The sequence below is a fragment of the Argentina anserina genome, chromosome 4 (assembly GCF_933775445.1).
Source record: "Argentina anserina chromosome 4, drPotAnse1.1, whole genome shotgun sequence".
Taxonomy (NCBI): Eukaryota; Viridiplantae; Streptophyta; class Magnoliopsida; order Rosales; family Rosaceae; genus Argentina; species Argentina anserina.
This window is the reverse complement of record NC_065875.1, coordinates 4,954,446-5,067,587: the sequence shown is the minus strand read 5'-3', so window position 1 is coordinate 5,067,587 and position 113,142 is coordinate 4,954,446. Positions and strand designations below refer to the sequence as shown.

Here is a 113,142-nt window from a genome sequence, read left to right as displayed (position 1 = left end):
GGCGCGGGTATGGGTTTACAGAAATGGAAACCCTAACTCCTATAATTAACTATTTATACTAGTTTCTAAAATCGGAAACAACTTATATTGTTAATAACTTTTACGTACATTGTCCGATTAGAGCGCGTCACATATCTACGAACTCGTATCGCCGAGCCCCACAACTTTCGTGAAGGAAGTTTTCGCAAACGAGCGACGGAATAAAAGTCGGTATATTCGTTCGGAAACATAACGTTTTAATTAAACGTTCCGAGAGCGTTTCCGTTTCCGTTTCGTAAGGTCGGAAACAATCAAATTCATTCTAATTAAATCTCACAACTTTATTGAATTCATATCACACCAATATCGTTTTGAGAAAAAATAGGGTTATTACATCTACCTACCGCATCCATCGCTGGTCGTGGTAAAATTGGTATGGCTTTGAATATTTTTACCTTTGTTGGGGGTAATTTTGTTACATGGAAGAGTAAGAAACAAAAAGTGGTAGCTCGATTTAGTGCTGAAACATAGTACAAAGGTATGACTCAGGGAGTATGCGAATTGTTATGGCTTAGAAATTTGCTACAAGATTTGGGTATTAAGCTTAAGTGTGCTATGCAACTGTACTGTGACAACAAGACAACTATTGATATTTCACAGAATCCTGTGCAACATGATCGTACAAAACATGTGGAGGTTGATCGTTACTTTATAAAGGAGAAGCTAGACGCGAAGATTATTAGTTTTCCTTTTGTTCCTACAGAAGAGCTACTTGTCAATATGCTCACAAAATAAATATCTAAGAAAGCTTTTTATGACTCACTTAGCAAGTTTGGCATGGTTGATATGTATGCGCCAACTTGAGGGGGAGTGTTAGCGTAAATCACGGTTAGTAATTGAATGAGGGAATTACGGAGAATCGGTGGAGAACACTTTATAGGATTATTTATAGGGTGATTGTTGTGTAATGAGTTGAATAAGCAAGATTAATTTCTTCTGTAATAAGATACATTGGAAGAGCTGTTAATTCCTTGGTCTACCTAAAGAAGAGGGAGGTACGAGATTTAGAGACCTACATCAATTTAATCTAGCTTTGATTGCAAAACAGTCCTGGAGACTTACCATCGAGCCTAATACTCTATGGGCAAGGGTGTTGAAAGCTAGGTACTTCCCTAATTGCGCCTTTGCGATTGCTAAAAAGGGCTACATGGCTTCGTGGGGTGGTCTAGTCTATTGGAGGCTCGTGATTTTGTGATAAAGAATAGTTACTTGCAGATTATTTCGGGGACTTCGGTTAATATCTAGAATGATCATTGGGTTCCTCCTATTGGCAGAGGCAAGGAAGTTGAGAATATTTATACTAGTGGGCTTATTCCAAGCAGTGCTCCGATATTGGTGGAAGAGCTTATTGATTGGAACACCCGTACTTGGGATCTTGATGGCATCTCTGCTCTTGTCTCTCCTGGGATTTTACAGCATATTCTCAATATTTCTATTGGCAGGGGACATGTTAATGATCATCTCATATGACCTCATACAAAAAATTGTGAATTTACTGTAAGTAGTGCTTACCATTGCATTCATCACGATACTATCTCTATCAATAGCTCTACTAGCAATACCTCTCATTCTTTTTTTTTGTTACAAAGGAAACCTAAAAAGCTCAGAAACAAAAAACACAGAAACTAAATATTAAAATAGGCTCATGTGCGCCTATATTTACCAACACTTGCTGGATCGTCTAAGAAAGCCTGCGCAGCTTGTGCAAGAGGATCAGCAAACTCAATTAGCCCAAACTCATGAGAAATACTCTGTTTGGCCAAGACATCAGCAACCATGTTACATTCTCTAAAAATAAGAAAGAGCTTCACATTATGTAGTTTGGAAATCATAGAAGCACAACTAGCAAGCAGAGACCCAAGAAAATGCGTAAAAGTGTTATCCCTTTGCATAAGTTGGATAAGAATAGCAGAGTCAGACTCAATTTCAATATTTCCACTGTAATGTTTGGCAATGAGTTTTAAACCAAAAAATAAGCCCCAAGCCTCAGCATCCAAAATCTTCCAAATCCCCAAGTTCATTTGAAAACCATGAATCCAATGCCCATGCTGATCTCTAATTACCCATCCAACACCAATTTTCGCAGAGTTAGAAATTCTAGTGCCATCAATATTCAACTTATACCAACCAGCAGGAGGCCTAGACCAGGAAAGCATAGATAACTATAAAAAGAACTCACTTTAGCCTTGCTTAGAGAGAAGCTCCACTATTCAGCATAATCCCAGACGATTTTAGCAGTGTAAACATGCATGGTAAATGAGGTATCAAAAACATACTTATTTTGCCACTTCCATATAAACCAGCAAACAAAGACAAAAATATTGCATCACCGAATGTTATTCTTGATTTTAAGATGGCAGTGAAGCTGAGCTGCAAGCCAACCATTCCAATCAAGAGAAAAAGAATTAGCAATTGAAACAGGAGGACTCATACAATTACAAATAGCCTTAGCTCTGCAACAATCTCTAAAAAGGTAAATGAGACTTTCATCTGCAGAGTTACAAATAGGAAATGTCGCACTTGTAGTAAACCTTCTTCTAGTTCTTTGAACATTAGTTATAATTTTTTTTTGTGAATCACAGACCAAAGAAAAGTTTTCAGCTTGGGAGGACAACTCACATTCCAAACAAATTTCCACAGAGGGTTTTGAGCGCCATTTATCTCAAAAAGAGAGTTGTAAGCAGACTTGACAGAGAAACAACCATCAGAAGTAGGCCCCCAAATAAGTCGGTCATCAGCATCATCACAAAAACCAATCGGAACATCAACAATTTGAAGAACAACATAAGAAGGCAACACAAAGTTTAAAAGCTGAATATTCCACCCATAATCACATCAGAAATCACAAACCATAGCATTATGATTAATATGAGCATAAGAAAAAGCACAATCAATAAGAGGTAGAGAACCAACCCACACATCATGCAAGAAATTAATCTTTTTACCATTCACCACTCTCCACTTAAGATTTTTCCTAAATAAATGAGCACCATGAGAAATACTTCTCCAAACTGAAGCGCAATCAGAATGATCACAAAAATCATGATCAGTGATGTTCATCTTCTTTAAATATTTCTTCTGAAACATATTAGCCCACAAACCAGCATCATTTTGCAGAAATCTCCAACTGACCTTAGCTAACATGGCTTGATTCATCTCAGAAGTTTTCTTAATACCAAGACCCTCAATAGACTTAGGTTTACAAACAGTATCCCAATTGAGAAAGTGAACCTTCTTCTTAGCCTCAGTGTCCCCCCACAGGAAATCTTGATTTAACTTATTCATCTTCTCACAAAAACTGATGGGAAATCTAGTAGTATGCATGGCATAAATTGGGATGACAGAAGTAACAGATTGGATCAAAGTGAGTCTACTGATATAAGCACAAAGTGTGACGTTCTTAATGTATAAATGTCATATTCTTATGCTTTGTTACTTCTTAATTAGTTGTTTTATGTTCATAATTGTTATTTGTGTGTTTTAGTAGAGCTATGCCGAATTTAGAAGAATTGATGATGAAATTGTGCTAAGTGTTATAAATCCTTATTGAGCTAGGATTCCTTACTCGACTAAGACTCTACTTTCCTATTTTCATTCTTTCATATTCTTTAATCGTCCAATTCTTCTGAGGAAAGACAAATCCTATTTGGACCAGGAGTAGTGATGTCGTGATGCATTCCTAGTGAGACAAGGAAATCATGTCCGAGTTAAAGAAAGAGAAGAAGAGGCCGGCCTAGCTATTCCTAGTTGGACAAGGAGAGATACCGTGCAGCCCATATATGTTTCTCTATTGGATTTGGTTTCCTACATCAAGTTGGAGTTGGAGTACATGAATCAAAGTCCATATCAAATAATATTTCAGTTTCCCAATCGAATTCCATCTCCTAATTGAGATGGTATGAAGGGTTTTGTGACTCCTATATATAGAGGCACGGCCTCACCATTCAAGCATCATCAACCTTGCACACAAGCACAAGCCATAGCTCTGCCGAATCAGTCCCTCATCCACCAAGAAATCCTAAAAACCGAAATTCATCATTTTCCATCATTTGGATCCGAAGCATGTAGCCTAGGATCTTCGTTTGTTTGGAATAAACCCCGTAGGATTATTTCAAAGTGTAACTCTATGATCTTCATGTTTTATTTCGGTTTTCTATGTTCTTGTTCTTGGATGATTTCTGTTTTTGTTTTGTTAAAGTTTAATTCAATCTTGTCTATGAGATAGTTGTGATTTTCGAATTTTGTAAGATATGAAGTTTTTGATTTCTACTCAATGATTTTAGGTTTTATGCCTTAAGTTCTTGATTAATTTTCGGTGTGTTTTTATATTGCATATGTGATTAAGATAAATAGTTGATGTTGCATATGTTAATCATTCAAAGCTAGTAACAATTTTTGATACAAGTAGTGGATTAATTGTTTTTTGTTATCTCACCGATTTTGATCTTAAGTTTGACATTGGATATGTGCTTAAACATGTTGATTGCTTTATGTGATACGTAATTGCATGATGAATTGGTATGTTAGATTTCGTAGCAAGACAAGTAGTTGAGCTCGATTGTATCCATGTATTAGGAACCAAGTAGGAACTTGATGCATGATCAAACTTAAGTTGAACCTTGATACTTACGGCATGAACATGATTGAGAATAGATTTTGATGGCTTTGTCCTTACATGATTTGTTTGGTGATTGCTTATGTATTGGTTGGTTGATCACATGTATATATTAATTTAGGTTTTATTTTCTGTTTTTATTTTTGATATTGATCCTATATATCAAACTCTTTTATATCTAAATGAATTCCTTGTTAAATGTTTGTGATTCTATGCCCTGGTTGGATCCCCGGTTTGTGAACGATACCCTCTTGCTTTATACTATTAACGATGCTTACAGGGTTAAATATTGATGTCGAGTAATCGAGTCCTATCATCTACCAGCAAGGCTGAGAGTGTTAGTTTTCCAACTAGCTAATCCACATTGAGCTTTATCAAACAAACCATCATAAGTATGCTTGTTGATTCGAGAATGAACTAAAGGCATACCAAGATACTTTTCAGTCAAGGGGGAGCCACAAGTCCTATTAATATCATTAGCAAGCCTTCTATCAGTGTTGGGAGAGCAATATATAAGAGATTTCTCATAACTAACAGCCTGGCCAGACAAAGAGCAGAAGGTATCAAGAATGTCCTTTCAAACAAAAGCTTGTCTAGAGGAAGCCTCAACAAACAACATCAAATCATTTTGCAAAAAAGAGATGAGAAATTCTCGGCCCAGATTGAGAAGCTTTAACAGCTTTCCAACTCCCAAAACCAACAACATACTTAATTAGGTGAGATAATTTCTCCATGCACAACACAGATGTTCTCCAGCTCTAGTACGGACAAAAACACACAATTTTGTTTTGATCTACGTAGCATTTGAATAAGCTTTAGTTAATAACATTTCATGAATGTAAATGTAGACAGCCCACAATCTAAGAAACACTGGTTGTGTGTTGCATAAAAATAAACAAGAGCCTTTTAACAAAGGACCACTCCAAAAATTGGTTCTACAGAAACAAAGAAAATATAAAACATAACATGCAAAAACTCTAAACATGAAATAATTTTTGACAAGATCAATTACACATACGTAATTCTAATAAAACAAAGCCAACAAAGTAACATTGGTTTAGATGCTTAGAAGCCACCCTTGATTTCTATCAAAAGTTACAACACACAAAACCCTCTTGCACATTTGAACAACACCAATTTTCCCCGTATTGTTGAGTATTTAATGGAACCATCAATTTTTCAGACATCAAAAACACTACCTATTATTGGAATCACCCTACTCTTCACAATCAAAACACACACTGAAAATATAGAGTAACCAAATTTCCTACTCTAAAGAACCCTATTCCATAATGACAAATATATACCAATGTTGCCAGAAAACAAAACTAATTACCTATCTTTGATCCTCAAATGGATACCTAGACAAACATAAGTCATCCACCATCATGATCGTGCGATCCATTTATTTCACGAGCATCAACAACAAAATCGATAGATTGAAGTCAAAATGATGGCACTATTCATTGTGAAGATTTTGAAATTGGTTAACTCTACTAGTCAGGCTTCCATCTCGCGATTTGAGTTTAATGTTGGCATATGGCAATTGATTACCTCTTACCCAAAGTTATTGAGGTGGATTGGAGGCTTCAATCATGGAAGCTACGATCAAGGTTGGAATTGCGGTCTGGAGAAACAACTTGGATGAAAACTACAATTAAGCATACTAGCTTTTACCTGTGAATATCTTCACGGAAGTTATTTTCCTCATAACTTCTCACTACTCACTACTCACTACCCATGTTTCTTTTCTGCAATTATCTCTTAGTTTTATTTATTTTATTTTTTATCTTACAACCCCTATGTTTGTTTGTAACAAACATATGACAGAATGGACAATATGTCAGTTCGTAATTTAATGATACTTTCCTGCTCGCTTTATAGTATTAGAGATATCATATTTATTGGTACATGTGGTAGCAATAGTAATTTTGTTAAAAGCAGGTTTGTTTTCTTATACCATATATTTCATCTTTTTTTTAGTTTAACCTATTTGAAAGACTCTTAAGGTGGGGTTTATATCGAAAAGGATGATGATTTTTGGGTTTAAAATCAATTACCCTGTTAATGAGATGTAATGCATTTATCAGATATATAATTCTCTCTTTATTCTTCACTTTTATTCAAAAACTTGTGTATTCACCCATAAATCGATTTTTCAAATACTGAGGGATACAACTGATGGGTGTTTAGCGACTAATGTGTTAACGTAATGGCATTCGAACAGATAGGTGTAGGGGATCAGCATACACAATGGCACTCATGATGAGAACCTACTTGTTTACATACACCTCCATCGCACAAAGCATTTATGCAATACGTCCAACAATTTCCATCTGGTTTTTCCGACCCGTGTCTATCATTTTCTCCAGGAATGCATTTTCCAAGTTCAGGATGGTTTTTGCAACATTCAGATCCAATTGTTGTCTGGAAATCTGAATTACAGAAATGAATTCATTGTCGTTATATATGATCATAAAGTTTTCCTCAAAGAACTTATTCATATGGTAAATTTTGGAGTGGTTCTCTCATCTAGCAAATGAATAACATATTTCTCACAACTTCCAGGGATAACAATGATTATGGTGCATGACGGACTCCCACAAAATCGAATGTTGTTGGACCAAACAAAATATCTCATACCCTAACAGTTTAGTTTACGATTCACTCGCAGAACAACATATATAGCAAAAACTAAACTGTTGAATGAGAAGATGAAGTGCGTTTACCCAATTTGTAATATCTACCGATGCATTCAGGTGTTTACGTACGAAATTTCTAAAGAAAAAAAAAAGATTTAGTCTCCTTAATTAAGAAAACAGATTTACAGTCGAGAAAAGCTATATATCTATATATACCACAAGTACGTTAGTTAATTTATACTATTTGGGGCATTGAGGAATTAATGTAGAGTAAGAGACAAACAGACCAATGCACAACCGGACGAGGACCAAGAGAACCATTGAAACAGCTCCTATTTTAGCCATCTGTAAGTATTGCTAGAGATCGAGAAGACGAGAAACTAATAGCTTGATTATCCTTGGTTGAAAGAATTGATCAAGTTCTATATATGGAGAACCTTCCAAATGCATGTATTTATACACCATAAAATGGGAAACGTTGATGCAAAAATAAAGTTGAGAAACGAACCAACAAAAGAAATCTTTTATTAAGATATGCCATTCACTAACTACGTACATAATTATTTATTTTATCTTCAATGAAAATAATTACCAATACGTTTGGTTACCGTTTTCAAATTAGGAAGATAGTATCATATTTACATTTTGGATACAATTAAGAAAATTAATTAGTAACGAAAAAAATCTTGTTTTGGAAATGAGTATATTGAAGTCAGTAAATTGGGCCAATTTATTCATTCCATTCCAAAAAGAAATGTTACCAAAAAGAAGAAAATTATACAGTAAAACCCCTATAAATGAATAATGTCGGGACCGGAAGAAATTATTATTTTGGCGGGATTATTATATTATCGATAAATGAATAATTGATAAATTAATAAATTATTATTTTATAGAGTTTTGTTGTTATTTAGCTGAATTGATAATAATCGTTTAGTTTGACTACTATCAAATATTAGCTAGGATTCTATATTTAATCACTTTAAAATGGTAAGTTTAAATAATTACTTTCCTTAATTTATTTTTTTTAAATTAATTATTACTTTATATATTTGATGGGACCTAAAGAGAATTCAAAAACAATTATTTTATTATGCATTAGCTGGTCCCAAGTCGGGATACAAGACAATTATTATTTAATTGAGCTTATTAATTTATCGAACATTATTTTATCGAGGTTCAATTATAGGCACCGTTTAAGTTCTCTTCCGGAGAGTATCATATTTACATTTTGGATTGCGTAGTGTAATAATTTGAAATAAAATATAAATTAATAATGGAAACGATCTTGGTTTGGAAATGAAGCTTATGTGAGGAAATTCGAAATTTCTATGGAAATTTAAGTGAGTAAAATCGGCTTGTCAATTAGTTTCTTCATTTCTTTCCAAAATAAATCCATAGGTTTCGAGTTTGGCATACCAAATAAGTTAATGCATTTTAGGAAATTATTTATATCTATATTCGTTTCCTTCCTGTTTCGGACACTAGTGAATTTTGACTTTTTATAATCCAAACTCTAGTCAAAACAGATTTTTTTTAAAACCTTTTTACCCTCTAAATGTTATTTAAATTTCAATAATTTTCAAAATTTAAAGACAATCATGTCAAATTACATAAAAAAATTAAAGAAAAAATAAAATAAATCTAATCTTACTTTACAACACAACAATCTGCTTCCACGTTCCCACATTCCCACTTTTCTCTTCTCATATTGATGTTTTAATCATATGTTAAACTAAAATTCTATTTAATAATTAAGAGATAAAAAAGTAAATAAAAAATTAAAAATATAATTAAAAAATAAAAATAAAAATCTTCTATTTTGTAGGTAACTTCCAAGCCACTAAATGTAAAAGATGAGAGGTTATTTACACACACCGGGAATGTTGATGACTAGTGTTTAACAATTTGAAGCCAATAATACATCTTTAAAGATGCTGTTAAATGTATCTAGTAAATTTTTAACTATACCCAACATATTTATTTAATTATAAAAAAAATCTAATTTAATTAATTAATTTCCCAAAGTGCCCATTATCTTTGACTCGATAAGCACAATAATGGAACTTCAAACCAGAGGTATTGTGGCTGGTACAGAGCAACAATGGGTTTGATGATTCTTCGTTCGGTTAGAAAAACAAACGGGAAGAGAACCCTTTATTCCATTAAAAAATTCATTCCTTACTTTTGATCACCGTCCTATTTCAAGATCTAATTATTTGTCAATAAGTGTTTTCTTTGCAAACAACAAAGTAAACAAACAATATTCCAAATGCATGAATTCCTCCTTTCTTATTTTCAAATATCCCACAGATTGAATTTATGTGGAGATGAGAGGTGCAAGTGAAGTCGAGGTCTTGTATTGAAAAGAAAAACACAAAATTCCAAATCGAGAACAAGACCCTAACGGTAGAAAGTTTTCGACACCGCTCTATTTGCTGGGAAAAGATAAAAGGCAGTTTTGACAACCTACTGGTTTAGTTATATATTTTCTTAATTTATTGGGTATAGTTAGAAATTTGCTAAATACATTTGGCAGCATTCATATTTAATAAACTTTAATTACCTAGATATTTTCTTACTCTAAACTAGAAAACAATAACTAAATTTTTCTAGTCAATAATTTATTTTATTTCACGTTAGTAATCACCTAGGTTACTAAGGGCAGTAATTTATTTAGAGGACAGTAATTTATTTCGACAACCGGTGACGAAGTGCTCTCTTTCATTAAGTCTAAAACGATTTTAATAACTGAGGGCAAAATAGTCTTATAACTAATTGAGATATGCCCCTAGGGCAGAATCAGGATAACACAAACAAATGGCCTTAAGACTTTGTGAGTAAGTAACCTACTTATGCACAAATTAATGGCCGCTTCTTTTGCTGATCCCCTCAACTTCGATGTTGGGTTCACCCGGGTAGAACTAGCATGATGCACTCAGAAATGCTATAATTACCAATAACAATTACAGTAACAAAACAAAACAAAAACTTCACAAAACAGAAAATCCTACGAGGACTAGGAATCCTACCAAGGTGCACACGCCTGCAACCAGGTTCAACATTATCGATATATCAGTGGATCAAATTCTGAACTTAACATATATATCACCTAAAAGGAGCAAAAAAACAGGATTCTTCAGGCAAGAACAGAGTAAAAACAATCATTTTAGTCCGCATACTTCAGAAACAGAGTACAAACAACAAAAGATTGTGCTTCCACATTTGGACCACACAAATGCCCATCATACTGATGATTATACATCAATATAAACACTAAAGCAATATAGCCACTCAGAGAGCAAGCAGAGAATCCCGTCAAAGATATATTTCCTTGTCTCTTGACTTCATTTTTTGCAGGCACTCAGGTGATGATCAAATGTCTCACAGCCTCACTAGTGTTTCTTAACCCCCTAAACCCATTTTAAACCCTCCTGAATTAAAAAATACAAAGGCAAGGCTGCTTAAGGTTGCGTCATATGGCATTTATGTCTTCTTACCATCTAAGCATTCTGCTACCAGCACAATGTGATCATCAACTGTGATAAGTGCAATGAGGACCTACCATCAACACATCAACACCATATTTTCTCTATCAAAGGACAAATTAACTGCAGCTTATGCAGCAATTCAAACAGAAAGGATAAGTATTCTTATCAGCTACCCTATACAATACTATTAGGCCAAGAAAACTGATAGAATGAAAATAAAAGACCACAAACATCAATTTAATTAAGATGTCAAGAAACAAAAGATCAGCACCCTGTTCTTTTGTTCCTATAACAGAAAGTTAATCATCAGAGAAAAAAGTGCATTCTTAATATGAATCAGTAAGCTAGCATCATATAAAAGTTACTGTTACAGATGCATCAATTCATTTACTTTCGTGAATAAGAGAATAGCAACATTGAATATAAAAAACCCAACATAACACGAAATGGGAAATTGTTATGTGTAAGTCAAGTGACAACTAAACATTGAACAAATTTTTCAGCTAAAATAACCAAGTAAAATGATACCTACTAAGTAGAACGAGATTTTAACTTCTTTATGCGTTTGACAACTTTCCGAGTCTTCTTCACAACTCTCTTCACTTTTTTGGTTGCTGGGGGCATTTCCCTGATAGGACCTGGAGGTACTCCTTGCTTAAGTGCACTTCCTCTGGGTGTAGCTGACGGGGGCAGTCTTAGATTTTGAGGAGGTAAAGGGCTTTGGGGCTTCCACACCAAGTTGTTCTTCATGGAAAACTTTACCTTCTTTGCACTCTTCTCCCCAGTCTTTCCGTTGATGCCATCCTCCACAACTTCTTCATCGCCTTTCTTCACTCTCTTTCTCTTCTTCGAGACAGTACCATTAGCCGTAGCTGTCGGCAATTCACAGGCACTTGGAAGATCATGGTCCAAGCCTGCTTCAGCAGCAATCTTCTCAAACTGCATCTGGAGGTTCGAGATAGCAAAATCATCAAGTTTCAACTCAGCACCATCAGTAACCTGTTCATCGCTTTTCTCACAATTTGCAGCTACATTAGCATTCTCCATATCCGTATGGCTCTTCTCAGAATCAGAATCCAGAATCCCGTTCTCCTTCTTCTGCTTCTTCTTCTTCTCATTCTTTGTTTTCTTCTTCTTTGTCTTAACATCAGCACCGCCAGGTTCCTTATCACCCTTCTTGCACTTCTTCAAAGGCTTCCCACCAGCCCCATTAGTTGCATTGTCAACATCCATACCCTCGCCCACAATCGGAATCAAACTCGGCACTTCCTCATCCTCATTCCTCACCCGCTCCTTAATCTCAACCGCAATACCCGAAGCCGCCAACTCCCTCTCCAGCTTCAAAAACTCCTCCCCCAACCCAAACAACACCTTCCTATTCCCCTGACAGCACTCCTCCGACTCCCCCATCTCCTGAAACCTACTCGAAAACCCCAAACACAGCGCAACCGACCCAAACACCACCGCATCGTCCCCCGAATCCACCTCCTCCCCCAGCTTCCTCACCTCCAACAACCTCCTCCCATTTTCAACCAACACATCAAACAAACTCCCCTTAACCTTCCCCACAAGCACCTTATCACTCGATTTCGCCATAACCCTAACAAACCCAACCAACAAAACCTCCACAACTTCCTTCCTCACCGGCATACACGGCCTCAACTCCTCAAGAAACACAGTGGCAACATGGTAATTCACCCCATTCCCCGAAAACTTATCCGCCGCGAAAAACGTGCCCTCCATCAAAACACCCGTTAATTTCTCGACCAGCTCCAGTTCCCAACCATTGTTCCTCATCAAAACAAACAGACAACTCACGAATCTACGAATCAGGAGATAGAACTTGTCTAACCTTAAAGAATCGATGCCGGACCACTCCCGCCGCATGGTGAGGAGGAAGGCGGAGAAGTAGTCGACGGCGAGAGGGAGGTGGAGGCTGTAGAGGAGGGAGGAGAGGCGGTCGATGAGCTGGGCCTGGGCCGGGGCCTTGTCGGCGTGCCACATGCAGTAGAAGAGGCCTTTCCAGAGCTTCTTCATGTCGTCATCGGAGAGGTTGAGCTGGGTCGGGAGCCACGTCTTGAGAAGGACCCGGAGGGCGCGTCCGCGGCTGCCGGCGTTGCACGATGCGAGCTGCTTTATGAGGGTTAGGCCGGATTCCGATGACATTTCGGCGTCCATGGGTGAAAGGGTTTGGAAGGTCTGGGAGAGACAGAAGAAGGGAGAGAGTGGCTTTTGGTTTATTGGGAAGGAGGAGATTGAACCCTAGACTATTTCGGAAAAGAAGAAAAAGGGGAAAGTGATTTGGGGATGGGCCGGTACTACCCTAGTGGACTCTTGTGTTTCATCAGATTTCTTGGCCCACCCAGTAAAAGGATATTATTATTTGAGTTAATTTCGCTATTGGTACTCAAATTATTGTAGTAATGTCAATATAGTACATAAACTCTGAGTTGTATCAATGTAGTACTCAAACTTGTAATTCGCTATCAACGAAGGGTCTGAGCCCAATTTCCGTTACGGCTTCGTTATCTCGGTCACGTATCCCGCACGTCATCACAAAAAAAATTTCAATATCGGTACTCAAACTCTTGTGGCAAGATCAATGTAGTACCCCAACTTTGAGTTGTACCAGTGTAGTACCCAAACTCGTTTTTCTCTATCAACGAGGGGTTTGAAGCCAATTTCTATCACAACTCCATCTTCTGGTTCACGTCATAACTTCTTGTATTTTCTCCTTTTCTTCTCATTCTCCTTCACTTTCACTCCTTTCACACTGTATTTCTGAGCTCAGATTTCGAGGCAAAGCAACACTACGAGTTGTGTTTCTTCCAAACTCTTCAATCACGATGACGACTTCTCCCAACTCGGCAGCTCCGCCTTGAGCCACAACATCGTCTCCCTCACATCATCCACCTACGACATTCTCTCCCTCCACTTACGACATTCGAGGCATGTAAAGCGGTGTGGTCGACGGTTGAGACTCTCAGAGTGAAGGTCTGCGATCGTGACGTGTCGATGGATCGGGGGTTCCAAGGAGAGGTGGATGAGGTCGAAGATGGTGTTGGTGGTGAAGGAGGAGGTGGTGGGGATGAGAGGAGGTGGAGCTCCTCGATGCCACACTGTGGTGGTGAGGTGTCTGGAGCATAATGAGAATTGATTGGTGTTTTGCCCAATTTATAAGTTGTTTCTTAATTCTAGATATTTAATGTAAGAGTTTTTTATTTAGGGCTTTAGAACCCACATAGAGTTATTTAGGTAAATACTCTTTTTATTTGATCCATAAGACGAAACCGTGACGTAAATTGGCCTCAGACCCCTCATTGATAGCGAAAAACGAGTTTGGGTACTACATTGACCTTGTCACAAGAGTTTGGGTACCGCTATTGAATTTTTTTGTGGTCACGTGCAGGACACGTGACCGAGATAACGGAGCCGTAACGGAAATTGGGCTCAGACCCTTCATTGATAGCGAATTACAAGTTTAGGTACTACATTGGTACAACTCATAGTTGAGGTACTACATTGACCTTGCCACAATAATTTGGGTACCGATAGTAAACTTTTTTCTTATTATTTTTAGAGTAGATCATAAAAAGATCACTATTTAGGGGCATAATTATAAAAAACAAAATCATCAAGAGATTCAAAATTATAGTTTAGTCACCTGATAAAAAAACCTTATAGCGTTGACCCTATTTTTTCCATAAAATTACAAACAATGCCACTATGAAGTTTCGTTCCTAATCCAACAAAAGTAGAAGTTTATGAAAAACAACATCAGTCTCGTCCTAGATCGTCGCCGATCTCAACGACAACTGCCAAAAAGAAGTTTCCGGCGACATTAGCAGCTTACTAATCCTCAGTGACGTTTCTCCTCGACGACCGAATCCTCATGCCTTGTTCGTCATCGTTTGGGGACGCCGACGGTGACCTACATCTAGAAATTTTGCCTCCGACGATCATTACTTCGAAAACCATGCCCAACACTCATGATGCTAATCTCGCTCTCACCAACCTCGCCTACTGCTCGCCGTTCGATCTCTAGACCTTCGCATTTCCCAAATCTGAATCTGACTACTCCAGCTCCACCGACGAGCTTCTCCAACTTGAATCTGACGAGCTTCTCTCTCTCCACCCTCTTCTGGTCAGCCCCGACCTCAGATCTACAGCTCAACGGTGCCTCTTTTGGATCTAACTCTGATTCCTTGGACCGCCGCCATAGCCGGTGCTATACTTGGCTTAAGGTACATCTGCTGATGTCGATCGGCCATATTTCAAACTTGAGTTTTGTCGATTGCCGAAGTGTCTACTAATGTATCATAACCTTTATATTAGGTTTATAATAAAACTATCGCATTATGAAGCGACTATATGAAGGAAACTTTTCGGGCTCGATCGACACATCTGATGTGATCGGTATATATATTTAGTGATGCTATAAAAATTTCATCCAATTCGGACTTCGTTTGACTGTCATAATTTCCGGTAAACCAAAACACCACTAATATGCTCTAAGGGAGGACCCATTGCCAAGATGTGAACGCCGAATATCGTTTGCATATCTAAAATCACCTATTTTTTATCACTGATCGTGCGTTGTCGCACCGAGGAAACCCATTTGGTGAAGCCTCGGTTAATCGGGGTTTTGATATGTCAAAACACATATTTTTAGTTAACCGTAGGTACGGACGGTCAAACCATGTCCAAAACGAACGAAATTTTTACATGGTCCCTAAATATATATATTGATCACATCTATTGGTGTCGATGGACAATATTTTAAAACTAGAATTTATTTGTGACTTTTTTTTAGAATGTTTTCTAATAATTCTTTTAGTGTTCTAAACTCTTAAATAAGAGTGTTATGTTTTTTTTTTCTAATACAAGCTCACAAGGCCCGACCCGGCCCGCAAAAGCCTGCGATGTCCGCTTTCGGTGAGCGGGCTTGGATCTTCATATTTGTGAAAATACACGGCCGGTCACTTATTTAAATTTACTAAGGCCCGGCCCGTTGACGAGCCCTAATCCACCATGGGATCGAGCACTTGCACACTTTCAACCAAGGACTAAAATTTTGGCGAGAACAGAAATATCGAGGATCTGAAAACTGGAAATTTCAATTTTAAAAAATAATTAAATAAATTGATGGAAATTTATAAAAAAACATGGAAATTTTGAACAAAACTTTGAGAAATGTTTATTTCATCAATTATCTACTATATGTCATAATAAATTATTATATAAATATCAATTTATAGTGAGTTATATTAGTTTGAGGTAAAATAATCGTCGAACATTATTAAAAATTTACTTAATATATATATATATATATTTACACAAATGGAGGTTAGGTCATCACGACTTATTTACATATGATACATTAAACATGAAATTACATTAGTGATTTCGAACCACATAAAGAATCTATTAGGTACAAAATTTTCACTATCTTCATTATGTCTTTGAGTAAAACCCTGCAGTATATTGTGAAGAATAATCATTAAATGATACTTCCTCTTTATAATTTTGCATATACTAACTTATATGTCAACCATAGAGGTCGTGAGTGATTAACTGTGGGTTGTGATACTGATAGTTTCCGTTCGGATCAAGTATTTTTCGACTTTGACCATAACCATAGCTTTGTGAAAATTGTGTATCAAATTCTGTTCATATGTTTTCACTTGATTGCATCTCATCAGAGAATAAATATAGTGGATAATGCATGTTGAATTTCCCCCTAAAGATAAGGTCCATCATTGCTTCCTCCTAGACCAAAGATGTTCGATTCTCCTCACAACTAGTTCTGCTTTATTTCAATTTTAGATGAATGTTGAGACATGAAATGTAATATATAATAAAAAGAGTAACATAACAATAAGTTAGTATAGTAGAGTTGACTATAACTTTGTGCTTGCAAGAGGATGGATCAGAGGTTTGATCATCCTAATTAATGATTTTTATTTATTTGTAATTGGTCTAACACGTGGCGATATTATGAAAATATTGGAAAATTTCGAAAATTTCCGGATATATCGGAAAATATCAGAAAATTTCGTAAATTTCCATCAAAATATTCTTGATATATAACGGATATAGATATACTGAAAAATGGAAACTTTCACAAAAATATTGAAGAAATTATGAATATTTTAGTTCCTACTTTCAACACCCTAAACCCAGAAGGCTTGAGGGAAGCCCCTACTCACGTTGAGTATGTAGCACAAACCAAAAACCAATGATATAAGGATCAAATACATGCACACTTTCAAGACCCTAAGCTCTGAAGGTTAGAAGGGCACTCCAACAGTCCAACCCACCATGGGTAGGGTTTTTTTTTTTCATTTTCTTTCTCTATTTTGTGTGTTTCTTTTTCTATTTTATTGATTCTCTGTCAAAGTGTCAATGCCGAAATTAGGATAACGATTGATGATGGTAAAGCTTTCCTTCGTCACTCTAGAGACTCAAAAAGAAAAGCTTGTAAGCTTCTGACTGGAACACTGAGGACTGAGCTAGCCGAATGTAACGGTACATTGGTACTTAATGTGCATTACTCTAAAGGAACAGAAAAGCACAGAAGAAGGGGACTTCTATCCAAAGCTAACTAGTTTCCAAGCTCAAGACAGGAGTGTAACCGAAGCTCGAGAACTTGAAAACAGGTTTAAAGATAAACCAGTGAGAGAAGAAGAAGGAGAAGACAATGGAAAGAACAGGCCTTCGTGTCTGGTAGAAGGGTTTCCATGATGGACGCCTGGCGCACTCATCAATGAACGTGTTATGGGGATTCGGTGCTCTTGCCAAGTGCCTGCCATTTTCTATTTTCCTCTTCTTCTTCTCTTCCATTTTGGCATATAAATTCCACAACTCAGTTGTCCATCTTCTACAATCTACATTGTTGTTCCCAGTTTTTACTTCTGGTTCAGTAGCCTCAGGCTTCTGTTCCTGGCATTATGGATTGGTTTCTTAGGGTAAGGAGAGCTTTGCTTGCCTTCTGTGCCAGACTCAAGCATCATAAAGCTGTAGGTAATGTACAGTTCTTTCTTCATCTACAACCTTTCTCTGGTGTATATGGCATTTGAGTTTCTTATCTAACAAAGTTGGTTTCACTAGAGAAAAATGCAGTGTAAAACTTTTTTGGGGTAATTTTTGTAAGCACTGTGGAACCCATGTAGGTGGTGCTGGTGGTGATCAGTGTGGTGGAGTAGGTGGTCTGCTAAAGCTTCAAGATGATGTGCAAATGTGTGGGTACCAAGATGTACACATTATGTGGAACATGTTGAGCAAAGCTCAACAAGAGGAGATTCAGATCGTGGCAACAACTCAGTCATCTACAAAGTCGAATCAGAAGAAACGAAGACGACAACGACCCTCTTGTTCTTTCAGGACTTTGTTTGGACCAGCCTCGCAGAGCTGCGTCTTGGTTAGACTAGAATCCAATGCTTGTTCAATCTTTTGAGTTGAAGAATGCAAGAATAGTAAAATGTATATATAACGGGATATTAAATATGACCAAGTAAAAGACCGAGTAATGTATAGACAGTTCCTGTAACAAGTTCTTAGCTTCTTATAAGAATGATCACCTCTTTGATCACCAGTATATATAGTACACATATCAGATAATGCTTCATAGTCGCCTACAGAACGATAATGCAAACTCGATTTCGAAGAGAAAGATGAGACGATTAAGAGCTGAGTTCAAGAAATCTTAAGGCCATGGGGTGTTTGGCTTCTGAGAGTTTATCTGATTTCAAAACTTCAACAACCTCACCATTGACAAGGAGGCACACAACATCAGCAATCCTCTGGATTTGTTTGATGCTGTGTGAGACCATTATGATTGTCATGCCCTGTTTCTCCTTGAGCTTCTCTAAAACACCTTCTATGTGCTCTGTTGATATTGGATCCAAGGCACTAGTAGGCTCGTCTAACAGCAAAACCTACCACGTAATACAAACACCCATCAAAAACAACAACATTCTCTTTATAAACAGTTTGATAGTTCGACAGCATAACATTCAGGTATTTCAATACGACTTCTTGCTCGACAGATTGATACTTCGACGACAAAACATTCAGGTGATTTTCTGTACAGACATCTAGATACACGATGGAAGATGACTCAACATATATAAGCACAATGGATGTCAGAAACTTAGCACTAAACTTAAGGTCGTATATGAACTTTGGTGTTACCTCAGGTGAATTGGCCAGGGTCCTAGCAAGTGCAACTCTTTGGGCTTGTCCTACAGATAGTTCAGAACCAGTTTTACTGATAAACGATGAATCAAGGCCTGCAAGGGTCAGTAGCTTATGAACGTCCTGGTCAGTCAGCTTCTTCCCACTCAACTGTGGACCATAACGGACGTTGTCTGCAACAGTTCCTGAAAAAGTGACTCCAAGGGTTAGTTGCTTAGTTAGCAATGTAGTAAGATCCGTAATGTTGCTCAAGTGCATGTACACATTCATACAGACAATGACACCCTTCCAGATCTTCAACTAAGTAGACGTAGAAGTAAGGAGAATTTTAGACCCTATACACTTTTGATCATGCAGGGACATACGATACTACAGTATAGAGATTTTAGGAACAAATAACACCAGAAAATGCGATACGACTATCGAACAGCGCAATCATAGCAATGCCAATGTATAATACAGCAGAATACATTAGACTGCATGATTCAATTCTCCTACTGTCATCTTGAACCCCATTCTCATAGTTTAGGCATTTGTATATGAAAACACAATACCATCCAAGTTGTAGGACAATGAGGTTTAACCACTACTATTATTGAAATAGAACAGCTGGTTGTGGGGAGGCCCTATATGATAGATTGTTCATGCTGGAAATACCTAAAAGAAGTACTAATTGGCTATTATATGCAACAAATCAAGCAATTCTGCAGATCCCAAGCCCCACCCCAAACCTACACAGAAGAAAAAGTCTCAGTAGGCTAAATAGAAAACTCAATTAGATTGCTAACACCACTATGAACAAAGCTTCATTTAATGGTTTTATAACTCCTCTCACTTTCACAATGATCACCTAAAATTCTAAGTGCCCAAAACAACAAAGAAACTGACACAAGGTGGAATGGTTGATAAGCAGAGCTTGTGTGTAACCATAGCTAACCATACCAATAATCTAGAGTTCTAGACTATTCTAAAGTCATTTTTATGTCAGCAAAACAAAACCAAAAAACTAAAACTGCAAGCCAGTCAGTAGTGTATAAATTAAGCAATGACATAGATTTCAGAAGTACTCACAAGTCATCAAATAAAATAATCTGCCATTAACAGATTGTGATGGTGAACATGTGAGAATAGAGAAGTTGGGCCTGAGGGTTAGGAAGCTTTAGGGGAGACGGAGGTGAGTGTTAGTTGGTAGATGACTGATCTTATGAAAATGGGTACCTTCAAAAAGAACAGGAAGCTGGAAGAGCATTCCGACTTTCCTCCGGAGAGTGAGAACATCGAGAACCTTAATATCATGGCCGTCCAAGAAGACAGTTCCAGCCGGCGGCTCCCAGAGGCGGTTGAGTGCTCGGAGAAGAGTGGATTTGCCGCTGCCACTTGGGCCTATGATTCCCACGATCACTCCTTTTGGGATGTCCACGCTCAGCTCATTCAGTATGATAGCTCCTCCTCCTGTTCTGTCTGATATTCTGGTCAGATTTCGTATCCGAAACTTCACGTTGCCGTCAGCTTCTCCATCATTGATTACCAGTACTGCTTCTTCTTCATTCTCCTCTGCTGCACAAAGAAAATTATTGTAACGAAAAAATTTCAGTTGATATCTAGTACCGGCATATTCCTATTAATCAAATTGTCATGTGTTATGTTATCAGAATGTCGATGCAAACGGCTTATTGCATGTCATACAAACCGACTAGCATGGTCTGCATTTCACTAACAGATTAAACTCGCAACATAACGCCTCAGATATCTAACATTAAGACACTAACCTGCACAAGAGATGGGCACCTCAGAAGCCATAATGGAAATTCTGAGTGAGAAGGAGAAGAGAAGGGAAGGAGAAAGAGTATTGTACCCATGGAAGATCTGAAGAGTACAATTGTACAAAATACATAGATAAAGCCTTCCCTAGAATCCAATACTCCACCAGTACCTGTTTTAGTGTGGACACAAGTATCCATCTATTCCTGAATGCAACCCCATTTGTAATGGTATCTTCTAAATGATTTAGTAATATATGGTCCGACTCAGCCATTTGGTGGTTGTCATTTTCAGAAGATGCTACGGAAAAGCCTGTCGTGATCTTCAACCATACATGAAGCAATTTCCATGGCTTCAATGTGTATTGTAAGGTCAAGAAGATTTGTTGTTGCTCTCTATTTTAATTTTTGTGACGCAAACATGTATATACCCAACACAAACCTTGCTAAGATGGTGGATGCATCTTCTATTTTTATTCTCGTGTTGCTATCACAATGATGAACGAAAATTCGTCCATCTTTAAATATACCAAGTTGCATTTAGGATTAGAACAATGAGTCAATAGCACTCATCCGCTATCCATAAGTAGCAGTAGCACATACCAGTGGCCAGTCCCTTCTTCATATTTAGCAGAAACAATTTGATAGACTCAGATGATAAGAGAGCTGAAATACATCAAGCGATCACTTGTGTTAATGTTACAAACTATAACATATGCGGTATGCCCCATAATGAAGCATGAATACATTCCAAAACTGAAATTCAGAATAATGTGTAGTATACAGGCGGCAATACAGCAACATGAAGGTGATGCAATGGATATCATCCGTCAATACATTTTCAATATTCTTTGCAGACAGAAATAAAACATGAGGGAAGGTTCGCTCCAATCTTTCTCCAGTTAAAGGAAGATCTAGACAGTAGTCTCAAACGACACATCTGATACTAGATATCAAACCTCTTCATGCTATTTCCATCGGTGACCACCAAGCCTAATCACCTCTTCAGTACCGGTGTCACTCCTGGGAATCCTGTCCATACTAGTATCCCCTTTTTGGACACTCACATCACCATAAAGATCCCTAAGTTTAGCCAGATTGCTAGATACAGATGTTCTATCCTTGTTTACATCTCTCGGTGGGCTTACAGGAGGAGCAGTGCCAGCTTGCAAGCTCCGACTCCTACTCCTGCTTCTACTCCGGCTCCGACTCCTACTCCTACGAGAATGTCTACCACCATCGCGGCTACTCTCATAATAGTCCCTTTGCCTGTCTCTCTCTCCATATCTTGGCCTCCTATCATAATCCGAGCTCCGTTCTCTATCCCTTGATCTGTCTCTGTCTCGACCTCTCTCTTGTTCCTTATATCTTTCTCTTTCACGATCACTATCCCTGTCTCTTTCCCGATGCTGATCTCTGTTCCTTCCCCTGTCCCGGTCTGAATAGTCTCTGTCAGAATAGTCACGGCTCTGGCTCCGACGGCTCCGTGAATCATCTGAGCTAGCTTTTTCATAAGGTGGTGGTGGTGGTAAAGTACGACGAACAGGTGATGAGTCCCTCGTAGAAGCACGGTGTGGAGCACGTTGACCAAAGGAGACTGAAAGTGCTGCTTTCACAGAAGGTGGGCGACGGGCAGTGTCATCGGACCCATGACGGGTAGCCTCACCAGTATTACCAGATAGTTTTGTTGGGAGTTTCATCTTCTCAAGATTAGCTGTAATCTGCCGTAACACAGGAACAGGTATGCGAGGGAAAAGTGTATCAAAGTAGTACTGCAATAGCACAATATACATACACAAGGTCAGTACATTCAAGTATTAGAAACTATGAATGTAACATGACAGATTTATAAATCATAGGTTAATCTCATGCAGCAAACAACACAAAGTATCGGCTGTGATCAGGAACAAACTATCATGATCTAATGCAGCTATGAACACAGCACATTTACAAATTATTTGCACTGTTAACATCCTATTGCTTTTTCACATGTTGAATTTGGACCTTAAAATGTAGCATGCTGAGATAATGCTTGACGGCTCCAAGGAGAACATGTATTCAGATCTCAATCCACTGCAATCTGAAAAACAGCATCTGTGATTGCGAAGGACTGCACCGGTGGAACATTAGGTAGAAAATTTCAAGGTACAAGCCCATACATGAAGAACTAAACACAACATTCAATGTGTGTGCGTGTGCTTCCAAGTTATGATTTCTTCTTGATAATCAGCTGAAAACCAATCAATTTTTTCTAGTACTCCAAACATCCTCAGCTGTTATTTGTCAGTGGTCGTCATTAGTACTAGATATAGTTTCTCAACATGTAAAACTCTTGAAAGAAAATGTGGGTATAGGGAGAACCTCATGCCACACAAATTTGTAAACAAGATCATAAAAAAATGGCATTTGTCATCAAAATTCAATACTTGGGTTTAAAACAGAAGCTGCTTGCCTTAGGTATACGCTACAGTTTTTGCTCTCAATGCAAAATATAGAGCATCAACAACGGACCTTGAAGGCCCCATTCCATAGAAAAATATATATACCAAGCGTCGAATTGTTTCTCCAAAGCATAAGTAGTTGGGTGCCATTCATTATAATATTAACTTCACAATGTTGTGATTTGGTCAAAAACACAATACATAAATGTGTATATCATATATGCAACCTAGTGGAAACAGAGCTATGAAGTGTTAAAGTCTCAGTTGGGTACACTGTCTTATTTTATTTAAGACAGTTAAAAACTCTTCGGATAGCTCCAGCACTTAAATCCAGAAATCTTATCCAACTTAATATATGTAGTAAACTGTTTGTCTACATATATTACAGTTCATTTATATGCATGCTTATGAAGGCTACACAATCAACTCAATGATCAAGACAGAAAAAGGGCACACAATGAGAGTGAACGAAACTCAGTAGAAATATTTAAACATAACATGTGAAATGAAAATCATGATCAAAGAGGAAACTAACCTGCCCAAGGAGCAAATCACGAACATATACACCCATAGTGGTCATTCGTCCATTGGAACCTGGAGAAAAGTTCTGAAAAAAAAAAACCATAAAAAAATTAAGCATTAAGCTCCAAAAGAATAAAATAATGTACTAGGACCACAAATGTAAGGATAGCAAGTGACTGAGGTGTGTAAGTTGCATCAATTGGAGGATATTTGTATGTATAAACCATGAACGATGGTTGCTGAATTGCTGAACAAATATAGTTCAGCCAATGTTGGAATTGGACGCCATAAACAGTTAGAAAATAGAAGAACAAAGTCACTAAATTCTTTCACATACAAAACTAGTAAGTAGCAGTTTTGATGTTAAGTACATCAGAAACATCAAGCTTTCCTTAGGCAAAAGGGTGGCAAGTCCCGTTATGTCTAGATAGGAGAGAAACTAACTAGCAACCAACACACATCACCTTCAAAAAAACAATTACTCTCAAAAGGCAAAAGTGAACATCTCCTTGACTGCAGTGAATATACATCACCTACAAGTCGCAATCCTACTTGAATATAGTTGTATTACTCAATGTTTCAGATCATATTCTAACTTCAGAATATTTCTTATTCCAGTTCCAAACAGAGTCCAAATGGGCTTAAAACCATGAAAAGTTCACCTTACAGATTCTAAACAAGATTTTATGGGTCAAACTTACATTCAAGGATTATGCAGTTTCTAGTTTAATCATGTATAGACATCCATAAGGCTGGAATCTGTTTAATTAGTTAAAGGGTGCTGCTCTATGTAGCACTGACACCGACCGCGACCGCGACACCGACACAGCGCGACACTGCAACACGGAAAATCTTAAAAACCGTCGACAAGGCAATTTATATATAATTTAATATATATTAATGTGTAAAAATATATATATATTAATGTTCTTATGCTACTGTTTAGATATATTTTAATATATATATTTAATATATTAATGTTCTTCACATCTAACAGATTCTCAGCAGCCAAATCTTTCTTAGGTTCATGAATTCCAGAGAGACCCACTTCAATTCCCACCACAGAATCACAGATAAAGTTTTTTTTGCGTTGTCCTCTACTTTGAAGCAAAACAGAAGGAAAGTTGCGAGGTGGGAACTGAGTGTTAAGGCTTAGGGCTTAGGTTTTTTTTGTTTTTCAAAATGCTGATGTGGCGTGTCGGAAACAGTAGGTGACGTGTCGGGCTGTGTCGGCGTGTCGGTGCTACATAGGTGCTGCTTCTTTGAGAAAAGTGCAATCGAGAAGCAACCAGTATAGGAGGTGATTTTTAAGGAGGAAAGCCAGTCCCTTGGGTACCAGTATATTTTAAAAATCTTGGAAGCTTTTCCACATTTTGACAATCTTACTTCTTTTCTTTTCCTGAGAATCTTCTCAGGTTACAAGATAATCAGGCGAAAATGGAGATTCTATTGTCATATACTATGTAATAGGACTATAGGAGGTAATTTTTAACTAATCTCCAAACCATGGGAGGGAAGAAAAAAGGAAGCTATAATCAGCCATGACAAGAATTGATGATAGAAAGAAACACAACTTTAGGACAACAATCGTGTTGACTCAATTAAGTCGAACTAAGACGACCAAAACTCACTAGTTGTAGTTCTGAGATTCCAAATCCATGTGCACTGCTGATCGTATGCGAACTTTTACGAGGATTAATCATTAATGGTTATCCTCAATCAAGGTTAAGCAACTCTGCCACTACCACGACTTCAAATGATGCAAATTCAGACAGGCAAATGGTTAGCATGTTTTGTAGAAACACAAAAACTGGGACTGCACCAACCATCAAATGCTAGAGAGATCAAACATATATCAGAATCTAGAACAATGACGGGGATAGGCATTTAAAATCAAAATCAAAAGAAAAAAAAAACACGTGAACATCACTCACAATCACACAAATTACCACAAACAAAATTTACCTCTAAGCAACTGATGTGTCAAAGGTAATGTTTTGATCACACCAAAATTATGTCATTGGCCAAAGTAGTACAGTTTAAAAATCAAACTCTGAACTCCTTCATAAATGAACGGAACCTTAGATATGTGATGTAATGCAGCTCTAAAACGATATACTAATAACTTATAATATAAAACAAGCAAAAATAAAGGGCTTCAATTACCTCGTCATCGGTAATGTAGGGCTCTACCCAATTCCAAATCGTCTTCGGGTCCGCCGCATACCTCAAGTAAAGAAACCCAACCTGCACACAATCAAAAATCAAAACATCACCACTCCAAAAACACCAAAACACAATCGAATCGAAAACCAATACACAATCATCCCCCTACCGCTCTGATATAAGGAGAGTCCTTATGCTTCAAGAGGCCGTGCATTTGCTTGACGGTGAGCTTCATGGTGAAGAACTTGTAGAGCAAGCAAAACGCCGTCGATGGGCCGCGGCAGTTGCCGGTCATCCACGGCTCGACGTGGTCGACTTGGTTGTAAATCTCGTCGACGACTTCGTGGTAGGTTTTCAACCGGAAAAGCTCCTTGAAGTAATCGGAGGAGAGAATGTTCATGCATAGAACCTTCTCCAATAACGAGTCTATGGGCTTCCCACTCGTCTGTATCTCCATTCCAAACCCTGAGATGAAATTAAAGCTCGATTGGAAATTGAAACCCTAGAGATTGGAAAAAGGGATTAATTTTGATGGGAAGAGAAAGACTAGGGTTAGGGTTTTGAAATTGAGAGAGAGGAATTGAAATTGATTCCCTGAAAAAACGGAATGGGGGATCGTCGAGAGATTCGAAAGTTGAATGGAAACCCTCTTCGCCTCTTTGAGAACAATTTGACCGGTAGAGGCCCCGAGGGTGAGGATTTTCTTCTTCCTTTTATTATAATATAAGAAAAAAATTTGAATTTGTTTAAGGATGAAATAATTGTGTATTATTGAATGATATGTAGGTCTATATATACGCATTACAAAACCACAATCTCGTAGGATTCGGAGTCTTAATCTATTACGGAGATGCTAATCTATCTCCTAACAGGAAACCTATTAGGCTAAGACACATACAAGGGTAGAATAGTAATTCTCCCGGAACACTCCCCCTTGTGTCGCATGCCTAGGTTGCATGGTGCACACATCGTTACCTCGGTAAAAACCTTGTCAAGCAAAATAAAAACCTCTTGGGTAAAAACAAAAGCTTGATCGAAGGGAAAAAGAGCACAACGCACCGTCTACATTTGATAGCATCATGTGAGGTAGACTCCCCCTGAAGTCTACGAAACAACTCCTTCTGATTAGTGTCATAATCATGGAGTACAAAGAACAACGTATACAACGTTCATTACATGCTTCTCAAACGTAGTCTTGGGCTAATGATTAATCATTAATCTAGCCACACATCCTTAGATCATCCATTATATACTTAGTCAAACTTAGATCTTAGGAAACAAGATTGCAGAACAACTCAAAACAAGAGTTTGCAATGAAAATCAGATTCTCAGGTAGAATGACCTTCACTCACTTAAACGGCCATAACTTCTTCGTCAAAATAGGTATCAGCGAACCGTAAAATGTTCTGAAAAGTAGACACCCGTGTCTTTCCAGTGACATAAGGTTCACAACCTCATCCGATCGGAGCAGTTCACAATGCTCTGTCGAAGTTGACTGACTTGCAAATTTCCGGACAGGACTGTCCTACTTTGCTAAAACGGCCATAACTCACTCAATATGATAGCTATGAAGAATGGTTAATGTCCATGGAAAGTAGACACATAGGCCTTTCTAACGGTACCAATGTCACCATATTTCATCGAGCGAGCTGTCTTGTAGGTCTCGTTGAATTTGACCTACGAAACTGGACAGATTCTGATTTGTCACATTTAATGTGTCTTTCGCGAAAAGAATGGGGGAATGAACCAATGAAGGACTGATTTTGGTTCAAGACGGAACCGTACGCATCCTCTACGCTACCAGTGTCGACTGCTACACCAAGGCGTACGTTGATGTTGCTGGAGCTGCTGGCGGCGTTGGTGTGGATAGGATTTGTGTTGGTTCACTAAGTCTAGAACTAAACCCATGTCAAAGAAGCAATGCAAGTCCAATGACAATGCACAGGCGCATAGTTAATCACGTCATAATGAAAGCAATAGTGTCCCAACAACACTAGCATGCATGAATGTATAGCTCATTGAATCTCTTCATCATCTATACTTAGACGGAATAGAGAATCAAGAATTAGCTTCATATGAACACATATGGGTATGAGTTCTTGCAACCGATTGTACTACGTTCTCTCGAACGTCGCAATCTGATTACATAAGCTCTCCATGGTCTGGAGGCATTTAAAGTCCCTCGGGCACTCTCATGTCTGCGTCAAGATCCCTTTACAGATATTCTATGACCACTATCATATGCTGCAAATCAGTTTTCATGGACACTACTACTGATCAAGTAGCGGAAAGCAATTATGTCCATAACGAGAGAATATAACTCATCGTACTCAATACTAGGATAATGAGACAATCTTTGCGCCATAAGTCCAGCGTATATCGCATGACTTCATCTTTCTCATTACACTTACGAACAACGACCAACATAACAAGTCTAGTTCAGCCTGTATTGATTCTTTCCACTTCGGTCAAGTTGCTCATCGTTGATGCTTTACAACGGAATAAGAGCATAAGCGAATACATCATCAATCATGGGAGATCAATACATTAAACACACGCACGCGCTGTATACGATCAATTCGTGAGAGTTCTATTCTTCTCTAACATCAACAAAATGAGTCTGTAGCGTCCCACAGAAACTTAGTTGATACACATGTTTAGAGGATATATCTTGATGATGGGCGAAATACTTGTGCCTACGCACTTCGCTTCTTTCTAGATTTGATTCTAGAGAATAATGGTCTCCCCCTCATCTAGGCAGGAGCCAAGACCGAAGCTATGACCATTATTAGTCCATCTTTGCGTTTCCCGCCCTTGTTTTGTGGTGCAATGCCACGGGCGCCGACAACACCACAGCGTACGATGGTGCCATCGCCGGCTTCCTTCCCACTGTCAGAGATGGTGCCAACGGTTCTAGGACCAGGTCATATGAAATTCTCTCATATTCTGAGAGTTCCAACCTTACCTGCACATCACAGCATTTATGTGCGATCTCGTCACTTTCGCAATATCGGTAAAGTCATTGAGCATCGAATCTTTGACTTTCTGGAGGTCAATAATGCGTTGCACATTTGCTCACTTTGAGTAGTGCGGGATCTTAATGAGACATAGTGCCACACCACGTCAATTCCTGGCGTTAAAACCGGAATGGGAGCATTCCATATCTCCCCCTAACGACGGGAAGTATGTCTCATCAAAGTGACCGTCTGCTAATATCGCAGGATAGAGATCAACGGTTGTAGATTGGAAATAGCGGACAAGTGTTGGTGATTCATAAATCATAACCAACCAGAATACTTAATCGTTTCAAGTAGACCCATTGAGATAACTATAATAGAGGCACATAAACAACTTTAACCAAATAGGCGTTTAAGGAAAAGAATGTTGGGATCGTATCCAGTAACCATCTGGTACGCACTAAACGCTTGGCAAGTTGTGGGTCTAAAACGAATAAGTGTCGCTGCATGCAACATCATTACATATCTCCATGCAAAAATCGGCAGGTTAGTACCCATAACCAAGTCCGAGCTCTGCTAGATCGTGCAGTAAATGAACATTAGGAATAATATGTTCAACGACGATCCCAGTAAATATGCAAAACGAAATCATCAAAGTTGTGGGGGTGAACTCTCCAACGATATCCAATCAAATAGATTTGAGAGGATGGGAAGGGTGGTGAGCCCTTAGTATGATGATCATAGCTAAAAACTTTAGCGAATGCAGCGTTTCTTGTGGAAAGCAAAGCGACGTGTGACCAACGCGTCGATGCTCTTAACCTATACAATAAAAATACCGAAAAATGTCCGTATTCGGTTGGATAGGGTCCACTAATGTCACCTTAAATACTTTGTAAGAATGGAATGTTCTCGGTTGGAGCCTTAGCAAATAAGGACTTCCTTGAAATCTAGCAAAAGAACAAGCTTTGCAAAATGAGCGATTGGCATCAGAGATTGTCATGGAGGCATTAGAAGACACGGGAGGCATCACAAGCTCCTGTGAAGGAGGGGATGCCGCCACCGACGGCCTTAATGCCATGGAGCCGCCGAAATAGGCAGGCTCGGCCTCACCATGCATGGCACGGATAGGCTCGGCCTCACCGTGTGGAGCATGGGTGAGGTGGTCCTCCAATCGCTTCGTGAACATGAAAAATAGATGATAATGTGAATTTTAAAGAACTCGAATCATCATATCTTGTTCAAAATGACCAAAAAACGATCATGTCAAAACCGAGAAGACAGTAAAACCGAACCCATGATTCAAAGAATCTTGAGTTACATAAAGCTACTGCTGCAGGAAAGCAAAACGATGTATGCAGGCTAACAAAGCTACTGTCGAAGCTTGAAAAAGATACTGACAATGAAATCTGACAGATTTCTTCCTCTCCATTCTTAACACAAATATCAAGATGAAAATCCATCATTGGCATGTATGGCCTTTAAAACTTAGCAAGGCACGAAGATATAGAACACAATCTCCGCACGAGATCCGTAAAACAACTACCTGCGCCGTAGGACAGTGTGGGTGGTTACGCAATTAGCAAGACACTCGATTTCACGGCGGGACATTCTCAAAATGAAGATTAAGAGAGTCAACGACGCGGTGAACTTCTCTACACAATACGCCGTAGGATATTATAAGAGAGGGGATTGAAACAAATGGCAATCCCATCGAATGTATCACATGGCAATAGAACTACATTCTTCAACTCAAGAGTTGGAAAAACATGGTATTGGAGCAGTTGAATACCAAACAATTACGGTGGAAAACCTTCCATTTGGTGCGGGTGGTCACCAATAATAATAAAATCATTTGAGCTATGAAACGACTTGGAGAAAACCGGAAAATTAACCGGAAAACCATGTCAAATTAACTCAAAACCGGGTGAAATTTGGACTGGGAAAATGTGACAGCAAGAAATGCTGAAATATGTGGAAAACATGACGAGAAACGACGGAAAAAAAAACGTCGGAAAAACTCGTCAGAAGCCGGCGGCACCGATTGCCGGAATCCGGCCGGCAGCCTGACCTGGCCGGTATGGAGGCCATAACTTCAGGTCCGACAGGGAACGCCATCCGGTTGTGCCGGAAACGCCGGAATATAGCCGGAAGGCGGCGAATACGCCGGTAAAACGTCAAAAAACGTTACGGAAACGCCGGAAGAGTAACCGGGAAAAACGACGTCAATTTTGACGTTCCGAGGTCCGTTTTCCAAATTTCAAAGTCCAAAATCACAATGTAGTGCTATTGGGGTCCCATGTAACCCAAAAGCGGCCAATTTAAAAACCACGTGAGTTGCAAACGTTGACCATGCATGCTAAGCCAAGGCAAATAAAATTCTCACGAGTCAATCTTGTAAACAAGAAATACGAGAAATTTTATTGAATATGTCAATATTTAATACAACACAAACAAGCTTCCAATTCCAATAGACGACTTAAGCTAAAGTCGAGCAATAACCATGGCAATGCCAACGTCATACTTGAAAAATAGTAAGCAAAAGACATAGTCAAAATAGATTGACTAATCAAAAGTCTGTAGCAACAAAATCTTGCATATCTGATTGGGCGGAGCCTTAGCCTGAGGCTCAAAAATGTGCTTACTTGAGAATGGAAGAATGTTACGTTTCCATCTCCAAAATTCCCTCAAGAAATAGATACAGGTGCCAAAAATGGCATGCGTTTCTTGGATGTGGAGTATGCATCAAGGTCAACTCTGATAATACAACGTCATAGACATTCATTAAATCACTTTAAGTGTGTCCCATAGAATTCTTTATTTTTGGGATCTTTTGTCAGCAAATAGTGCTGCATCAGAGTAATGAATCAACTCAAATAAATGAGTACGTAGACCTTGGGATTATCGTTTATAGACATGAGTTTAAGAAAACTCAAACATTCAAATAACAGTCGCGATGGCGACGCATCCATAAGAAACGAGGGTTGTATAGGTTTTGAATAATCGAAATATTCAAGTATGTAACCGGAATTAGAAGGGTTGTGATGTATATGGTCACAAAATAATCGATGCATATCGGCGATTCTCATGATCGCACCCAAAACAGCGGTGCACTCAGACGACCACACGAAATCGATATCTTCCTTTTTAAATAATAACGTGACTCCTCCAGGACCGTCACACGAAAAACGTCGACCAAGAGGGGAATCATATCCCTCTTTGGTCTCATCGGCGTTATAAGAAAGGCCGGAAAAGAAGACATGAAAAAGGCTAATAGCGCCCGATAATTTATATATATATCTTCAAAAGCAGCAACTTTAAGAAAAACATACTTGTTGGTCTGCCAAATAGACCGCATATAAGTAAATTGCTCTGCAAATCGATCATCATGCATGAAGTTGCTTGTTGAATTCCTTTTTCGATCTTCGTCCGATGACATAAAAATCTTGGGAGGATACGATCGAAATCGTATGTAGATGGCAAAAGTATCGTCCATCTCGGCATGAATGTCATCACCATAGTACGACGAGTAATCACTTTTTCTATGCAAGCACGCGAAACATAGTTAGAAAACGAAAACGTGCAAATAAATGATTTAATAAGCAATAGGAAAAGAAAAAGGAAAAAAGAGAAATAGTTTAAAGGCCCAAAAGGGTAGAGAAGACGGGAGTAGCTTCTCTTGAGCAAAGAGTTTGTTTGTGCAGTTCGCGTTCATTGCGTATATATGCGGGAGGAGCAATTTTGAATCCTCGGATGTATGGTTTTTCGGGGCAAAAAGATGTTTTTGCGGAGCGAATGCGGAGGATACGCTGCGGGGCTGCGGAGGCTGCGTGCAGGGGCAGCAGGGGGGGTCGCAGGGGCTGCAGGGCAGCAGGGGCCGCAGTGCAGAATCTGCGTGCTGGGCTGGCTGCGTGCGGGGCTGCATGCGGCTGTGATGCGGGGGCAGCAGGGGTGTGTGTAGGGCTACGTGCGTGCGTGCAGGGCTGCGTTGCGGGGGCTGCAGGGCAGGGCAGCGTGCGGGGCTGCGGGGGCAGCATGCAGGGGCTGCGCGCGGGGCTGCAGGGGCAGCATGCAGGGGCTGCGCGCGGGGCTGCGTGCAGGGCTTGCAGGGGCAGCGTGCAGGGCTACGGGGGGCAGCTGGGGGGTTGCAGGGCAGCATGCAGAGGTGATGCAGGGGCAGCGTGCAGGGCTGCGTGGGCAGCGAGCAGGGCCTGCAGGGCCTGCGATGCGGGGGCTGCGTGCAGGGCAGCAAGGCAGAAGTTGCAGGGGTAGCAAGGCTGGCTGCGTGCAGGGATGCAGGGCAGGGGGGCTGCAACAACGGCGAGCAGGGGCTGTGCCGACGAGGAGATGCCGGAGGCCGGAGACGACGGCGGCCGGCGGTGGAGAGAAAAAATTTCTAGGGCTCTAAAAGTTCAGGGTTTTAGGGCAACGTGCTGATAACGTGTTTAAGGATGAAATAATTGTGTATTATTGAATGATATGGGGGCTTATATATACGCATTACAAAACTACAATCCCGTAGGATTCGGAGTCCTAATCTATTACAGAGATGCTAATCTATCTCCTAACAGGAAACCTATTAGGCTAAGACACATACAAGGGTAGAATAGTAATTCTTCCGGAACAGAATTCAATAAAATATTCAACTTTAAAATTATCAACGTAGTAACCAAACTAATTGTTCGCCTTCGATGAGAGGCCGGATGTCATTTGCCGTTAGTAAGAGGGCACTTACTAAATAAAGGGAATTTTGATCACGTGCGATGTACGTGCCTATTTAAAAAAAATGATAGATTCGACTGTTCTCTCAAAATCAAGTCAAAATCAAACCTCCACCGACTCGATTCCCAATTTTCTTCGAACGAACCTACATACTCTATGACCTTCAACATATGGCGGTGTAGAGACAACACCAACGCCCACGATAGAAGTCGGGTCAAATCCCATAGTGACATTGAAGCTACTGCTCCTCCTCCCCTCGCCACAGACACTGAGCTCTCCCTTGCAAATCCCACAAGTGCTTCGGAGGCCGAGAGTGGCAACAACACATCATGGAAGATGATGAAATCCAGTTACTTCGTAGAGATCAGCATCAAGCAGCAGCAACAATGGCCTAAAAGCACAACAACATAAGTCACGGCCTTTCCATGCTTGATGTGGCTGAACTAGGAATGAAACCCATCAAGGGAATACCAGTCTACAACACCACTTCTGCAGCAGCAGCTAATTGATCATTTGCCTTTACTTCTCCTAGTTTAGATTCATCTGCAATTGCTACTTGCAATCTTTGCTTCTACCAAACGCCGTCGTATCTATCTCATGTTGCGCCCTTCAGACCCGGTGGTGTTTCCATGGGAGTCAGAGGAGGGTTTGAATCAAGGTTTAACGGGATAACTATGGACAATCTTAGAGTGCACCTCAACAACACTTGCAATATCTAAATCATCATCAGCATCAACAATAGTAGTTGCAGCATCAACACTAATGTGTAGTCGGAGTTGGGGTTGGGATCAAAGCTCATCATCATCACCAGCATGGTGACTTCTCTAACAACAACATGTTTATCATGAGATCTAAATTGACGCCCAAGTCGTATCAGAGTAAAAGGAAAATGAGGGCACCCAGAATGCGGTGGCCGAGCTCCCTCCATGCTCGGTTTGTTCATGTCGTCGAGCTCCTTGGCAGCCATGAAAGCATGAATCGAGTGAGAAGGGGGTCGGATATGTTCTTTTTTAAATAGGCACGTGCCTTGCACGTGATCAAACAGACGACTATGTGCCGGAAAGATGGCCTATGGTCCCTAGTTGATAACAAATAATGAGTTTAGGTACCACAGTGATAGTTTTATAAATATGGATATGATAGGAGCGCAAAGTGTGACGTTCTTAATGTGTTTATGTCATATTCTTACTCTTTGTTACATCTTATTTAGTATGTTTTAGTTTCTTTTGTATGAATAAGTGTCTAGGTAGAGCTTATATCGATTATGAGTGAATTGATGATGAAATCGTGCTAAGTGTTAAGAATCCTTGTTGAGATATGATTCCTTGTTCGAGTAGGATTCATCCTTTCTTATTTCTTTGTTTCTAACGTACTTATTATTATTAAGAAATACAAATTCATGTGGAGAAGGAAAACAATCCTAGTTGCGCAAGGAAAAAGGAGAGGGCGTGCATCATTGATGGTTTCTTATTGGGAGTTGGATTCTAAAACCAAGTTGGATATGGATTTCCAAGGTGTATATGAAGATATTTTCGTGCATATAAATTAGAACTATTAAATAGAATAAGATATGTACTTAGAAGCCCAATCCATGCAAGAATGAGAAAGCTGTCAAGATTCGTAGTCCAACTTTGACGGGCTCCCCTATACAGCTCAGATCGAATTAGAAGATATATAGGGAGATATGATAGAATCATTCCTCGGAGGTCTAGTGAGCTTGACAGAATTATCTCAGTCATTGATTTGCTTTTGATCCAAGAGCTGTGAGGGAAAGTTTGGACCTTGTTTCTCTTATATATAAAGGCATGAATATATATTAGAATCACCATAAATTTTTGCACCAAAGAATGTCAAAGAAGGCATGCAGCAAATAAATGAGAAGAGGTGAGAAAGTCAAAGAAGACATGCAACAAATAAATGAGAAGAGGTAAGAAAATTCAAACAAGGCTGCAACAATTAAGACTCTTGCTGCCTCCCTAATTCAAAGGAAGAAATTCGTGCAAAAGAAATCAGCCTTAAAGGAGGAAGAAGATATGCAATTAATGTCCAATCCTTATCAGAATCAGAATTCTGGCAGTGCAGGTCATCCAACTTTGACGGGCTCCCCTAGACAACTCACAATGAATCAGACAATGTATGATATATGGATGGAAAACTACGAAAGTCTATTTTCAAATTTCGTTGGAATCACCTTAATATCTATTTTCTAGAGAAAGTTATGGTAACAACAAGGCACAAAGGTCAGCTCTGCCGAATTGAAAAAAATCTAGGAAACATAAACCAATTTGGTTTCGACTTTGTGGACTTTGTGGCCAGCCTCCCTTGGGTTTTTTCCTCTATATATAGCACCTTATTTCCACAGAAAAATATCATCAACCTTGCTCACAAGATTAGCCAAAGCTCTACCTTAAACAATACTCATCATCCTCAAAGCCATTCAAGCCGAAAACACCATCTTCCTTTCATTCCATTCGATCCAAAGCAATGCGCCTAGGATTTCCATTCAAGTTGAAGTCGTGTTACCTTGTTTAAATACCGCTAAGGAGATTTAGAAAGTGTAACTCGTTACTTCTTCACTTATGTTTTTGGTTTGGATTCTTTGTGTGATGTTGTGTTTCTATTTTTGGCTAGTTCTGAATTTGTGGAATACTCATATGTAGTTTACGATTTTGCAAGATGTTATAAAGTAGTTCTGATTTTGTTTTCTATGATTCCTATGTAGATGTCGTGAGTTTATAATTCAATAATTTAATGATTCTCTTTCTTATGCGTTAACTATATGTGATTCAAGGCGCTAAGTTAATTTTGCATATAGAATTCTTAAGTGTTCTTGTTAACTTGTTAAAGTAAGTGACATGCTTGACTTGTTAGTAATCACTAGGAATTAACCATGATCCGGTTGTTATCTAAGATGCGCTAAGTAATTAGATAAGAGATGAATCAATGAAGTAGTAAGATTGAGAATGACATGTTACCTTGTAATTTCTAAGCGCTAAGATAGGATTATCAGGCCATGTTTCGAGTTAGAGATGCGCTAAGTAACCTAGTTGGGCATTAGGTTGTTGTTTGTTCACTCAATACTTGTCCGCTAAGGCTCGGTGTTTGCATAGGATGAGATTATGATTTTCAAAGCTACTTGTGACATTTTGTTTGGTGATTTTTGTGTTTGGTTGGTTGATCACATGTATATATTAGTTTAGGTTTTATATTTTATGTTTGATCCAATCCTATATCTTTAAAATTTTATATCTCTTTGTGAATTCATTGTTAAATATTTGTGATTCTTTGCCCTGGATGGATCCTCGGTTTGTGAACGATACCCTCTTGCTTTATACTACTAACGACGATTACATGATTAATATTGATGTCGAGTAATCGAACTGATCATGATACCACATTGAACTTGCCCCCATAATTCAGGTACTGAATTTTTTTCATAATATAATCTTTGGGTTTCCTATTTCGTAACTATTTATACTCTAATTAAGGATATTGGGCTTTGGTGGCATTATTGGCCCCATACTTTATCCAAAAGTGTTTACATGTAAGCTAAATTAAACAGTCCCTCTTAATTGATTCAAATGAAATGCTAGATGGTTGGGAGACATAACATGGGAAAGACTAGGATATGTAATCAGCCAACACAGTTTGTGTTTTTGTATTATAGAGGAAGGGTCATACATATTTTCCATTGTATTGCAAAGTAATGATTCTATATAAATTTCATCAATGAAAGTCAGTTTCTCGAAAACAAAATGTGTATACGTATAATACTGTAGTGTCTAATAGTTTCAATGCATCACTTGTTGATACCATGAAATGGTTACCTATTTCTTGATCTAGAAGGGTTATTTCTTGATCTAGAAGGGTTATTCCTTGATGTGCAATCTCGTTTTTTATTGATGATCTAAGAAATTGATTATCTTTGTGACCTGTTTCAAATGTTTTTCATTGAAGAATAGAGGTATGCTTGCTTCCCCTTATTTGAATGTATACAAGAGAAGTAATTCAGAAAAAAAAAAGAACTGGAATCATCTAATTCAATAATTGTACTGAGGAGCACCAAATGATCACTAATACACATATTCTAAAGAAAATTATTATAGTTTGTTAGAGCGCCAGCCATACTCTATTCATGAAATATATGCTATGTAGCACATACACATCTCTTTGCCCACGTATCGCGTGTCCAACACGGACACGGATATGCTCGGATAAGTCTGGACACGCGTACTAAGTTTGGGCACGATGTCACACGTGTGTCTCCTGACTGGACACGCAAATAAGTAGAGGATGTGGTTTTCCCAAACTTCTTTGATCTCAGTTGGGTGAGCTCTCCCCATAACCTGTACTGATGATATTGTTTTCCACACAACAAAACAAACACCAAGCAAACAGTAAAACCGATAATAAAAAATCAACAAAAGCTCAAGACTTTGAAAACCAATGCATCATAAAAATGGCAGATACACCATGTAAAGTGTTGCAGGGGATCAAGAGTCAATGTGTGGGGATGGGAGAAAGAATAAGAGAGACGGTTGTGGGTTGTGAGTGTTCATAGAATGCTGTTGCTGCTGCCTCCAAAACTCTTTCTCTTCGGCGACTATAAACATGTCTCTTAAGGGTTTAAAACCCTAGCTCCATGTCTCGATATCTGGGCTTTTTCACGAATCAACCTAATGAGGCCCAAATTGCTTTACAAAGAACCAGACCCACATTTGTTCAAGTTTTTTTAAATGTTTTTTTAGAGATTATAATTTATAAACAAAATGATAAAAATGGGGAAGGAGTAGCTGATAAGATGAAATTGGCTTGGCAATAGGTTGTACAATAAAGATGAAATTGGCTTGGCAATAGGTTGTACAATAATAGATATCCTGAGGATATGAGGTTGTTAACAATATTAAGAGTAGACAAGGAGTTCAAACCCCAGAAGCATCGATATCTTATATTTGATAATATTAACACGGCTTATCACTTCAATGATATTGATAGCATTAGGTTAATGCGTTGTAAATTACAATAATATTGCTTATATATTTTTTTCATTTAGATATAAATATATATATATATATATATATATATATTAAATTATTTAAATATAATTATAATTAACGTGTCTGTGTCTAACAAAAATTTTATTTGCCGTGTTCGCATATCAAATTGTATCAAATATGGACACTCGTGTCCGTATCCGTACTACATAGAATATATGTAATGCTTTGTAAGTCATTGGAGAAGCCTTGTACAACTAATTGAGCCGGCTAATATCAAGTTGTCGTAGGACCAACAAAGGAAACTTGATCAAGTTCGGAACAAGAAAAGAGTCAACACCAACCATGTTTGCTTTCAATCACGAACAAAGTTTTGGGTAGAGAAGTGTTTGATCTTTATTCAAACTAGATGATTAAAATTTGTTTGGAAGCTTGAGTGATATCTTGTCAATGTTTTGGTGTTTGTGATGACAACAAAAAACAGTGTGAAGGTGAAAAAAATAAGTGTCCAGATTATAAGAATTAAGAAGTTGGACAATGCATGCCATGTTCACACAATTACAAAGGTAGGGACTCATTTGCAAAAACAAATGTACAATACTATGTTATATATGATGCTACTCTTCTCTATATCCTTCATGAGTTGAGCATCATAAGTGAGTTGGTTGGTATCACAGTGATCGATACCATGATATGATAGCATTCAACAAAATTATTTTATCGTCATTTGTAGGAACCAATCTTGTGTTCAAAAGTTTCGGAGAATAATTATGATATCGTCATGGCATCAACCGATCTCCAGTTTTCCTAAAAGCTTATCAACCAAATATTTTTTTTATAGAAGAAACGTAAATATATTAATCAAGAAGCCAAGTTTACATCAGTTTGTAGCAAATCCTCTAAGAACAGGAGAGGAGAGCTGAAAGTATTACAAGCAATGCCCATTTTGCAAGATGATGAGCCACACCATTACTCTATGGATATGTTTGAAATGAGATGCAATTTTCAAATTTATTAGGGTTATAGTTTAGACCATCAATTGAGAGTACTAGGATTAAGAGAACAAGGTGGAAAAAATGAGAAACAACATCATGTGCTCATTGATAACTAGGGTAGTATATATCAGGTCCCAAGTCGGAGTTGGCATTTGCTGGTCATACATATGTTACTAATAATTGTATTGTGGTCAAGAGAGTCTCATTGAGGATTCATGTGGTACCAACGTACACATTTACTTGGAAGAGGTAACATGAATTACATTTTCAACATCCGGGTGGTACCACAAGTTCGATACAATTGAGAGTACCACAAGTTGGATTGAAATTTTATCACTACTGTTAAATTAAGCATTTGCATAAAATTAACGACACACGAAACCATATCCGAATTTCTGCCGAATTTATGCGCATGCGTAGTTGAATTCCTGATTTTTTTTTCAAAATTCTCTTGTAACTTTGCTCCGATAAAAAGAAATTGTTTTTTTTTTGTTATCATTCAACTACAATATATGCATTTTCTAAATTCAAAATTTCAACCATCATCACATCAAGTAACCTAAAAGATCATCTGAGATTACTTGGAATAATGGATTGACAGAAGCTGGACGTATGAGTGATATGACATCATGTGCTCATAAATAACACTGGGGTAGATATCAGGTTCCATGTCGGATCGAGTTGGCATTTGTTGGTCATATGCTGCTAGTAGTTGAATTGTAGTCACACTAGTCTCCTAGAGAATTCATGTGGTACTAACCCTCACAATCATAATAACTCGGAAAGAGATTATATGAATCAGTCTGGTGTACCACTACTATTGCTCAATACTATCTATATATCTAATTCAATTTTACCCAATACATAAATAAGAAGTAATTACTACCTGACATTGTTGGTGCGTTTTGATGGTTACATCACATTCAAGTATTTTACATGAGTTACACTGATAGTTTACAAATTTTGAAATCTATACAAACAAGGGCAAATTGAATTTCATCGTAAAATTGACCACACAAGAAACCAGATCTGATTTTTCTTGACAATACGCCCGTAGTTGTACTCCTGGATACGCATTGTATTAGTCACCTTGGTTGTAGACCTGTAGATTTGTAGAGTCCCCACCTAGTGACATAACCTTCAAACAAATGCAACCTTGTAGGTTCATCTAAATTCAAGGTTCAAATAAAGAAAATTTGTTACCAAATTCAACCACATGCATTTACTGAGTTCAAGATTCAGTCAAATTGAAATTGACTACTGCAACAGTGTCGACCCATCATGTTAGGTCTAGCAGCATCTATATATAACAGAAGGTGATACTACGCAACATAGCTCTGCAGAATAAAACGGACACATATATCCCATCCCAGAATAGAAGAGAAAAAGCATGGTGTCCTCAAACTAGAATGATCCATCTATATATCTGCACCCACAAAATCCCCAGCCTAGCCTCCCTCAACCAAAAAGGTCACCGGGGCCATATCATCAACCTTGTGCCATTGTCCGTTGTTGGTCACATACATGCCTGATGCGTCACATGTTTCTGTTACCGTAACGATCAAATCACCGGTCGGACGTCGCGTCGCTTAATTTCGTGCTCAATCACCGGTCTGGAACGTCACGTCGTGCTCAATCCGTCACGTCGATATTGTGCCTCCGGTTGATCCATCTTCTTCATCAAAACCCTCCTCTCAGGTTCCGTTACTGTCTTCTGTCCTTGTTAGGCCACCCATGGAGCTTTCTTCAATTATGCAAGTAATTATTCCAGTTCCATCCAATAGAAGAAAAGAAATGGGAAAAATGATAATGTGGGATGAGATATATTGATGCCTTTGTCTGGTTTTGTTTGTACGTTTGGACAAGAATCTCAGAATCACCAAAAAAGCCAGAGGCCCCAGCCCTCATTTTCCGCCATCAAAATCTACAAATCCTCTCACCCTCTCACACCTTTCCTCTTCTTCTTTCTTTCTTTCTCTACTTCCTTCAATTTCTGTCCCTCCCAACCAAAATGGGCTGCTTTCTTTTTCTCTCTCTCAAGCCCACCGCCGCCGCCTCCTCCTCCTCCGCCGCTTTCTTTGTTCTTTTTCTAATCACACTCCTCTCTTTTCTCTCCACACCCTCCAATGCCGACCCCGACAGCCCCAAACTCGGCGACATTGCCACCACCTTCCCAGCCTCGCCGCCTAGCGATGAAGACACCGTGGACTCCGCCATCAAGCCCAACTCCTTCCGCCCCAGCATAATCGTCATCGTCGGAGTCCTCACCACGCTCTTCACCCTCACTTTCCTCCTCCTCCTCTACGCCAAGCACTGCAAGCGCGGCAGCTTCGTCGTCAACTCCTCCGGCGGCCCTCCCCGCGCTGCGGCGCTCCGTAAAAACTCTGGCATCGACCGCACCGTCGTCGAGTCCCTCCCGGTCTTCCGGTTTGGGTCGCTCCGCGGGCACAAGGACGGGCTGGAATGCGCTGTCTGCCTGACCCGGTTCGAGCCCACCGAGGTCCTCCGCCTCCTACCGAAATGCAAGCACGCCTTCCACGTGGAATGCGTCGACACGTGGCTCGACGCCCACTCGACCTGCCCGCTCTGTCGCTACCGGGTCGACCCGGAAGACATTCTCCTCATCGAAGAGACCCGCTTCCTCCCCCACCAGAACAGCAGCCACCCCCAGACTCCCGCTCCGCCGCACCAAAACGACGTTGTCATCGACATCGAAAACGACAGCAGCCACCCTGGCTTCCGCCGCGTCTCCGGCCGCCACTCGTCCGCCTTGGAGCGGCAGCCCGGCTCCTCCAACGACAATACATCCTCCTTCCGGCGGTCCTTCGACAGCTGGACCTGGTTCCGGAAAAAGACCGAACCCACCTCCACCTCCACCTCCGCCGCCGGAGGCATCGACCGTCCGAGAAAAGACGGCCTTCTTTTACCGCAAGAGAAAACACGACTAGAGCACAGAATCATAGTCTCCTCCCCAAGATCAAGCAACACCGGTAACAATAACGGAAACAGTAACGGCGTGAACCAGCGGTGGAGCGACGTGGAGGCCTCGGATCTTCTGTACCTGCAGTCGGAAATGATCATGAGCGATAGCGACGTGACACGTCAGCGGCAGCAGCAGGGTGAGGTAGCGTCGCGCAGTGGCAATGGGGCCGTTATTAATGGGGGGAGTGGGAGTGGCAGAGGCGTAATAAGTGAGAGAAGCGTGTCGGAAATCACGGGGCTGAGCAGGTTCGCGAGCAGAGGGAGCGGTAGTAATGACAGAAGCAGCAATCATCATAATAATACCAACACTAATCACCGGAGCCAAACCCAAAACCAAAACCGGCAGCAACAGCGACAGCTCAAACTCGCTTCCAGGTGGGTGGCCTGGATTTCGTCCCACCACTCACGGCTACCGCCACCTGTACGGCCAGATCGCCAAAAAACTCCTCCTCCGCCACCTCCACCGCCATTACCGTCGACTGTACCCACCGGTTGAGTTCCTCTCTCTCAACCCTTTTGTGTTTAGTTATACACAAGACGACGGAGAGGTGAGATATGAAAGGCGACAAGTGCACAACCCGGTAAGTTCCAAAAGGGTTTCTGATTGTTTCGGGTTCTGGGGAAGTGAAGTGAAGTGGAATCGGGGGAGAGTTGTCGTAGCGTGATAATTGTTTGAAATAGATGGGAAAGGATGGTTGGCGCTAGAAGTTAGAAAATTAGATACACAGGCAGAGGGATAGATATTCCAGACAACCACGGACGCCGAGACGGCACGTGGATTTTCTGATACAGAAAAAATTGTACTTTGGGTTTTGGGTGTTGGCCATTTTGCATGTGTAGAGATATTCTTATTCTTCTAGAATAATTTAGTGTACTTGATTAGCTCATTTTATTTGGATTAGATACTTGGATCAGAGGGTTTTGATCTTATTATTGCAATTGTTTCGATGATGATCAGAATGTGAACATAGGGAGTGAATGATTTGTTCTCTTTTAATGTTTCACATATAACACAGGTCATTTTAACACTTGATATTTATTTGTTCTCCTTCGCATGAAAACTAATAATTGTTACCTAATTTAATTCTAACAAAATTGAAAACACCTATATTCAAATACAATTTAGGATGAGCATTGTCGAACACACAATGATACTCGTCCGGGTGTTCCAGCGTTTTATGCCATTTGATGTTTAAAGAAGGCATAAGTGAGATATTTTTATACAAAAACTTGTTAGTTTCTTCCCATATCTCATATGAACTATCTAATTTAAATTGGCAATGAAAACGAAACAAAACTATAAGAATTTATTCAAAATTTGTTATTACGAACATGAACCACGGACCCATGCCCTTAAATGGCTTCAAATCAAGAGCTTCTGATGGTTGCATGGTGTCACTGCTGGTGAGGGACATGTTAACCGTATATGCTGAAACAATCATGCACAGCCTATGCAATTGAGAGAATTCTTTATCACAAGAGTGAGATGAGGCCATGAGATTCGTAGCTGGATTCTACCATCATTAATCAAAGCTGCCCCATACCCTCAGAGTCTGCACACGTACAGCCGCTATCAACCCTACTATGCTCTTCGCTCGTGTGTTTCTGCTTAAATCATTTGAGAATATAATTGGTATCCTGCAGGCTGCAGTGTATCTTGTTATATTTTCATGCATACAATACACTGCGCATGATATAATGTACAAATACATTATAAAATATAATAATAACACACTAATCTAGAGTCTCCTAATTTCAACTTATATAACAAATGACTTCTGTTGGTTTCTTGTTTCTGAACTTAGAAATAAATTAGAATAGAGCGCTCACTCAGAAGTCACAACATTTTCAATTATACATTAGAGTCGGTACCATTTTAGGCTCATCGAGTCTGAGGGGACGAAGGCTAGTGTCTCCGGTCTGGAGCATCTCTTGGCCACACGCTAGAGCTCAAATTCTCCTACCGCCCCTATGACCAAGGACTAAAATATCGACGATCATGGAAATATCGACCGTCTGAAAAATGGAAATTTCAATGGAAATATCGATTTTTGTAAAAACAATGACGGAAATTTGAAGATAAACATGAAAAATTTAATGAAACTTGAAAAGATGTTTGTTTGCTTAATTATCTACAATATTCAATAAGAAAACTCGGTATAACCATTGATCTATAGTGAGTGTATAACTCAAGGTGAAAAAATAAGAACTAAATCATTAAGTATTCTCAAAAGATTATTTTAGACAATTAAAGCATGATCTAATATGATGTAAAGAATGAATAATAAAAAAGTGATTCATCGGAGATGTAAATATTAAATTGTGTCTAATTATATAAAAATTATTTAAAGGTTTACAAAATTTGAATTTATTGGTAAATACAAAGGCAAATAAAAAATAGAAATAATTTGTTTTCAGATTTGTAGATGTTATAATAATTAAAGTTGCCATATATGAATAGATGTGAGGTTAGTGAAGTGGCAAACTCATTGGGTTTAAAATGAGGCAACCAAGGTTCGAATAAGGGGAAGTTGTTTTTTTTTGTTGAATTTTCAAATTTGAAAGGAAAGGGTGATGTGGCACATGAAATATCGAAAAATATCGAATATATCAATCGAAAAACTATTGCTTGGTCAAAGATGAGAAAAACGAAAATATCAAGGATATTTTCGATTTTTTAAACCTTCCCTATGACTAAACATTTGGTAGATGTTTTAGTCGACTTTGATGATGTTATGCAATTCTCTTATCATATTAAAGGTCGTTCCCACTTCATAAACTGGTTATGTCTTTTTTTTTTTTTGGTTTCCCAGGAAATCCCTCATCCTTTGAGAGAGGATTATATCTTAAAGCTGCGTCAGACCGCCGGGTTATTGCGGGGAAGCTCTCCCAACACTGATTGCTCTATTCACAAGACTCGAACTCAAGACCTTGCTTAAGGGGAACAAGCTCATTTCCACTTAAACCACCAAGTGTTGGTTAAACTGGTTATGTCTTTGATGTGCAGAATAGCGCGATATCTTGGAGGGCTAGAAAAAAGACCCTTGCCACCACTTCATATAATCAAACCAAGATCATTGTTTTTCATAAAACCGTGTATGAGTGTTGTTTGAGTCTTCCACTGATAAGCATACGTGCATTAATAAGGGTAATCATGACTGCATTGAGTAGTGGAAGCACATCAAAGACAACAACACCAAACATATTTCGTCAAAACTTTCTACAATCAACAATAGCAAGAGTAGTCTTTAAAGATACAAGTGAAGCAAATGCACTCTTAATAGAATGCCGTTAACTTGTTTACCAAGTCGTTGTCAAAGTCCACATTTGAGAAACATGATCGGAATATAGGAATTCAAAAGTTGTCTGCTAATGTAGATGACTAAGCTATCATCAGGGGGAGGTGCTGGATTTGAGAGGGAGTTTCCTAGCTCGCATGCAATAAATTTCTCATTTGTGAAGTGCCATGGTGTGGTCTTTTTCTGTATGTCCAATGTTAACTCCACCCCATGAATGAGGTGATTTCTGGCTTAATCTCCTCATATTCCGGCCGCTAGACCGGTGGTCGGAGGTCTAGAAGGCCTAGCAGGCAGGCAAGCCGATCCGGTAGCCTCTCTACTTGCTCGGGTATCGCCATTAACGCCACCCACGGTGGTTCGCCTAAATGATAGATGCTATGTGCTGGCACACGTTCCCACATTGAAGGAAGAGTCAGACACATTTCACAATGCACCTATAAATAATCTGCCTAAACTACCTAAAAGAGGTAACGTATTCCGAAGTCTTTAACTCTCAAACTTACTTTGTACCAGATACTAACTTAAGCTTCGGAGGGTCAAAGGTCGGTGCACCGCTAGTCTTTTGAATTTGACTTGTGTTGTGTGTAGTTCGCACTGAGCTGATACATCAGAATACAAGGCTACGAGATGCTAAATCCCCGAGATTTGGCTCTCGTAACATCCAATGTTTATTTTTGTCTAAGAAGTTTTATTTACTTGGAAAGATTTTAGCGAGGTAACACGAAAAACACCATGTTATACATTAAATACACACAAAGGGAAGTGTTCGGATATATTGTTGTTTGTTTGCAAGAGAAAATAAAGAAAAATGATGGAGAATGAATATATCTTTCAATACAGTGAGAAAATCCATGAAAATGTCTGAAATTTTTTAGTTCAAGGCCAAACAATTTTGGACTGTGGTATATATAATTAACACTACTGAGTAGATGAGTTTCCATGAGTATATAATTTCATTATACAATTTTAAATACCCTCAGATTTTTATTCATTTAAAAAATCTTGATTGAATACCTTTAGCCTTTCATAAATTTCATAAAGAATTTTTAAAATTCTAGTTTAATACAACTTCAAAATTCTATGAATTGTTTTAAAACTCCCACTAAATCATATAGTCTTCTTGGAATTAAATTTAATACCTTCAAAATAAGTTAAGTATATTCCCATGATTTACCTTAGTACTAAAAGTATATCACCAGAGATAGCCCTTATAGTCCTCTGTATAGAGATCAATACAGCACAACTTTTCTCTGGATGACCAAACCGTAAGTACTTTTTTTTTTTTCAAAACAGAACTCGTTTGGCTGCTCATAATTACGAAAAAGAATTATCTGGCACTATGATCAAACATGGAGATGAGATCTTCCCTCCACAAACGGAAGAAAAAAGGGAGGGCCACCTCCAACCCGATGCCCGACAAGATTGCCGAAGCTGCTACCAACGTCGTCCACCTTCTACATCTCACCGCCACCATTAGAAAGTACTAGTCTCGTACCCATGCGATGCACGTGATTTTATAACACAAGTTTGTCATTTGCAACGTTTAATTTAAGTTTTAAAATGTAATGTTGTTATGTTATTTTATTTACCACGAAGGATAGTTTTGAAAAAAAAAAACATAATCAATGTTTTTACGTAATTGTCCTTATGACTATGTGTGAGAGTAAAATTACAGAAGGATAGACTTGGAAGTTCGTAATTTAGTGGTGCTTGGAGTGTTGGCTTTATAGTAGTAGAGATATGGATTAGGGTAAGGAGGAGAGGAAGGAGACGAGCCATTATTTATAAAACAACTTATACTTGAGATAATGATGGTTAACTAGAGACATTCTTATTCTTGTAGAATAATTTAGTGTTAGTTAGCTCATCTTGTTTGGATTAGAGACTTGGACTCCGAGGGCTTAAATTATTGCAATTGTTTCGATAATGATCATTATTTAAATTGAGAAAATATTGAGAATGCGATGACAGGAGTGAATGATTTGTTATGTTTTAATGTTTTACAATATAACACAAGATACTTATTTTAATACAGGATGGTCATTCGTTCTCTTTGGCATGAAAAACTAATAGTTGTTAACCTAATTAAACTTTTACAAAATTAAAAACACTACACTCAAATACTAATTAGGATGCATGAGTATTGTTGATGCAATGACGCACAATGATGCTCATTTAGTTTGCCGTTTGATGTTTAAAAGGTGCATAAGGACGGGGTGTTTGTATATATAAAATTGTTAGTTTCTTCCCATATCTCATATGAATGATCGAATTTAAATTGGTAATGAAACAAAACTATAAGAAAAATTTATTCAAAAAAATTGTTATGATCATGAACGACGGACCCATGGTCTTAAATGGCTTCAAATCAAGAGCTTCTAATGGTTGGTGTCACACTGCTGGTGATGGACATGTTAACCATATGTGCTGAAAGTCTGAAACAATCATGCACAGCCTATGTTATTGAGATTTCTTTATGATCACAAGAGTGAGATGAGGCCATGAGGTCGTAGCTGGATTCTACCATTATTAATCAAAGCTGCCCCATACCCTCGACTCGAATCTGCACACGTACAGCCGCTATTAACCCTACTATGCTCTTCCCTCGTGTGTTTCTGCTAAAACATTTGACTGATTTGAGAATATAATTGGTATCCTGCAGGCTGCAGTGTATCTATACACTATATCACGTAGTTTTGCCGTCAATATCATGTATTGGGTACAGTGAGTAGACTGCATAATATAATGTCCAAATACATGATCAAGATGATAATTACACACTAATCTAGGGCCTCCTAATTTCAACTTTATAACAAATGACTTCTGTTCGTTTCTTGTTTCTGAACCTAGAATTTAGAATAAAGCTTACTCACAAGTCACAACTCTTTCAGTTATGATAGTATAATTATACACATGAGAGTGGTTAAGGTAGGAAACCATTACTTTTGATATAATGAAGATGAAAGAAGCAACATTATCATTTTACCAAAATCTTCTCGGTTTTTATTGTATGTGGTAAAAAAAAATTTATGCTAATATTAGTGTAGCCAATGTTTAAAAATTGCGTTGAAGGTGTAGAATGCATGTTCCACCACTGGTGAGGCATTCTATCCAATCCAAGGCTTGAAGGTTGTGAATTGTGATAAGATATATGGTGCAACTGTGAAGCTAAACACATAACGAGTTGGGTGCCTGGGTCTGAAGCTTTGAACTTGGAAGGATCTAGAGTCGTCTCGTTCTTCAAAACTGACCAGTGCAATTTTTTGAACAAGATCAGTGCAATTTTTGATACGTGTAAATAAATGGTCGCTGTTTGAACTAGTAGTTAAATCGTGCGGCTCTCCTGGCCGTTTCAGTTGGTCTTGCCTTCATCCGTTGGGGTGACCAAAAGAGAATGCAGTCTTCTTTCTTCGGTATGGCCGCCAAATTCCATTGCACAACACCATTGGTTGTCTATAAGCAGAGACCCGCCTTGCTCCGGAGCCCCGGGAACTTCATATTCAAGTGCTTTAATCGAAACCCAGTTCATAGTTTGGTCATCCAAGTCACCTCCACCGTTTCTACAAGGTCTGTCGGTCACTTTTATTCAACACCTTCAACTCGTTACAAATTATTTAATGGACTAATCGTTGCATTGTTTATGGGAGCAGATGGGATTTCCTAAAGTGCAATAACATCTCTTGGAGATGGGTTTCTCAGATTGTCTCGTTATACTTGTTCTTTCTCAACATTGTTGCTGGTGCTCAGGCCTATGATTACTCAGCTCCTGTTTATGCTTGTGAAGATGTTAACAGTTACTATGCCAATGTGGGGAATTTAGTGGGTAAATCACTCAAGAGGAAACTGAATTCTATTATTGGCAAGCATCAATCTTTATCTTACAGAGAGGTGATATATATATATATATATATATATATATATATATATATATATATTTTTTTACTGATACTATGTTTAGTGGAGTTTGAGTCTCTTATGGTGATTTATTTCAATAGTTTGAGTCAGTGGTTTATGGGATTAGGTGTGGAATGCTCTTAAGATTCTAGATGCTTCGGATGTTGACAACCCAGAAGCTTCATCAGGGATGTAAGGAGTAATCAAACTTCAAGACAGCTTTGTGCAGTTTGTAGTGTGCTAGTGGTAATCGTTACGTTTTATCCGTGCCTGTTGCCCAATTAACTACCGTTTTTTGTATGCAGAGTTGAAATCTACTCGCTGAAGGTTGTACCAAAGTCATTAGCAGGAAAGCCTGAAGGATGGAATAGTGAGTCAATTACTATTTTCTACAGTTTCTGTGATTTTGATGTGGGTTTTTTACAATTATGTTGAACTTGATTTCAGGCCAAAGAAAAGTTTTATGATTTAACTCATTCGCTTACACTCTATAAGTATTATTGTTTTGGAATGTTGAAACTTGAAATAAAAGTATCCGAGTCGAAGAGGGAATGCTTTGTTGATAAGAAAAGAACTAACCCTGACATTGGTTGAGCACTTGAACTAAATGAAGTATCAAGTATCAAGGATAATCGAAGCTACAATCTCAGTCTAGATTTATGCTTCCTTTAGTCACAGTTCATGATTTTTGTAGTTTCGATTTCACATTAGATGATACAGTGCTGTAGCATCTGTTCCAGTTCAGAATAGTGAAGAACAACTCTTTGAATGGCTTCTAATTTATTAACATTTACATGAGTCAAGTGGTGGAGAACTCGTGTTGTGAGGCTTGAATGAATACCACCTCTTCCGTTTTATTTTTGTAGAGACATTCTAAGTCTTCATAGAAAGGAGAAAACATGAACCAGTTGACATTTACCAGAATTTTGTTTCAAAGTCTGGAATTTTCTACTGCTAAGGATCAGTTCACATAATAGCTGATATATTCCCAATTTTAGAGGGCTCTGAGGAATGTAGCTAAGTGACCTCATATATATATATATATATATATTTTTTAAGTTGTAGCCTTTCGAAATGCAGGTTCTAAAATAAGCAAACTTAGAGAGCTGCTCACAGCATGAATATAGAAATGAAGAGAGAAGGACGGGTGTTATACTGTATTACCCACAGAGGGATGAGTTGTTATGAGAAAAGGTTATAATTGGTTGGCCATAGTGTGATATCTTTTGGGTTGTATAGTAGAAGATAGAGATGGACTCTTGTATCTTTCCCTGCACCAGAAATTTCGATGTTTGAGCTACGTGTAACTCAAAGGAACTCACCATATTGGACAACAAGAATAAGGAGAGTACCGTATGAAATAAAGTTAAAGTCGTCTAAATATGAACTCTTCAATAGACTCATATCTTAACTTCAAACTAATTGCTGGTTTGACACTAAGTGAAGTTACACGGCAACAAGATGTTGGAAACTATTGGTTTCTGCCATGTCCTGTGTAATATGGCCAAATTAGCAAACCTAGGATCAACTAGATGTTGCATAGTGGGAGAGGGGAGCCAACATCTCAATTTACATTTAGGTGTCTACTGAGTTCCGAAATCAGAAAGTTGTGTGTTTGTTGGAAATTTTGATGCAAGATGTTCTGGCTTTATTTAGTGGTTTTCTGAAGGTTAATAAATATATGGCCTGAATCTAAGAGTTTTGAAGTGGGCAGTGGGATGGGTGATTTTCTACTTTACACGCAATAATTAAGGCACCTCAGTTGCTACTTTTGCAATGTTAATTTAGTTGTGATGCTTCTTGAGAAGACAAAAAAAATATAGAGGGGGCATTGTAGCTCCAGTGGATAGCATAAATCTAGTTTCCAGATCCCCTGTACCTCCTTGCCCTCCCCTCTAATCAAAAGAACAAAATTAAGTTTATTTGGTACAGGTTTCTTTTCTTTTTTGATAATGTTTTCTTTGTTATTCTTTAGATTGCTGCTTTCTTTTACTCAGCAATTTACAACGATCTCTGCGATCTTCAAAATCTGCTGCTATTTCAGGAGAGCACTTATGGCCACGATCTTATGGTTTGAAAAATGGTCCATCCCTGACTGATATACACAACATTCGTCCTGCAGATGTGAATGGTAAGATCACTAATATGCAAGTGAGAAGTAATTATCTCAAAAACCATCGTAAAATTAGAACTTTCAGAGAAGCAGTGGAAACTTTTGAATTTTTTTTGTAGTTAATTCCTCCAGGGGGAACAAATACTATGGAGAATGCATTGTCACTTCAGCTAAATGTTTGAAGCCAGCAAACAAAGAAGCTGCTTTGGACACAGAAACTGATAAGAGTAGATGGGCACCACCTAAACAGGTTTTTCATATATTAATTAATTTTATGTGAATAGCATAGTTTTCTCTCTTTTTATAATGAGTAAAAAATTTGAATTTATAAAACATATAAGATCTCCATGGAGGGAGTATATATTAGAGAAACTAAGAAGATGAGGAGAATGATGATGTGGTAGATTCTAAAGCATATCTGTATGCTTCTGTACAAACAAGTTCACAGCCAACATCTATGTTGGAAGCATTAATGTACAGCTTCTGATAAGAAACTTAACAGGAAAAAATGTAAATTTCACCTAGTGAATTGTTGGTTATTTAAGAAGCAAAACAAGATTCAGTTTGTTCCAAACTAGGTAGTTGATCTCTAACAAGGAGGGATCCAGGCACTCCTTACCAGTTTAGGCCGTAATGAGGTTGTTGCTACTGGGGTTCAATATATTATGGTACCAGGGTTCATCTGGAAAGAAATGCCTATTCTTGCAGGGTTAAATATATTTTGTACCATAACAATCTAAATAAACTTTGTACCTGAATCCTTAATGAGGTTGTTGTCGCTCTATCTGGCCACCAAAATTAGTGATATGTAAATCTCGTTACAGTCCATTCCATATAAATTATTTTCTTATGCGATCTTCTTTCTCATGCCATGTAAGCATAGAGGAGATATTGCAAGGGCACTGATGTACATGGCAGTATGTTATGGGTATCACCAACCAGATGGAGGTCCAGTTCTTCACCTCTCAGATTCTCCAAAAATTTGTAAGTTGGAAGATAAATGAGTTAACGTTATTTGAGTATCTTGAACTGTGATTGTCTCCATGCTCCAATAAGGGACTTGAGTCGGCATTAGGAACCACTTGTGAATGTCAGCATACTGTACATTATTAGTGTAATGCATCAAACATGCTGACGTTGACAGAGACTTCCACAACCATCAGCACATTTTCTGGTTTCCTTGTTCTCTAAACCAGCATCTATGAATGGAAAAAAAAATAAATTAAAAAGCCAGTGTGTTATAATCACTGTAGAATTTCTGTGGGTAGTAGCTTTCACTCCCTTCTGAGACATTTTTCATATACATATTATCATGTCGCGATAGATTTGAACCATTTGTTAGAATCTTATGTGATTACAAGGCCCTCTTAACTCATGTTTCTCTGGCCATATCCATTCCTTGTTTGAGATTCATAGCAAACCCTTTGATCCAACAAACATAAAAATTTCAGAATAAACCACAAGTATCAATATACCACTATATGGCCTGCAACTTCCATCTGCATCTGGTGGGGGTTTTCATTTTGTCAAGGAGGTTTAGAGTCATGGACTTCGTTTGCACTTGACCATTTCCTAAAAAGTCACCAATAACAACCGTTTGCCAAGGAGCCAAGGAGGAGGGTGGAGTTCTGTGTCAACAAAAGAGCCACGTGTTGACTTCCAAAAATGACCATAAGTTGGAAACAACGGAATAGACCAAGGAGACTTCAGATTGATCATCAAACCATACTTTTGAAATTCAAGGAGAATGAGTGAGCAGCTACTCATTGTACCTACATTATTTCAAAGTTTTAGCGCATATCTACGACCTGAGTAAAGGTGGACTTATGATAAGACCTAAATCAGCTGTGTTGTTTGCTAAGTAGTGGACTTGTACAACAGCAAGGTTTAGTAATGTATAAATGATTATTAATAGTCTAATGGCGAAGTGCAATATTAGTGTAAAAATTGATTTCTGTTTGGTTTTTATTTGCTTTATCTTAAAAGTATATGCTAATCTTACTGATTAGGAACTAGAATGTATTTCTTTTGTTGGCCTAGATCTAAGTGGTTTAACTTACTGGGTTCATTGGTGCAGCAAAGAGTGAGATGGGACTGCTTTCTACGTTGTTAAAGTGGAATGAGATTGATCCCCCTTCAAGAGAGGAGAAATTGAGAAATGACAGGGTATGCAAATTCTATCAACACAACAGAAATCCTTTTGTTGATCATCCAGAATATGCCACTCTTATATGGAAAGAACATATCTTGAGCCACGATAGCTTCCATCATTTTCCTAGAAGCCATTGATTTCAAATCAACAAACAAGGTACTAAGTCTTGAACTGCATCTACTTTTTAAATTAAAAAAGAATGAAAGTTGCAGAGCATAACATATAAATATCACATACACAATGCACAGCACATACGCACAGGAAAAAATTAAATTTATTAAGTTTGTTACTCTTGTGTAAAGGATACTGTGATGACTGATGAAACCCTTGTGTCAAGGCACAATGGTCTTCTTAAGTTGTGTGAATGATGCAAATACCATGTCTCCAGAAACTGCATCCCATAGTCCAATTTGATCCTCTTTCTTGCTTGTAAGAAGAATAGTTTCCTTGTGCTATTACGCCCTATATCATGTGAAGTGTTGACAACTATAGTTATTTGTGTGGTGCTGCAGGAAACTTAGTAAAGCAAGTCATCAGGAAACTGCAAGGAACGAAGCAGGAGAATTGTTATGTGGGCTGGCTGCAAAAGGTAACGGTCACGTCTAAGCCTTGATTCTTGGAATGATGGTCGGGGTATGGAGGAAGGTTGTTGTAATGTATGTGGTTTGTTTACATACCTATCAATCGATAGTATCATTGGAGGAAACTATGAGGTAAAATTAAGTATATTTATCTTCAAGTTCACATACTCTAATTATATATAAGCTTTGGGATAACCATCATTGTCTCTATATACATAGAAATGATCTCTTGTAAAATCTAAAGGTTACGTACTATTCCCAAATATCTTGGTGGACAAGAACAAAATCAACAATGTTTTTAATGCTATTATCTATTCTACTGTTGTTTATTATTGTCAACTTGTCATTGCATTATTTCTTATGCAGTAGATAGACTGGGTATGCAATCCTGTAGCACATAGAATACGAATCGGTTAGTCACATATATAGGCTTCTCTCAAGATGAACAAGTTTATAAATTGGTGACTTTGTGCCAACAAGCACTTCTTGTAAGTGAAGAATCTAGTTCTTGTCATGTAATCCATATAAACTGTGATTCTGTGAAACTTTTTGGCATGTAAAATCTATATGAATTGCAGCATTTGTAACTATGAAATGATTCGATGACACAGCAGCAAACAAGGTATTAAAGATCTAGAGAAAGATATTTGGATTCGTATGAAAACTGGTTCGATAAAAATCTTCTGTTTTTCTAATCTGTGCTATCGAAAATCTTCTGTAACTATTAACAATGTTACAATGTGACAACTGTTATTGTGATTGTTAAGTTAAAACTTCATTTTATTAGTAATCAAATTCTATATTGTTTGAAGGGGCCGACTCATGTCTAAGACTCTAAATCACTTTTCTCATTCTATAAATAAAATGAACATTAAGGTTTTTTTTTTCCTAAAAGAAGAGATATCATTGTGTCATGGTTATTATTAGGGTAACCCATTAAGGAATTAGACAGCCTAGTGAAGTAAATTTCTGGTGGTTTCACATTTGCCTTTAAAGATACCACTGCAATGTTCTCTGCATGGTATTTGGTCCAGTAGGGAAAGAGCCTACGCCAGATTAAATGAATATTACTGGTAGCTTGAAGAATGGAAAGTTCATTATTAATTTTATAAACTCCAAAAAGGTGTTGAGTTTGATGTTTGATACATAATACATTAGAGTTGAATGAAATTGGATACATGATTGCTATGTAATGGCATTACAACTAGCTAGCTAGCCAACAATGTAATAATTTTGGATACATATATTGTAATGAAATTGGATTTATTACAATATATGTGTGCATTACTATTACTGATACTTAAGTACGTCATTCAAATCCTTAACGTTGTCTTTGAGCAATTGGAAAATCCTTCGTTCCCACTAGTGGCCAAAACCTACATATTGTAATATCCGATATTCCTTTCTATCGATCACTTCTATGCTAATCCTCTATATCTTTACCTCAGTCTCTCCCCCACTAGTCTTTTACCAATGCCTGAAAACTTCACCAACAATGGATGGATGTGGCGGTTTATCTGCAAGTAGTTAAGCTGCAAGTAGTGCAATACCAGCAACACCAATCCCCACATTTAGATACATATTTTTCTGCTGCAGCATAAAACTATTGCCTCACCATGGCTCGGCGCTTGCTGGAAGGTAACGATTGCCTCTCTAGTTCGCTGCAGATACATTTCTGTTCAGCCTTGCGTATCATCATGTTGCTAAAATTGTCACAGTGATCATACCTGAGCACCAGAGCCTTATTTATAGTTTTGGTTATCTATTAGAAAATTCTTATGCTTTTGGTTTTTGCATCCTAAATCATTTGAAAACCACACCAGAGCTGATCGTGTTATAGGCGAGAGGATCAATCATCATATTAGCAGAAATTTTATGTACACTTGAGATCAATCATGCAGATTTCACACATAAAAAACAAATTTAAGGGTTTCATGAATAGTTTACCAGAAGCAAAGAGGCTTATAGCTAAGTCCATCTTAACGCTTATTTCATTGCCTAAAAGTCTTATTGAACACTGATAAAGAGTATTGAAGGAAGGTGCATCTATATATTCACATCCTATTCGTTAGAAAGATGCAGTAATCTGCTGCCTTGATTCTTTCTTTCGAGTATATATATCTTAATTCAATTCTATCCAAACTGAAGTATGTATTTACAATTTTTTGGGTTGAAGTGATGTCTCCAGCAGAACCCTCTCCATCTAAGCCGCGTTCTCCAGCCTTGTTCTTTTTTCTTGGAGGGATTATCTTGCTCATCGTTCTGCTTATAATTGTATTTATCTTTCGGAAAAAGATCAAACCACAAGAGATCAAGAAGCTGTTAGCAAGAGCCAGGAAGCAGCCAGGTTAGACTACTGATTCATTTTTTCCCAAAAAAAAAAAATTACAACCAAAATCTTGATCATAACATCAATCTTCTTTACTCTTTCATCTCAATGCAGCATCAACAGACGCCTTTAGTGGCGTCCTTAGAACAATAAGCTACTTTGACTTCCCAACATTGAAGAAGGCAACCAAGAACTTCCATCAGAACAACTTACTTGGAAGAGGTGGATTTGGTCCTGTCTATAGGGTACTAATTTTGGACATATGGAACTTATTTTGGTAGTATGTTTTCCAAGACTTGCCATGAACCCTTCAAGGGTTGAGAGTGATATATATCCGCACATTATATATGAGTTTCCACTTTCCAAAGGGATATGATAAATGGAAACAGTAATTCACTTGTAATGAACACATTGTTGGGGTCTTTTGACACATACTCGAGTTCCCTTTTTCTCTAACATGCATTTTATCTTATTCTTAGGGAAAATTGAAAGATGGGAGGTCAATTGCTGTTAAGAGGTTATCTCTTGATAAATCCCAACAAGGAGAAACAGAGTTTCTTGCAGAGGTAAGGTTGATCACTAGCGTCCAACACAGGAACTTGGTTCAACTTGTTGGATGTTGCTCACACGGGCCTCAGCGACTCCTGGTATATGAATACATGAAAAACAAGAGCTTGGACCATATAATATATGGTAACATTTCTTGGCTACTTTCCCTTATATCCATCTAAATATCAAAGTTGTGTCCACCTAACACTTGACCAAAGTACAAATCTGTCATTTCTGTTAGCTTAAGATTCTTTAAATGAAAAACAGGAAAGAGTGATCTGTTCCTGAACTGGAGAACTAGGTTCCAGATAATTTTGGGAATCGCTAGAGGCTTACAATATCTACATGAGGATTCCCCACTAAGAATTATCCACCGAGATATCAAGGCGAGCAACATTCTTCTTGATGAAAAATTTCAACCAAGGATTGGTGATTTTGGGCTAGCTAGGTTCTTCCCTGAAGACCAAGCTTATCTCAGTACAACATTTGCGGGAACTCTGTAAGTCCTTCAATTAAACATAAAATTTTAGGAGTCATTGATTAGATGCCACATGTTTTGCAGTTGTTAAAAATTTGGTAGTGTCTGCACCAGATTTTTCTGGAAAAAACAAATCAAGAAAGGAAGGAAAGAGAGATGGAAAATAGAACTGACATTATGAAAAGAACACTACGTACACTTGGTGCTACAAGCATCACAATCAACAAGGGTCTAGTATGCCACCACTTATTGTAGTCTTTGATCTACAGTTCTGAAGTTTCTGCTATAGTTACCAATTTAAGAGGGCAATATATACTTTAATCTTCTCTATATATGTTTGAACTCATATTTGTTACTCTTCATACCACATATAAAGTCAACCGGTTAGACTCCTATTATATATGAACAAATAATTTCTAGTGTTCACTAGAAAACAAAGGGTTTATCTCATAAGTCTAGATTTGGTCATACAAGAGTGAAACTAATTAGCGTCCTCGATCAGCAACAGCAAGTCATCCAAAACATCATATTATGTGAATTGCATTTGTGAGTTGTGACCCATCAACTGTTGAAACATACCACTAAAAAGAACTAGTAAACGCACACACCACTAAAAACTGGCCTTGAGAAAGAGTATTAATTCATTTCATTTTTTTGGTTTTTTTTTTTGAAGTAATTGTCTTTATCTGTTTCCTCAGAGGATATACAGCACCTGAATATGCTATCAGAGGAGAATTGTCTGAAAAGGCGGATATATATAGTTTTGGAGTTCTTGTGCTTGAAATAATTAGTGGCAGGAAAAACACAGATCTTAACCTAGAATCAGAAATGCAATACCTGCCTGAATACGTAAGGTTTCAATCTTTCAAGGAATCAATGACTCCTTTAAAAATGCTTGATATCAAGGAACTAATTAAGTTTCGCTTATAAAATTCAGGCGTGGAAGTTATACGAGAGATCAAAGGTGACTGATCTACTTGATCCGAAACTGCAAGATGATGGATTTGAGGCAAAGGATATTATGCAAGCAATCAATGTGGCATTTTTATGCCTTCAACCTCATGCAAATCTGAGACCCCCGATGTCAGACATTGTAGCAATGTTAACATGCAAAGTTCAGATCACCGGAATACTACCTATGAAACCGGCCTTTTTGGAGAGAAGACGGACCAAGGATGAAAACCTTTCGTGGGATACAATGTCGGATGTTTTCCCTTCTCCCGTTCCGAGTGAATCTCCCTCATTACATAAAGAACATGCTTGAGGGCAACTTCATGTTCCTGTCATCCAAAGGAAAATGAAATGATACCTGCAGGCTCTTCTAATAGGGATATCGTAAGAATATCTTTAAATGTAGCTTCACATGTCACATACATATGTAATTGTTTATTTCTTCATTTGTAGTAGAGGTAAAATTTTGAGAGGCATACTGTTGAGGAGCACAGAACTGGGTATGATTTGTATTTTTATATATCACCGGGTGTTTCAGCTTCCTTTCTCATGGAATCTGATCAAGTTTTCCTTCGATTAAAATTCGTAACAATCGTGCCCTTGAATGATTGTACATAAGAGAGATGGCTTGAGAGGTAAAATTTAAACTTGAAGACAATAGCAGCTTTTCCAGTACGTCGCACCAAGATTAGTAATTGAGGGTCAGAGTCAGACCTCCTTTCTGGACTGTGAAAGCATTACAAAGCTTCATACAAGCAACAGTAGTCTGACATTCAGCAGAAAGACCCATCAGTCGGACCAGGAATCCCATTTCTGTGTATAGAACACACATGGTAGCCAAAAAGAAACTCCAGCTAGTTACTCAGAATTCAAAATAGTGAATTCGGCTAAAGAGAACCTCAAACTTTTCTTCTTTTTCATTGTGTGCTCATTGCTTCACCAGGGAAGTTCCCCTGAGATTTAACTTTTGTTAGAAGTGATGTATAAAACTAGGGCTCGTCAAAGGGCCGGACTTGGCCTGGCCCATGAGTGGGGGGCTTGGAACGGCCCAGGCAGGGGCCTTAGTACATTTAAAAATAACGGGTCATACATTTTTATAAATATGAGGATTTAACCCCACCCACTTAAAGCGGGCTTTGAAGTCTTGTATTAGAAAAAAATACTTTTATTTAAAGGTTTTGAACAATAAAAGAATTCTTAAAAAACATTATAAAAAAAGTCACCAATAAATTCAAGTTTCAAAATATTGTCGATTGACACTAATAGATGTGATCGATATATATATTTAAAGATCATGTAAAAAAATTTTTCGTTTTGAACATGGTTTGACCGTCTCTACCTATAGTCAACTAAAAAATAGGCGTTTTGGCATAATAAAACCTCATTAACCGGGGCTTTGCCAAATGGGTTTCCTCATTGCGATCACTCACGATTGATGACAAAAATTAGGTGATTTCAAATATGTAAACAGCTTTCGGCATTCGCATCTTGGCAATAGGTCTTTCCTTAAGGCATATTAGTGGTGTTTTTAGTTTACCGGATGGTCAAACAAGTTCTGAATTGGATGAAATTTTAAAATGGTCACTAAATATATATACCGATCACATCGGATGGTGTTGATCGATTCCCAGAAGTTCCCTTCATATAGTCGTTTCATAATTGCGATATGTTTATTATAAATCTAATATAAAGGTTATGATACATTAGTGGACACTTCAGCGGTCGACACCTGAAGATGTGATCGATATATATATTTATAGAACCCGTAAAAATTTCATCCGTTTTGGACATGGTTTGACCGTCCGTACCTACGGTAACAAAAAAAAGGTGTTTTGACATATTAAAACCCACATTGACCGGGGCTTTGCCAAATGGGTTTTCTCGGTGCGACCGTGTACGATCGGTGACAAAAATTAGGTGATTTCAAATATGCAAACGACTTTCAGTGTTCGCATCTTGGTAATAGGTCTTCCCTTAGAGTATATTAGTGGTGTTTTGGTTTACCGGAAATTCTGACGATCAAATGAGGTCCGAATTAGATGAAATTTCTACATAATTACAAAATATATATACCGATCACATCGGCTGGTGTTGATTGATCCCGAGAAGTTTTCCTTCATATAGTCACTTCATAATGCGATAGTTTTATTCTAAATTAAACCTAATATAAAAGGTTATGATACATTAGTGGACAGTTAGACAATCGACAACTCGAGTTTAAAATATGGTCGATCGACACCAGCAGATTTGATCGGTATATCTATTTAGGGACCCCGTAAAAATTTCGTCCGTTTTGTACATGGTTTGACCATTTGTATCTACGGTCAACAAAAAAAGAGGCATTTCGACATATTGAAACCCTATTGATCGGGGCTTTGCCAAATGAGTTTCCTCAGTGCGACCGTGCACGATATGTAACAAAAATTAGGTAATTTCAGATATGCAAGCAGATTTCGGCGTTCGCATCTTTGTAATGGGTCATCCCTTTGGGCATATTAGTAGTGTTTTCGGTTTACCGGAAATTCCGACGGTCAAACGAAGTCCAAATTGGATGAAATTTTTATAGGGTCACTAAATATAAGTACTGATTGCATCCTCTGGTGTCGATTAATCCCGAGAAGTTTCATTCATATAGTCACTTCATAATGCGATCGTTTTATTTTAAACCTATCTAGTATAAAGGTTATGATATATTAGTGGACACTTTGGCGATCAAAAACTCCGGTTCTAAATACGGTTGATCGACACCAGCAGATGTGATCGGTATATATATTTAGGGACCCCGTAAAAATTTCATTCGTTTTGAACATAGTTTGACCGTCCGTACGTATGGTCAACTAAAAAAGAGACATTTTGACATATTAAAACCTCATTGACCCGGGCTTTGTCAAATGAGTTTTTCGGTGCGACCGCGCACGATTGGTGACAAAAATTAGATGATTTCATATATGCAAACGACTTTCGACGTTCACATCCTCGTAATGGGTCATCCTTTAGGGCATATTAGTGAGGTCTGAATTAGATAAAGTTTTAATAGGGTCCCTAAATGTTAAAACCGATACCATCAGCTGGTATCGATTAATCCTGAGAAGTTTACTTCATATAGTTGCTTCATAATGCTATAATTTTATTTTAAATGTAGTATAAAGTTATAATATAAAGAAATATAAAATTTTAAATCTAGTATTATTAACATATATAATATTTTATGTATAATTATTACAAAAAAGACATATAATTGATATATGTATAATATATTATATGCATGTATAATATTTTATTTTTTTGCGGGCTTTGGGCGGGCTGGGCCGGGTTACACACCTCTAAACTAAGCTCGACCCTCTATCCATGAAAACGGGCTTTGACGGGTTTTCTCGCAGACCAGGCCGAATAAAAACTTATCGGGCTTGCGGGCCTCCGCAGGCTAAATGATGAGACCTATATAAAACAAATGTGTTTTTGTGGTGTCAGTGTCACTTGAATAATAATAACCTCTAGCTCTAAGTTGAAATATAGCACATGATAACTCTATTTATCCACCTTTTATAAACAGAAACTCGACGTAAATATAAAACATCGTCAAATCAACTGGATAGAACAAATATTTTTTTTTTTTAGAAAGGGGAAAACCCCAGTAGGAATTATTGAAATAAAAGATTACATGGAGGGGGCCGGGACATAGAGCTATATCTCGAGTAAACACACATAACACTTTGTAGATGACATTCTGGATATAACTAGAGTGCCAATATTAAGTTTTGTAATTTGCAGTCTGTCAGTAGTAATTTCCATTATGAAGTCTAGTTGGGTTAATTTTTGAGCTCAAGTCACTCTAACTCAATCATTAGTCCACAAATCATTGTAACCATTTTCATTAATAATGAAGTTCATTAATATCAGTAAAGGTTCGTAATTTGCAGCATCCCGGTCCATAATAACGTTCAATTACATGCATTTTACACTCGATTTTACGTATTTTATATACTTTTTATTGTAGGACAGATCTAGATTTTATTTTTTTAATTATGAATGAACTTAATTCATATGATCGATCAGCTTGAAATTCTAAGATTCAAGCATTCGAGTAACTCATATATAGTACTCTAATTGGCTCATTTATTCCACAAACCTACAAAAAGTTTCATAAGAAGAACACCTACCTAATTCAACCTACTTGAACTCCAATCGCGCCAATGCACTTAAACGTAGAATTCGTGCTCTACAAAAAGGGCCAATGAATCAAGTCAGGTTCAACCTTGAGACCTAGCTAACGCGTCCGAGAGCTGCAGTCGATCACAATAGACAGCAAAAAACCATCGGTGCCTTACTGCCTAATCAATTACTGACCACGGTCAAGAGCTAGCTAGCTCAAAAACAACCACGTACCAATGGCGTCAGTAACTGATCAACAACGCCACAAGATCGACTACGACTTCATCCCAACGTACAAAACAAATATAGCCTCTTCCTTTAGAAAAGATCTCACGCACAACACCTACATGAGTGACAAATAAACGTCGCCATCGAGTGAATCGGAGTGAGAGGATGATGTCGAGACAATAAAACCCCACTGATGAGACAGACTAGTAAGAGGAAGAGCTAGGATGATGTCGACAAGGGTGTGAGAATTGAACCAACTAAATAGGCCTAGCTTACTTCAACGAGTATACATGTCGAGGGGTGGAAGATCAATATGGCTAGTTTTATTACATACCCTTGTATCTAAATTAAGCTAGCTATAACTCCTCGAGGAGTAAAAGCTTTTCTACAGCGCGCTTGATAGTCTCCCCTTGGTCTTTAGCTTACAGTTGATGATGTACATATCTGATAGTCATTACTCATTAGTTTGTGAGTATTCGTAAGCTTATCTGGATTCTTTATGAATTAAGTTTGTGACTTCATTTGCTTATTCGAAAAATATGCTCTTGTACTTCAGGAGCTGCAACCACGGCGTAACCGGCCCTAAGTAATATAATAAGGTTTGATGCAATCTTTTGTTGACCTTAAAGTCAACAAGACTCGACATATTCAATATTGAAAGTAATTTCTTAATATAATTTCAACACTAATTACATTGGTACTCATGAAAGTGATCCACAATTACAATAACCTCAAATACATATTAGTTTTTATTTTCGATGAAACAAATCACATATTAGTTCCTACACAACATGCATGCAAAAGTTTTGTTGAAAATCTTTCTTAATTAACCTTCCTCTCCCATAAATCTGTAAATTGGTCAAATGAGAAAAAGAAGGGGTCTCTGAGCTCTGAAGCTTGAAATGACAAATTACCAGAGCAAATAAAATAGCAGTACTGACCAGTGACCATATAGTAGATAAGAGTCATAAGACAATGATAACCAAATCATCAAGCTCGATCGAAGGCTCTCTCTCTCTCTCTCTCTCTCTCTCTCTCTCTCTCTCTCTCTCCATAAATAGGTATTACACGAGCCCCAAGCCCCCAACAGGCCAAAGCTCTCCCTTCTCTGTCTGTCAACCCCAACAGCCTTGACTTTAATTTCCCTCTGCACCAAGCACCGTCATAAACCCCACTAGCTGTCCCCCCCCTCCCGGCCTTCCCCAGACTCTGCCTTGTTTAGAGGCCATTACCATTCGACCTAGCTTTTAACAGAGCCTCCCAGAATTGCATAAGAAAATTGACTTCTAGAGAAACTAGGTCAACCCTCCAACGTCTTAGATGACAAAAGCATACGACAAGAAGCTTATTAAAACGACATCTCTATTATTCCATGTCCACAGGGATGAGGTCGAGGAGGAAGAAGAAGAGTAGCTTCGAATTCAATGCATGCTGGCATGCATGTTGGAGTTATTACCGGCCTTCCCAGATCAGGCAAAGTATGTTGATACACATATAGGGTAGTTTTGAATAATGTTAAAACAGAATTTACTTGGTAGTTGAAACAAGCCAGAAATCTATGTATCAAAAATTCGATTCAGTTCATTCATTTTGTTTCAGAAGATTATAACATTCTCCAATTTTTCAACCGTTAGATTTGGCGATTTGAAAAATTACATGTACAAAACCATGGTAGATGTTCTCAACTTGTAAAAATTAAAATGTTGCAATTTTGACATCTTAATTTCATCGAATTTCTAAGAGACCCACCATCATTTTCACACTTATGTATCCCTTTGTGTGTCGTGTATTTTCTTTCCCTCCTAAGATATAAGGACAAAAGGCAACATAAAGAATGATGGAGCCATTCTAAATGCATCAACTAATTTATATAAATAAGTGTGTACATTTACATGTTACAAAGCATCACTTGCAGCATATGTGTACAATAATTATTTTGGTAGTTCATATTTAAACATTTACTGGAAATGTACACACATTGTGCCTGCAGATGTGATGAGAGTTTCCCAGTTGGTGCAGTATTGCGATGTACATCATCGTTACAAATTACTTCATGTTATAGAAAAAGGAGGGAAGAATAACATTTACTAATTAAATTGAATTTCAAAAAGAAAATGTGGAGAAGTTTTCATCATTGATCATAGTGTACCATCTTAATAATTGCTTACTACTCTTGGTCTGAATTTGGTGCAAAAGTAACTGATAATTAATTAAAGGATCATGCACGTACAGTTTCACACCCAGAAACAAATACTCAAGAAGAACAAATTTATAAATTACTCGAAACTAATTTGACCAATTTGTTTACCGCAAAGGTCCTAATTGAGAAGAACAAAACTCATTTACTTGTAGTGATAATTACCAAGTACATCAATTAACCAAAGAAACAAAACACTGGAAAGAGTAGAGAAAGAGAGGGAACAATAATAATATTACAAGTCGCAAGCATCAACATTGAGGATGCAGTACTCCATATATATGAGTGATGAAGATATTACTAATATTACATCGATCAAGGCCAGCCAGTTATAGTTCTTGAAATCTATTTATCTTTTTTACCTGTTATGCAACGGATTCGGACCAGTGGGAACTACCCTTTTGCTGTCGCCGGAGGTGGCGGCGGCGGCGGCGGTGTTAGACTGGGAGTGGAAGAAGTAGTCGAAAAACCGGTGTCCACTGGACTTGAACTTGCTCCAAGCTGCTTCAACAACTGTCGTTTCATGGTGGTGGTGGTGATCAAGATGAATGACGAAGCTCGATCTTGCAATAGCACTTGTTGATATGCAGGCGATAAACAAAAGGCAGAGAACCAATGTAACCTCTGTTAATCTTATCATAGTTGCATGCAGCAGAAATAGCTGAGCTATATTGACTAAGAAGTTAGAACCGAAAGAGTGAGAGCGAGGAGAAAGAAGAACATGTAATATCAGTAATATGTATGCAAAAGCGACCACTGAGTCTCTCTGAGAGGGAGAGAGAGATATCGAGAGGCAAAAGGAATAGGGAGAGAGAAAGAGAGAGGACAAGTAAAGGGTTATAGGACATTTACTAAGGGTATTTTGGATATACAGTAAAAACAGAGAGAGAAAACACAGACCCAGCTCCGATATATCACCATCTCTAGCTTTGAATGATCAGAATCTGCAAAAGCCTCCCCTCACCAAACCTCCATAAATGTCATTTTTATATTTCTTCTTCTTCTTCATCATCTTTTCCGTTGATTAGATACTTTAATCAATGATACGTACAGTTTATCAAAACAGAATGAGTCAAAGCCCAAAGCACAACATTCGATCGATTCTGCTCTATTATAAATAACGTGGTGGTAGATAGAGATACATATGATGCATGGATGCCCTATCATAATTTCATAATTTCTACATACTCTTTTGGCCTATAGGGCTCATCCCTTGTCCCAAGGCATTACACTCTAAAGATAAAACATGATAGTGTAGAGATAATACTACCGTTAAATTTACAAAAGTAAAACACATGTTATTGAGTTTATTATGAAACAAAATAATAGGATAAGCAATTCATCAACAATAATTAATTACAAATATGCTAAATTTAACCAACATTTCCATAGTAACATTCTCTTTATCTGTTCTTTACTTGTTGCAGGCATTGATTAGGGGTGTAGTGATAAATTAACATCAATTTTCATACTCTATGGGGTATATATATATATATATATATATATATAGTGAATAACTAAGGATTGACAAATACTAGGAGGGGTCCGGACCCCTTCATGGCGTAAGGTAGTTCCGCCACTGACTCTAAGGCTCTAAGCTCTCGTGTGTTTTAGCAGGAAACCCTAAGCCTCGGTCTCTTCAGCCTTCAATGAAACGAAGCTGTCCTCCATTAAAAGCCACATGTCAAAAGCTGCCATTCAGTAAAAGATCTTGCTGGGCAGATTTTGCTAATTTATTCATTAATAATGGTCTCTCGATCGAGGGACTCCGATCTCCTCACCTCTGTTTCTTACTGTTTTGATCCTGATTAACTTGTAGAACGTCTGTGTTTTCTCTGTAAATATGTTTTCAATTCGTCAATTACTACATGATCATGAAGCTGTCAGCTGGTTTTAGTTACTCTCTGGTCGTAAGGGAGATTGAAATGGAGAAGAGGCTACTCAGACAACCTTTAGTAATCTGAATTATATTCTGCTGCTGTTGATTAATCTCATAATGATTCGTTAATTCACACATCACGTCTTAGAGGAGTCATGAAGTTGTAGACAAGTAGGTTGAGTCGTTTAATATATGGTCTGTGATGTTACGTCCATACTCGAAAGTGCAACCCCTCTTGGGAGAATCTTGTTTTTACATCAGATTAGAGTACTCAACTTTTTCAAACATGAAATGAGAGGCCCTTACACTTGGAATAGAAATCTCAAGGGCCACCTAATAATTGCGTTTCATCAAATTTGGGGTACGGTGTGGGTTATAAACGCACAGAGTAACTCCATTTTTAACAACAAAGTATGGAGTGTTAATTACATTTTAGTGTAATTTCATTTTGGTGTTTTTTGTTCTCAAGTATATTGTAATTTTGGTCTAAGGTGTTGAATACTTGAATATGTTTCCCTTATCTTGAGGTTGGCTGTATAAGGGGTCCTTATTAGACCTTTTTACAATTGGGGTAGATAGTAGCTCATTTACTAGTAAATGCTTCGCACATAATTTACTTATGCTTCTATATTTATATAGAAAACCACTGCATTTTTTTTATTGAAGTAACGAAAGCCAATTTAAGTGGTTGAATATAGGAAAAAACACTACATTACCAACATGACTCACCAAGAAATTCTAGTTACACTGAAAGTGGGTTATAAAAGACAAAATAAATAAAAAAACCTAAATTCACTTAAAGTACAACAACCCAAGGAAATAAGCTGGAGACCAAATGACGTTGTTAAGATAGATTCGAAACTACATTCATATTCCTTGACAAAAAAAAAAAAAGAGATAAGTTTCTCAAACCTAAGGGCAATTATAAATTAGCCTAAGTTTGATCCCAGACTCAGTATCCCCCTCACCACCTCTGGCGGCTGGGCCTGCTCCCATATCATCGCCTTCATCATCGTGACTTTACAACACCGAGACGGCTGACTTCAAATGCCCATCTCAATAGGACATATCTAAATGAATGGAAAACCCATAATTTGGATCGCTACCTCATGCCTCAATCAGACCATCGTCAAACTGCTACTTTGCAAGTCTTGGACATGACCGATCGACGCCACAGTAGAACCATGCCCACCCGAAACAAAAACTGGATTTATAACATGCACCACTTGAAGAAACCAATGCCGTCTAGGAGCCATCACTTACCCCCAAGTCCCCAACGACTAAATCCTTCGTAGAGCAGCGTCCTTAGCATGATGACTCCCCAACAACTCAAAAATTAGATTTCGAGGCTCATGACTCCGAAAATTTAGGAGGCCCCCACATCAGCTATTAATTGTTTCAAAAAAAAAAATTATTGAAAGACGAAAAAAAGATTAAGTGCATCTTGAACATGAAATATTTAATGGTACATGAATCGAACTATGCTCCATTGAGAGTTTTGGTTACTTAACTTTCATAACTACACAAGTACATGACCTATCTAATCTTCTAGGCCCACGTAACCCAGATCAACAAGAAGCCCTAATTTCAAATTAGGATTTCTATCGAGGAAAGCGGGGTTGCATGCGCTAATCCTTCCGAGACCAACTCAGAAGCTACCCAAATCTCGGTCGTTATTGTTGCCCATCCAAAACCTCCCAGAGTAGCATTACTCGACCACTTTTCATCAACCTGGTCTGCCATCTCCATCTCCATCTCCATCCGAATATCTTCTATTGTGCCTCCAACCCGCGCACAAGGTTCCACCACATGCCTTGCCAACACCATCAAAGGCGACAACCCCTCATCAACGCTGCAGTCGAAGCCTTATCAGTGCTTGCCGATATTGGAGTAAAGTTACAACATGTCTTCTACCAATTTCACTCTCGTTGTATCTCTGCACGCTTATATCTTAAAACAAATCAAAATAATACAAAACTATTATTTCCTACTCCAATAAACATATCCAAGAACAAATTTAAAAAGGTCGTTGGTTTGGTATGTTCACCTTGAGTGCTGGTCTAGCCTAGGACATCTGCGAGTTCCTGACATTAAGTAGTGGTTGTAGCCTCGTAATAGCATGATGAAACCATGTGTCATTTGACATCATAATAGAAAAGTAGAACTAGTATTTGATATGATGCTTACTTTGAGTGCATTAGTCTTTTAGTTATATCACAACTTTAATTTGTTAAAGTAAATAGAGTAGTCAATGAATAACTCTTTTGCTAAATAAAGTAATATTAGAATACATTACTTATCAGATCTCGGAGTTAGGCTCTATATCATGTTTTGCATTATAGGAATTCGTTACTCAAGATTAAAGGCAATCTCACCGACTCTTCTTCGGTAGATAAAAAGATAGATAAATATTTTAAAAAAAGAGAGAGGAAAAAATTACAAATCCGCTAGGGACTTAGTAAACTCATCCGAGTCAAGATGTCGTGTACTGGGAACTAATTGAATGTTAATCTTACCCTATTTGATTCGATTCTCAATCTTCCTCCAGTTCCTTTTATAGAAAACCTTGTAAATTTATTCCATTCCTCCATTTGACAAAAACTGAGAAAAACCTCACTCTCACCACTTCACCAGTCTCAGTCTCATTCACTCTCTCACGGTCTCACCCACACAGACACACTCCTCTTTCCCTTGTTGTTGGAAACACAGAAGCAATGAGCAATTAGCAGATGGCAGTAGCAACACCACCCAGCAATTCTTCTTCCCCCCAAAAAAGCCGTTACGCCTTCATCGCTGTCCTATTCATCACCCTCTTCCTCTTCACCATTTTCGTCTTCACCAAACGAGCCCTCGAGCCCTCTCTCTTCCTCTACAAGAATCACTTCACCCAAATCCCCTTTTCTTCTAATTCTCCAACCAACAATACCCTCATCTCTATCTCCCATCCCACCTCTGCACCAGTACTAGACCCACCTTCTTTGCCCCAATCCACCCCAACCCGGGAACCCAGTTCAGAAATTGAGTCTAGTGATGAAAATGTGCAAGACCCAGATCGTGGAAATGAGAGCTCTGACGTGAAGGAGGAGTCCAATGGCCAAAAGGGTGGTGACGATGAGAACCCAGATGTTGAAATGGGTGAAATTCCGTGTGATTTGTATGCTGGAACATGGGTGAGAGATGAGCAATACCCGATTTATAAACCGGGTTCATGCCCTCATGTTGATGAAGCTTTTGATTGCCAGAGCAATGGGAGGAGTGACTCTGAGTATCTGAAATGGCGATGGAAGCCTGATGGCTGTGAACTTCCAAGGTAATTGTGTCTTGCTTTGTAGTTATCTTTGTTGTTTTTCTGTTATGTTTTCTTGAGTGTTCCCTGCAATGCATTATGTGATTATCTAGCAGCAATGGAATTTTGTGTCTTTATGAGATAGACATGCTTTAGGAAACCATATAAACTCGCAGCTGTCTGGTTTAGGAAGAATTTGATTCATAGCTAATAAGTACTTAAGTAGGTGCAAAGTTTGTATCTTTGTGTCCAAAAAAAAATTTGTATCTTTTTGTGACATCTGCACTATAGGCTCTATAGCCGTATTATCTAATTTGGAATGCACATTTACAATGTAAAGATCCTGTTAGGGATGTTCGGTGTCTTCTTAAAAAACTATAGACTCTGGATGAGACAAGTATTGTTCAAAGGACATTTCGTAACAAAGAAATACCAGGTATTCCTTAAAAGCAAAAACTGTGTCTGAATTTCGGCAATTCTAAAACCCTGACATGAAACGTAAGGGATTCTGCAGTGACATTGTAAGCTGTACCATTGCATCACATGGGGAGGAAATATGACTGTTTTGCATGTTGTGGAAAATCCTCAGTGCACCAGAGAGTTGAAAACAACAGATGCAGGCTCCAACTGACTCTAGTAAAACTTAATCTTGACATATTCTTTCCAATTTAGGACATTATTGGCATTAGCTTTTCATATATTAAAAGTGAGTTGCATAATTCAATGGCAAAACTTTGGTTTTAAGGTTTGAAAAAGAATATTCGCTCTTTTTTTTCATTCACAAGACAGATGAGCCTTGAACTCCCTCGTACAGAATTTTCTAAATATCTCATCCCTAAGTGCTGTACCTGCTCAGCTAGATATTTTCCCATCAAGCAAGTGGCTTGAGCCTTAACGAAATTACTATGTCAGTATTAGGAAATTACCAACCTGCTGCGCATGTTAAAATTTTAATTGAAGTTAGTAGATATGTATGGGAAACTTACCATCCCTTTTTCCAAACCCATTGGACGGTGCAACAATATATTATGCCTTAACTGGGAAGGTGCTCAATGTCCACTTTCAAATTACTCGTGTAGCTGTGTTATTGGCACAGAACATGCAAACATGCATCAAGATAAAAGACCTTCGATTTCTACAGACTGCTTACACCTTCTAAGCAGAACAAACAGTGTTTGCTCTTCCTAGTACTGGATGGTGAATGGACTATGACTTTCTTCAATTGTTATGCTTCTAGTTGCACGACTGCATGTCCAACCGTAGTGGGAAAATCTGATGAAGTGAAATTTGTTGCAAATTCTCATTTTAAGACTGATTTCCGTGAATCCATTTATTCCAGTATTTCAATAATTTACTTTGTTTTATTTGTTGCCTTATTTTATAAAATTTATCAGTCTATTGGAAATATTTTTTGTTTCTGTTGTCACCATTACTCGTAGGTTTAATGCAACTGACTTTCTGGTGAGGCTACGGGGTAAAAGGTTGATGCTCGTAGGAGATTCTATGAATAGGAACCAGTTTGAGTCAATACTATGCCTTCTCCGGGAAGGCTTGTATAATAAGAGCAGAATGTATGAGGTCAATGGCCACAAAATATCCAAGGGTAGAGGCTATTTCTCTTTCAAATTCCAGGTAATTAGATTACAGAGCTCCTAATGAATTTACAATTCCTGCAGAGATATATAATTTGCATTTGATATGGGTTTCTGTTTCCCTTGAAAAAAATTGCCTCTTTCCCAAGCACCGATTGTTATGTCCAATTGGCAGCGTCCCATTTTGCACAATTTAGATCCTCAGTACTTACTTTTCATTAAATTATTAAATATGGTGTGTCTGTATGTGTTCTGCAGCAAACTTGCATGACCTCATGCTTCTTTGCTTATTTTAATTTCTGCTTGATTTGGTTAAGTGCTTAGTTTCTGGAATTAATTTATGATTTTGGGTTTTAGGATTAAATTAGAATGCTTTCAATTTTGCTGAATCATCCTAATTAAACCAAGATTTTGCTAGTTATTAAGCACACATAATTGCTTTAAAATTATTTTGGTACAATAGATCAATACATACACTTCCTGATTAAAAGTTTTTGGTAACACTTGGAAGGACTATGACTGTACGGTGGATTTTGTGTTATCACACTTCCTTGTGAAAGAAGGAATCCGCATTGGTGAGAAAGGGAAGTCAAATCCAACTCTATCAATAGATCAAATTGACAGGAAAGCTAAACGTTGGAAGAGGGCTGACATCCTCGTCTTTAATACTGGTCATTGGTGGGCTCATGGAAAGACTGCCCGTGGGTATGTACTCTTACTTTTTATGGACATTTGTTATGCAGATCAATATATGTTTTCCACCTATTCAATTTTGATAATCTCTTGGGCTGTTTTGGGATGATGAGCAAATTGTTCTGTATATAGAATACATGACATGTAGACTGCTAATATTGTATCGGGATTGAAGTAAATTATATGTTATCCTTGTATGTCTTTTCAATAAGCTTGTAGACATAGCAAGTAAGTGAAGTAATTGATACATACTCGTGATGGTAAATGATCTCTTCTTTTGGCCATCTTTTCTTGTGTAAAAGGACATGAAACATACTAGTAAATATGACAATTACTTGATACAGGAAAAACTACTACAAAGAAGGTGATTATCTCTATCCACATTTTGATGTAACGGAGGCCTTTAGACGGGCCCTGAGGACCTGGGCTAGCTGGGTTGAACTTAATGTGAATCCGAAAAAGCAGTTGGTGTTCTATCGTGGGTACTCTTCTTCACATTTCAGGTATATTTCCCTTGATCTTTGATATCGTTGTCAGTTCCTAGGAAACAACCAGAACGAGAATAAGTCTCATATAAGTCATCCATCTGCATTTTCCAGTTCAGAACATTCTTCCATTTCTTTGAAAAAAATCCCAATAAAACAGCATGGCAAAGAATAGTATGGGAACTTTTTATGTTCTGTTTGGTGGAGTGCTGGGTGGTTGCTGATTTAGGAGGTCTTTCGATGTGAAGCTTCTGTGATAGATAAACTAAACATGTAATTTATGTTTATATTACGGAAAAGTGTTTCACTAATCAATTTGATCACTTTACTTCATGAAAGCAGAGGTGGCGATTGGGATTCAGGTGGGTCATGCAAGGGGGAAAAGGAACCAGCCTTCTCTGGGGCCTTACTGGATAGCTACCCTTTGAAAATGAAGATAGTGGATGAAGTAATCAAAGAAATGAAAATGAAGGTTCCAGTGAGAGTACTGAATGTGACAAGGTTGACCAATTTCCGCAAAGATGGCCATCCATCAATTTGGGGAAAGAAAGGTTCCACCAGGAAGCAAGACTGCAGCCATTGGTGTGTTCCTGGAGTCCCTGATGCTTGGAATGAGCTCATCTATGCCACTCTGGTTTTTCAGCAGACCAAATCAAAGAGTACAGTTTCATAGGCTCTTCTACATTATAAGAAAAAGGCAGTCATGTGTTATGTGTTCATACCTACCAAGCCCCCCACGAAAGTAATGAAATTTTTTTGTAATGATTGTAAAGAGAATTCCTGGTCTTCGTTTCTTTTTTTTCTTGTCATATTTTGGTTTCTTGTATTTTTCTTTGACGGGCAGGCTGACCATATCTTACCCTTCCATCTAAATTCTGTGTTTGCACCAAATACCATGCTTTGACCATGTTTCAACCAGAGTTATATGAAAAAAATTTCAACAGTTGAGTCACGTTCTCTTTTTCTCATCATATGATTATCTTCATTAGAAGAGTCAATATAATTATTGAAATGATTAATTGTTGGATTTGTTGGACTAAGGTTTTTTAAATCCCACCATTCACGTTCATGCGTAATACGTTCATCCACAAATGAAGAAATATGAAACGAAAACGAGTAACTCTGTTTCATTAACAATTAACCAATTCACTGAAGCTCCCTTTCATCAATAATTCTCCTCAGAATTTACACTTATGTGATCTGAAATGAGGATTGATGGAGATCATAGTGCACAGTTTTAAGAAAACCAAAAAAAGAGATTGTTTTCATTTCCAAGACTGGACGCAAGAAACTTAAGTTGCTAAAACTTTGAAGTCAAGACTGTTTGAACTTTGAACCACTAGATAATGCATGTATCCGGCCATGATATCCAATTCTTTAGGGGCGCTGCTCTTAGTAATGAACAATAGAAAAACGAAACCAAATTAGTTCCATATCTATGTTCCATCAATTCAATTATTTTTACATTCTTATGTAATTTTTGTTCTTTGAATTTTTGTTTTGCCGTTTTGGTTTTACTTTTAGAGCACGTGGTTCGTAAGACTGCATTACACCTCCAAGTAGTGGAGGTAAATCAGGTAATCAGGTTACCGCTGGGTTGTTATGACTCGTACAAAATATGGCGGCAGCACGTCAAAGTTGGTGATCTATGAGGAGATTATGGCTGTGAATGTTGGTCCTCGGCGATCTAGCAAACTTAATTTTTTTTTTTAACTAATAGAGTTGCAATTGGGGAGTTCTATTTGTACTTTCAAAATGACTAAATGTACTTTTATTTTTATTTTTCAATTTGACTTTTCAACTCACGCGTAAATACTAATAAATATTAGAGGTACACTCTCATTTTTTTAGGTATAATAAGAAATTGAGATGAATTTAGTCATTTAGAAGGTACAAATATAACTCTCATTGCAATTTGATAGGAAAAGAAGGGAAAGTGAATAAAAAGGGAAAAAGTTGAAAATTTTAGAAAACTGACCCAATTAATGATCACTTGACTGCATTAACAAAGTACTATATGATATGACAAGCAAAAATTGAATATGGTTGGTATGATGTAATTGAAGTTAGGTTTGATGGCCACCCCTATATTAGTGTAAACCCACAGCTTAAATTGTGATTGATGACTAGCCCTCATTTATCTCATGAGAAAAGGAATATCCTAACAATTTGGCTATTTAGTTAGGAGTGTTCCGCTTATCATTCTTTTCATTTCAATAATTTCATTAATGATTTGTCCACATAAGTACATATATAATGTACCTTTTTGAGGTAGACCCTATTTATTACTTACTTTTTTTAATCGATAGAATTATACGCTATAATTATCTTATTTATCCCTCCCAACTTTGTGGCTTCTAATTGAGAAAATTCAGAAGAAGCCTATTGTAACTTTGTTCGTTGTTGCATGAAGCATATTTGCAATATCGATTTGCTTATTACATATTTACAATGATGTGTAGAGTAAACATACGTGCAACGTACGTTATTTGAGTTACTTTACGTCTTTACAATAGTTGCTATATATACTTTGAAGATGCAAAGTATACATAAAAGAACTGCGATTTATTCGTGAAAGGATGAATTATTTAGAACTCGAAGTAATTGCAGACAATTTTTGTTAAAAAATATATATACAATGGCAGAGTCAGCATTTCATAATGGGTTGGGCTAGAAAAAAATTTATAATTATTTATGAGCTATATATATAAATTTGAGATGGACTAATATTTAAAATCTAATTTTTTACACTAAAAATTAGCTAGAAAGACAAGTTTTTTAGTAATTTCATGTGTGTAACTACGCCCTTATATATATAATTACAGGCAATCATGTTTATTGAATAATTTGTAATTATTATAGCCTTATAGCGAAAGAAACTCCAAGATTCAAGAATTAATTACTAGTATTTTTTTTCCCGATGAGGGCACGTATGTTTTCGGTAATTAAGTAGTATGAAGATTACTTGCTACTAATTGGAGGAAAAATTACCTGGTACAGAGTCTATGTGACGTATGTTATTGGTCCATTTTTACTGTATTGTTTCTAATTGGTTATTCATATTTAAATATATATTTTTTCATTTTCACCACGTACATATTTATTACACTATGAAGTAATTTAATTAGTTGGGTACACCACATGACAATGCATAATTTAACTTTGATTCTTTATCTCGATCACAATATGGGTGAGGAACTTATATATGGTAACAAAAATTTACGGAATTTTGATTAATGATTTTATTTTACCCCAGTCATCATATGTTTTCAAAAGAATTGATTATAACTTAGAACCTACCCTAAATGGAAAAATTATAGATCGAAATTGGCGGTAAATGCTCCTAGCATATTATGAAAGGCAATGTAAATTTTGAAACCCTATATTTTGTGCTTCATGAACACAGTACGCGGTTGAACTTGCTCTGATATTCTGATAATCTTTCATTTATATTCATGATTAAGTGGATTAACTGTTGAATATAATGTGTAGTCACGCATCAATGTGCGATTCTAGTAATAACTGTAATATTTCATCTAGTAATTAATAGGTCATCAATGCAATAACACTGAATCATTTAGACTTTTCCTATATCAGTTTTCAGAGAAATTATTTTATATACCCGACACATATCTTATGTGACGTACTCCCTTAATGCTATAGGTACATTTTTTACTATGATTGTTTCTGATTGGTTCTTATATGTAAATAAACTTTTATCATTTTCACCGCGTGTATGTTAATTATACCATGGTGTAATATGATTGACTGGGTACAAATAATAATTACTCCAGTAATCAAAACAAACATATGATTTAGTAGTTTAGTCATGTGGTAGTTGACTAGTTGATTGATCGCCTCAACACTTCCCTAGCTAGTTGTTCTAGCTTGCACCTACATATTCGGCTATGGCCGTGGCTATGAACCTATTCGAAATCAATCTCAGTATAATATTTATGTTACTGTCAAAGCCGTTCGATCGATCTGCTGCTTTTTATTGAACTCTATCATTCCGGACCACTCTGAGAAGATCTTCTGGCATCTGTTTTATTGCTTTCGCTGCTGCTTCATTGTTGGGATATTGTTCATCAGCTATTGCCTTTTTCTTACACGACGAACACATTGTAAGCATTGTGGTCTTCGGGATTTGATGTGTCAACAGTGCTGATGACGCCCCATTCACACTCAGCGATTTCAGCTCCTGCAATTCCTTCTTCAGTTTTCGATTCTCATTGCTCAGACTTTCACACCACTTCTTCAAGAACTCACAGTCCACTTCTGTTTGCTTAAGCTTTGTCCTACAAGATTATTCAGATACTATAAGTGTGTAGACAACATGATATTCCTTCTGTGTTCCGCTTAATCAATAACCCTAATTCACAATTTGATAACAAAACATTTAATGATCACCTTGCTCTTCTGTTCTGGAACCAAACTTCAACCTGCCTCGGCTTCAGATGCAATAGTCCAGCAAGTGCATGTTTCTGGGTCTGCATAATTACTCTAAATATTATAAGTACATAATTCAGTTAAACAAGAAACAACCTAGGCCGTGGTGTTATGTAGATCACGGAAAATTATTTCTTCCATGCAATGGGTTTATCCAAAGCTAAATGTATATAAGACCTCAGGTGCTTAGTCATAAGATCAAATTATTTAGGTTTGGAAGAATTTCTCTCTAAAAAATAGCTGCAAATTGATACTGGAGAAATGAATTACCGGATTAAGGGTGCTATGGCGCTTGAAGCTGTCTTCTAGCAAAGTTGTTTGCTCTTTTGTCAGCCTCAGTTTCTTTCTTGCACCATCTTTGATGTTGCTGATCTCGCTTTCGGCTTGATCAGTGGTTCTGCTCCGATCTTCATCATCTTCATCGATAAAATTCATCGTCATACTCGATCCGTTTTCCATGTGATGATCCACGTTTGCAATCTTCTCCTGTTTTGGGAGAAGTGCAATTGATAATAGGTCTAAGCAAACCAGAGGCCTATCCTTGTTCCTCATCTCTTGCCTTGGAGCATATCCACCCGAGCCAAGTCCAAGTTGAAGCCTTGTGTTGCATGCTTCAGGATCATAATCACCCATGTTGCAGAGAAGGAGGAGATAGAGGGGAAGAGAAGTAGAGAGAAAGATAGGAAGAGATAGAGATGAATATAGTTGTCAAATAGGAAAGTTGAGGGGAAGAGGGATTTGACAGATTTATGATGAGAGTTGAATTTCAATCAGTTATTGATTCTATAATAATGAAGAATAGGTAGTAAGTATACTAATGAAAAGTACAGTATAATAACAAAGAATAAAGAAATGCGTTAAATTTTTGACTCCTTTTAGGAAACTAAACCATCTTTTAAATGCAATATAATGTTTTGATTTCAGGAATTCCATGGGTAATTGAGTTTTTTTCTCGTGTAATTTACTTTTCTTCAGCAAATTTTCTATCCAATGAGAACAGAATGTTTGTTCTTTTCCATAAAATTGACTATCGTAGTCTTTACTCGGTCCAAGTTCGTGTTCTTGAAACCCATGTCCGCTGAATCAAAGAGAAACAAGGAAAATACTAACATTTTGCAAAATTTGGTATCCAATGCAATACTGCAATACATTGATGAAGACAAAAACTTTATATGAATCTTGGTACGAAAGTTAGCCTATTTACTATTTATTATTTGGTGATGCACTCGTTTATGTCTCATTTTTCGCTTATCAACTCGACTGCCACTAGGTATGGGATATATACTGCAAGGTTGAAGTATGCTTTTGTAATATCTCATATATTTGAAGAGTAAAGTAATATATATTATTTGCATTTCAAATGAAATGTCATTGAGAGGACTACTCATTAAATGTTTATTAAGTTAAATAATGTTCATTCAAAAATATATTTGAATGTGGTGGATTTGAGCCCCGGAAATAGTGAATCTCTTGATTTACGTTTGGAAAGTACTTGGGGAATTTTCAAAGAAATTTCGGTATACGTGAACTATTTATAAAAATTTCCAAAGTTTGAAAATATTAATAAATTATTTGGATATCAAAAATTAGTTATGATGAAATCTGGGCCGTAGAATATTGATCAATTATTCACAGCCCTTGGATTTAAGTTGATATAAGTTTTATAATTGTTAGGAGATAAGAGAGAGGGGGAGGCAGGAAGCCTCTAGCATGACCGACCTCCTGGTCTTGATCAGCGAACCAACCAGACCTTAGCGAAGGAAAAAAGGGGGGGGGGGGAGAGGGGAAGGAAGGGGGATCTCTGACAGGTCTTGTTTGCCTCATCTCCCTCTCTCTCTTTCATCTTCTCCTTCTACTGTCAGTCTTATAAATCCAGAACCTTCATATCTTGGTTTCGATTATTTTGTATCGAGGGTTGATCTTCATTTGCGTGAACACCCTATTCGGTTTACCTTCATATAAATTGGGTCAGTGTGTCACAACTTTTATACATATGGTGAGTTGGCATGCACATATCCTTTTCTTCCTCGTATTAATCCACACTATATGTTGTATCTGATCATTCTACCTTCATGCTTTCTATCTAAAAGTTTATAGTTGTTGGTTTACTTACACCTGAATGCGTAGAATAATTTTCACCCTTCGAAGTTAGAAGTAAAAGATTTTATTTTTAAACCATATAAAGGACTATTCCTCTATTAGATGGTTACAAATTCGATCACTTTAAGAATCTAATAGAGTAGAATTTTTTTTGTTTTTTTTGTTTTCTAAATATTTCTGAATTAGAGTAGTTTGAGTTATCACATCGGCGGCTCCCAAGATCTCGTTCTTGTAAGATCATGCAACTTGCTGCAGCTAGCTAGCTAGCTTCCTTTTCACGGCGACGACAACGATGCTGATGCATCCTCTCCCTCATCCTCTCTTTGTTGATCTATTGTTTTGGTGGTTACAAGTGTGGCTAGAGTTTGGGGATTTGACATCTTCTTTAAAGTTGATTAAAACATATAAAACTATATGTTGAAAGAGAAAAAAAAAGTTACACTACTGAGCTTGCAGTTGATGCAAATGGGGAACTGGGGAAGGTTCTTCATTTGTACAAAAATCTCCACCTTTAGATTGTCAGATGGAAACAAACGTTGAACAAGCAATCATTCCATTGACTTATCAAATTCCTGAGCGGGTGGCGCCGCCTATTGTCAAGCAAGGGACTGCTCCAATTATTGAATAGAATATAGAATGTGAGGGTGAGAATGATACATACATACAGTACAATTGATACAATTACCACAGTTGGTTTTGATGAAGGTGAAGCATTGGAAGATGTGACTCTTCTCATGTCTCTTCTAATGTCTCAAAACACTACAAAAAATATGGAAAAGACCACAAAATAAATGTGGCCTTAGTGATATGGTCATCCAAAAAACACTCATGCAGTTCATGTAAATGTGGTTTTTGAACTATAGTAATAAAAAACCACATTTGCATGAGTTGTGTGAATAATTTTGGAATGACCACATCACTAAATGGCACATTTATTTTGTGCAATTTGTTTATATTTTTGTGTAGTGAAAGAAAAAGTTTAAAACGAAAATGAATTCACGTGATCTCTTATCCTGCCCATAAGAGACTCACATTGTTCGTCTTGACCTTTGATGCGACCAACTACTATGACTAATTTTTCCCACCCATGTCATAGTTGTTTGTCGTGTTGTTTCTTCTTAGGAGTTTTGGTTTCATTTCCCTCCTTATTTTTATTTAATAATTTTTGGATTTTAAGAGAGAGAGAGAGAGAGAGAGAGAGAGATACTGAATATGTGTTGTACGTGTAAGTATAAGGGCATTCTGGATAAACCTTGCAACATGAATAAATCCACTCTCTAGTTATATTATTCCCATAACTGAAACTGGCGAATCTATGTGCAACTCAATCAACTCATTGGAGTTTATATTTTAGAATTCGTAATATCCATCACAAGAGTCCTCGTAACATGAACTAGAGCACCTTGGGGTGATATGTCATTGCCTAGCGCGGTAACTGCTTAAATCGCCATGAGATAATCACTCTCTGGACACGTTTACTAACGTGGAATAAAATTGAGAATATATGAATTGATTACAGGATAAGAGAATTTCGTCGTTTAATAATACATATGAGAATTTGAATGAATGTGGGTCTCACCTTCTTATCAGGAATCGATTCCTAATAAAATCCTTAACTTGATACCGAAGGGGGAGATAAGTATCAGAATCAATTCCTCGATCAGTTCGGGTATCAATCTTTGTTACCTAACCAACCCTAATCTAATTGAGAGTATTTCTAAACTCAAATTGGGAACACACACACACACACACACACACACACACACATATAGTATCGTTAAAACTCACAAATAAACAACTACATATATTATACGAGAGTACTTAAGGACAGTTCTTCTCTTTCTTTAATAATTTTTTTCTTTTACTTACATACTTTATGGTCAATTGGTAAAATCTAGTTGGAATTAGATTTATCTCATTGGGTGTTAAAAGAAAAAAAAATTGGTGTTGTGACATTTGTATGTCATTCTGCTAGTAAAAATTGGTGTAGCACAATAGCACTATTGATAAATAGAGAAAATAAGTGACTTCAAATATATATATATATATGTATTTCAGTAATCAAATTAATTTTACTTCTGATTCTGATGGTAAGTAAATAATATCAATCGTAATTAGTATTATTTATGTTTTAATTTCATATTGTAAGTAAATAGTTTAACTGTTCAATAGAATTGAAATCTCCACATCTAAATCTATTATGTCTCATATTTCTAATGAGTTTTATTCTTGATGAGTTTCATTCCAAATTAGTAGACGTGTTATCTAAGGTGACTAACTGTAACTGCATTTCCTATTCTACGTAGCTACCAGTCATGTCTAGTTGCAAAACAAGCGTGAAATTAACCAAAGGAGGTTCGCAACTTAAAGTACCCCAGGTACCACCGAATTAAAGTTTGGTAAAGCTAGGCACCACCAGTCCTCAATTTCACCTATTCATAATCGAAGTAATCCAATTCTTCGATACTTTAGTTTAAGGAGATTTTAATGACTCATTAGCATTAAAATTCTCACACCCCGCCATTAAACCCATGCATCTTAAAAATTGTAACCAATCATTTCATGACCTCGCAAGTTAGATGAAGCCCGGAAAACCGAACTGAGGAGCTTCAAATATCTATTTTACTATTAGATCCAGAGGTGGTCCTAGGTGACGGCATACCCAGCGCCCGCTAGGCATAAAAAACAAATGCCAAGTTAATTTTTTATTTTCCACTGGTAAAATCCTAAGGGGAGCTTCTATTTATTCATCTCAAAACGATATTTATACCTTTTTTTTTTCTGGTTAGGGTTGATTTTATCAACATATGTGAAATTACAAATACATATACATTCAAGAATATATATAAAAAAACAGAGATTTCAATACAATACATCTGATTTCTCAAATTTTCATTTAAAATAATAATTTAAAGGAATGACTGTCTAGCTAAACTATAATATTATCGTTTTCTATGATTCACATATGCATCATAATATTGTTCTCACTTTGTATTCTTTTAATTTATTATAATCCGACCGTTTGAATGCATTTGTTTTTATGAATTGTAGATAAATTTTATTGTATTGTGATTCTTATTCAAGCTTGAGAGACTCGATATAGTGATAATAGGTTTGAATCAATTGAATGAAGTTTTTAAGTAAAAAATAGAGTTTTATTGATTTTATTGAACTATAGGCATTTTGGGAAAATTAGAGAGGTCTGTCACATCCCGGGACCGCTACGCCATAACAGGATATTGTCTTATTTGGGCATAGCCCTCACAGTTTTGTTTCTGGGAGCTCACAAGCAACTTCCCAGTATGTCACCCATCCTGGGATTGCTCTAACCCGAGTAAGCTTAATTTCGGAGTTTCCATGCCCTCCGAAGTCATTGAGCCCCCAAAAGGTGTCGTGTTAGATGAACGTGGGTATGTACATACAAGACACATCACCCCCTCTCCGTTGGCCGATGTGGGATATTATAATCCACCCCAATAGGAGTCCAACGTCCTCGTCGGCACACTTGCACCACACGACAGAGTGGCTCTGATACCAAATTGTCACATCCCGGGATTGCTCCGCCATAACACAATATTGTCTGCTTTGTGCACAGCCCTCACGGTTTTATTTCTAGGAGCTTACGAGCAACTTCTCAGTAGGTCATCCATTCTGAGATTGCTCTAGCATGAGCAAGCTTAACTTCGGAGTTCTCATACCCTCCGAAGTCATTGAGCCCCCAAAAGGCCTCGTGTTAGATGGATGTGGGTATGTACATATAAGACACATCACCCCTCTCTGTTGGCCGTTGTGGGATATTACAAGGTCTAAATAACATTTTAGTTGTTTGTTAAAGAAAATTAGAGGTCTCTTTGCAAGGAAAGTCTAAATACCGTTTTTGGAGGTATTTGTTGGAAAACAGTGAATTTCACTATTAATTATAAATCAATTTAATTAAATGGACGCACTTAAGTTCTGTAAAGATAAACTCATATTTGTGTTCTTCGGTGTAAGGGCTACACAATAATGTATTTATCTACTTAAATTGGTTTTGGTGTGAATAAAAAATTGTCACCAAATACATGAAAACTATTTGAATTATGGAATGTGTAATGATTGAGAAACTTATAATTTTTAATATCAGATTCATTAAGATTAAATTTTGTAACGTCAGGTTTAATGAGATTGGATTTTGTAACCGTCGAATTCATTGTGTAACAGTTGTAATGTACGAAATGAAATTTTATTGAGGTAACGGTCGTAACGTATGGAAATTCATAATGTAACTGCTGTAACAGTCATAACATATGAAAATTCATTACGTAACCATCAAAACATATGATAAGAAATTCATTTCTGAATTCATGATAATTCATTTAGTGATCATATTTTTTTCTCTATAAATAGTGACATATTCCTTCATTCGATTTATTTTTCACAATCTGATTCATTCCAACACATAATTGAGAAACATTCAATTAGAGAGAACTCTCATCTCTCTCTAAAGTTTCGTTCTTTGCTCTATTGTACAGGTGATAGAAAGGTTAATTCCAGTTTGCTTGTATTCTTTTAGCAGTGCAGCTTCAAGGGTTTGCAAGTTATTGTATATTGGGAGACTAGCGTCATTTATTTCTTGTACTGGTAGAGGCAGAGTAATTGTTTTAAGAACAGTATGTGGTGCACACAACTCCACTTTTCCTTTTATTTGTTTGATATTGGTTGAGTTATTGTTTCCAGCTTTCTTAATCTTGAATTTTCCGATTTATCTTTATTTCAAAATTTAATTTATTATTTTATATTTGTAATATCACCCCATTTTTATTTACATGAATAGAAGCTCCCATCCTAAGTGGTTAAGAGATGAGATGCGAGGTGTTGAAAAGGGAGAGAGTGAAGAGAGGTTTATAGTGTTTTCTATGTGAGAGACTAAAAAGACGGTGGTGGTGAGACATCTTTTTAGATTTTGTGATTTGACGTTGTTAGGGATATGAGAAGTTTTTGTCAAAACATGAACTATTCTGCATTTTTCTTCTAAATCTTTCGCCTCTGTTTCTCGTCTCCTTGTTCTTTGTCACTGGTCTTACCCATACATCATCTAATTCACTACTCGCATTCGTATAATTCTGAATATTGTGTTGATTATAACTTAAATTTCTTGTTTATTCAATAATTTGGGAATCAAGGACTCTATTTTATTTTGTATATTGATTTTCAGGATTGTATAATGTGGTAGCATGAATTTATTTTCAATATATGGGATTTAAATCTCCACTTTGTATATGTTGGTGTAATATAATTTTTTTTCCGCTCACCTGACTTTCAGACGTTAGATCTGCTACTGATTAGAGCACAACAGCTAATTGCTCCATCATAACTCTTATGAGTTAAGACTATTTGTGCATGAAGCAATTTTGGGATATTCTCAAACCAAAAATATATATCAGGGAACATTACCTCTCTAAAATAATTGAAAAAAGGATACCACCAAAATTAAATAAGTAAAAACATCATCTAGGAGTAAATCCCTAGCTATCACATAGGTCGATTTCCAAGACTATATCTGCTCCAAAACGATCAATCCCAATTCTCCATTAATTGAAAGTCAGCTTCCAAAACATGTCGAGCATTCATTATACCCACCACAAAAATGAAGATATATCATCACACATCCGTACAGAAAGAGCCTTGTAAGGCGCCATCTTTGCTTGGCTAACTTAGCAAGGTTATCTTTCAAAAAAAAAAACTTGGGAAAGTTATACACACATACAAATGTTTGAAACCCATACTGGCCAACAGCTTGTTTAAGAGCATGTACACATTTTTTTCTCATGACCGCCATAATATATATTTTATTTTCATTTGTACTGCACCAAAAATATTGAAAACATTGCCATCGCAAATCATCACAAAGTAGCTTTAGAGCAAGGAGACAATTCATAACATTTTGAGAAGTTAACACAACAACCTTTAAGAATTAGGGTTGAGTAAGAAGGAGAATGGTGATGAGGTTAAAAAGGTGATGGATAATTCAAAGAAGATTCATGGACGTGAGATTCTATTGAGAAAAACTAATAGCAAAGCATTTTGGATATATTTTTGTCATTTGAAGAAAATTTATGCAAATGCGATTTAGGTAGTGTTTGAGGAGTAATATGTACGTAATACACTAGTGTTCTACTGATATTATTATTTTTGTTTCAGCATCAATATCAATAAGGATTTATGTTGTATAGTCTTTGTTGATTTCTTTCTCGTTTACCATGGGATGGCACAGTTTTGAATCCGCCTCAAAGTGTCAAATCTTAAGTCCGACCTTGTTTGTCCTTGTGGTAAATAGAGAGATTGTTCTTTTCAAAAAAAAAAAAAGTATAGAGATTGTTTAGGTAATTTAGTTATAATTACTTCACATTTATGAATAAATAATTGTCGATCAATGTGGTTAATTAGTTTAATTATTTGTAAATATATAGTATGCATGTTGTAACTGTGTTGTAAATTTAGATAAGAACAAAATGCTAGTCACTCCTCAAACTATCACAAATTCGACAGTTTAATCATTTAAGTTTTAATTTCGACTAATCACTCCTTATACTTTCCAAATTCGAGCAATCTGGTCATTCTGTTATCTTTCCATCCAATTTGAGTGTTAAGTTATTTTTTGGGCAAACAAAAATTGGATGGACTTCACCCAAATTGAATAGAAAGATGACGGAATGACCAGATTGCTCGAATTTGAAAAGTATAAGGAGTGATCAATTGAAGCTTGAATGAGTAAATTGTCAAGTTTGTAAAATTGTGAGGAGTGACCAGTATTTTAGCATTTAGATAAATTGTGATTTTTTAGTTGTAAACTAAGTTTATGGATGAAAGTGCCATACCAAACAAATCGACTATTATTGAATTTAGCTATTACATGAACGTAAATCAAAACGGAGAAGAATTTCTTTAATCATTTTTATTTTTTTGAAGGAGCTTTATTTCTTAAATAGTTAGAAAACTTTCTAACTACAACTATACTGGCATTGACACAACCATGTTGAGCCTAGCTTGTCACAAAATCCAACTCCATCTTTATACTTGCTTGCACAGTTTTGAGCACAACACTGGTCACTGCATTTGGCACTACAAACACCCAAGCCAGCATTGCATTTTTTTGGTGGTGGACAATCGAAGTAACACTTGCATGTATTTGTTGAATCACATGTGCCGGAGCCACGGGGATGTTTTTCAATGCAACCTTGATTACAATTGATGTCTTGACAAGAACCGATCGATTCGTTGCATACATTTGCCTTTGCCAATAACCCCATTATAGTGACTGCATATCACCATTTGCGAATAATAAAGCTAATATTAGTTATCATGCAAGCATTGATATATGCTCTATCTAATTTAGACCCAGTCAATTTTTTGTTATAAGAATGGATCAGATGTCAATCATTTTATAAACCAGACGTACAAGTACACATAATGATCCACTCCCGTGAGGTTATAAAAAAGAACCATTACCTAAAACAAGCATATTTTTCTACCATGAAACAGAACTGGCTAAACCTATTCAATAGATTTGTAATCAAATATAGAGGAAATAGCACATGTCATCTATAGATTGTTAACATTCTCAGTCATTTGTATATTTTGTTATGATCTACCTTGAATAATTATTTTAGAGATAGACTTACGTGAACATTTGATTAACATTTGGATGTCTCTTGGATATCATTATTGATCAAGAGTAAACAAATTAGTAATACTTTTTAAATATTGATTATAAAAACAATTGAACATATATAAGAAAAAACTGAGTAAATAATTAATTTGCGCTAACAAGTCATAAGAACTTAGAGATCTTAATTAATCAATCGTAACATAATTATTCTAAAGATCAAATTAGATATCATTTTTGCCTGAATAACTAGTATATTATTCACATTAAAGTTTTTTTATTGCTCATTATTACCTGATACAAACGCAAGGAGAACAAGCTGAGAGCAAAATGAGAGAGCCATGGGGGAGAGCTTGGTCTTCTTTGGTCCTAAATGTATATTTAAATTATGAATGAAACATGGTTTGGAGTTTGAGAATAGGATGTCATTTATAGGTTGAATGGAGAATAAAGATAAGGAAGCTAGGTATAATTTGGTGCAGAAAAACAAAGATATTGTGGTGGAGATCAAGATCTCTAATGTTTTTGTATCAATTGCAGGTTCAATTTCTTAGAATAGCAATTTATGAGATTTCTTTCTCCTTTTGTGTTGAATTTTCTTACATCCAATTATATCTTGATTGCTTAATTACAAAAATATGTATATTTTGGAAATTAAGATGACAAAAAATTGTGTAAAATATGGTAATATTTCCAAGTAATATGTTGTGATATTAAAAAGCAAATCCAACCTTGCATTTCAAGCGTGAATAATTTAGAATTTTTATTTTTGAAATCAACGATAATGTTATATTAGAAAGTAGGAGATTGAGTCAATATGAACATGGAATGCCCTATAGGACTTATCATGTGAAACAACTAATATTTAGAAACTAAGGTTTAGTTGGATCTATGATGACAAACCATAAAATGAATCTAAAAGAACTCAATTAACTAAAGCGTCTTTGAACTATAAGACAACGGTCACTTGTTAAAACTTATGGATCATTCTTACGTAGAAGGGGTAATCCTACGATCATTCTCCACAAACTCCAAAATTGCAGCCATATTAGCAAGGAAATGTCAAATCCAAGAATAGACCCACACCAAAATCTGGACCCAACAAAATAGCCAAGCCCAGATGAAGGCCCAATTCTGTTTACTAAGGCACCTAGAGAACTAGGCACCCAACTATCAATCTTGTCACCGGTCTTAACCAGAAAAGTGTTGAAAACAAATAGAAACAACCTAGAACACTTTTGATCCTATCATAATAAATACTAGATTTTTTTATATAGACGGTATAATCAATTTTTTCAATTGTTCATTCTTTCATTTTTTTCTACAGACTTTTGTAGATTTGAGATTTCGCTACTTAACTCTCAAAATTGTTCTTCGAGATTGTTTCATTTTTCTTGAAGATAAGGTGTGCTATAATTTTTGGTGAATTATGGCATCAATGTTTTTGCTGAGTTTTTCTGTAGGAAAGTGAAAACTTAAAGCTTTACTATCTCCCTTTCTTACTTTTAGATCTACTCTCTGATTCATCATATTCGGGAAACAAAAGTTTCTAAAAGGTTTTTCAAGATTTCATGTATCTTTCAATTTAATTGCTTGCTGATGAATATCATTAGCGAGTTTCTCGGTTCTAGCTAACTTCTTTTCAATATATTAGAGATATTGCTTTTCTTTGAGATAATCTAGTTTGAGTTCAAACTTAGCTAATCTAGAATTAATCTCCTCGAGTCAATTTATTCAAAGACTAAACCTCTCGAGTTGATCTGAAACTTTGGATTTGTCTGCGCTTTTTTCTCTAGATATGTGATCTAAAAATTCAATCAGGCTTGGCACTAGGTCAAAATGTCAAATAGACAATAGTTGATAGACAATGTATGACAAAAAAACCATTGTCTAAAAACACAGACAATGGTTTCGAAAAAAGCATTGTCTGAAAATTTTGTGCGCACAACAGTTTTATAGGTACCATTATCAGATTTCATGTAAGACAATACTTGATATTTTGCCTCAAAACACATTGTCCATGTTTTTGCCACAAACAATGGTTTTGTAACTGGATATTGTCTATACACGTGTTGAGGACAATGTTTTTATTCTTTTCCGAAACATTGTCCAAACTGTTTTACACATTATATATTTTACAATAACTTGATTGAAAGGTTTTGATGCATTGTCCGAAAAAAATGACCAACAATGCTTCTTATAAATACAAGGGAATTCTCGTCTTTTGCACATAGTACAAATCAAAGTTGGGCTCTCACTAAAGTCGCCAACTCTCACTCTGTCGCGCCTCTCTCTCCTTCAAGATAAGCCACCTTTCCATTTTCTTCCCCAATTCTCTTTCTTCTTCCCTCTGCCGACGTCAATAAGGCCAACTCCGGCCGCCACCATCTTCTTCCAATCATAACATACCCAAACTCATAATCCAACAACAACTCATACCACCCCCATCGTCACCAGCTATGGATTCCCTATTCCCAGCGATTTCTCGCTATAGCATCGTCGCCACTCGATTCTTGGAGATGAAGGAGATCATGCAAGTTCTCTCTTCTATCTTCCTTTATGTCTCCTCATGTCTATTATATTCGATTTGCTATTACAATCTTTCACTTCAATTGTTTTTAAACCCTAGTTTGAGATTTGCGGATAATACTCAGTAGCCTCCATTGCCTAGCCTTCCCTACTTGATGTTGTGGCCACTTTCAACCACCTTGTCGCTGAGATTATAGTTGACAGAAGCAAGAACTTCGACGATGGTTCTGGCCTTCCTCAAGCTACTCATCGTTGGAATGTCGACCCCCTCATAGCTGGAATGTGGAATGTAAATGTAGTAATGTAGGCTTATGATGTTGTTTGTTTTATGTTTTGCAGTGTCTCAGTCTGTGAAGAAGATTATCGAGATCAATCCTTACATGCTTGAAATTATGGCTGGAGGAGCTGTTGACTGCCAATTTTGGCATATGAATTTGGGGATTAAGGTATTATATGTAGATTGTATTCTAATTACATATTAGTTGATAATTTTCAAATAGGATTGATGTTGAATTGTGATATAATATAGTTTTGGTGCTCTGTATTTCCAAGTTGCTATTACATGGACAATAAGTAGTATAGTTGTTGCTTGTTCTTTGGCCTAGCATTAACCTGTTCTTTGGATTATATTGATACTCGCAAATTTATTTCTCCATGATTGTGGTTGCATCATATCTTTGTTTACTTTGTTATGTTTGAACTAACATGAGTGTATCAGTGGACCGTGCAAGTCAGATTGTAAGTTTGTTTGTATGCAGTACAATTCGCTTCAAATTGATATGGAGTGCACTTTTTTTCATATGGTTTGACAGTTGTATATATATATATATATATTCTAGACAAATTGTTCACAAGCCATATGTTGCCAAGTCTGATACATTATTGTTTCTCTGTTAGGGATTAGTAGGTACCTTATTAGGTTCCCCTACTAAATTCCTTTACTTCAACCTTCTACTTTAGTTTAGTATAGTAATGTGTAAGATGAATTATAATGCTGTATTTGTTGACTCTTGTATGGATTACTGATATACAATTGTTTAATATAACTCAGTGCAGACTTCACGAATTGGCAAACAAGCGCAAAATTTCAATTACATGTGCATCCAAGCTCTTGGCCAAAATTTCGTGGCATGGGTCTGTCTGTTGGGAATTGGGACCATGATAGCTAGGTGGGATGAAACGGTAATGGATATGAATCTTGTCAAAATAAATTTGCGAGTATCAATATAATCCTCAGTCATTTATTAAACTATTGTGTATGCTTTCTTGATGTAGGGTCTTGGTCTTTATTATGTGGACAGTGAGGGAGGAAGGTTGAAAGGGATGTAGGGGTGGAAAAAGCTCTCTAGAGATGATGTAGGGGAACTTCAATACATATACTATCTTAGGTAAGTGATTATGTGAGTTAGATTTATGTTCACTGATATATTTATACTTTGTTTGGGTTTTAATTTCGAGCTCTTCACTTTTGAATCATACTTTTTGGTCTGACAATGAGTTTGTTGTTGATAGAAACAAAGATAACTTGATCCTTCTGGTGAGTAGATATTATATTTTGAATTTCAGTGTCATTGCCTCTCTCTCTCTCTCTCTCTCTCTCTCTCTCTATGTTTTCAGATTGAACAATATTGCAAATATTCATTGATGTAGGGGCAATTGTATATACTGGGTCACTTAAGGTAAGAATTACATTAATGACCTTGTGAAAAGCTGTCAATATTAGAGTTGATATTTTGTGTTTTCTAGTTTGTCGTATATGGTTGAGAATGAAGAATAAAATAAGATGCAGTTAATGACTATGTCATATATAATCTTGTAGTAGTACAAAAGTTATGGGTAAGCATATAAGAAAATGGTGGTTAACTTAAATATGTTTCTAGAGTACTCTTCATTTGGGAATGGCCTGCCCATTAGTGATTGGTTTGGTACACTATTAATTTGAAGAGAAAAATGGTGAATGGGAAATGTCTATTTTATTTGATCCAATGTGTTCAATTAGGGAGGAGTGTAGTAATAGTAGAATATTTTCCCATGGGATTCATATAGTTTTGCAGTTTCACTACATAACTCTTGCAATGTATAGCATCATGAATTCATGATGTGTGACTAATGATCACATTTGGCTTTGGTATATAGTTAATCTATGTACGTATCTTTTTTACTGCAACTATTTCTCTAAACATATATAATTTAGTTGATAAATTTGATATTTGTGGACTGCATCGATCCATTTTCCTTGAGGTGCTTACTGTATGACATTGCATCATTATGGAAGGTGAAGAATCCTTGCATAAAACTTCCACGACTGTATATTGTGTTATTGACAAATCTGGAATCTTAATTTTTTTAAAATTTTATATTATGGCATTATATCTATGGAAACTAATGTTTTACTGTTTTCAATAAAATTTGTGTAGATCTTCAAAGGGTAGGAGCTCAAGCTGATTTGGTACTATATGATGGAAAGACCCATACAGTGACTTGTTCATTCAAGTAAGTTTCTGATGTGCAAGCCTTGTACAATTGGCACTGTTGCAAATTTATAGCCTCTATCATTACTTGTAGTCGTGTAACCAACAATTATAGTTCATTAGTACTTATGGAGCTCATTCTCCTGATCTTCATGTTGACATGTAATATTTTAGCTTACCTTTGTTCTTTCTACCATCAATGTTGTAGCTTTGAATGACTTATTTTGCTTAACACTAGTGGTGACCATAAGATAATTATGGTCTGCTGATAAAAAGCACTTTATGCGACGTTCTTAATATGTTTTTACCTCAATTTGTACTTTTCTTAGCCCTTATTGTTGTACTATTGAGTTATTGAGTCGTAGTAAGAGTCTTCAGCGGTATTGGATGCATTTTTGTGCTTACATGAATTAAAAACGCATAATTCATTTAGAGTCATAGTTTGACTAGGAATCCTTATTAGGTTTTGAAACTAATTATCTCTTACTTATGATTTTATTTTCTTATTTTCAGATTGGATTAAAGAGATAATTAAAGAAGAAAAAAGATGGAGCCAAGTCATGCAACAATTAAATAGAATATGATCATTAAAGGCATAAAACATGACATGTTTTATGGATTAAAATATGGCATGTTTTAGGGATTAAAGCATGGCATGTTTTAGGAATTAAAGCATGGCATGTTTTAGGGAATAAAACATGACATGATTTAAGGGATTAAAGCATGACATTATAATATGAGGAAAGATATAACTACCCTCATTCTTTCCTCTATATATATATGACTTCATCTCTCAAATAACATCACTTCTCATTAGCATTCAAGAGCCAAAACTCTACCAAAACATCACCATAAACTTCCCTCACAAATTAGCCAAGCCATCCACCCTAAAACCATCATCATCTCCACCGAGTTTCACTTATTGCAGCCGTACCTCTAAGGTTCTTATAACGTGTGATTCTCGCAACTCATCTCAATGACTACGTCTATTTGTGTTAATTTACAATTCTTTGTCTATGAAGATTGTAATTGTTGTTTATGTGGAAATATTGGTTTTGTATTTGTTTTAGAATTTTCAGATTGTATTTAATATATTTTTTAGACTATTCCGAATTTATGTTCTTATAATTATTGAAGTTTGTATTTCTATTGTTGTGTTCTAATCATTTTTCTCATACTTTTAGATAATTTTCGTATATGTGCATATGAATTTAGTGCTTGTATGCAGTCCCTAAGATTGTGTTTGAGTGCTAGATTCATCAACCATATTGACACAAATCGAATCATGCCATAAGTCGGTTCGGTTTGTGTTGATTAAAAGTGGTAAAAATTCTGGAAATTTGCTGTGAAACCATGGTGGGTGACACCACACATGAAACATGTCATCAACAAAGATTTGGTGCTTAAATATAATCTTGTTTGATTTGTACTCTAAGTGTTATTGAATTCGATTGCATGCAAATTTAGATTAGGCCCTAAGTTAATCTAAATGTTAATTGAAATCTTGCATGATTAGATGATCCCCTAAGGCTCTAATTGTATTGGTGTCTAAAAAGTATGTAATTGGTCAAATTAGAATGCATGATAGGTTCAAACTTGTAATTATGTGGTGTAATAGTAAATTTGGTTTAACTTTGTTAAAGAGAAGTCGATCATGTAAATAGTAATTTATGTTTTATTTTAGTAGTTAATAATCAATCTCAAACCCCCCATTATTTGTTAACACTAAAAGTTTAGAGTTCCCTTCAATTCCCCGGAAAAAACGATCCCTACTTATTCTATACTAACGATGATATTTTACAGGGTTTATTATAGACGTTTTAACCAACGCTCTATCATTTTAGTCCCGTTGCCGGGGAATTGAGAAAATCTCAATTTTTTGAAGTGTTAATTATGTATTATATCGTATATTTGTAAAAATAAATTATAAGTATCTTTCTGTTAAAAAAATTTACAAGTATTTTTTTACATCTTAAAAAAAAGTAAATCTCTGCAAATTTTTTTTACTTTTTTTTGTTAAGTGTAAAAATACTTGTAAATTGTAAAAAAATTAACTTTTTTTTTTGTAAAGTGTAAAATGAAAAAAAAATACAATTAAATTGTAAAAAAATGGTTTAGTCATTATTTTTTTTATACTTGTATTTCATTCTTTATACAACTACTAATATTTCTTTTATTTCATTTTATACTTACCACTAACATTTTGTGTGTCTTTGTATAACTTAGTTGTCAGTTGTGGACTTTAAAGAAAGAGTTGGAGAATTCTATTGTTAACAGTTGATTGAAGCTCTCAATGACTTGGAAGGACGACAAGTGTTACAAGGAGCGGAGTTCCACCACACTCTAACTTTTGATTCATGATTTGCAATTAATCTAACTCATACTAACTTTTACTTAATCATTAACACTTTACTAACTTATTCTTTGAGATCATATCTCCAGTTTCTAATTATCTTTCTTTTGATGCGATGCAGTCTAAGAGTGGAGTGAACTTACATTGAGTTTTGACATAGCAAGGAGGCACAAATTTGGAGGTGTACAACTCTAAGCGACGTCGCTTAAGAAGAATCAGAAGAGTCTAGGCTAAAAGACTATAAAAGTTAAGCGCTGCATGGGAGACAACCCATTTCAACCGTATATGTAGAGGAGTCGTCTACGAGAGTTTGAATTTTCTAATCCCTTCACTCTTATGGTTGAATTGTATATGTGTTGATATGCCATCTTATTCTATGTTTGTGAATTACATTCTTACTATTGAGCTTACATTGAGAACAATGTAATTTTCTAAGTGTGGGGTAGGGTTGCAAGATCATTGATTGTTTGTTTTTGCTTTGATTTATTGTTTGTGTCATGATATAAAAAAAATTAAAAAAAATTGAAAAAAAAATTTGTATTGCTTTATTGAGTCTTACGATGCCCCTAAAGTATATGATGATTATGTCTCTAAATACATAGATGATGGTTTTGCATTCCATAAGAATTAAATTGTAAGTTTCATTGATGATGTGGATTTGGTATCAACATGTGAGATTTGGATTGATTGATTATGACATACATGTTTTGGTCAGTTTAAAGTCCATAACAATCTGTGAGTTTTTGAGCTTATATGTATTTTCTTCATGAGATGTAACATGAAATTTCGTGGTTTTTCGTGAACCTCACTATTCTTTGCATATTCAATAACTATGTGTCATAGCTTTTAATGTTACTAGAACTCACTATGATTATTGAAACTTTTAAGTCATAAAATGCTCTGATTTTGAAAAGGATTTATGGATCATTTCTAGGAATACCACCACTTTAGCCAAACAGTCATGTATCTCTATATGTGTCATGTTTAGGACCCCTTAGTTGAACCCCATTTGAGCCTATATTGAGCATTTTCTTCATCACCTATGTTATCTCTATGCTTAGTATAGTTACCTCTACCTTGTCCTATAGACTTGACAGAATTTTTGTTGAGATGATGTTGTGATGATGCAGGAAATAAGTGTGGGGTGGAAGACATTTGAAAAAAAAAAGAATCAACAAGCTTTTAAGCAAGCATTGACGAGAAAAAAAAACAAGAAAAAAAAATAAATGATGAACTCGGTAAGAAAAGAAAAAAATGTTATGTTGTCTTCCATTTGTGATTTGGAGTTGAGTTGTAATTGAAGGTCTAAAAATTTTTACTTTGCCTTTGTCTATGTTCACTTTGTGGTTAGAATGATGATTATGCCCAACTTGTTATATTCGGCCCCTAATGGTGTGTAGTGTCATAATGATGATGTTTACTCTACTAAGTCTATAGGATTACCTTTGTGATTCCTTGATATTCCATGCCTTTAGCTAAGCCTAAACATTTACCTTATCTAATGATCCTAATGATTCTTAAAATGAGCAAATCTTGGTTTGTGGAGATGATCACAAGAGTTGAGCATATGGTTTTGGTCCATTTGCGCACTTAGTTGTTACATGAGGTTTTCCTATGTTATTCACAAAGTGCTTTCATTTTTTTGAAATATGCAAATTATTTGATGCTTTAATATCATTTCTTTTGCATATATTTGTGTGTGAATGATAACTATGAATCTGAGTGAAAATAAGAGAGTATGCCTTGTGAGAAGGATTGGATTGACTAAACATGTTAAATGTTTATTGTCTCATATCTGACTTATTCATACTATGAAGAATGTGTATGATGGAATTTATGTGCTTACATTCAAATGCTTAAACTTGAAAGCTATGTGTTTTGAGATTCTGAGGCAATCATTTAGGGGCAATAGTGTCTTATTTAGTTTTGTTTTGCTAAGGCACTAGCAAAAACCAAGTGTGTGGTAGTTGATAGGAGCACTTTGTGCGACGTTCTTAACATGTTTTTACCTCAATTTGTACTTTTCTTAGCCCTTATTGTTGTACTATTGAGTTATTGAGTTGTAGTAAGAGTCTTGAACGGTATTGGATGTATTTTTGTGCTTACATGAGTTAAAAACGCATAATTGGTTTAGAGTCTTAGTTTGACTAGGAATCCTTGTTAGGTTTTGAAACTAATTATCTCTTACTTGTGATTTTATTTTCTTATTTTCAGATTGGATTGTAGAGATAATTAAAGAAAAAAAAGATTGAGCCAAGTCATACAACAATTAAATAGAAGATGATCATTAAAGGCATAAAACATGACATGTTTTAGGGAATAAAACATGGCATGTTTTAGGGATTAAAGCATGACATGTTTTAGGGAATAAAACATGGCATGATTTAATGGATTAAAACATGGCATTATAATATGAGAAAAGATGCAACTACGATGATTCTTTCCCCTATATATACATGACTTCATCTCTCAAATAACATCACTTCTCATTAGCATTTAATAGCCAAAACTCTATCAAAACATCACCATAAAGTTCCCTCACAAATTAGCCAAGCCATCCACCCTAAAACCATCATCATCTCCACCGAGTTTCACTTATTGCAGCCGTACCTCTAAGGTTCTTATAACGTGTGATTCTCGCAACTCATCTCAATGACTTCGTCTATTTGTGTTAATATACAATTCTTTGTCTATGAAGATTGTAAGTTGTTGCTTATGTAGAAATATTGGTTTTGTATTTGTTTTAGAATTTTCAGATTGTATTTGATATTTGTTTTAGAATATACCGAATTTATGTTCTTACAATTATTGAAGTTTGTATTTCTATGTTGTGTTCTAATCATCTTTCTGATACTTTTAGATAATTTTCAGATATGTGCATATGAATTAAGTGCTTGGATGCAGTCTCTAAGATTGTGTTTAAGTGCTAGATTCATTAACCATATTGATACAAATCGAATCATACCCTAAGTATGTTCGGTTTGTGTTGATTAAAAGTGGTAAAAATTCTGGAAATTTGCATGTGAAACCATGGTGGGTGACGCCACACATGAAACAAGTCATTAACAAAGATTTGGTGCTTAAATGTAATCTTGTTTGATTTCTACTCTAAGTGTTATTGAATTCGATTACATGCAAATTTAGATTAGGCCCTAAGTCAATCTAAATGTTAATTGAAATCTTGCATGATTAGATGATCCCCTAAGGCTCTAATTATATTGGTGTCTAAAAATTATGTAATTGGTCAAATTAGAATGCATGATAGGTCCGAACTTGTAATTATATGGTGTAATAGTAAATATGGTTTAAGTTTGTTAAAGATAAGTCGATCATGTAAATAGTAATTTAGGTTTTATTTTAGTAGTTAATAATCAATCTCAAACCGCCCATTATTTGTTAACACTAAGAGTTTAGAGTTCCCTTCAATTCCCCGAAAAGAACGATTCATGCTTATTCTATACTAACGATGATGTTTTACAAGGTTTATTATAGACGTTTTAACCAACGCTCTATCATCTGCTAACATGTTTTGGTACTTTTGCATGGTTTAAGCAAGCATGGAATTATTTTAGATTATGGTTCGAGACCAAGTGTAGCTTGAAATGTTGAAATGCAGCCGCAATTATTTTAGAGGCTTCTTAGTGAAACTTTTGTATAATGTTGAACTACTAGCTAGAGATGATGGATTTGGTTGTGATGATATATATGGAGAATTTGTTCTGATGGAATTTATGACCTTTTTGTTTAGTTGTGCTTGATGGATGAAATTGATAGGTATTTTCGATTAATGAAGTATAGACAATAGTTTCTCACAAAACATATGTTTAAAACACATTGTCTAACAAAACCAAAGACAATAGTCAAAAATAAAAAAAGACCATTGACCAAATTGATTAGAAACCATTGTCCAAGATGAATTATACACAATAGGCAAGGTAGAAGAGTACCATTATTAGATATATCCTCATACGATGCTTGTAAATTAAAAACCATTCTCTTCTGGTGTTCAGACAATGACTATTTTAACGGTGTCCATTGTCTAAGTTGATTTGAGACAATGCTTTTTGTGCATTGTCTGAACCATGTAACAGACAATTGTTTAATTGACAATGGTACACCCTTATACCAGACAATGGGTAAAAACCAATGTCAACCTCTATTTTTGGCCTAGTGTGGTCTTGAAGAATCAAGTTATGCTACTCTAATTTCTCTCTAGAGATGAATATGTTCGTCGTATAAAGTATTCAATACTCTACAGACGTATTCAATGGAATATGCCTTGAATGAAAGCATACTTGTCACTTATCACTTCCTTTTTCGGTGTAAAATGATTGATAACTTTTAGTTTTTGATTATTTTTTATTGGTTGAAAGAAGCCAATTTTGTGGCATAAGCCTATTCATGTGTTTTTGAGCAAAACAGACTCTAATACCAGCTATACGGATCTAACCGATACTCAGAAAATCAAGAGGTTTTTGATCCTCTTGCAGAGTTTCTTTAAGAATTCTTTTTTTTTAATAGAGTAGATTTCTACTTGGACTTGGAAAATAATATCCTAGTATCCTTGAGTATTTTTATCAAGTTCTGATCTAGACTTTTTTAGTTTTCTTAATCTTTCTATTTCTTCGTGTAATTGTTTATATGTCATTTTCCAGCCTGCTATATAGTCTAGTATAGTCTAGTATAAATTGTTTCAATAACTTCTGATAAAAATTTAACTGTTTACCTTCGAGTACAAATGTTAGATTTTAGGTGCATAATATTAAAATAAACAAACTCAAATATGAGCCCACTACACTTCGTCAGGTAAAAATAAACTTTATTTAATGGCGTAACTGTTTCATATACCAATTTTTTGGAGTCAAAACTTAAGATATGGTTTTGATATTTTAGAAAGATGTGATACCAAAGTTAAGAGTTGAGCAAAGATGGGATACTCTTTGAACAATTCTCCCTCCTAGGTATTATTATTTTTAGATCAGGTTCAATAACTGAAATGCTACAATAAGTATAGTGTGAGTTGAACTCAAACCCCCTCCTCCCCCCATTTAACAAGGATAGATCATGTCACTAGACTAAATGGTACTTGGCTTTTAGTCTTATTCTAATAAATTTTTACTATAACAATAATAACAACAACTTAACCTTCAAGAGCACCACTACCCGCCCTTCTTTAATTAGTAGTGACCTCTTCAGCCAATATTCTCAAAAACATTTGAACATGTGATCATATCAACATGAGTAGAGTACCAGCAACACCATGTATTGTTCAAGCAACTAGTGCAGTCAAAATTAACTTTAATGGCCCGGTGGTTGGCAACTCATTGGCAGGTGGGCTTTTGTGATTTGCGGTTCCCTTGGCAGCCCCATAGCTGAAAACTTCAGAAAAATCCTTAGTTCTACTTGTCGCAGCTCTAGCATTATGTGGCATGTCTTGTTTTTGCTAAAGACAATGAACATAGAAGGTCAAAAGTGGAAGTGGAAATAGACTCTTTCTTGTCATTGATGAAATAGCACACTTATGACATAGTTTGCTGGATATAATTTCTTGGGTGAATCAAGCTCCTAATCAGGCTACTCATACTCTTGTTTTAGATATTATAAAATTCTAGATGCACCTTAGATGCTCCCTTATTTTATTTTTATTATTTCCATCAAAGAAAGTGTATATGCTAAAAAAGAAAGATACCCCGCACTCAAAGTAAAGTTTAACTTAAAAGACAGAAGTAACTCCAACCAAAAGAAATGCATAATTTTCACATCCAGTTTTTACAAATCTTTTATTCGCCTAAATGCAATTGTTTTGATATGTGATGCACAAGTAAAATTTGATTTCCACTCACTTGAATAGATATCAAAGACTTGCAATCAAATTCTCTAATTTGTTTTTACTTAGTAGAGAAGACAATTCGATTTAAATATAGTGAAAAGTACGAGCGCCTATTAGGACCAACAAAAAGAATTACTCCCATGAGTACCTAACATCTAATTTCCCTTAATCCTGAATAAATAAACGTATAATTACCTTCTAGAGCCCGTTTAAAGCACTTTATTCCGGTAGCCATTAAACTAAGTTCATGGCCAAACCCTAGCCAGCGCCAAAACCCCACTCTTGCGCACCTGAGAGAGTAAAACATGTTACATGTATTTAACATATGGTGAATCCTCTATCCCTAATATCATCCTTGGTTCTAATCAATAAAATTCGTAAAAAAAAAAAATTCAACAAGAGACCAAATATGTTATTAGATTAAATTGATCCATTACATGAAAATAAAATCTAAAAAGAGAAGATATTATATTATCATCCTTATTACATTTATTTCTCAAAGAGTTTTTAACAAGGATATTGGCATTAACACAGCCATGTCGACCTTAGCTTGTCACTGTTTCCAACTCCATCTTTATATTTGGTTGCATAGTTTTGAGCACAACATTGATCATCACATTTGCCACTACAAAGGCCCAAGCTCATTGCATGTTTTGGTTTTGGACAGTCGAAATAACACTTGCATGTGCTTTTAGATCAGAAGTTCCAGCACCACCGGGATGTTTAACGGCACAAGCGTTGTTACAATTGATGGCTCGACAAGTACCGATCGATTCATTTCATAGTTTTGCCTTCACCAATAGCCCCATTATGACAGTTGTATATCACAATTTACAAGTATGCTTATGTCAGTTAACATTGATAACAACGTATGATTTAGTTTCTTTAAAAATACAAAATGTATTATATAACTTACTTTAGACTCAATTATCTCAAAATGGAAAACGGTCATTTAATCAATCAAACAAGGTTCTTTTTTCTTTTGAAGGGGGTTTGAAACTTAGCCTAATTAGCCGCCTGATTCCATTTATTGTAATATAATCAATTTTTTTTTGTGTCTGAGAGACCACAACACCTAGACCCCGCGCTATTGAAAAAACAGGATTATGATCGTCATGTAGAACATTCAGAACAATGTCAAGTTCAGAGTCTCATCTAACAAAATCTCATCAATGAAAAGAGGTTAAGATCCCCATTATTTCGTATTTTAATCTAATTACAATAATTTTTTATGCATAATAGTGGAGAATAAGTGAATAACACATTAATTAACTCTTTGATGTCTCTCTAAATGCATGTTGAATTGGAATAAGCAAACCAATAATACTTTCTATTAGGGCTCGTCAACGGGCCGGGTCGGACCAGAGTTTTATAAAAAGTCTAGGATCCAATCCCACTCATATAAAGCGGGATTTTCACGCTTTTACGGGCTGAACCGAATAGCTTATCGTGAATCTGGGCGAGTCATGCTTTGTTATAAGTACATTTCTAATCATATTAATTTGTTTTGGGGGTTTGGAACCCGGAAAGTCCGGGAGGCTCATCCCCACACGGCAATGCCTAAATGAGTTCATTGAAATAAAAATTGCAAAATACAAACTGTAGGTAAGAGGCCATGAGGGCACCATATAAGCCTTCTTCAGTTCAAAGTCATTCCCAATTACTACATAGATGTTTGAACAAAATATTTTAACAACTTTCCAATTACGTACATATGAGAGGAAGATTGTAACTCATAAAGATAATAATAACATCATAATGTTACAAGCAAATAAATAATTTATTTGTACTATAATCCCCATATATATATTATGAACATGATAAATATATATAAATATGAGTAATTCATTGGCTTGTAACACTCACTCAATGCTTTGAAAATGAAACGTATGTTCAACTTCATAATTTAAGATTACTCAAAATGATATTGTATTTTGAAATTCAACAATTTTTTTTATATAAAATCTAGATTCACACATTCATGCATGTTAATATGCTATACATGTAATGTACCAAACCATCATTAATTGATATATTAGAATCTATCTTATTGAATATTATATATATATATTATCGTGTGCTTAATTTCTTTATATATATATATTTTGTGTACCTAATTGGCATCTCACACAAGATCATATTTTTTTGAGAAAAAAAGGACTATAATCAATAGTGACTACTGCAAATATGTATGTATTCCAAATATGCATTAGTTACATTCGTCACTATTTTGAAATTTATATTCTTGCTTTTTCTTTTTTAATCTTTCAACTACGGAAAATTTACTTATTTAATAGAGATATGCACTGATATTTATTAAGCAGTATTATTTTTACATATAAATATTTATTATTATTTATTCAGCATATTAGCATAATATATAATGATATTATTTGTATATAACTATATGTCTATATATCATATATTTGCGGGCTTTCACGGCCAAGCTTGATGAGCTTTAGGCGAGCTGGGCCGGGTTTCTCACCCCTAAACCAAGCCTGACCCTCTACCCACCGGGCCAGGCCTATAACAGGCTTTTATGCGGGCATGTCTCTAGGCTCATCCGGCTTGCAGGCCTCCATTGGTCCACTTGATCTGCGGGCTTAATGATGAGGCTTATTTTCTACATACGGTTTATTCATGATGGAAAAACATAGCAACTATTTGGTCTAATAATATAGTCTCTTATTGTTAAGTGAGAGGTTGTGACTTCCGCTCATACCAAATCATCGTAGCATTTCAGTTGTAAACCCGATAAAAAAAAAGAAAGAACATATATCATCAAAAACTTGTAAATATTTAGTGCTCACCAGGAGTTGGGATCTCAAGCACTTTGCTAATATATATCGTACTTGTTAAACATTTTAATTGGATATCATTTCCGCCTAGAATACTCATGTACTGATGAAAATAAAGTTGGTGCGTTAGTTATTTTACCAGCTGCAAAAGCAAGGAGAAGAAGCCGAGTGCAGGATGTGATCTAGCTTCTCAATTTTTGTCTTCCCAAATATTTATTGAAATGCTGATGGATATGTATTTTTGGAATTAGGGTTCAATAATTTATAGGATGTATAGAAATTAAAAATAAGGAAGGTTTATTTTGGTCAGAGAGTATCATATTATTCTGAAGGTGGAAATGGATCGATACCCTCATTATTACATTGTTTAACGTTTTTTTTAGAAGATGCAGATTTTTGACTAATTTATAACATTTAATTGGGCTTGCATATAAATTAAACTTTTGTAAACACAATTAAATGTTACAAGATTTATGTGCACTGATATTATTCGATCAAAGAGGTTGATTTTTCTTAATGCACATGGTGAAAAAAGAAACTATGCTCCACTCAAAATAAAGAAACTATGCTCAACGTTTAAAACAATCAACTGTTACAATATCTTTGTGCACCGGTTTGATAAATGTTAAATCTTCTTAGCAAAAGACATGAGTTGAGTTATGACTCTTTTTCTCCCTCTCCTCTCTCTCGTCTCTGCCCTAGACATCATTCTAACTTTCTAAGTGACGGCGGCTAGGACTGGGAATGGAAAAGGATAGGACGAGATTATGCTAATTTCGTGTCCGGTTTCATTTTTTTTAACTTGGGACGGGCCCTTGTCTTTTTTGAGTTTAATCCAACCGGAAGATTGGGTCAACTCTCGCCATCTTGAATTTTGAATTTCTTATCAACAAATAAGTAATCAACAATGAATTTTGCTAATTTTTAACAAAATAAATCGCTGGATTTTCAGTCCTAAAATATTGAATGAGATATTCAGAGTGGGGCAACAGCTGGGGAGTGATATGACCAGAATTGGTCCTTATTGGTGAAGACAAAACATGAAGAATAATTTAGTCGTGAGAGGCTTTGTTTGATATGAAACACAAACGTGAAAACAGTTTCTTTCCCTTACCTACTCTGCAACACCGATGGTGAATGGCTCCCCTAAACAGAGATTTTAGAAGCCACAAGGTAAGTTTGGAAAGACAATGCTGCCTACAACTTCTGGGTCGATCTTGTTTCTATCTCTCGCATTTTCATAAGCAACAGAATCACAAGCATGGGCTCAGACATGTTCCCCTACCACTTGATCAATAATGCTTATCCTCTCTTGCTCCAATCACTACAATGATCTATATATACTTGGTCCTATAACTTTTCACTCCCCAAGGATATGCTTACATCTTCATAACAATGAAAAGTTTGCAAATGGTTCTGTTCTGTTTCCTTATCGCAGCTCTTTATCTCTCTTCCTATAGCATCAGTTCCTCTTATGTAAGTATACAACCAATAAGGAAACTGAGCATGTCATTCACCAACAAGAAACATGAAAATCCAAAGAACAAGGTACGGCTTCTGATGCATGAATAGTGGTTTATCTGCTTCCAAATTTTCAGGCACAAGGGAAAAGTATCTGCAGTTACATGCATTGAGAATAATTCTTTTCTGAAGTTCATTATGACAGATATACACCTTTGTAGTAAATAACTGTGTTTGTGGTAGTGTTGTTCAAAACCATCATAAAGATTGTGCTAAATGCAGGTCATTCATGGAGAGTCAGAGACATCGACAGTCCAAGAAAGTAGCAATAGTAATATAGATGATATTGTTTACCAGATTGATTACCACGGAGTGACTACACATCCGACTCCAACACCCAGACACTCCAAACCATAGAAACTTTTTCATTGCAGCTTATACAGTGTTGTACTTGTATATTTCATTATTTCTAGGTTATATATGAAATAAGCAAAGGTGATATTGATGAAACTTTCTGTACGTTATCATATTTTCTTTTCATGGTTTCCCTACACCAGCATAAGTTTTTCTTCTGATCTGAGTAAAACACAGGAAGGTGATCACATTATGTTTAGAGCTATAGTTCATAAAGAAAGCAATCATTACCTGCCCACCTTTGATATAAATCTGCTTCTAACATTTAGAATCATATATGACAAGGTAGCTAGCTTGATCCATTCCTGTCCGTCAGCTCCCAATCCTGTCAGAAGCGCTCAGGAGCAAATAGAAACAGAACAAATTAGTGGGGTATGAAGGAGGGAAAATAAAGAAATATACTTATATACATCATAATTGATGATGCAGTGAAACCATTCCATTCATATATTGCTTCCTGACCTTCCTATATCTATCTAACAGTAATTTATAACTAACTATTGCATCCTCAAATATCACGTTTTCACAAAACCTAGATTTAAGCTGCTGAAAAATGCAGCTTCTACATCCTCGTTGTATTGATACATGATGACAGTAGAGCTGTCATCCCCATGAAAGGTATATTCTGGTAATGATTTGGGCTGCATTCCTTCTCCATATTGAGAATACCGAGCCATTTGATCCGTTGCAAGGGATCCTTGTTTTCCTGAACTGCTAATTCTATGCTCCTAAACACTTCCAAGAACCTACTCCCAACACCAATTTTATCAATCAGCTGACAAAAAATGATTCCGTGGTTCAAATCAAGCCAGATATATGTATGTGACCATGGAAAAATCGAAGCAACCAAGCAAGCCTTCCTAAAGGGAGGATCCGAATCACCAATCAACCCAATGGCAACATGGAAGAGACTCACAGATATATCATGAATGCTCCAGACGAAAACTCAAACGAATTGTTAACTTGTTTCTGGTTCTGGTACCAACTGAAGAATGCAACATGAACAAATCCTTCCCACCTGTATTAGAATGAAGCAGAGAATGTGAGACAGATAGTATGAGAGCCTAGCAGAGGTGAGCACTAACATCAAGTAATCATATATGATTGTGATTTGAAAAAAAAATCTGTCATGTCATCTGAATTTTTTTTTTCTTCTTGTATATTTATTTATTTATTTTTGTAAGAATCACCAAAAATATGTAACTTTTAATACAAAACCAACCTTCATATTCTATCTGTTCTGAAATCGAGTATTTATATTTCTGCACTGATTTAATACAAGGGTTGCATTAACAACATGTTCATAAGTGAAACTTTGAGCCGATTCATATTAACAATTGAACAACACTTTCTGTAGACAAGCCAACTCTACACGGTCATAATCAAATTTAATTTTTTCACTCCATATCCTATAAGAATATAGAGCTTACAAGGAGAGGACAAATGTTTCGTTCCATGATCAATATAAGTTTTCATTTCCATATACTGAATAGTATAAATTATAACACATATGATTACCAACTGGGAAGTATATGTGTATTTTATTTAAATATTATTATTTTATGTACACTGAGTAAAGTATAGAAGGTCACGAAAAATCTTCACACTAATATTAAAAGTGGAATCTGCTCAAATACACAAATCAGAGACAACAGGCTGCAGCCTTCTTATAGAGATGGGTCCAAGTTGTCTCTGTCTAATAGGAAAAAGTTTCTATTAATGCATACCATATCATTTGGTCTTGAATGTGGATCAAAAGCACATGCAATGTTGAGTTTCATTGTCAGAATATAGTCGTTAAGGGGTTACTCAACCAATCGAAAGATATTCCATACGTATATGCATACCCAGTCATATGGAAATGTGAGATGAATGACCAAATGAAGTTAATGATCATAAAAAAAAATTTATATATATATATTAGCAGAACTGGCCATCCAGGAAAGAAAGACGAAAGGATAAAGCAAATCAAATAGAAAAGGATTCAAAAGAAGAAAAATCAAAATAGCATAGGCACTGAGGACACTCTCATGTGTAATGTCAGAGATTACATTAGAGTCAATGACAGCTATTGGGTAGAGTGATAGGGATACATTCAGTAGGACATTATGCAATCTCATTCACACAGAATTCTGAAGATGCTATTAAACAATTTAGACATAGAATTAAAATTCTGGAAACAGGAATCATTTCACGACACGAGATATAAAAGGGAGATCACAATCCATGTGTATCCTATTGCATAACTTGTAGATAAGGTATCTATCTCAAAACATTCATATTGCAAGATCCCTTAATAACCCTGAAATCCTTTATGTGATTACAAATTATTCAGAAAACTACTCCAATTCTCAGTAGAGTACTGTACCTTAGACCGCAAGCAATCCTATTTTGTGTAAGACCCCCCACATATTTTATAATATCGACATTTTTCTATGAGCAAAAGAAATTTAACCCCACATGAGCAGATCAGAGCAGAGCAGTCAATTTAAACTCTCTGAATGGTAAGTAATGTCCTATGTTCATTCAACTGTCAAGAACTACAAAGGCATGGTATTTATGAATGATTTTCAAGCATACATTAAACCCAAAAAAAAAATAGCAAGACCAATTATCAGTAACTTTAAACTAATATTTTATCAATGTCAACGCATACTTACTCGAATGGAGGTTCAACCTCGATACCAAGTGTAATGTGTAAGGAACAGCTAGCAGACCCATCAAGACTAACATTTTCATTGCATGCCTCATGAAGAACACCTCTGGGGATATACAAAATATCACCTTCACTAAGCAAATAATGTTTGCAGTCATCCATCAAGTTATGAACTTCAGAACCATATAGTCTATCAAGAGGGTCATATAATCGAGGTAACTGATCATTTAACTGAGAAGAAACTCTTCATCTCTTATTCCCAACAAGTTGGCATACAAAGACACAGTGGTCATCATAGTGACAAGCCAAACCCTGAGAATTTGGTGGTGTCAAGTACAGATTGGCACCTACAGATGGTTGACCGAAAGCAGATGCTAATCCTTCTGCAATAGCAGCAACACTGTCAAACCGGAACTCCATTCCGCGTAACTCCACGGTATAACCCTCTTTATAAGCTTCCTCGCATTTTGAAACATCCTCGGTGCAAAGACAAAGAGTATCCTTTACACTGCAAGATGACAGACTGTTCGCAAAGAAATGCACTTCCTTCTTGCATATTGTTTTCACAACCCGAATGTCCTGCTGGTAAATTAGAGGACAACCCAATATATTCTGCACCTCCTCCAGAAATGCAAGGATGTTCAACTCGTCTGAAACAATAGGAAGACAAGAAACCATCCCCTGAAGCATAGAAGAAAGAAACAAAGGATATGTCTACACCAAGTTCACTGGCATCAGGCCGAAAAGATCATCCTCCTCAACTCTAATCCATGCAGCCATCCTCCTCACAAGAAACGGTGACACCTCCCAGTGGTTCAACACGAAATCTCTAAAACCCGACTCTGAGAAGCCAAACACCCCTCTCTCAACCACACGACAAGGCAAAGGCGAGATATTCCTAGACGCGAAAACCGAAAGCCGGAAGAGGCTCTCAGCCACATGACTAACTCTAATGTTGCTAACACACACGTCTCCCCCTTGTCTAGAATCCACAGGGCTTGCGAGTGACATTGCATTCCGAACATTTTCCCACAGATTCCTCATAAATGCAAAGAAAGGTTGCGAAAAATGTCCCGGGATCTTCTCCAGTTGTTCAATTTCACAGGCATTGATGAGAACAATAGCAGCATTAATAATCAAAACCGAAAGTTCATCCATCTTAAACCCTACACTAACTGAGCTTAAATCTTTGCTATCTCCAGAGGCACAGCACACAGTAACTGAAGTTTTCGATGTTTATGAATCCGAAAAAAAACCGAAATCTATAATGAAATGTATAACAATTCATAAACTAAGAACAACAAAAACAAAAAGCAAGGTTGTTAAACTGTGAATAACTCTGATTGAGACTCACATAATCGCCGGAAGCGCGGAGTGCTCGATCAAACAGCGACGTCCGACGGCAGTAGTGCACAAATCGAGAAGCGCATTGCAGGCGGCGACGGAGCACCTGGTGCGGGGGTTGCTCAAAGCGGCGAGCAAGGCGTGGATGATGTCATCGTCGGAAGCGATGGTGCGGGTGAGGAGAGAGGGGAGGAGGGAGAGGAGGAGGGGGTTGGGGAAGGAGCGGCGGAGTTTGTTTAGGGAGTTGGTGAGCAAGGGACGGTGGGAGTCGGGGGTTGTGGAGGAGAGGGCGGCGAGTAAGAGGGCGAAGGCGGTGGTGTTCGCCGACGGCGTCAGGTTCCGGATTACGTTTTCTTTTGCTGCGGCTCTCCATTTTTGTTTTGTTTACTGACGAGTGCGAGTTGAAAAGAGCTGTTCTAATGAAGTATCTATCCCTTTTGGTAAAAGCTCTTGGATGTCAAAAAAATTCTTGAATGTCAAAAATCGAAAATTTTCAGTACCATTCTTCCTTGACATTATTCTAAAAAAAAAAATTGTCGTAACAGTTCAGTTATTAACCTGATTATAACGAAATTTTAGAAAATTCTAAACAATACACTTTATCTTAACGTGATTAAATGTAATGATATAAAGATACGAAACATTAAAAAAAATTTCGGTGTTCCTAGCAATTTGCCCCACGAGATGCCACAGATTTCCTTCTCCTTGCGAATTTCAAGGCTAAATCAGTATCTCACACTCTCAAAGTGATATTATATCTCTAATATGTTACCATACTACGCCTTCACATTTTTTCTTTGCACGAATTATTTTCACATGTGCACAGATAATATAGGAAGTTCAAATTTTTGTGTGAAACTATTGGCATTAAAACATCGTTTCCAATTACATTAGTGGAGATGGAGATAAGCTGGCATTTGGACAAACTAGGTTAGATTTTAGTCATTTTACCGATCATTTTGGTACTTCTATACTAATGAAGGCGGTGACTATCGTTCTAGGCTACATTGCGATATACAGTAATTGCATTCTCATGATTTTCTAAAAAAAATTGCTTATCATTATATCTCTTCTAACATAATAATTACTCAGCATAACAAAACTATTGTTAACAACCTAAGTCACCTTTAAGCTGTAGTTCATGACAGACAATACATGAGTTAACAATAACAATATAAACTGGCCGGCTATACTTTGTTATGACGCTGCTTCATGCTTCATTGAACCTTCCTGCCGATCACACGAGGAAGTTCTTCTCGAGTGTAAGGGAACTTCTCAGACAAAGTAAACACTAAACAGTGGTTCATCGTCTGAGCTACCAGCTACCTCTCTAATTGCATGATCTCATGCATATTCTAATGACCTTCAAATGAGAATTACCACAACATTTCCAACTTGAATCAGTTGAATGTATCTGAAACAGTGCTCAAAACATTTTGTATATCGACTGAGGAAGGTGCCTTTGGCCATTATTACTGTCACGGTGTCCTTTTATCCCATATATCGACTGAGGATCTCTCCCTCTTTTTTATACTAGCGCTCTGTGACTAACACAATTCTAAAGATGCAAATATCAGTGTAACTACTGCATATAATATCCCAATCAGTACATGAAGCATACAAATGAAGAATGAACTAATGAAGCATCTTCTGTAAATTATCATACCCCAATTGATAGTGAAGGCGTTAGTTTACAACAATGCATTCAATTTTGATGATAAATAACTTGCAAGTTTCTGGTTGTTGGTAACTGTCTACAGGTCATCCTTATGCTTGCCCTCCAGGCCTAGAAGCTTGGCCAGTTCTCCACTTTCATATGCTGCAACAGTATCTACACAAACACCATAGCAGGAGTCATTAGAAAATTCAATACACCAATCACATTGCCCAGAAACAATCATGGGAAGCACAAAGGCTGAAACGGAAAGCAGTTACGAACTTACCATCAGATCCCCCAATGTACTTTCCATTTACAAACACCTGCGGTACAGTACGCCTTCCAATAATCTCGCTCAAAGCATCTTGGATGTCCCGACCATCAACTGAAAGACACATGCGGACTCCAATCAATACTTTGTAGAAATAGTACATGTGTAGCCACAGAGAGAGGTGCACTCATAATTTTCACAGAAACAGTTTGTAGTTGCCAAAATTATTCTTCCGAGCATGCTTTTCAAAGCTACCACGTTAAATTCCCAAAATGCAATCTCAGAAAGTTAATCCTATGATCGAATTGGGACCTAACACAAGCTCTAGTATTGGAGCATAAGGCCGAACAATGCACATTCATAGTGCTAATTCAAGCTAACTTTCAGTGGTTCTACAACTACAAGAAGCATTTTAGCTGCCAATTTTTACCTGAATACTAATGCCAAGTACTATAAACATTTCTAACCTGGAATTCTATGCCCTGCCAATTTATGTACCATTGGGTATTCAAAGAACAAAAATTCAAACACATCCATGCAATTCAAGATGTAAATTCATCACCTCTACTCTTTTCTCCAAATTGGTTTCTACCCAAAATTTCAATCCCAAACTTTAGGAACAAGACCCATGATTTTAATCAGTCCATGAACGCAAACACAAAATCAGTAAAGTCTAAGTTTAACGCACCTCTCTCGTCAAGCTCAACCACATACGGCACCTGTTTCAACTCTTTGAAAACAGCCTTCGCCCTTCGACAGTATCTACAAAAATCACCCAACAAAACTGTCAAATGAGAAAAACATGGCGAAATCACCGCATGCAAATCTGAAATCTATTGAAAGAATGAAATCGAAAATCAAGAAATGAAATCACAGCAAACAAAATAGTGGGGATGGGAAGAGGAGATTACGGGCAATAAGACTTGGAGAAGATGGCGATCTTGTTGGAGGAGACGGTCTTTTTGATGAAAGCGACGGAGTCGGCGGAGGAAGATGAGGAAGTGAGTTTCCAGACCAGAGAGGTGAGTAACACGGTTGCAGCTATAACTGATAAGACCGTCTTGGCTGAAGCCATCTGATGATGATGGCGATTGAGATCTCACGCGCCGCGAGGTTTACGCAGTTCGCAAGACAAGTCGGAAACGATTGAGACTTGGGGCGGGCTGTCTCTCCCTCGGGGTTTTATTACAGAACGAATATAGTTTGGAAGAAGGACCTCAAGCTCACGTGGCCTCATACTCACTCACGTGATCTTCCACTCGCATTACGCGCAATGAAAAATTCATAGATTATTTAAACTTCATATGAATTTAGTTAGAATTTCTTGTCTTGTATTTGGAAGATTTTAATAGATTTTACAATAGTATGTTGGCAAGATTTACTAGTTACTTGCACCCTTATTAATTTTATACATGCATGTTAAATAATAACAAACATCCCTATTTTAAAGTCACATGAGTTTGATTCAATTCTATAACTTCCATAAGCATCAATAAAATAAAGGTACTGTTTCAGGATGAAATAATTATATATTATTGAATGATATAGGGGCATATATATAGGCATTACAAAACCACAATCCCGTAGGATTCGGAGTCCTAATCTATTACGGAGATGCTAATCTATCTCCTAACAGGAAACCTATTAGGCTAAGACACAGACAAGGGTAGAATAGTAATTCTCCCTGAACACTCCCCCTTGTGTCGCATGCCTACGTTGCATGGTGCATACATCGTTGCCTCGGTAAAAACCTTGTCAAGCAAAATAAAAACCTCTTGGGTAAAAAC

At 36.8% G+C, this 113,142-nt stretch overlaps 10 protein-coding genes, 1 long non-coding RNA gene and 1 pseudogene across 19 annotated transcripts; 6 read left to right on the top strand and 6 right to left on the bottom strand.

The window, feature by feature from the left end:
• Positions 1–11,173: 11,173 nt before the first annotated feature.
• LOC126790564 (uncharacterized) lies at positions 11,174–13,164 on the bottom strand. The gene has a single exon (XM_050516856.1). It carries the CDS (start codon positions 12,963–12,965, stop codon positions 11,319–11,321), a length of 1,647 nt encoding a protein of 548 aa, XP_050372813.1. The 5' UTR covers positions 12,966–13,164; the 3' UTR covers positions 11,174–11,318.
• Positions 13,165–18,293: 5,129 nt separating this feature from the next.
• LOC126791071 (ABC transporter I family member 17) lies at positions 18,294–20,959 on the bottom strand. 4 transcript variants are annotated; one of them, XM_050517471.1, is made up of 4 exons: positions 20,839–20,959; positions 20,202–20,540; positions 18,981–19,168; positions 18,294–18,724 (listed from the first exon to the last, which is right to left on the bottom strand). In XM_050517471.1, the coding sequence occupies exons 1-4, from the start codon at positions 20,942–20,944 to the stop codon at positions 18,470–18,472; spliced, it is 888 nt and encodes a 295-aa protein (XP_050373428.1). In that variant the 5' UTR covers positions 20,945–20,959; the 3' UTR covers positions 18,294–18,469. The 4 variants fall into 4 exon arrangements, with proteins under 4 accessions (XP_050373428.1, XP_050373429.1, XP_050373430.1 ...); XM_050517472.1 differs by having other exon boundaries at positions 20,753–20,953; XM_050517473.1 differs by having other exon boundaries at positions 20,202–20,537; positions 20,753–20,953.
• A 431-nt stretch (positions 20,960–21,390) lies between these two features.
• Positions 21,391–26,552, bottom strand: LOC126791235 (pre-mRNA splicing factor SR-like 1). Of its 2 annotated transcripts, XM_050517657.1 has the most exons (4): positions 26,042–26,552; positions 25,873–25,953; positions 23,720–23,791; positions 21,391–22,515 (listed from the first exon to the last, which is right to left on the bottom strand). In XM_050517657.1, exons 1-4 carry the CDS (start codon positions 26,327–26,329, stop codon positions 21,712–21,714), a joined length of 1,245 nt encoding a protein of 414 aa, XP_050373614.1. In that variant the 5' UTR covers positions 26,330–26,552; the 3' UTR covers positions 21,391–21,711. The 2 variants fall into 2 exon arrangements, with proteins under 2 accessions (XP_050373614.1, XP_050373615.1); XM_050517658.1 differs by lacking the exons at positions 21,391–22,515; positions 23,720–23,791 and adding an exon at positions 24,999–25,456.
• Positions 26,553–33,704: 7,152 nt separating this feature from the next.
• On the top strand, positions 33,705–34,566 carry LOC126792056 (uncharacterized; annotated as a pseudogene).
• Positions 34,567–40,813: 6,247 nt separating this feature from the next.
• On the top strand, positions 40,814–43,450 carry LOC126790967 (RING-H2 finger protein ATL43). The gene has a single exon (XM_050517356.1). It carries the CDS (start codon positions 41,354–41,356, stop codon positions 43,013–43,015), a length of 1,662 nt encoding a protein of 553 aa, XP_050373313.1. The 5' UTR covers positions 40,814–41,353; the 3' UTR covers positions 43,016–43,450.
• A 5,553-nt stretch (positions 43,451–49,003) lies between these two features.
• LOC126790438 (uncharacterized) lies at positions 49,004–54,662 on the top strand. Of its 3 annotated transcripts, none has more exons than XM_050516670.1 (9): positions 49,004–49,385; positions 49,469–49,706; positions 49,840–49,904; positions 50,018–50,082; positions 51,757–51,843; positions 51,945–52,075; positions 52,704–52,809; positions 53,903–54,133; positions 54,490–54,619. In XM_050516670.1, the coding sequence occupies exons 1-8, from the start codon at positions 49,213–49,215 to the stop codon at positions 54,112–54,114; spliced, it is 1,077 nt and encodes a 358-aa protein (XP_050372627.1). In that variant the 5' UTR covers positions 49,004–49,212; the 3' UTR covers positions 54,115–54,133; positions 54,490–54,619. The 3 variants fall into 3 exon arrangements, with proteins under 3 accessions (XP_050372627.1, XP_050372628.1, XP_050372626.1); XM_050516669.1 differs by having other exon boundaries at positions 49,005–49,385; positions 54,515–54,662; XM_050516671.1 differs by lacking the exon at positions 54,490–54,619 and having other exon boundaries at positions 52,709–52,809; positions 53,903–54,050.
• LOC126790437 (probable LRR receptor-like serine/threonine-protein kinase At1g56140) lies at positions 54,541–59,406 on the top strand. 3 transcript variants are annotated; one of them, XM_050516666.1, is made up of 8 exons: positions 54,541–54,690; positions 54,925–56,196; positions 56,735–56,905; positions 57,002–57,132; positions 57,367–57,580; positions 57,704–57,935; positions 58,613–58,763; positions 58,852–59,406. In XM_050516666.1, exons 2-8 carry the CDS (start codon positions 56,175–56,177, stop codon positions 59,176–59,178), a joined length of 1,248 nt encoding a protein of 415 aa, XP_050372623.1. In that variant the 5' UTR covers positions 54,541–54,690; positions 54,925–56,174; the 3' UTR covers positions 59,179–59,406. The 3 variants fall into 3 exon arrangements, with proteins under 3 accessions (XP_050372623.1, XP_050372625.1, XP_050372624.1); XM_050516667.1 differs by having other exon boundaries at positions 54,596–54,690; positions 56,155–56,196; XM_050516668.1 differs by lacking the exon at positions 54,925–56,196 and having other exon boundaries at positions 54,552–54,690.
• A 10,540-nt stretch (positions 59,407–69,946) lies between these two features.
• Positions 69,947–74,169, top strand: LOC126790124 (protein trichome birefringence-like 5). The gene is made up of 5 exons (XM_050516265.1): positions 69,947–70,631; positions 72,047–72,239; positions 72,711–72,904; positions 73,237–73,395; positions 73,720–74,169. The coding sequence occupies exons 1-5, from the start codon at positions 70,051–70,053 to the stop codon at positions 74,048–74,050; spliced, it is 1,458 nt and encodes a 485-aa protein (XP_050372222.1). The 5' UTR covers positions 69,947–70,050; the 3' UTR covers positions 74,051–74,169.
• A 3,117-nt stretch (positions 74,170–77,286) lies between these two features.
• On the bottom strand, positions 77,287–78,459 carry LOC126791686 (homeobox-leucine zipper protein HOX1-like). Its single transcript, XM_050518151.1, has 3 exons — positions 78,097–78,459; positions 77,788–77,867; positions 77,287–77,675 (listed from the first exon to the last, which is right to left on the bottom strand). The coding sequence occupies exons 1-3, from the start codon at positions 78,457–78,459 to the stop codon at positions 77,372–77,374; spliced, it is 747 nt and encodes a 248-aa protein (XP_050374108.1). The 3' UTR covers positions 77,287–77,371.
• Positions 78,460–90,030: 11,571 nt separating this feature from the next.
• LOC126792055 (proteasome subunit beta type-5-like) lies at positions 90,031–91,429 on the top strand. Its single transcript, XM_050518556.1, has 4 exons — positions 90,031–90,142; positions 90,440–90,546; positions 91,157–91,282; positions 91,376–91,429. Exons 1-4 carry the CDS (start codon positions 90,031–90,033, stop codon positions 91,427–91,429), a joined length of 399 nt encoding a protein of 132 aa, XP_050374513.1.
• A 13,097-nt stretch (positions 91,430–104,526) lies between these two features.
• On the bottom strand, positions 104,527–109,330 carry LOC126790806 (uncharacterized). Its single transcript, XR_007671766.1, has 3 exons — positions 108,088–109,330; positions 105,659–106,445; positions 104,527–105,167 (listed from the first exon to the last, which is right to left on the bottom strand). It is a non-coding gene; the product is annotated as an uncharacterized LOC126790806 (long non-coding RNA).
• Positions 109,331–111,003: 1,673 nt separating this feature from the next.
• On the bottom strand, positions 111,004–112,549 carry LOC126791391 (glutaredoxin-C4). The gene is made up of 4 exons (XM_050517839.1): positions 112,267–112,549; positions 112,044–112,117; positions 111,371–111,469; positions 111,004–111,258 (listed from the first exon to the last, which is right to left on the bottom strand). Exons 1-4 carry the CDS (start codon positions 112,428–112,430, stop codon positions 111,182–111,184), a joined length of 414 nt encoding a protein of 137 aa, XP_050373796.1. The 5' UTR covers positions 112,431–112,549; the 3' UTR covers positions 111,004–111,181.
• Between the last annotated feature and the right edge of the window lie 593 nt (positions 112,550–113,142).

Excerpts from the sequence above, each read along its gene's own strand:
- LOC126791391 (XM_050517839.1), bottom strand. The coding sequence starts at position 112,430 with ATGGCTTCAGCCAAGACGGTCTTATCAGTTATAGCTGCAACCGTGTTA. Across the intron at positions 111,470-112,043 it reads GGTTGAGCTTGACGAGAGAG|TTGATGGTCGGGACATCCAA; the intron begins GTGCGTTAAACT and ends TGTGTCTTTCAG. Across the intron at positions 111,259-111,370 it reads GTACATTGGGGGATCTGATG|ATACTGTTGCAGCATATGAA; the intron begins GTAAGTTCGTAA and ends GTGTTTGTGTAG.
- LOC126790124 (XM_050516265.1), top strand. The coding sequence starts at position 70,051 with ATGGCAGTAGCAACACCACCCAGCAATTCTTCTTCCCCCCAAAAAAGC. Across the intron at positions 70,632-72,046 it reads GATGGCTGTGAACTTCCAAG|GTTTAATGCAACTGACTTTC; the intron begins GTAATTGTGTCT and ends CATTACTCGTAG. Across the intron at positions 73,396-73,719 it reads TACTCTTCTTCACATTTCAG|AGGTGGCGATTGGGATTCAG; the intron begins GTATATTTCCCT and ends TCATGAAAGCAG.
- LOC126790967 (XM_050517356.1), top strand. The coding sequence starts at position 41,354 with ATGAGATATATTGATGCCTTTGTCTGGTTTTGTTTGTACGTTTGGACA.
- LOC126791686 (XM_050518151.1), bottom strand. The coding sequence starts at position 78,459 with ATGGGTGATTATGATCCTGAAGCATGCAACACAAGGCTTCAACTTGGA. Across the intron at positions 77,868-78,096 it reads GCCATAGCACCCTTAATCCG|ACCCAGAAACATGCACTTGC; the intron begins GTAATTCATTTC and ends GTAATTATGCAG. Across the intron at positions 77,676-77,787 it reads TTCCAGAACAGAAGAGCAAG|GACAAAGCTTAAGCAAACAG; the intron begins GTGATCATTAAA and ends ATAATCTTGTAG.
- LOC126790564 (XM_050516856.1), bottom strand. The coding sequence starts at position 12,965 with ATGGACGCCGAAATGTCATCGGAATCCGGCCTAACCCTCATAAAGCAG.
- LOC126790437 (XM_050516666.1), top strand. The coding sequence starts at position 56,175 with ATGGCTCGGCGCTTGCTGGAAG. Across the intron at positions 57,133-57,366 it reads GATTTGGTCCTGTCTATAGG|GGAAAATTGAAAGATGGGAG; the intron begins GTACTAATTTTG and ends TCTTATTCTTAG. Across the intron at positions 57,936-58,612 it reads ACAACATTTGCGGGAACTCT|AGGATATACAGCACCTGAAT; the intron begins GTAAGTCCTTCA and ends CTGTTTCCTCAG.
- LOC126791071 (XM_050517471.1), bottom strand. The coding sequence starts at position 20,944 with ATGGATACTTGTGTCCACACTAAAACAGGTACTGGTGGAGTATTGGAT. Across the intron at positions 20,541-20,838 it reads ACTCTTCAGATCTTCCATGG|CAGAGGAGAATGAAGAAGAA; the intron begins GTACAATACTCT and ends TTCTTTGTGCAG. Across the intron at positions 18,725-18,980 it reads CCCTGGCCAATTCACCTGAG|GTTTTGCTGTTAGACGAGCC; the intron begins GTAACACCAAAG and ends ATTACGTGGTAG.
- LOC126790438 (XM_050516669.1), top strand. The coding sequence starts at position 49,213 with ATGCAGTCTTCTTTCTTCGGTATGGCCGCCAAATTCCATTGCACAACA. Across the intron at positions 49,905-50,017 it reads CCAGAAGCTTCATCAGGGAT|AGTTGAAATCTACTCGCTGA; the intron begins GTAAGGAGTAAT and ends TTTTGTATGCAG. Across the intron at positions 52,810-53,902 it reads CTCAGATTCTCCAAAAATTT|CAAAGAGTGAGATGGGACTG; the intron begins GTAAGTTGGAAG and ends TCATTGGTGCAG.
- LOC126791235 (XM_050517657.1), bottom strand. The coding sequence starts at position 26,329 with ATGGAGATACAGACGAGTGGGAAGCCCATAGACTCGTTATTGGAGAAG. Across the intron at positions 25,954-26,041 it reads ACTCTCCTTATATCAGAGCG|GTTGGGTTTCTTTACTTGAG; the intron begins GTAGGGGGATGA and ends GATTGTGTGCAG. Across the intron at positions 23,792-25,872 it reads CCTACATTACCGATGACGAG|AACTTTTCTCCAGGTTCCAA; the intron begins GTAATTGAAGCC and ends TTTTTTTTTCAG.
- LOC126792055 (XM_050518556.1), top strand. The coding sequence starts at position 90,031 with ATGGATTCCCTATTCCCAGCGATTTCTCGCTATAGCATCGTCGCCACT. Across the intron at positions 90,143-90,439 it reads CTTCCTTTATGTCTCCTCAT|TGTCTCAGTCTGTGAAGAAG; the intron begins GTCTATTATATT and ends TATGTTTTGCAG. Across the intron at positions 91,283-91,375 it reads TAGCTAGGTGGGATGAAACG|GGTCTTGGTCTTTATTATGT; the intron begins GTAATGGATATG and ends TTCTTGATGTAG.